We start from the raw sequence: 128922 nt of genomic DNA on the forward strand, positions 1-128922 counted from the left end.
TGTTCTGCATTTTTTGTGCCTTCATGTTGTGTATATATATATATATATATATATATATATATATATATATATATTTGAAATTCAGATGTTTCAGCAGCCTTGACATTGTTTTGCATTTTTGTGCCTTCATGTGTAAGTGTTTCGGTTTTGCTTTTGCATGGTGATTGATAATAAGGTGTTTAGACAAGCTTTACTCTACATAGCAAAAGTTCCTTGAGGCTTTTGTTTCTCTTCAAAACACCGTCATGTAAATCAGTGCACAAATTGGACTCCCTGACTTGAGTGATTCCAGGCTGAGAAAGCACATAGGTGAATAGTGAGCATTTTCTGTCACAGTCAAGCTCAAGTGTAGTTCAAGTTGATAGCTAATACCGAAACATCAACAGTGCACCTTTTAAATTCTGAGGAAAGGATTTAAAGACTACCGCTAAGTGCCCTGATGTGACAGCGTATTAAATGAGCTGCAGTCATTCTTAGATTACCTGCAGGCCAAAGAGGATTTGCCGTAGGATAAAGCATCTTTGAGCTACACTGATACTGTGAATCCCATTTTGGACTGCAGTCATTTGTTAACAGGTTAAACAACCAGGTGGAGGGTGAGGGTGTAAGACCCAAAAAGGACATTTCTTTCAATCGGATCGACATCGCACATAAACTTAAAGGCCTTAAGAGTTTTATTTTAACTTTGGGTGTCGCTAAAACGTAAACCGGTCTAGCTTGTTTGTCCGAGAAGTGCGTTTTTTATGTATAGGAGGAAAAGGTCAGATGCGATAGATGTTATGTAAACGCAGTCTTATCATACATGCTGGACAATTGTTTTCCGTCAGCATTGCCAAAAAAAAGCATCAGATTACGACGATTTACCAGTGAATGTCATGATACTCACATTGAAGCTGCTGCCAACCACCGCTCACCTACTGGCAGTCACATGGAAACTTGTTGATGTCAAACAACACCTAGCAAGCCTTCCCTCTTAGCCCTTTACAAGGCGCTCTTTGACTAATTGGTATAGTAATTAGTCTCGATAATTGGTATCAGTGCTGGATAGGGCTAATTTAGTTTAGCAGAGTATTAGATTTAGTCAAAATTTAATCCGATCCGTTTTTCACGTTTTCTTTGGCACTGTCACGCATTTCGGCTACTGCAAAACAAACCACAAAGAAACCATTAATAGTCTAAAAATATAAGTACCGACAAAACCCGATTGAAAAACAGAGTGCAAGTAAAAAAATGCACTAGGACATCCTTATATAATCATATTCAAATGTTATTAGTACTAATGGTACTAATCCTTTCTATTACCGCTTTCCAACAGAAAGGGGTATTTATTCAAATTGCACTACTTCTGTTAAATGTTACTTCCAATGAGATACACAATCTGTGTCCAAATTAAAAAAAATATATATCATTAGGTGAGGGGGAACCATGAATGTGTTTAAATTACTTTTGTGTTTTACATGAAAGCGAGTGACAAGGGAAACCCTAGACTGGTCGCCAGCCAAAACATGGCACAACAGAAAGGGCAATAACTCACAATTTCACAATGAAAGCCAATTTAATTCTTTAGTGAATGTAGGCACAACCAGTAATTTACATATTACTGAATTTGAAAGAGAGTTAAAATAAATCTGCAAAAAAAACCAGAAACATCAAAATTTGAAACTAAAAACTGTAATTGAAATGATGTGATTGGTGTTCTAGGTCTAAAGAAAGGGTGTCAGACTCGGGTTGGTTCGCGGGCCGCATTAACGTCAATTTGATTTTATGTGGGCCGGACCATTTTAGATATAATCATTAGATATTTTTTTAATAAATGGATTAAAAGAGCTGGATCAAAAGAATATTCCGTTTTTATAGATCTAAAACAATGTTTATTTGAGCTTTTTTTTTCTTAGTGAGAAAAAATCTCTTTTAATCATTATGTTCCACATTAAAGTGTAAAATAGAAAATATTTTTATACATTTTTAGATTTTATAAAATGATTTTTGAACTAAAAACACAAAGAAAAAATGGTATAATATTTAGATTTTTTTTATAAATGGATTAAAAGAACTGGATTAAAAACCCTGAATATTCCGTTTTTTATAGATCGAAAACAATGTTTATTTTAGCTTTTTTTATATATATTTTTAGATTATACAAAATGATTTTTGAACTAAAAACAGAAAAATTGATTAAAAAATTGCAATTATTGATTTAAAATGGGGAAAATCAGGGAATCTAATATACATTTATATATATATCATTCTAATTTGATCCTAAAACAGAAAGTTGGCACTCATGATTTACTTTCCCGGGCCACACAAAATGATGCGGTGGGCCAGATTTGGCCCCCGGGTCACCACTTTGACACCTGTGGTCTAAAGGATTCAAGATAAACGAAGTACACGTGCTTATCCATGATTGATTTCAAACTTGTAGACTTTTTGGCCCGTGTCTCAACCCTGTAGAGTTCCCTGGAAATGACCCAAGTACTTTTTACATAATTCGGCCAACTAACACAGTTCCGAGAACCTATTGAGCAGAGATGATAAAAACCGGTGTTGAAAAGGGAGTGGGTAAGACAAACACTTACCTCATCCACAGTTAGTGGCATACATATGCGGTACTCTTTCATCAACATTCTGTCCTTGTAGTTTCTCCGTCTTGCATACAGATAAGCTCGGGCACTGCGCTGACCCTTTTGGACCCGCTTGTCGTTGCGATTGTCAGAGTTTTGGCTCAGTCCTTGTAAACCTTCATTGAATTGGACTTTTAAGTGTTGTTCGTGGCGGTGTCTTCCTTGTCACAGAGAGCCAATTGTGGTAAATAACCAACTCTACCTGTTCCACTCCTCTCAGACTCTGTGTTTTGTCTATGTTGTCCACAGTTTCCACATGTGGTCTTGCAGTCTCCTCCCACTCCAACCTTTGCTCCAGCCCCTTGGATTCACATTCCGTCGCTTGCCCTACTCTTATCTTTTTCTCTCTTCTTCCCTCCCCCACAACTGCACTAGCTGCTCACCTGTGTCTCCTCCCATTTTCTCCAGGTTTGCCACCCGTCCTTTCTTTGTTCCTGTTTGACTGCCTCACAAGAAATCTGTTGGCGTTATGCAATATCTATGACAAGGGTGTCAACGTCAACTTGATTTCACGTGAGCCGGACTATTTTAGATATAATATTTAGATTTTTTTAATAAATGGATTAAAAGAACTGCATTAAAAGCCCTGATTATTCAGTTTTTTATAGATCTAAATGTTTATTTTAGCTTTTTTTATATATTTGTAGATTTTACAAAATGATTTTTGAACTAAAAACAGAAAAAATATATTTAAAAAATACAATTATTGATTAAAAGGGGGAAAATCAGGAAATTTAATATACATCTATACTCTTCGTTTTAATTTGATCCTAAAACAGAAAGTCGGCACTCATGATTTACTTTCCCGGGCCACACAAAATGATGCGGCGGGCCAGATTTGGCCCCCGGGCCGCCACTTTCACACGTGATCTTTGATATGCAGCTAGCTTCAGGTCCAAGGCTGTTTGTGGTCACTCAGAAGACAACTTCAACAACGAGATGACATTTTTCCACACTCATAGAATTTCATCTCACCAATGACGCAAAAAAGGAAGAATTTAGAATTTTTTCTTCCAGGTTTGCCCTGAGATGGAAGAGCTGTCGGCGCTTACCAGGCCGGAAACCGAGTCGAGGGGTTCTACTCTGCTACTGTTGTCTTCAGCTCCAGACTACTAAAGAACTGTGCGGATAAGCTTGGAAGAGTGACTCTGCATATTCTCTACCTCGGTCCCAGTCTGCAGAAGTTCCTCATCTTGTGGAAGACTTTCTCTGTGTGGTTCCAGTTTTTGTCCAACTTTACGTCTTTTTGAGTCTGTATCCGTTTTTGCTACCGCAACCAATATGGCGCCGTTCAAGTGGCAGCCGGAGGCGGTAGCTCCGTCCACTCTTGCACGTTTTGTGTTTTTGCTGCTTTTCTGTCTTAATGATTTGATTTGGTGATTGTTAATGATCCCATTTACTTTGATTTGCTTTGTACTTTGTGCTTTTGCTTTGTTGTTCTGCGGCCTTTGCGACTGTACTATCCAACTTATAACTATGCTATGCTTAAAACTATCATTTTCCTGTATCTGCATTGTCGCCCTCTTGCTACTGTCACAATGAAATTAAATGATGCTACTTGACTTACATGTGGATCCAGCCTTCATCATCGTCTTATGTTTGATCATACAATCGTTCATCTTGGTCCTCAAAAGGCTTTCCTGCCACAAGGGGATAAATTGGGTTGGCCCAGTGGATTAAATATTACCAGGACCATGAGAACCTTCATTAAACGCAGCACCAGGATCGCTTACATTCTATTACTTTGTGACCTTGAGACGGATTACTTGTTCAGACCGAGGAATCTGCAGCGTTATCATTTTTTTGCCCGTCCTTGAGTGCCTCTCCACTTTACCTTTACTTTGACTCAATGTGTCAAACATCTTTAGAAGCCTTCCCGTTAAAACCACAGCGGTTTTGCTAGAGCTGCTCAACCAACAGTTGGCTTTGGATTTTCACTCTCTTGGTGGGATGTCTGTTATTGTTTGTCAGTGTCTTGAGACGGGGTCAACGTCGCCAAGCTCACCAGGCATCTTTGCTTTTTATAAAAAGGGTTGTGAAAACCAATTCCTGAGGGGCTTTGCACCTACTGTATCTTATCAGATCAGTGTTTGGAGAGGGGAAGCCACTCTGGAGCCCCCGATGTGCGTGTTGCTCATCTCTATAGACACGGCAACACGGCAAACACTCACTCCTGACAAGGCATGCGTCAGCACAATTTAAAGGATAAATGCTGATGGTCCAGATGCGTATTCAACAGTTGATCGAGGCATTGATCACTGCAATAGATTTCTTTTTAATTGTGCTGTCTGTGCTGTTTGGATGACATTGTAACCGAGGCGAAGAAAACTACCGAGCTCTCAGATGACTGATCCTGCAATAATGAATGTGATCAGATAATTGGATTTGTGATTGGTAATGGTTACTAATTGTAGCCAAGGTTCAAGTCAGGGATGAAAGTAATTATGGATAAAGCAATCAATGTTTTAACACAACCACAGAAATTTGAGGATGCTAGTATATACTTATCAGGCTGTAGACTTTCCTTTTTTTGACAAAATTAAAGTTATACAGTGGTACCTCTACATACGAGTAGCTCTACCTACGAGATGCTCGAGATACGAGGAAAATTTCCAGCAAATAATTCACTCTAGATACGAGAAAAATTTCAAGATGCGAGAAAGCCAGGTGGCCATGACATGAGGCTGTTTATCATTGTAGTGCACTGTCTTTTTTTGCCTCATCTCTTTCGTGTATAACAGATCTACAAGCACTGAATGATTTCTTCACACGAGTTTTTCCTACACATGGACAAGAAAACGCACAACGCGCATGCGCGGGCAAAAAGAGGGCTTTCTGGGTAATGAAGTATACTCGTGCACACAACACTGATTGCCAATGGCACCCTTTCTCAGAATAAAACTTAATTACCCACAATCAATACGAGGGTAGGCTGAGCTGTTGCATTTTTTCAGTTCTGTTTTTCCTTCCTTAGCCTGTTAGCTCCCGCAATCGCTCATTTAAGACTACTTCTCGTTGGCAAGTGGTCGTGCGTTATCCTATTGTGAGGACATTTGTGTGCATCATTTTTGGAATATTTTGAAGGGAATACAACAGCAAACAGCCCATCGATAGCGAACGTGAGGGTGGAGGCGTGGCAAACAGCTAAAAGAAGGTAAAAAAAATTAAAACAAAATTTGAATTCAGTTTTGTGTAAAGTTACATTAAAAGTATATTTGAGTGTGTCTGTATATATTAATCCAAGTTAATTTAAATTTGTTTGTTCGGTTAGGAGTGCGTTGCCGTGGATAAAGTGATTGCAGAGAGACTTTAAATCGTCCATTGGTATTAATGTGAGTGCAGCATAGCTGATAGTGTAAGTGTAAATGTTAGATATGCATATTAAAAGTATTCCAAATAAAATACTGATGTTGTGCGATTTACATTCACATATAGAAAAAAAATTCTTCATCTTGGTCTTTGTTATATCGTACCGTCCTGAGGATTTTGACCAGGCACAGTATCTTTCATGTTGCCACAGTGGTATATTATGAGTATTCTTTTGCTAATTATGCGAAACACACTGTTTTCTTCCCCCCGCTGCTCGCACATGTTGAGTAGTAACAAGAGCAATCTCACCAACCAATGTGAGTAGAGAACAGCCGGCTGTAGTGAATCCAATGTGATTAAAGTGCATTCAACCTTACAAGACATATTACAATGGGCTGTGATCGGTCAACATGTCTATATTGTAATAAGTGTAACTCATCACATTTCTTTTGTAGTTTTAATCAGCAAAGTTTACATTTTATTTAATCATGACTCTAACCTCTTAATTGGTATTTTAAGATCATATGCAACACTAAACAGCGTTCGTTTTGTCCTTACAAAAAAGCTCATTATGCACAAAGTTCTACAGGATCTAATATAATGTATAAGGGCATCACTCCTTAGATTACATGTGTCAAAGTAAAATCTAAAAATATATTAAAAAAGCTAAAATAAACATTGTTTTAGATCTATAAAAAACTGAATATTCAGGGCTTTTAATCCAGTTCTTTTAATCTATTTATAAAAAAAACAATCAAAATATGATATCTAAAATGGTCCGGCCCACATGAAATCAAGTCGACGTTAACGCGGCCCGGGAACCAACCCGAGTCTGACACCCCTGCCTTAGTTAGCAAATATGGTTCCCCGTCGAGTAAAGGGCTACCCGAACCATTTATCGTGGCAAACTTCTTGTAAGTGCACTCAATGTGAGTTGAGATTTAAATAAGACAGATAGCTTCGATCAAATCTCGCTAATAGATGGTTTAATTACTTCCTTCGGCAAGCGTCCACGTGTTGGACTTCTGACTACTGAGTGAAGTCTTTTATTAACGTCTTGAGGTGAGCGCTGTCCTTTTGCATCTGCTTCTGCCCGACAAGCAAGCACACTTGATGAGATTGGTGGGGACTTCATCACCGTGCTTAACCTTTTCACATCCCCGCCAATGAAAAATGAATGGGCGTACTTAAAAACACTGGCCCAGCACTTTTTGACCTCCACGTTTTGTGCCGTGTTTCTGTTCATGCGCTTGTGCATGTTCATTTCATTGATGGCAAGGAGAGATGCTGATCAGTATTAAGTTGAAAGAAGGAAAAAGCAGATCATTAACCATTGGGCTGGCTGCCATTGCTGCATTACCGGCTCTCCAATCTGGAGGCGTGTTCACAAGCCAAGGTCAAAGGTTTGGTGGCGTCCCATCCCACCATATGAAGGATGGACCCCACCCGCCACCACTCGTGGTGGGCAGGAGGAGGGGAGTGGGGACATGGAAGTAGACACTGCAGGTTTTTTTTGTCTCAGGCAAAGGTGGAGGGTAAGGCTTTGATGGTGAGACACAATGATCAATTCAGCAGTTTCTGAAGCCAGAATGCAACTGAGTTGCTTTTTGGAGGGTACCATATTTTCACGACTATAAGGCGCACATAAAAGTCTTACATTTTCTCCAAAATAGACAGGGCGCCTTATAATCCAGTGCACTTTCTATATGGACCAAAACTAAAATTGTTATCACGATAAAATAAAATAAATCAGTGGATAGGGTACACCATCCTCTACAGCTCTCACAACTACGGCAAGCAGCCCCTGACTCTACTATTTTCCCGTAGAAAAAGTACTGCGCAGTGACTGCTGGGATATATAGTTATTTTGTCAATACACCCAATGGATTGTGGCCTGGACATCAACATCAACACAGCTTTACGAAGCATGGAAGGGAGCGTTGGAATAGTTACGCGAACTACTAGCTAGCTACTATTTGCGAATGAATTGTGGCCGCCTGGACGAACGTATAAAACTCAGCGTTTTCGATGACTCATTTGGACAATTGTTCAATTCGGACACAGAAAATGAGGACTTTGATGGACTTGTGGGTGATGATGACGCGAGTACATTGTAAAATGGCTAAATGAAGTACAACCGAACTCAGTTTTGCTTCGGTTGCCTTTTTAAAAACATGTTTTTAGCGTGTGTCCGTATGTTTAAGCTGGTGTATGTTTTGCCATGCCTGGCTGTGTCTATAAGATCGGTGCGTCCTTTGTGTGTGTAAAATACAGAAATAGCACTCATTGCTGAAACCGCGGCTAAAAATATGATGCGCCGTATAGTCGTGAAAATACGGTAATCATTTACCTGATTAATTTGATTATACTGTCGGGCATTTGTTTTTCGAAAAACGCACTGCGATTGATTGGCAACCGGTCCAATGTGTAGTCTTTTGCCCAAATGTCTCTTTTCCAGCGACACTTTTCTACAGGCAAGGACATTCTCATTCAGGAAAGATGTTACAAAGGTTCCAGGATTAATTATTGAGCATGAAATTCATGTTTCAGTCAACAATCCAAGTTGGCTCGGTCATGGCACCCGCAGCGTCACCACGAATGCCTTTGTTAGACTTGACTAGTCAGACAAGCTGAATGTCTGGGATCTTTGTTTTGGTGTAGACATCACTAGATTTTAAGGTCAGTCTGGCAAAAGGAAAGAGAAAAGTCAAGAGTGAAAGAGAAAGCAAAAACAAAAAAAACATCGAGTTCTCTTTTGAAAAGAGTGACAGAAGGCATAAAAGGCGGAAAGACATAAGAAGAAACCGTTTGTTGTGTTCACGTCTCAACATGTTTTGATGTGTGTTTTGTAAGAGAAGTGAAGTGCGGAGTAGGGTTGCGCCGGGGGTCTTCAAATGCATGCTTGCGAGACCGGCTCCTCTGTGGTAAAACGTGAGATTAGCTGTAATCTCCTTGCAGTTGCGATTCAAGATCCTGCTAAGACATTGATCAGACTGCTTCCTTAATTGATACCACTGGAGGGTCTTCCCCCTATGGGGGATTCTGTGTGCTTTTTCCCCCTTTGCATGTGAATCCATGTGTGATTTCTTTTTTTTTAATGCCTCTTAGAAGCGAATCCCCATCCCGATGGTTGGGATGAAACAGAGTGCTCACTTATCCTTATCTAATCCCACTCTCCTGTTGTGTATTCCCAGGGGAAACATTGAGACAGCAAGATGAGGGGCGGCCATTGTTCAGCTGTTACTGGATCCAGTCAGCGATTTTTGCCAACATAATCACACAGAGTATTTTACAGAATATACGTCACTGTAGAGCACTTGCGTCAAAGTGGCGGCCCGGGGGCCAAATCTGGCCCGCCGCATCATTTTGTGTGGCCCAGGAAAGTAAATCATGAGTGCCAACTTTCTGTTTTGGGATCAAATTAAAATGAATAGTATTGATGTATATTAAATTTCCTGATTTTCCCCCTTTTAAATCAATAATTGTAATTTTTTTAATCCATTTTTTCTGTGTTTTTAGTTCAAAAATCATTTTGTAAAATCTAAAAATAAAAAAAGCTAAAATAAACATCGTTTTAGATCTATAAAAAACTGAATATTCAGGGCTTTTAATCCATTTATTAAAAAAAAAATCTAAATATTATATCTAAAATGGTCCGGCCCACGTGAAATCAAGTTGACGTTAAAGCGGCCCGCGAACCAACCCGAGTCTGACACCCCTGTCTTAGATAATTACGACGTTATCAGCTCAACAACAGCCACTTTAACAAAATTACATACTTTATCGCTGAGCTACTCAATCAGAATCAAGCATCCCCTCTAGTGGCTGGTCTTGGGTAATGTTTACATAATCGGACAGTGTGATATACCATTTCAGAAACTATGACAATTTTATATTTAACATTATTTAAGTCACTTGGGGGCATAAGTCGCAGGTCCAGCCAAGCTATGAAATACAAGTATGACTCACAGTTCGGAGAAAATACGGTACAAGGACAATCAATCATGGAGTCTTTTCACCCCAGCAACAAAGTCCTTAGAGTTTCTTGTCCAATTAAATAAAAAAAGAATAACTCATTTATTCCCCTACATATTCATGAGCCTCGGCGATAGGTGCAGAATTCCATACATTACAATTACACATGTTCCCAGATGAATTATAGATGCTATTTAAAATTGCTCAGTGTTCTTAAATGTCATCATTAATCTGAAAAGCAGCACGGAGGAGGAAGGAGGAAATGCGATTTTGTCCCCGCAGTTTGAAAAACAATAAAGAATCCATCCTGCAGCAAGTATTGCTGTGGCTGCAGAAGGGAAGGGTGGAAAGACCTTCAGAAAGGGGGCCGATGATCAGAGGGCGCTAACCCAACATACTCATCAGGCCTCTCCGTGGGGATACGAGTGGAGGCACGCCAGAGTCAAATAGAAACGCTGTGGACCAAAAAAAAAAAAAAAAGAAAATGGAATAATTTATTCCAAGAATGAAGTGAAAGGGATTCGGAGAAGTCTGTGTATGTGTATGTGTGTGTATGTGCATTTCAGAGCGAGGTAAGAGGAATGGATTAAAGCCACGTTGAGTGAGTGCGGCAGATAGAGCCCGGCACTATGGCCTGACTTTCTATTTTTTTTTTTTTTCTCCTCATCTATTTCACTCGGCGATTGAAAGAAAATTCAATTGCCACTCTTTCTCACTTTCTGCCCGGTGTGTGAGCAAGTGAGAGAGTGTGTGAATGAGATCAACTCAGCAAGTCATTTCAAAGTAAATGCGCTAATAAAGTGTTAGGTGGAGGAATTAAGTGATGCTTGGAAAAAAGCTACACTGCATGCACTTTCCATTTTCCGCGCTTAAATTCAATACGACTATCAAGATCGGCTTTCGAGCTTTCCCCGGGACGTTACGGCCATGATCAATTACGGACTCGACACATTAAGTGGAAATCGTTATTTTTATATTGTACACGTGTGCATTAGGAGAGATAAGAATGTGTAATAAACGAGTGGAAACTTGATTCTAATGAAGTAACAACAACTGTATCAATGTTCCCAGCAGAAAAGTCTTGTTTTATAAATTGTTAATACACAGAATGTATGGTTTTTTTCCTGTTATGTAGCCGTACAGAAAAATAAATAAAAGCCTGTATTTCCTGGAAACGATTGCCCCACAAAAGGACAGGCAATTTATCAATGTTGGTACAGTGGTACCTCGAGATACGAGCTTAATTCATAAAAACAAATTAATTCGTTCCAACCCTCTGAAAAACACCAAAAACAGGATATTGGATTGGAAAAATAAATGTTTTATTTCTTCTAATTCGCCATAACACATAACTAGTGGTTTAATATTACTAAAATGTGTTTAATAGAACTAAAATTAGACGGATTTCGGAGGGTAGAGAGAGAGGGACATAGAGGCAGGCGGGGAAGACTTTTTGCACCAATGAATCATAATATAACATAAACAAATTTAAATGAACTTGGGTTACGATGCAGACACATTCAAAAATAAGTTTAATCTAACTTTACACTAAACTTAATTCTAATTTTGTTTTACATTTTTATACCTTTGTTCTCCTGGCCGGGTTGGCTCCGCCTCCAAACTCACTTTCACTATCGATTGGCTGTTTGCTGTTGTATTCCCTTCAAAATATTCCGAAAATGATGCACACAAATGTCCTCACAATAGGATAACGCACGACCACTTGCCAACGAGAAGTAATATATACTCGTACTAGTGATCGCTCCGCCAACGAGAGCTAATAGGCTAAGGGGGAAGAAAAACACTGAAAAAAGTGCAACGCTCCGCCCAGTGCTCGCAGAGACATTACAAAGAGGTAGTTGCGACCAGAGACATTACAAAGAGGGAGTTGCGAGCCAGTGCCCCTGATGTTCTTATGAGCAGCCAACGAGAAGTAATATATACTCGTATTAGTGATCGCTCCACCATTCGCGCTGAGTGACGGAAAAAAACACTGAAAAAATGCAACGCTCCGCCCAGTGCTCGTAGATATCTGTTATACTCTAAAGAGATGCGGCAAAAAAGACAGTGCGCTACAATGATAAACAGCCTCTCATGTCTTGGCCACCTGGCTTTCTCATATCTCTCAATTTGTCTCGTATCTAGAGATAATTATTTGCTCGAAATTTTACTCGTATCTCCAAATGCTCGTATGTCGGGGTGCTCGTATGTCGAGGTACCACTGTATTGGGTTTTTGAATTTTGCGCTATAGCTTGATTTAAAAAATAAATAACAAAAAAGTCAATCAAAATAACAGTATTGGCCAGAAAAATGAAAATTTAAATTTTCTTTAAAATCATTAAGCACTAAAGCAACTCAAAAACATCCTTTTTATTCGTTTTGAGCAACATACGAAACAACATAGCATTTCATTTCACTTCTGCACGCTTCCCTAGCAAACAAATGAAATTATGACAGGATTTCATGCATAAAATTGAAAACAAATGGAACAAACACCATTGCAAGAGACCCTATAAGAAACAGCAGGCAAATATAATCCACAACTCAGTTTGCTGTCATGGTAAATGATGAGTCATTAACCATAAGATCAAGTAGGGATTCCAAATATCTAACTTTTTTGATTGCCCATGAATTGAAAGCCTATTTTTTCATGTGTCAGAAATTTCTGACAAAAACACATTTTCAGGACAGACTGCACGAGCCTCGTCTACAGAAGTTTCTTTATGTTGGATCGATAAACAAGCATGAAAGCAAACAGAGCCAACCCAGTAGGGAGAAATGTATAAAAATGTAAAACAAAATTAGAATTAAGTTTAGTGTAAGGTTAGATTAAACTCATTTTTGAGTGTGTCTGCATCATAATCCAAGTTCATTTAAATTTGTTTATGTTATAATACGATTCACCAGTGCTAAAAGTCTCCCAAAGCTTCGAGGGTTCGAGTTACGAAAAGCTCAACATACGAGCTCAGTCCCGGAACGAATTAAGATCGTATCTCGAGGTACCACTGTAATAAAAAAAACATGATATGACAACATTAGAAGTGAATACTGATCCAAAGAATCTCTAGTGTAGATCTAGATTGTACTTATTTTTGAGTGTCTGCATCGTAATCCAAGTTCATTTAAATTTGTTTATGTTATTAAACAAGCGTGTTGCCGTGCAAAAAGCGCCCCCCCCCCCCCTCTGTTCGTCACTCTCTTTTCCCCCCTTCGAAATCTGAATAATTTTAGTAATATTAAACCACTAAATATGTGTTACTTTGTTAATAGATGGCGATTAGAAGAAATAAAACATTTTTTCCAATCCAATATCCTGTTTTTGGTGTTTTTTCAGAGGGTTGGAACGAATTAATTCGTTTTTAGTTCATTTCAATGGGAAATTTTCGTTCGAGTTACGAAAATGTCGACATACGAGCTCAGTTCCGGATCGAATTAATCTCATATCTCGAGGTACCACTGCATAAATTTAATAATCATTATAGTTCAGACAAACGGGTGCATTTATCTGCAACAAATTGGAGTAACATTGTGACCAGTTTAACTTTTTTTCATTTTTTTTAGAGACTAACGTCCTTACTTACCTAACCTTGCTCCCTTAGGTCATTTAGGTGGTTTGTCGGAGCAGTCAAACATCCGCGCTGGGCACTTTCCAGAATGATGAAGTACAGTATATCCACTGCAGCTTGAGCTTTGTGTGTTTCTTGAGATCCTCGCCAGATGGAGGAACTTGCCAAAGATAGGAAACAACAGAGTCACAAGGGACATACTGTACAGAAGTGGGGGAAAAAACACTAACAATTACTAATGTGACAAGTATTTAAACGACACACATTCAGCAAATATGGCACTGGGGACGCATATGTCCTGTGTGACTTTAACAGTTTTATTTTTTTTTCTCGACATAATGAGGAAGGTTTTTATTGTCCATAGCATTTTTTTTTGCAAACTCTTCAGTGCCACTGACGATGATCCACGTCGAGTCATGTGTCGAAATTAAAACTATTTAAATGACTGTCGCTATTCGAGGTCAAATTCATTGAACTGGGAGACACATTTTTGGTACAGTGGTACCTCGAGGTACGAGCTTAATTCGTTCCGGGACTGAGCTCGTATGTCGATATTCTCGTAACTCGAACGAATGTTTACCATTGAAATGAACTAAAAACAAATTAATTTGTTTCAACCCTCGGAAAAAACAGCAAAAACAGGATATTGGATTGGAAAAAAACTAGTGGTTTAATATTACTAAAATGTGTTTAATAGTACTAAAATTATCTCGTATCTGGAAATTGTTCTCGCATCTAGAGAATTATTTGCTCGAAATTTTCCTTGTATCTCAAAATGCTCGTATGTCAAGGTGCTCGTATGTCGAGGTACCACTATATGTGAAATCCATAAAAACAGTTGTAGGTAAACATCTGCACCAATTTAAGATTTCGAATCCAACTTTTTTCTAAATGCCACAATCTCATAACATGGAGCTGGTGTTCATAAAAGTGTAAATAATCAGTCTCTGCCAAAGCGTTGTTATTAAATAGCAATTTTATATGCCATATATTACGACACAAATATGTTCTAAAATGAAATCATTGTTTATTATACTGGCTTTGCAGTAAACAAGGGCGCGAGGAGCTCTGTAATTAAAATGCTAAAGTAACTTCTAGGAATTCATTTGTATGCTGTATGAAGTCAATTTCACTCCTGTTCTTCAGTATGTGGGTCATAGTGGCAATTAAGGAGGAAATATTAGACATACTGTAATAGGTTCATCAATAGTGGCAGACTTGTTTTGGTACAACAGGTTGCTTCTTTTTTTAACAGTAGGCAATACCTTTCTTTGGACATATTTAGACCATTGCACTTATTTTGTCCTATGCACGTTTGTTGAATTTCATTATATGTTGGGCATTAGCTATAAATATAAAGGTATTATGTGTTGAACAGACTGAAAAGGATACAGCCCGGAACAGTAGCAGATATTTTTTTTCTCTTTAATATAGATTTATTGCGCACTTTATCCACGGCAACGCACTCGTAACGGAACAAACAAATTTAAGTTAACTTGGATTAATATATACAGACACACTCAAACATACGTTTAATGTAACTTTACACAAAACTTAATTCTAATTTTGTTTTACATTTTTATACCTTCCGGCTGGGTTAGCTGTTTGCCACGCCTCCACCCTCCCGTTCGCTATCAATGGGCTGTTTGCTGTTGTATTCCCTTCAAAATATTCCGAAAATGATGCACACAAATGTCCTCACAATAGGATAACGCACGACCACTTGCCAACGAGAAGTAGTCTTGAATGAGCGATCACGGGAGCTAACAAGCTAAGGAAGGAATAACAGCTGAGCTTACCCACGTATTGATTGTGGGTAATTAAGTTTTATTCTGAGAAAGGGTGCCATTGGCTATCGGTGTTGTGTGCACGAGTATACTTCATTACCCAGAAAGCCCTTTTTGCCCGCGCATGCGCGTTGTGTGAACTCGTCTGAAGAAACCGTTCAGTGCTCGTAGATATCTGTTATACACGAAAGAGATGCGGCAAAAGAAGACAGTGCGCTACAATGATAAACAGCCTCTCATTTCATGGCCACCTGGCTTTCTCGCATCTCGAAATTTTTCTCGTATCTAGAGCGAATTATTTGCTCGAAATTTTCCTCGTATCTCGAGCATCTCGTAGGTAGAGCTGCTCGTATGTAGAGGTACCACTGTATAAGATATTGCACATTGTTATTGCACAGTGAGATGTTTGTAAAACAATAATTGTCAAATAATTTACTAGTTGTCAAACAATTGATGAATCTTAGCAGGACCACTTGAAGAGTATCACCTAAAAAATAGGGATGGGTCCAGAGATATTTAGGCTTGTATTTCAAATTTAAAGTTTTATCTTCAATCAAACAATAATCTCATTGAATAGTCACTCTGCCATCAAGTCCTATGGTGGATTAAAATAGATTTTGTCAACATATAACAAACGATACAAGTTTGTAATCCAGCAAGGCTGCATCTGCACCACGGCAGCAAACACACAATGAATATGTTGGTCAGTCAAACATGCTGTAAAACTATTCACTATATACTTTCTACTGCATAGAGGCGGGTTTGGAAGATATTCCCTCGAAAAAAAAGGGTTTGGCCGTAATCCATATTAAAAAAAGTCCTCGGTCTGTTATGTCTGCTCGCAAAATAGAGTATCAATTCCATCGGGCCCGGAATGTTAAGTGCATGCCACCATGTGCACACAGTGCATATGTATTTTTGCTTTGTGCATGTGTGTGTTTGTGACAGTGTGATAGAGAGACAGAGCGAGACTTGGTGTTTGCTCAGAGCTAAACAGATGCGTAAATAGAGATAGGGGAGTCCAGTCACATCAGATTACACCAAACACCAACATTCTCAACTCACACCAGCACAAACCACGCTCACACCGATACTAAAGTGGGTGGAAATGGCAGGAGGCAAACAAGCACCGGCACCAGCAATGTGTCTCAGCCTTTTTTTTTTTAACCATAACAGAAAAATGGCGCGTCCGTAGAGTGGATGGCTTTCACGCGACACACAATGCTGCGGCGTAAAAATATTGACGGCGCATATCATCACATGCTTCATAAAGCTCAATGTTGCCATTCCAATATGTCTGTGAGCCCAAGGCAAATAGACAGAGAGGACGAGAATGATGGGAGAAGACGGGGGAGGGGGGGGGGGCAGCACTCGGTTGAGCCATGGTGGTGATGATGATGAATTGATTGATGACTGCAAATGAAGATGAATGGGAGCGGCAGAGAGATAACACGGGGAACATGCTAAGTTAAGTAGCAGCTTCCCCTTTCTCCCCATACAGTGGTACATCGAGATACGAGCTTAATTCGTTCCGGGACTGAGCTCGTATGTCGATCTTCTCGTAACTCGAACGAACTTTTCCCATTGAAATGAACTAAAAACAAATGAATTCGTTCCAACCTTCTGAAAAAACACCAAAAACAGGATATTGGATTGGAAAAAATGACAACGCACTCGTAACCGAACAAACATATTTAAATTAACTTGGATTAATATATACAGACACACTCAAACATACGTTTAATGTAACTTTACACAAAACTGAATTCTAATTTTGTTTTAATTTGTTTTACCTTCGTTCTGCGGGTTAGCTGTTTGCCACGCCTCCACCCTCACGTTCGCTATCGATGGGGTTTGCTGTTGTATTCCAATCAAAATATTCCGAAAATGATGCACACAAATGTCCTCACAATAGGATAACGCACAACCACTTGCCAACGAGAAGTAGTCTTGAATGAGCGATCGCGGGAGCTAACAGGCTAAGGAAGGAAAAACAGGAAATGCAACAGCTCAGCCTAGCCACGTATTGATTGTGGGCAATGAAATTTTATTCTGAGAAAGGATGCCATTGGCTATTGGTGTTGTGTGCACGAGTATACTTCATTACCCAGAAAGCCCTCTTTTTTCCCCGCGCATGTGCGTTGTGCGTTTTCTGGTCCATGTTTAGGGGAAACTCGTGTGCAGAAATCGTTCAGTGCTCGTAGATATCTGTTATACACGAAGGAGATGCGACAAAAAAGACAGTGCCCTACAATGATAATCAGCCTCTCAGGTCATGGCCAGCAGGCTTTCTCGCATTTCGAAATTTTCCTCGTATCTCGAGCATCTCGTAGGTAGAGCTGCTCGTATGTAGAGGTACCACTGTATTAGTGCAAATTTGCTAAACTGACCGGGCCTGGTAACTAGCCCTCTCAGTGGAAATAAATTGGACATCTATCGCCGTCAAAAGCGAGAAGTTCATACCGCAGACAGCAAGCAGCGACATTTCACTAGGCAGAACCCTTATCACACACGGTGCGGTCCAAGAACACACGGCGGCCGTCTTTCCACACCATCTGGAGACCAATCAGCTTAATTAGCCCACGTCCTAAACCTTACTGCCATATGGGCAGTGTGCTAAAAGTGCCCGTAACAGCAGAGTACATGGAGAGTCACACACGGACATTTATGTTCTTGATGGTGTATGAGCCAGCACACTGGCTTCATATATTTATACCAGCACAGAATCAACAAAGATGGGTTTGAAACAATCTTTAAATTGATTCATTAATCACCCAGACCACTCAACCATTATTTTTACCCTGTGCACTTTGACAAATTCACATTTCCACCTTGGAAACATTCCAGAAAATCACGAAGGACAGCTAGACCTACTTCTCTTATATTCATAATTCACACATTAAAAAACTAAGGCGAAAAAGAATTTGTGGGTGATCATGACGTGAGTACATTGTAAAATGGCTAAATAAAGTACAACCGAACTCAGTTTTGCTTCCGTTGCCTTTTTAAAAATGTGTTTTTAGCGTGTTTCCGTATGTCTAAGCTGGTGTATGTTTTGCCATGCCTGGCTGCGTCTTTAAAAACGGTGCGTCCTTTGTGTGTGTCAAATACAGAAATAGCACTTGTTACTGACACTGCGGCTTAAAATACAATGCGCCATATAGTTGGGAAAATACGGTACTAATACACAAAAAGTGTACCAAAAAAATTCCTTAAGCATACATTTACTCCTATATTCATCCCTGCCCCAAAAATAAAAGGGGAAAAATTGGGAAATATTGCAAAATATAAAACCGTTTACTATCTCCAGGAATTGCATTCTCACATATACCGTATTTTCTCGTATAAGCCGTACCCTAAAAAATGGTCTTAAAATGTTGAATTTTACAATTTTTTTTCATTCATAGTCGTCAAAATAAATTTTGTTTAGCGTTTTATCTTTTTTCCGTTTTCAAATAAATGACCGTATCAGCCACATCTTGCATTATGGCGTTTTGTCTGTCAGCTTGCAGTTTTGTGCATGTCATTTCTAATTTGTGCGCATATAAGCCGTACCTTTGATTTAGTCATCATTTTTTTAGCGACAAATGAGTACATGTGAGAAAATAAGGTTATTTATGATTTTTTTTCAGCTCTGTCGGCAAATATCGGGTTAAGTCCTTTCATATAGTGTCTTAGAAATGTGGTTGTTGAAATGTTCACCATTCCGCATTAAAATAACTTCTTTATCCAAATAAAAATGTGTTTGTTGAGGTAAAGTGGCTAAGTGAGTGCAAGGTGAGGTCATTTTCCATTGAGAGTTTCCCCAGACATGTGCTCATCATTCCCATTTGTGGTGGGACGAGATGTCCTTGCCGTGAGTAAAGTTACAAATCAAGTGCGACACGAAGGCGTATTGGCGGCACGACTCAGATTGTCGTCCGTTTACTGCTTGTAACCAATGTTTGCTGTTTGACTCAGCGTTGTACAATAGACGCCTGTTACTGTGGGTGGTGTAAGGAACAGTCACATGGATTTGCTTCTACATGTTTTATTCATCATTGTCATTTTGGTCAACTGCTCACTTCACTGTCCATGTTTTTGACTGTTTTGATGCAAATGTTATGACACTTCCCAAGAATTTAGATACTCTTTCAAGGCAAATTCCAATTTCAAATATTTAATGATAACTACCCACATTATATTGAATCTGTTGGTTCTATCAGGAGAGGTTCCGTGACCGGATGCTTCAGCCCCGGACGGTTCGTCGAACGGATGCTTTGTCGCCGGACAGTTCGTCGACGGACAATTCGACGCTGGACAGTTCACCTAACCTTAACTACTATTAAAGAAGACAAAGGAAATTCACATATTCTTTATTGAAGAAAATAAAACAGCAAAAACTCGCTCGACAACACAAACACTAACATTTGGGCGTGTGCGTACTAGATGTGCTCGTCTCTAAACGGTACTCGGAGGTTTCGTCGAAAGACGTTTGGTCCCCGGACGTTTGGTAGAACAGACATTTGGTAGAACGGATGTTTGGTAGAACGGACGTTTGGTAGAACGGACGTTTGGTAGAACGGACGTTTGGTAGAACGGACGTTTGGTAGAACGGACGTTTGGTAGAACGGACGCTTGGTCGACCGGGTTGTTACTGTTGAAACTAGCTCTCAAAATTATAATCATGTGAGAGAGAGAGAGAGAGTGAGTTTAATAGCTATTATCAAAATATCAACAGTAAACTCTGTCATAATTTGACAGCGAGCGAACCTGGCGACCAAACGTCTGTTCTACCAAATGTCTGTTCTACCAAACGTCCGTTCTACCAAACGTCCGTTCTACCAAACGTCCGGTCGACCAAACGCCCGGGGACCAAATGTCCTGGGACCAAATGTCTTTCGACGAAACGTCCGGTCACGTCTCTAAACACACTTCGCACGAAACAGTTCCTACGTTAAACGGTTACTACGTTGAGCGCTCCATTTTTAAAATAAAAGGCAATAAATAAAATTATTTTATTCAAACATTTATTAAAAACAAGACAAGGGACATTCTTTATTAAAGAAAATAAAACTGCAAAAACTCGCTCGACAACACAAACACATTAACATTTTAAATGTGCTCGTCTCTAAACACACTAAGCACGAAACGGTTCCTGCGTTGAGCGCTCCACCTTTGGAAAGACCCCAAAAACAATCAACGTGACATCTGAGTTGTTATGTCATGTAGGAACCGTTTCGTGTGTAGTGTGTTTAGAGACGAGCACATTTAGTACTTGCACACGCCCAAATGTTAATGTGTTTGTGTTGTCGAGCGACTTTTTGCTGTTTTATTTTCTTTAATAAAGAATATGTGAATTTCCTTTGTCTTCTTTAATAGTGGTTAAGGTTAGGCGAACTGTTTGGCGACGAAGCGTCCGTTCGACGAACCTTCCGGGGACGAAGCGTCCGTCGACAAAGTGTCCGTCGACGAAATGTCCGGGTACCCGGACAAACACCAAGAAATTTGGATGATTGCTTTTTATCTGCAAGTTTGAGTCATACATTGGAGGTAAATTGGGTTTGATTCCAGACTCAACACTTGACAATGTCTGCTTTTAATGATTTCAAGCAGATTAAAGCATTTGTCAATTTTGGGACAAGTGAGCAATTTTATGTAATAATATGTAGCCTCCGAAAGAGGCATTTAATGGCTTAATGCACTCCGATAGAGCGATGAGTGACTGATTTTTTTTATTTTAAAAAGTGACAAAAACATCGCCTGTCCATGGGGACACGTTTATTCCATTTTAAACATATAAAAATCTATTAAAACCCTCAACTTCACAACTGTATGGCAGATATGACAAGCAATCATATACAACACTGCCATCAACTAAACAAACATGAGAAAAATGACATGCCATTTGGGAAGCTGCACGCAGATCAAGGCTTTGAAAGGATACCACCACTGATTGACATTGATTGGGTTTATACAGATATAGTACACAACCACACACCATTTGTGTGCATGTGTGTGCATTATTGGTGTCTGTCTTAAACTGATGATTGTTTAATTAGATGGAACAAAGGTGCGTGTCCATCATTTTCCAAAGCCTCCAGGGAAAAGACAATTCTATCACTGCATAGGAGACCTTTTGCCCACGTGTATGGGACAGTGGAGACTTTTAGCACCGGTGAATCGTAATATAAGATATATATTTTTAAATGAACTTGGATTACGATGCAGACACTATAAAATAAGTTTAATCTAACCTTACACTGAACTTAATTCTAATTTTGTTTTACATTTTTATACCATTCTTCCAGCCGGGTTGGCTCTGTTTGCCCCGCCTCCAACCTGACTTGCAGTATCGATGGGGTGTTTGCTGTTGTATTCCCTTCAAAATATTCCGAAAATGATGCACACAAATGTCCTCACAATAGGATAACACATGACCACTTGCCAACGAGAAGTAGTCTTGAATTAGCGATCGCTCCACAAACGGGAGCTAACAGGCTAAGGGGAAAAAAACACTGAAAAAATGCAACGCTCCACCCAGTGCTCGCAGAGACATTACAAAGAGGAAGTTGCGAGCAGAGACATTACAAAGAGGGAGTTGCGAGCCAGTGCCCCTAATGTTCTTATGAGCAGCCAACAAGAAGTAATATATACTCGTAGCGATCGCGCCGCCATTCGCGCTGAGTGACGGAAAAAACACTGAAAAAAATGCAACGCTCCGCCCAGTGCTCGTAGATATCTGTTATACACGAAAGAGATGCAGCAAAAAAGACAGTGCACTATAATGATAACTTACACTAAACTTAATTCTAATTTTGTATTTGAATTTGATCCTAAAACAGAAAGTCAGCACTCATGATTTACTTTCCTGGGCCACACAAAATGATGCGGCGGGCCAGATTTGGCCCCCGGGCCGCCAATTTGACACGTGCTCTAAATGAAAGATACTGTTTATTTTGTTCTTGAATTCCTAGACATCAAAATAAATTTTGTTTAGCGTTTTATCTGTTTATATTGTCTCTATTTTGAAAAAAATGACCGTATCGGCCATATTGTCTTGCGTTATGGCGTTTGGTCTTTGTCACCTTGCAATTCCTTGCACGTAAAGTCTTATTTAAGCGCATATAAGCCATACCCTTGATTCAGTCGTCATTTTTTTCAGCGACAAATACGGCGTATATGCGAGAAAGCACGGTAGCTGAAATATAATTTTCTCCAAATACAACTTATTCTAACAGAAGGTTTATTTTGAACAAGTACTACTTTCTTTTGGTCCAACTGCAAGTAACTTTTACACCAAAGTCACCTCTGAATTAAACATGGGTGCTAAGGATTATAACGTCTATTGCGCAAAAAAAAAAAAACCCATATGACAGCCGCATGTGGCTTCACACAGTTTGGTGCTGCGCCTCCGTTTTGCTTGGGGAAGCAGAAATTGGCGATAGGATGGAAAGGGTGGGAGCTGGATATGGATGGCTGGATGAGGAAACGGGAATCAGGGTGGGAGGGGTTAATGCAGAAGAACTCAGTGGAGGAGGAAGGATGGGAGGTGGCGGGGGGGGACAATAAGAGGGCTGAGTGGTTCTAGTAAATATTTATATTGCATTATGATACGAGCAAGAGTGAAAGAGAGAGTAGAGGCAGTGAAAAGAAAAGGGGGGGACGTGTGGGGGGGTTCGGATAGATCCTCCATCCCTTTATTAATTTTATTTGGCTCCGCTAAGTTTAGCATTCAACACGTGTCGCCAGTGATGGCGGGAGGAGGGGACTGTGGAGAGAGGAAAGGGGAGAGATTGAGAGAGACGTAGAGAGAGAGAGAGAAAGAGAGAGAGAGGTTGACGGTTGCTAGGTGACGGGGCGCATATACTGAATTTTAACCAAAGAACAGGCAAAGAGGGAGAGAGAGTGTGTGAAGGGAGAGAGAGGGAGGACGAGAGAGAGAGAGAGAGAGGGAAAGGGGAGAAAGAGAGAGAGAGAGAGAGCGAGGGGGGAGAGAGAGAGAACGCTGGATACATGTAGAACATATATGTATGTTTAGAGTGATATTTTCCCGGCGTTTCTCTGCGTGGGGGTGAGTGTGGCTGTGAGTGTGTGTGTGTGAGCGAGTGTGTGAAGAGCCAGGGGGGGCACGCGCGCTCACACACACACACGCGCAAAAACGGATACCTCAAAACGGAAGGATGTGAAAAAGGATGGAGGGACGCAGGGAAAGAGGGGGGAAAGGCTGGTGAAAAACAGTAAGTGCATTTCTTTTAATGCTCTTTGCAATGTTGGATTAATTACGGTGATGAGGTGGGGTGCTAGAGGGGGGTCCAAACGGGGGGGCGGGCGGCCAGATGTTGGTATGTTTGGGTATCCGTCAGAGAGGGACGGACGGCCGGTGTTGGGGAAGTGCAAGCGGCTGGCTGGCGCGCCGGAGCTTTGACCCTTCTGTCATTGGTGCGCCTTGGAAACTCACTAGCCGCATGTTGCATCTGGTAGTCGCACGTTTAGAGTGGAACCCCTTTTTTTTGGGGAGGGGGTGTGTTAGATGAGGGGGTTTTTTATCCGTAAGGAATTTCATTCTAGGGAGTTTGTGCTCTGTTGTTAAGTCTTAAAAGACCGGCGCGCCGCCGCACCGCTGCAGATACACGATCATATCTGTTGATGCTCATTTTCTCGCCGCCTGTCCGCATGTGCGCACGATGGCTCACTGTCAGCGCGTGCCGCAAGATTTCCCGCTTCGTCCCGCTGATATTCGGCGGAATGTTCGGGGCAGGGAGGGAAGAAAACGCCGGAAGCCCGACTCAAAACACTCTGGCATCAAACCGATACGTCGGCGTGTTTGAGGCGTTTAATTCATTCCCGTGTGTGAGTGGAGGGAGTTTGTCAGTATGTTTCTTACACAACTTTAGGATGGTGGTACGTCACCCAACTCACCGCCGCCATCATCGTTGTCACGAGCTCTAGGATGCTTTCAAAAATTTCTGGCGACCACCAAGACTGAAGATCATGTTGTTGACCATAATAAAGCAGTCTTGTGATTCCGATTTGCTGCAGTGATTGGAAGCTTATCACTAACTAAAACTTACTGTGTTTGCCAACACATTGACTAGAAATGAATGCATGACTGTGTGTGTGTTGTTGGCTACCCTATTAGCTGATATCCATTTCAATCAGCTCCTTTGCACCCACAGGTGACCGCGCTCATCATCTACACGCAGGCGCACTGCAGTAGTGAAACGCTGGTGGCGCCGGCCGCAAAGTGGCGCTTTCGGAGTGGGATCAGACCACGTACAGTTGCCCAGAGAGACCGTGCGTGGTGGGAGCTTTGCGGGCGGGATGGGCAGTAGAGAGCAGAGGTGATGGGAGAGACAGGAGGTGTGGAGGCAGGGATGACGGAAGGTGCGAGCGAGGAGGAGGCTTTACGGGGAGGGGGGAGTCGGGGGAGGCATTTGTAAAGGCAGCGGAATTGAAGAGGGTAAAAGGAGGGATGATGGGAATTTACAATGAAGGCCTTAGGACAAGGGTGTCAGACTCGGGTTGGTTCGCGGGCCGCTTTAACGTCAACTTCATTTCACGTGGGCCGGACTATTTATTTTGTATTATTATTATTTTTTATAAATAGATTAAAAGAACTGGATTAAAAGCCCTGAATATTTCGTTTGATATAGATCTAAAACAATGTTTATTTTAGCTTTTTTAAATACATTTTTAGATTTTACAAAATGATTTTTGAACTAAAAACACATCTATACTCTTCCTTTTAATTTGTTTCTGAAACAGAAAGTCAGCACTCATGATTTACTTTCCCGGGCCACACAAAATGATGTGGCGGGCCAGATTTGGCCCCCGGGCCGCCACTTTGACACATGTGCCTTAGGAGAAAAGTTGAGTGACGCTTAGGAGAAAGGGAGCAATTTTACAAGAGAAATGGAGTTGCAATGTCATTGGAAAAATGTGGTGGGAGCATGGGAATAAAGGCAGATTTTTATGAGAACTGTTACCCAAACAGGTAGCAGTTTTTTGGGGTTTTTTTGTGGGTGTTCGGCCAGATCTTGAATTTTTTGCTGCGGTGCTTTGAAATATGGATGCCTAATAGTTATTGTTGTCGCTTTTTGATATATGGTCTTGTCATAAAAGCAAAAAAACTTTATAGTTTTCTTGCAATGCAGTGACAATAGCGGTTGGTGGCGCTAACAATGTGCTTGGATTGGATTGGATTGGATAACTTTATTCATCCCGTATTCGGGAAATTTCGTTGTCACAGTAGCAAGAGGGTGAGGATGCAGAAATAGGAAAGGCATTTTAGACATAAATAGATAGGTATGAAGTAAGTTAATAAATAAATACATGAATAAATATATAAATAAATAAGCGTGTTGCTGAAATATATATATATATATATATATATATATATATATATATATATATATATATATATATATATATATACACACACATACACATACATAAATATAAGCACATATATACATACATACACATAGATGTACTACATGCATGCATACGGTAGGTCTTAACACTCAGCCATTTGTTTTGTTAAAGAGCCTGACAGCTGAGTTTTTTTCTTTGCAGAGTTATATAGTGGGAATCCGTGTGTAAACAATACAACACTGTGAAAAGCTATTTTCTTATGATGAAGGATTTTTTTCAGGCTTTTGGACTAATTCATTGTATTTAGCATCTTTTCAAACATTTTTGTCTGAGGGCCGCTTGCAGAAAGATAAAACATGAAATCCTCCCACTTTCATTTGTTACAAGGGGCATCAAAATCTGGTAAATCGCTATCATAGATGTTCACTCCATTTTGACTTTGTGACTTTCATGCTTAAAAGCGCCACCCCACCTCCCTCCACATTCTTGGTTTGTGTGATGTAACATTGGAGCATCCTCTTCCCGCAAAACCTCCCATGTACCACCAGTGATTTTCAAAACACCACTAATTAAGGTAAAGCTCATTGCATACAACATCAATTAGTCTTTAACGAGATCGGAGGTCAGTGCTTTTGTGCAATTACAGTATAACAGAAAGAGCCCCACCCCTAATACAAGTGTTCTTCTCCGTGTTGAAAGTTGTGTTGATGAGGCGGTTATATATTCACTTTGTTCTGAAGCGCTGTTTGACAGCCTTCGCAGATGTTATCAGGACATTAAACGGGCCAGCTATCAGTTGCTAACGCTTCCATTGGATTGCCTCAGACAGGGCAAACTCCACAGATGGTGCACGCCATTTATTATTATTACAAGCTTCAGTTCAATTCCCTCACCAGGAATATGCCAACTTTATGAGGTGTCAGCTATTATTTAACAGTACAGTGGTACCTCGAGATACGAGCTTAATTCGTTCCGGGACTGAGCTCATATGTCGATATTCTCGTAACTCGAACGAACGTTTCCCATTGAAATGAACTAAAAACGAATTAATTTGTTCCAACCCTCTGAAAAAACACCAAAAATAGGATATTGGATTGGAAAAAATGTTTTATTTCTTCTAATTCCCCATCTATTAACAAAGTAACACATAACTAGTGGTTTAATATTATTAAAATGTGTTTAATAGTACTAAAATTATATGGATTTCAAAGGGGGGAAAGAGAGAGAAGGACAGAGGGGGGAGGCTGGGGTGGGGGGCGCTTTTTGCATGGCAACACGCTCGTTTAATAACATAAACAAATTTAAATGAACTTGGATTACGATGCAGACACACAAAAAATAGGTTTAATCTAACCTTACACTAAACTTAATTCTAATTTTGTATTTAAGTTTGATACCGAGCGGGTTAGCTGAATTTGCCCCGCCTCCACCCTGACTTCCACTATCAATGGGCTGTTTGTTTTTGTATTCCCTTCAAAATATTCCGAAAATGATGCACACATGTCCTCACAATAGGATAACGCACGACCACTTGCCAACGAAGAAGTAATATATACTCGTACTAGTGATTGCTACGCCATTCGCGCTGAGTGACGGAAAAAAACACTGAAAAAAATGCAACACTCCGCCCAGTGCTCGTAGATATCTGTTATACAGGAAAGAGATGCATCAAAAAAGACAAGGCACTAAAATGATAAACAGCCTCTCATGTCTTGGCCACCTGGCTTTCTCGTATCTCAATTTTTTTCTCGTATCTAGAGATAATTATTTTGCTCGAAATTTTACTCGTATATCGAAATGCTCATATGTCGGGGTGCTCGTATGTCGAGGTACCACTATACAAAAGATACACTTTTGAGAAAGAAGGGGGCTTGGGTGTAAAGCGACAGTCTTAATATCCGTCCGTTTGTCATAAAGCTTTGGCTTGCTGCAAATATTGAGCTCAAGCTCTTAAATATTGACGCAATTGGGTGATAGTTCCAGTTTAGCGACTTTATATCCAGCTCATTCATTTGTGGCAAAATTATTTCATTTTTATTTTGACATGTTTATTAACCACCTGGCAATTGCTACTGGTCTCTGAGGCCATCATGTGAAATGATAATCAACAAATAATGGCATAAACTAGTTTTAAGGCAGTAAGTATGAGGCATAATATATTATAATAACTACATTATAGCATTAAAGCGAATGTAGTCGTTGTAGGACAAATGTGGAACAGCTGTGACATAAACTTTAAATTGCATATACGAACATTAATGCACATACTATGTTAACACACGTAATGTATAGGTATGCAACAACAACAGTCTCAACATACACTATAACTCATTGTTAGTGCTGCATTGTTATTAAGGATAAATGATTACTCCTTGACTGGAAATTATGACAATGACTGATGACACGTGTCTAATAGGGAAAGCACAAATAAATGGCGGTTTATACAGCTAGTGGCAGGTTGGCTTCAATTTAGGATTGAGAAATGAATCGTTAACTATAAATGGAGGGTTTGAAAATTAAGAATATCTTCCGGTGATGGCTTCCAAATGGCTTGGGTCGACTAAAAAGCTGGTTTCCCAATTCTTTTTTAATGTGTGGGTGTGTTTGTGGTGAATTCAATTTACATCTTGTCTTTCTAAATCCAATTTTTGCTTGTGAGACAAAGATAAAAGTTGGCCAAGTGACCCCATATATCTTGGAAGACGAATAAGTCTATAAGGGTGTTCGAATTTTGGGGCCGAACCACATCACAAATAATAAACTATTGTATATCTGAAAATTCAAGATTAGCAAAACAAAGTCAGTGCGTCTCAGATGCACTAAAGTCATTGAGCTTCTGCTAATTAGATGTTAAAGTGACATATGAGCGTATCTGACGGTGACAAGTGGATGAGATAAACAAAACTAATTTCCTTTGAAGCGGTGGTAACCAGGAGCCAATTGTGTAGCTCACTGTACTACAACCACTGTCATTCTTTGAGAGTGAAATGATGGGAAAGAAGTAGAGGATGGTGGAGAACCAGGAGTGAAACTTTCTGTCAATCTATGGGAGGAGGATACCAATTTCTGCAATTAATATTTTTTGTCTTGTTTGGTTTTTCCAATAATTCACTTTTTGAATCTATTTAAAAAGGGATTTATTGAGATTGATCAATTTAGAATGACACCATTGGGTTAAATTTTCCATATCATAGTAAGTGATAAATATGAGATTTTATACACATGTATCATGTAGGCCAAATGTGTCAAAGTGGCAGCCCAGGGGGCCAAATCTGGCCCGCGGCATCATTTTGTGTGGCCCGGGAAAGTAAATCACGAGTGGCGACTTTCTGTTTTAGGATCAAATTAAAATGAAGAGTATAGATGTATATTACATTTCCTGATTTTCCTCCTTTAAAATCAATAATTGTAATTTTAATCCATTTTTCTGTGTTTTTAGTTCAAAAATCATTTTGTAAAATCAAAAAATATATTAAAAAAGCTAAAATAAACATTGTTTTAGATCTATAAAAAAACTGAATATTCAGGGTTTTTAATCCAGTTCTTTTAATCCATTTATAAAAAAAAATATCTAAATATTATATCTAAAATGGTCCGGCCCACATGAAAACGAGTTGACGTTAACGCGGCCCGCGAACCAACCTGAGTCTGACACCCCTGATGTAGGCCAAATTGAGCAGAATCTATTGCAAAAGTGCCATTTATTTTAAATCTCTCTTTATTCATCTACATATACCAGACACAGTGAAAGCTGAACAAATAATTGATCCTCTAATTGGTGGTAGAATGCTCAATAAACCTTGTTATCCACCTGTTGCCATTTATACCACATAATAATATAATGCATTGCCTTTAAGGTAATTTGTGAATACATTCAGACAAGAAATTCATTATTGTGGTGTGTATTATTTTTGTACCAATGGGTGAATCAGCTAAATTAAAGCTGATATAGGCTAACAAAAAAAAAGACCAAAACAAACCAGTTTCCCTAATATATACAAACAATGTCCGCTAGCATATGTTAAGCACACTGAAACCCCTGAACATTATAAGCATTAGTGAAGATGAATGAACAGTTTTTCAATGTCTTAGTCTGCCACTTCCATCCTTGTTGTTTCTGCTATTGATCTTTCTTTTCAGAAAGCCAGGTTAATTACTCATAATGAGCCAACCCATGTGAGTGAAGGAATATAAAAAGCATCTGCCATGTGTGAGCAACATCAGCAAAGTTAGCATCAAAGTAGCAGCTGTCAAGTGACACCCTGCTAACCACCATGTATGATGCCATGCTGAAATATCCTCGAAATAATCTCTCTTTTCTTTCATTCTTTCCAACTCAGCTGTCATCTCCATCATTCACCAGTTCAGCATCAGCACCAGACCATCCTCCATGACGGCGTCTCAACCTCTATCACCCGCACCCATGTCCCCCCGTGTCTCCATCCCAACAAAATTCATAATATCGCTTCCTAAGGCTGCACTACGTCTGGTCCTGAATCGCATCTTCAATTATGAATTGCATTTAAAATTTGTCATTTCTTCTGTTCCCATCTAGGTTTCTATCTAATTGAAATGCTAACGATGTGTATCAGACGTTTTCTCCCGTGACCGGACGTTTCGTCGAAAGACGTTTCGTCCCCGGACGTTTGGTCGACCGGACATTTGGTCGACCGGACGTTTAGTAGAACAGATGTTTAGAAGAACAGACGTTTGGTCGAATGGACGTTTGGTCGCCGGGTTCGCTCGCTGTCAAATTATGACAGAGAGTTTACTGTTGATATTTTGATATTACATCTTTAGATATTAAACTCACTCTCTCTCTCATGATTATAATTTTGAGAGCTGGTTTCAACAGTAACAACCCGGTGCCCAAACGTCCGTTCGACCAAACGTCCGTTCGACCAAACGTCCGTTCGACCAAACGTCCGCTCGACCAAACGTCCGTTCGACCAAACGTCCGCTCGACCAAACGTCCGTTCGACCAAACGTCCGTTCGACCAAGCGTCCGTTCGACCAAGCGTCCGTACGACCAAGCGTCCGTTCGACCAAGCGTCCGTTCGACCAAGCGTCCGGTCGACCAAGCGTCCGGTCGACCAAGCGTCCGGTCGACCAAGCGTCCGGTCGACCAAACGTCCGGTCGACCAAACGTCCGGTCGACCAAACGTCCGGTCGACCAAACGTCCAAGTACTTTTTCCCCGATTACAATACGGAGCAATGGAAAACAGTACAGTAGATATAAAAGATAAATGCATGCCTGTTAGCAGGTGCTTTAAAATGAGAGTCAGCAGACTTACCACTTTTTAAGAGCCTCAGTACAGTATGATTTTGCGGATATTGTGGGTGAACACATCTGTCTAGGCAATGTCTCGGGGTCACATGCTGTTGGTGCAAAAAGACAAAGAAGGATTGACTAATAGAAAGGAAACATCGGTCACAACGTTACACAATTGGTAAATATTTATCAAGAAATACTACTAGCACACAGTCTCGAGGCCAACGAGACGTGACATTGTCGGTGTACTTCTCATACTAGGCGTCATGACCCCCCTCCGAGCTAGAAAATGTAGGCCACAACACTCAACGATTCTCCATGACATGTCTGTCAACCTAGAATTGGGCTGAAATCGTGTTGTCCGAGGCGGCCATAAGACAAGTCTGACGGGTGTGAAAAATTGGTGGCGTCAAGTCAGTTATGCCTCTTCAGAACCAGTCGAAATTCCCACACAGACAGCTAGTCTAACATATTTTAAGTAGTTCAGATCACAGCGAAGGCAGACAGCGACAATGCTAAAAGTGCAATTTGTCCTTTAGTTTCTCGCAAGTGCCAATTCTAGAACATGTCGTTTTGTTCATTGCTGTTCATGTATTGTGAATGGATCACGAAAAAAAATGGTCCTTCACGCATACAATAAATACATGAAAATAACACTATGGTAGTGGTTATAAAACTAACCATGATGCATTTGTGAAGGTGTGCTTGTAATATTACAACACCTGTATTTGATGGTAACCGGATATTTCGTCGACGGACAGTTCGTCGCCGGACACTTTGTCCCCGGACAGTTCGTCGAACGGACGCTTCGTCGCCGGACATTTCGTCGACGGACATTTCGTTGCCGGACAATTTTCGTTTTATTTATTGCCTTTTATTTTATTGTCAATGTTCCTTTAAAAAATCTGAAGTACAAACTCTCTCTCATGATTATAATTTTGAGAGAGAGATTACCTGGTTGATAATAATTATTTATGCAACAAAACAATCGTTCGCAAGGTTGAGGTTAGGTTAACCCTCACCCCTAACCCTAATCCTAACCACTAACCTTAACCACTATCCCTTAACCCAGGGGTGTCAAACTCATTTTTTGTCGCAGGCCACATGGTAGTTTCGATTACATCCAAAGGGCCGTTATGTCTTCCAACTAGGCTTCCATAATTAATCGATTAATAAATTGACAGCTTTCTCGATCGTGCAAATCGATAGATCATTTTTGGACATTCAAATTAGTACACATTTTTGCAATTATTGATTTAAAATGAGGAAACACAGGAAATCATCTACAATCTTCATTTGAATTTCATCATAAAACAGAAAGTTGGCACTCGTCATTTACTTTCTCGGGCCACACAAAATGATGGGGCGGGCCAGATTTGGCCCCCGGGCCACCACTTTGACACAGGTGCTCTAACCCTAATTTTAACCACTAACCTTGCAAATTGTCCGTCGACAAAATGTCCGGCGACGAAACGCCGGCGACGAAATGTCCGGTCGACGAAATGTCCGGTCACGGTATTTGATGTAACTCGATTCTACAGGTGACCACATTGTGAGCCAGTTGTTAAGCAAAATCCAGAGGATGTTGTCTGACTCTTTAATATCACATGAAAAAAATGGGTTGAGCGAGAGCTAAGGGCTAACCCTCTGGAGCAGCCCCGGGCTCACGACAGGACCGGCCAAAGCCCAACAGGGGCTGACTCGGAACTCATTCAAACGTTTAAAGAATGACAGGGAGTCATGTAATGAGTAATGTAATGGAGACAGGCAGAAAGGAAGAGGACAGGCTAGGGGAGAGACAGAAATGGACACACCAACACACAGACGGTCTCCACACAAACAGAGTTCACAAACCTGAGCAAAAGCCCATTGCCTGTTTTGGGAATAACAGTCTGAAGGAAGCTTGCAGGCACACATGCAATATACAGTCTCAGACACACAGGTGCGCACACACTCAAATAACACTGCGGAGACCCATGGGCATACAGTCAACACATGTGCAGGCATACAGAAAGCACAGTAATAACTAGGGTTGGGCAAAAAGACAAAGGCAATTACATGGGTACTCGGACGTTTCGTCGAAAGACTTTTGGTCCCCGGATGTTTGGTCGACCGGACGTTTGGTCGACCGGACGTTTGGTCGAACGGACGTTTGTTACTGTTGAAATCAGCTCTCAAAAGTATAATCATGAGAGAGAGAGAAATTGAGTTTAATATCTAAATATCAACAGTAAACTCTCTGTCATAATTTGACAGTGAGCGAACCCGGCGACCAAATGTCCGTTCTACCAAACGTCTGTTCTACCAAACGTCTGTTCTACCAAACGTCCGGGGACCAAACGCCCGGGAACCAAACGTCTTTCGACGAGGCGTCCGGTCACGAATTACATGTACTACCATATGATTTTGATTCTGGCGGTCCGGAGACGCGAGTGGTTAGCGCGTCGGCCTCACAGCTCTGAGGTCCTGGGTTCAAATCCAGGTCGGTCCACCTGTGTGGAGTTTGCCCCTAGGTATGATTGTGCGCGTGAATGGTTATTTTTCTTCCTGTGGCCTGCGATTGGCTGGCCACCAATTCAGGGTGTCCCCTGCCTCTGGCCGGGAGTTAGCTGGGATAAGCTCCAGCACCCTCCACGACCCTAATGAGGATAAAGCGGTTCAGAAAATGAGAAGAGATTTTGATTCTTTTCTGGTAGTTTTAACAAAGCTGCCATAAAAACACAAGATAAGAGAATTTATTGAACTAGTTAAATAATGCAAATTAAGCTAATTCTGCTTTTATTGTATTGTATTGGTTCAAATATTAAGAAATAAACTAGTGGCTGTTGAAAAAAAATACAAATTTTGTATTTTATTGGATTGGATAACCTTTGAACAGTATTTGTAATTTTTATTTAACAACTCAACTCGTGTGAAATAAACAGTTTGAAAAACATCAAAGTTGAACTCTTTTTGAACGACTGTTAGTTTTGTCAAATTACTTTGCATGTCCACCCCGTTTGGTCGCTTAAATACCGTATTTTCACGACTATAAGGCGCACATAAGTCTTAAATTTTCTCCAAAATAGACAGGGCGCCTTATATATGGACCAATATTAAAATTGTTATCACGATAAAATAAAATAAATCAGTCGATAGGGTACACCATCCTCTACACCCAGCATGACGACGAACGCACTAATTTGGTGCTCACCGTCATTTCGGCTGTATGTTGGGACCCGGTGTTTTGGAAGACTCATTTGGACAACTGTTCAATTCGGACACAGAAAATGAGGACTTTGATGGATTTGTGGGTGATAATGACGCGAGTACATTGTAAAATGGCTAAATAAAGTACAACCAAACTCAGTTTTGCTTCCGTTGCCTTTTTAAAAACGTGTTTTTAGCGTGTGTTCGTATGTTTAAGCTGGTGTATGTTTTGCCATGCCTGGCTGCGTCTTTAAAAACGGTGCGTCCTGTGTGTGTTTAAAATACAGAAATAGCACTCGTTACTGACACTGCGGCTAAAAATACGTTGCGCTGTATAGTCGTGAAAATACGGTACTTCATCAAGATCAACCTTTGCCTTTTGTGTGGTCTGCAATCGCAATCTTAAAACCACCCTGCCTAAAATAACAATATATTTCTGAAGCATAAGATTTTATGTTAACTTTTATGCAAACATCTCAGCTCATAATAAGCAAGTGTTTAGAAACACAGAATGCTTAGCATCACAGTGTTTCATGGCAGTCGGTCACCGTGATAGAAGTGACAGCGTAAGTGGTGATTAAAAAGAGGAAATTGAGGGGCATTTATAAATGTACGTGGGCTCGTGTCATCCCGAGGGGGCGGGGCTGCGGTGTCAAGACTCCCAGGGATCCCCGTCGTCCTTGTCTTGAAAGAAAACCGGGTGACGTGCAGCCTTCCTTGTGGCCTTTGTGCTAAAGTGACTGTACCGGATTAACCTGGCACCGGGTGCAAAGTTCCCTTAATTCCTTATCATTTAAAAATAGCTTGGCACTTTTCTCCTTTCAAGTTGGAATGTGTTATTCCGGTATGAACAGGTGCAGCTTTTGCAGCTTTCGCACATGCAAATACGAGCGTGTGCATGGAAATGGGATTTTCAACCATGTGTTTTCAGTCTACAGTCGATGCGTTAGAAGAAGATAACACGAGCCCTGTGATGAAGACAGCTTTGTGTTTCCTGTATTTGTTTGAATGAAATTCATCCTGCTTGTGAAAAACAGCAGCCTTTTTCTAACCCCCTTCTGTTTTTTGGCAAGATAAAGAATGAGGTACAATATGCTTTCAATGCAGGTAGCCTGACTCAGGTTTTGGTCTCAGTTCAAGTTTCATTCATCATTTTTAGCTTCTTTTTTTTTCCTAAAGTGAAAGCTTCATTTGCTCCTCTAATATGCGATTCCGGGTGATTGCACCTCTCATTCATAAAAACAGTAATTTAAAACTATTTTTCTGGATAAAAGCCAGAAATAGTCTGGGCTGTGCTTTCTGAAAGGTTTGGGATTTTTTGATTGTGGAGTGAAATGGAAATCATTTATTCTCGGTAAAATGGGACTTTTATCAACTCATTCACTGGCAAAGACATATTTATTTTTTTCGAAACTCTTCTCAGTTGTATGTTAGTTAATTTTCACTTTTACTCATTAAGTGACATGGCTATGGAAAGGCATGATGGGTGCAATATTTGAAAATTACGAATATTTTAGAACAATGGAGAAAATACTGCTTATACAAAAAAAATTACATCACATTTTTTCAACGTCATTTATACTGGTGCACACAGGCACATATGATAATGAGAATTAATGATGTCACAGAAAAGTGCAGGCAATCTTGTATTTGATTGGCTAAAATAGTACTAGCATTGATAACATTTCTGTCACTTCCAGGAAATATTAGCTTTTATCCATCTTTTTATACACTACAGTGGTACCTCAACATACGAGCATCCTGACATACGAGCATTTCGAGATACGAGTAAAATTTCGAGCAAATAATTATCTCTAGATTCGAGAAAAATTTCGAGATACGAGAAAGCCAGAGGTGGCCATGAGAGGCTGTTTATCATTGTAGCGCACTGTCTTTTTTGCCGCATCTTTTTCGTGTATAACAGATATCTACGAGCACTGGGCGGAGCGTTACATTTTTTTCAGTGTTTTTTTTCCGTCACTCAGCGCGAATGCCAGAGCGATCGCTAATACGAGGAGTATAGTACATTACTTCTCGTTGGCTGCTCATAAGAACATGAGGGCACTGGCTCGCAACTCCCTCTTTGTAATGTCTATGGTCGCAACTCTCTCTTTGTAATGTCTCTGCGAGCACTGGGCGGAGCGTTGCATTTTTTTCAGTGTTTTTCCCCCATTAGCCTGTTAGCTCCTGTTGGCGGAGTGATCACTAATTCAAGACTACTTCTCCTTGGCAAGTGGCCGTGCGTTATCCTATTGGGAGGACATTTGTGTGCATCATTTTTGGAATATTTTGAAGGGAATACAACTGAGCGTGTCTGTATATATTAATCCAAGTTAAATTAAATTTGTTTGTTCGGTTACGAGTGCCTGTTTTTGGTGTTTTTTCAGAGGGTTGGAACAAATTAATTTGTTTTTAGTTCATTTCAATGGGAAACGTCCGCACAAGTTAGGAAAAGCTCGACATACAATCTCAGTCCCGGAACGGATTAAGCTCGTATGTAGAGGTACCACTGTACTATACACATGAGAAAATTGAATTTATTTTTCTTGTATGAAATGCTGGAATGCACATCATAATGATGTTCTGTCACTTCAACAAAACAGCCCTATGTTTTTCTATCAATTTATTTCAACATTTAAATGTCTGTAAAGAACAAACAGAATGACAATGAGGAAAAAATACGCCAGATAAATAATTTATAAGAATTCAGATAAGATTTTTTTTTCAATCACACTGTAGATGTGCCGAGTTAATCCCTTCACGCATTGCTGAACTAAGGTCATGTTGCTACGTGACATCATGCATGACAGTGCACTGTCCAGCCTTTGAAATAAGTGTTGCGACAAAACACAATTCAAGAGGTTCCACAGAATTGACTGTAACAGATGCTGGGGAGAATAAAAACCCGGGGGTCAGTGCACACGTTTTTGCATTTCACGGTGACATCAAGTATCAGAAGACGAATTGCTAGCTCTAGACCACCTGTGTCAAAGTGGCGGCCCGGGGGCCAAATCTGGCTCGCCGCATTATTTTTTGTGGCCCGGGAAAGTAAATCATGAGTGCCGACTTTCTGTTTTAGGATCAAATTAAAATGAAGAGTATAGATGTATATTAAATTTCCTGATTTTCCCCCTTTTAAATCAATAATTGTAATTTTTTCATCATTTTTTTCTGTGTTTCTAGTTCAAAAATCATTTTGTAAATCTAAAAATATATAAAAAAAGCAAAAATAAGCATTGTTTCAGAGCTATAAAAACTGAATATTCAGGGCTTTTAATCCAGTTCTTTTAATCCATTTATAAAAAAAAAAAATCAAAATATTATATCTAAAATGGTCCGGCCCACGTGAAATCAAGTTGACGTTAAAGCGGCCCGCGAACCAACCCGAGTCTGACACCCCTTGCTCTAGACTACATGTCTCAAACCGATTCCACCGAGGGCCACATTGGGTCCTGGTCTTTGTTCCAACCGATCCAGTGCCGACATTTTAACCAATCAGGTGTCTTCCAAAATAAGTAACACCTGACTTTAATGAACTGATTACACTTGCAAAAGGTATCCTCTTGCCGAGTTGGAATGAAAACCTGCACCCACTGCGGCCGTTTGAGGACCGGTTTGACACCCCTGCCGGTGTCACCAACATTGAATCTGCGGATCGCTTTCATGCCACGACTGCATTCCGATTGACTAAAGGGGAACAGATAAAGAGTTTGCCAATGTCTTCCTTTCAATCCGTCCACACAGATCCTCCGTTTCTTCACCGCACAACAAACATTGCGATATTAATCGTCCCCACAGCCACAAAATAGCATAACACTATCAGCTTCAGTTATTCCCCTCACTAACCTCTTGCCAACGTTGTCTCTTGGGGATCATACAAGTCCCAACAAAAGAGAATAAAACACCTTTTACTGGGCTCACTCCTTAACATCCTCTCACCTTCGCTGTCTTGTTTTTCGAGAGGAAAACGGATGCCTTAAGCATTAAAGGACAGTCGGGAGAAGTGTTTCTTAAACATTTGGTTATGTGCTGCGCTGAAACGGCGCTCCGAAGCGACTTTGCTACGAAAAAACGGATTTAATGCAGAATTGGTGCTTGGCCGTTGAAGTGTTCACTCCACCAAGGGAAGCACTTGCCATTTATCTCAGAAATTTGGTTTAATTTCACTTGTGCATTTGACACCGATTTCCAATGCAAAGCGAGCAGGATAACAGACGCCGGCGTTGTGTGTTTGTGCAAGTTCGCCTCCACGTGACCTTGCACAAAACCCCGATAGTCATCACTAAAGGTTTTCCGTGCGACTTTAATCTGTTTATCCGTGCAATCAGATTGTTCCTCATTACTATGCACAGCCGAGTTGTGCCATAGCGTGGGGCCTCCTGCATTTCTGTTCAAACACGTTTCACCTTACAGGTCCTGTTGGGCTGCTGCATCGGCTGCTCTTTTAATTAGTAACTGATTTAGATGGAGCTAGCTTATCCCGGTGTCTGGCCATTCGATGAAGAGGTTATCAAAAGCACTAGTGCAAGCAGTGGAGCTACAGTGAACATGTGCAAGATGACTTTAAAAAAATGAATTTACTGGTATTGTTGAAAATAGCTATAAATATATTAAAGAGTGTCATGTTTATATTTTTTGAGAGCCACAATCTGGTTTTCTTTGGAGCGTCATTCGGTCTGCCGATTGGGGCTGCCATTGTGATTTGACTAATGAGCAACACATCGATTGTCCAATTATTGGACTACTAGTTTGACAGTTAAGGAATTGTTTAAAAAAACATTGCTGACCCTCAATTTTCAGTATTACATACACGCATACATGCATGCACGCGCACACACACGCACACACATACATCATATACATACATATACATACATATACACATACATATACATATATATACACATATATATACACATACATATACATATATATACACATACATATATATACACATACATATACATATATATACATACATATACATATATACACATACATATATATACACATACATATACATATATACACATACATGTATATACACACATATATACACACATACATATACATACATATACATATATATATATATATATATATATATATATATATACATACACACATATATATACACACACACACACACAGTGGTACCTCTACATATGAGCAGCTCGAGATACAAGGAAAATTTCGAGCAAATAATTATCTCTAGATACGAGAATAATTTAGAGATGCGAGAAAGCCAGGTGGCCAAGACATGAGAGGCTGTTCATCATTGTAGTGCACTGTCTTTTTTGCCACATCTCTTTCGTGTATAACAGATATCTACGAGCACTGGGCGGAGCGTTGCATTTTTTTCAGTGTTTTTTTTCCCGTCACTCAGCGCGAATGGCGTAGCGATCGCTAGTACGAGCAGTATAGTATATTACTTCTCTTTGGCTGCTCATGTAATGTCTCTGCGAGCACTGAGCGGAGTGTTGCATTTTCGAAATATTTTGAAGGGAAGGAATTTAAATTTGTTTGTTCTGTTACGAGTGTGTTGCCATGGAAAGTCCCCCCCACCCCGCCAAAACAGTAATACTTAACTATTTAAAATTGTATAGGGTGCTTGTGGCAAATATCTGTATTCACGATGGTTCCTCGTCTTTATTTGCAGTCTTAATTTGCCCTTCACCTTAAATTTGGTGAAAATATCAATTCAATAGCTTCTTATTCTCATCTAGCTACTTGCTTTAAAAGAAGCCATCAGCAACAATCAGGCTCTTTTTTTATTCATGAATGTACAGCACATTATGCAAATGCACTGCATATTGACGGTGCGGCGATATCAACTCTATTAACAAGCAGAAAGGAAAGAATTTATGTAAAAGATTGAGCCGAGTATGCACTTATAGCCATTTTTTTTAATCGTACTGAGGTGTTTCTAATAGTTCACCCTTCTCTGAAATATTCAAAACACCTCTTTTACACTACTACAACGTGCTAAAAAGTTAACTGGTAACATTACGAAAGCAATGCCTGTTTTGAAATGCAATGTATTCTAGTTGCAGTGACATTTCTAGTCATATCAGCAAAAAACGGCTATTTAGAATGAATAGAATCCTACCGTGAGTTCCGTCTGGAGAATTCCTGATACAACTCCCCAAGACAGTGGCCTCTCCACCTGAAAGAACATGACCTTTCTTTTATTTATGTCCAAAAACTCTCAAGAGTAGTAAACCATTTGTATAGGTTTGTTTTTCAACTGAAGCGTGTGTGTGTGGGATTTGCGCCTTTTAAGAGAGAGTGCCAATAAAAAGAAAATATTGACATATTTGACAGTGTAACATTTTTACACAAATAGATATGAGTGTGTGAATAAATCATAAACATACATGAGTGTGTGTGTGTGTGTGTGTGTTGCTGGCAATGTCCTGAGGATTATAAGAATGTCAAACATTGACTGTATATCATGGCGTATTAAGTAAACTCATACAAGTACAGTGGTACCTCGAGATACAAGCTTAATTCGTTCCGGGACGGAGCTCGTATGTCGATATTCTCGTAACTCGAATGAACGTTTCCCATAGAAATGAACTAAAAACAAATTAATTTGTTCCAACTCTCTGAAAAAACACCAAAAACAGGATATTGGATTGGAAAAAATGATTCATTTCTTCTAATTCGCCATCTATTAACAAAGTAACACATATCAAGTGGTTTAATATTACTAAAATGTCTTTAATAGTACTAAAATTATACGGATTTCGAAGGGGGGAGAGAGAGAGACGGACAGAGAGAGGGGGGGGGGGCTTTTTCCACGGCAAAATGCTCGTAACATAATATAAACAAATTTAAATAAACTTGGATTACGATGCAGACACTCAAAAATAAGTTTAATCAAATTTTACACTAAACTTAATTATAATTTTGTATTTAAGTTTGATACCGGCCGGGTTGGCTGTATTTGCCCCGCCTCCACCCTGACTTTCACTATCGATGGGCTGTTTGCTTTTGTATTCCCGTCAAAATATTCCGAAAATGATGCACACAAATGTCCTCACAATAGGATAACGCACGACCACTTGCCAATGAGAAGTAATATATACTCCTCGTATTAGCGATCGCTCGGCCATTCGCGCTGAGTGACGGAAAAAAAACACTGAAAAAAATGCAATGCTCCGCCCAGTGCTCGCAGAGACATTACAAAGAGGGAGTTGCGACCAGACACATTACAAAGAGGGAGTTGCGAGTCAGTGCCCCTGATGTTCTTATGAGCAGCCAACGAGAAGTAATATATACTACTCGTATTAGCGATCGCTCGGCCATTCGCGCTGAGTGACGGGAAAAAAAACACTGAAAAAAATGCAACGCTCCGCCCAGTGCTCGTAGATATCTGTTATACACGAAAGAGATGCGGCAAGAAAGACAGTGCGCTAAAATCATAAACAGCCTCTCATGTCTTGGCCACCTGGCTTTCTCGTATCTCGAAATTTTATCTCATCTCGAGATAATTATTTGCTCGAAATGTTACTCGTATCTCAAAATGCGCGTATGTCGAGGTACCACTGTAGTTTTATTCCAAATCATCTGAAAAATGTCTAAGAAAGAGGAACTGCTATATTAAAGTGACTTTGTGACCGCACTTCTGTAATCAAGTGCCCTGCGCTGAACATTATGATCCATAGAGATGAAATCTGCCAATGTCAAAAATTGTAGCTGTGATGAACTGCAATTGTATGCGAGTCGCAGTCACAAAGTGCCACAAATCGGAGTGGGCAGGACATAAATGTGATGCTTTTGAATTGAAATTAGGTCAGAGAATTGTTATTGTTGCGCCACAACGGGGTCCAGAGTCAGCTCCATCTCATTTCGGTTAATCCATAAAGGAAAGCCAAAGCAGGCATAGTCATCCATTCAAATAATGAAATGCATTGCTTCAATTTAGGATATATTCTGTGACTTGTTCCTAGAGTTTTTGACCGGGGTTTTCAGTCAGAATCCGAAAAGGAGGATTTGAATCTGATCTCTGATAAGACCTGGAGCTAAAAGTCAGGTCCCACTGACCAAAAGGACTTGAAATGTCAGAGAAAAATGACGTCAAGGGAGCACACGAGAGCGGAATGTCAAGGTGATTGTTCCCGTTTGTACTGGTAAAAGGTTATAAAACACGAAAAGGGCAAATGGAATCTACCTGGTGGTGTGTTTTCTATCTCTCCTTAAAAAAAGGGGTGGGAGTAAAATGATCACACCTCTAACAGGTTAATAGCAATGTGAGCACAGCCTTCATTTGCCCCATTTGTCTGAATATTTGAGTGGTTATGAATGGGTGTGTGCATAATTCAGTGGTGTGCCGTCAGGGCCTTCAAGGCCTTCTCTGCTGGCCTAAGAAATATCTGAATCATATATTATATTTTGTCCATCAATACTTATTAAATAATTCCAAATTGTCTGTTAGCTTCCTTTCATTGCTTTCCTCCCTGGTCGCACTGCTTCCAGATGTGTGTTTTCATATTGAAGCATTTAACCAATCACATTTCAGCCATTATTTGTTGCCAGGGTCAGAAATCTGACTCAAGGCCTTCACAATCAGTTCTGCAGGCTCTGCTGAATTAAACAAGCGTCGATAAGACTGTTGCTTTAACCAATTAGATTTCAAGTTGGCAACACCACAATGCCTTCTCGCAAGCGTAGGCATACGTCATCGCTTTCACCAACTATGATTGGCTAGTGATAGAGTGGACTAGCCAGAGCTACCAAACTGTATCTGGAGCAAGCTGCACAAGCAAATATATTGTTGTTTTGATTTAAAGCAATTTTCAAGACAGACTTTTCAAGAAAAAAAAAGCTGGACATCATTAAGAAAGCTGGGAAAATTCCAAAGCAAGCAAGCCTGTCACAACCGGGAAAGAACATTTTCAGCACTAAATCGAATGAAAACGTATGCCAGAGATACGACAGGACTGGCTCGACTTTCAGCATTAGCTTCGATGGCGATAGAAAAGAATTTAGAAAGAAAGGAGGATGGATATTGTGTACAGTTAAAAGATTTTTGGTGAGTAAAATATGGCTATATTCCTAAATAATATTTCAATTGTAAGAGGTTATTATTGATTATTTGTGTTGCAGCTGTAGCTGCAGTAGAGGTTTTATAGCCATAAAATAGTTTTTGCTGAAGGCGTCACTAGGAAATGCACGGACCGCCACTGGCATAATTATAATTTAGCCTAACTGCAGTTGATTTTCGATATTAAATCTACCACCTCTCAACTCTAACGTTTTCATATGAGAGATAGAGAGAGAGAAAAAAAACACATTCATGAAAGCATCAGCGCTAATGGAGTTATCAGCCTGTGGTGTGTGTTTTTCCATGCTTATGAATATTTGTATTTTGCAAGGACTGTCAGCAGAAGGCCTTGATAGATGACAAGTGAGTTTTAATAGGATGCAGAGTTGGAATTGAGTGGAATAAAGAAATAAAGTGTGCAGCACTGGATACATTGTGTATACAATGTATAGGGTGAATGGCAATTGTGGCTTACAGTCGAGATTCGTAATCACACATGCAATTATATTTGATCTAATCAGTGTGCTCAGGGAAATACAGGAGTTGATTCAATTAAATCAATATAAATGAAAAAATCTGTCAATAAGATCATCTGTTCGGTATGTTGTTTTGTTAAAAAAATGAACGAAGAATGGTTTCATTCAAATGACTTAAATCAAGGGTGTCAGACTTAGGTTGCTTCGCGGGCCGCTTTAACGTCAACCATTTTAGATATTAAATTTTGATTTTTTTTAAATAAATGGATTAAAAGAACTGGATTAAAAGCCCTGAATATTCAGTTTTTTATTGATCTAAAACAATGTTTATTTTAGCTTTTTTTAAATACATTTTTAGATTTTACAAAATGTTTTTTTGAACTAAAAACACAAAAAAATGGATTAAAACCTTACAATTATTGATTTAAAAGGGAGAAAATCAGGAAATTTAATATACATCTATACTCTTCATTTTATTTTGATCCTAAAACAGAAAGTCGGCACTCATGATTTACTTCCCCGGGCCACACAAAATGATGCGGCAGGCCAGATTTGGCCCCCGGGCCGCCACTTTGACACATGTGACTTCAAAATTCAAGCAAATAAATTGTCAAAAATGCAACTCCTGCCTGGGATTTTTTATTGTTTTAGGTTAAAAATAAAAAACTGTCTTAAATTACAACATTACTTTATATTGTTTGAAATTGAGGTGAAATTGTGGACATTTGTATTTTGTAACAACTCTTGTTTTCATGAAATCAGTACGAATTTTAATTTTAGGCGTTGCAAAATGAACGTTCCCAAAATTAAATTAAATCATTGACTTGGTTGATGTTTTTTTTTTCTCTCTCTCAATTTATCTCCACGAATCCTCTATAAAACCTGCTTGGAGAAATCCCAAATTATTTTTTCACTTAAATTTAGATTGCTTTACAACCTCTGATGTGAATTTTACGCCATATCAACTCTCTTTTGTATGCACAATCCTGCTGAACTGATCGGTCTGCTCGACGCTAACAAGAGCTCGTGTCTTGCCGACGGTGGAAAACGGGTAGCTTTTAAAGAATTTAAAGAAAGCTAGTAAAAGAAGGCGAGGCTAAGCCTAAAGATGTACATGCCATGGATAGAAAAAAAGACTATCTGAACTGCAACATGCTGTAGAGAAAATGATGGAAGGGAGGCGTAAAAACCAGAGTTACACACGCCAAACCATTGCTGTGTGTGTGGATCTGCTTGTGTAAATGTGAGAGTGTAAAACAGAGCGAGAGATGGAGAGTGAATCTATTGCGATAGAGGACACACTCCAGTGGCTGTGATTGAAGTATGGGCCAATTAACACGAGGAGCATTGAGCTCCAGCTGCACTCTTCTCTTCATTCCTAAGATACCCTTACAATGCCATATCAGACCACATACACTAATATATGCACACTTCTCCCACTCAGTCTTATCTGGTATGTACGAATTATATGACTATAGTATGCTGTAGCCATGGGGAAAGGGAAGTTAAGAGGATCTGCTAACGACCAAATTTTCTTTCCTTTATAAATGGAGCTCGATGCAATTTCTTGGAAATGGCCTACATCTTGCATATATTCACAGACTGTACTACAGTGGTACCTCGACATACGAGCACCCCGACATACGAGAATTTCGAGATAAGAGTACAATTTCGAGCAAATAATTATCTCTACATACGAGTCAAATTTTGAGATACGAGAAAGCCAGGTGGCCAAGACATGAGAGGCTGTATATTTTTTTTCGCCGCATCTCTTTCGTGTATAACAGATATCTACGAGCACTGGGCGGAGCATTGCATTTTTTTCAGTGTTTTTTTTTCCGTCACTCAGCGCAAATGGCTGCACGATCGCTACGAGGAGTATGTATTACTTCTCGCTGGCTGCTCATAAGATCAGAGGCACTGGCTCTCTCCCCGCAACTCCCTCGTGTAATGTCTCTGGTCGCAACTCCCTCTTTGTAATGTCTCTGCAAGCACTGGGCAGAGCATTGCATTGTTTCAGTGGTTTTTTTCCCATTAGCCTCTTAGCTTCTGTTGGCGGAGTGATCGCTAATACAATTCTACTTCTCGTTGGCAAGTGGTCGTGCGTTATCCTATTGTGAGGACATTTGTGTGCATCATTTTCGGAATATTTTGAAGGGAATACAAACTCAAACAACCCTCGATATTGACTGAAAGTCAGTGTGGAGGTGGGGCAAACAGAGCCAACCCAGGAGAAAGGTATAAAAATATAAAACAAAATTAGAATTAAGTTTAATGTAAGGTTGGATTAAACTTATTTTTGAGTGTGTCTGCATTGTAATCCAAGTTTATTTAATTTTGTTTATGTTATATTACGATTAACTGGTGCAAAAAGTCTCCCCCGCTCGCCCCCTCTATGTCCCTCTCTCTACCCTCCGCGAAATCTGTCTAATTTTAGTTCTATTAAACACGTTTGATTATTATTAAACCACTAGTTATGTGTTACTTTATTAATAGATGGCGAATTAGAATAAATAAAACATTTTTTTTCCAATCCAATATCCTGTTTTTTGGTGTTTTTTCAGATGGTTGGAACAAATTAATTTGTTTTTAGTTCATTTCAATGGGAAACGTTCGTTCGAGTTACGAGAATATCGACATACGAGCTCAGTCCCGGAACGAATTAAGCTCATATCTCGAGGTACCACTGTATATTGACCATGCAGATCTGCCTGATTCACTCCAGCCACAGTCAAAGCCAGCAGGGAGCAGCTCCATTACTCTGCATGACAGAAGAAAATGAAGCTACACAGGCCGAATAACAACGCTGAACATTGCGCTTCCACAGTGCGTCCCAAATACATGCCGCAATCGCATGCCCTTTCACGTTTCACCACCCGCAGTTGTGACGGCTCGGCGCCACTATCGCAGCCCGGCGTACGGGCGGGGGGGAGGAGGCGTGGACGCTAGATCCTACGAGCCGAATGGTTGTTTCCTGTCTTCCTCCTCCCACTCTCTAGTCACTCCTGCAGTGTCGCCGCAGGGCAAGGGCTGAGATACAGTCAATGAAGAAAGAGGGTCATCTCAGAACAGTATGATGGTTTACCTAAAAATCACAATGAGGTTTTTTTTCACGGCTTTTGAAGCTTGAGTGCTTCCTTTGATCCACTTGGCAGGTGCAGATACAAAGGTGCCTCATGGAGAATTCAGATATAGGACCTGTCTTGGATTTAACTAGAAAAAGTGCATGTAGAGTGAATTCAGGTTTGTCCCAAGGGATATGCTCTAGGCCCACCCACAAAACTGAAAAATAAAATAAAAATCAGCATTCTTTAAAAGTTAAGAAGGCTGTGGAGTATATTGGATTGGATTGGATAACTTTATTCATCCCGTATTCGGGATATTTCATTGTCAAATTAGCAAGAGGGTGAGAATACAGACAGAGCAAAATACATTTTAGACATAAATAGTTAGTTAAGTACGTTTTAGTAAGTGCATAATTAAATAAATACATAAATATATAAGTAAATAAATAAATATATAAATAAATTATTTTTATATTTAATCAAATTAATATATAATGAATTATATATTTTTCCCTTGCAGGTGTGAGTTTTTGTGGGTATTCTGACTCTTTCCTAAATCACAGAAACATACCACTTATCCCTCTATTTTTTTTATAGCAGTGATTCCTACTCATGTGATGAGCTCATCTCAATCCATGGCTATTATGAAATCTGGACATTTTTAGCTCAACACGAAGCTATTTAGTTTGTTATGTGAAGGGCAACAGGTGGTCACCATTTAATTTGACCTTGAGCCATTGAGTGGAAAAGAATGCGGGTGTTAAACCTGTAATTTGGGCAGTACCCTGTTCAGGAAGACAAGAACTTTGTGTCTAAGTTGGGCTATTAATCAGATTGGTGGCTAGTCAGGAAATTGATTGAATATAGTGTTGTCTATACGTGCTCTGATAGGACTGGTTCCGTACACAACCCTAATTAAAAAGGATGGACTTCCTCCAAGATGTCCTAAACTCTACGAGGACAACATAAACTACTGTTATGTGCATTGATCGGTTGTACAACACATTCTCATTGAACACAATCTTCTGTTGCATTGCTGTGGTTGTGCAGATAAGTTGGTACATCCTCACCACGTTAAATTAAAAGGAAATAAAAAAAACTCAAGGCTGCCAAAATAGATTGGCTATGTTGTCTGGGCCATTGACAGTCAAATGACTTTTTTTACAAACAACACATGGCACTTGCAAGCTGCACCTGGGCTATTCTAGTTTTCTCTTTCTGCAACATCATTTTTTCGTTTGCTGCTTCACGGCATAAAGTGACACACTTTCAAAAGAAGTTAATTTGCCTTCAGCTACTTAAAGGAGTAATAAAGTTACAAACTAGCACAGGTGTTGCTTTGAAACCTCTGACAGCTTCCTGTAGATAAACATTGAGTTTGAGTATGTAGTGTATTGCAGTTTATATAGCTTAAGAGTACTACTTAGAGATTCTTCATGATCACGTTTATGTTTCTAAATACATGAAGTGTTCCTGTAAGTGCTTTAGCTTTAGCTTCTCACAACCATGAGCCTGTTGGATCCTCGCAAATATATCTGGGGGAAAAAAAGCAAAGTACAGTGGTACCTCGACATACGAGAACCCCGACATACGAGCATTTTGAGATACGAGTCCCTCTTTGTAATGTCTCTGGTCGCAACTACCTCTTTGTAATGTCTCTGCGAGCACTGGGCGGAGCGTTCCATTTTTTCGTGTTTTTCCCCCCTTAGCCTGTTAGCTCCCGTTGGCGGAGCGATCACTAATTCAAGACCATCCATCCATCCATTGGCAAGTGGTCGTGCGTTTTCCTATTGTGAGGACATTTGTGTGCATCATTTTCGGAATATTTTGACGGGAATACAAAAGCAAACAGCCCATCGATAGTGAAAGTCAGGGTGGAGGCGGGGCAAACAGCCAACCCGGCCAGGAGTAGGTATCAAAATTTAAAACAAAATTAGAATTGAGTTTAGTGTAAGGTTAGATTAAATTTATTTTTGAGTGTGTCTGCATCGTAATCCAAGTTCATTTAAATTTGTTTATGTTATATTACGATTCACCGGTGCAAAAAGTCTCCCCTTATGTGTTACTTTGTTAATAGATGGCGATTAGAAGAAATAAAACATTTTTCCAATCCAATATCCTGTTTTTGGTGTTTTTTCAGAGGGTTGGAACGAATTAATTTGTTTTTAGTTCATTTCAATGGGAAACGTTCGTTCGAGTTACGAGAAGTTCGACATACGAGCTCAGTCCCGGAACGAATTAAGCTTGTATCTCGAGGTACCACTGTAGAGTAGTGCATATGTGTAGTCGGCAGCTTGTTGAAAAAAAAAATGATATACAGGATCTGCTGAAACAGAGATATGATCAAGACCGAAGGTGCATGCACCACGATCAATCAAAAGTTTACAGGATCTGATTAAAATAATGCTAAGCTCGAAGGTCACGTTAGCAGCCCTTTGGCGAGAGATGTTTGTTATCCGATTTATTTTTTTCATATGGGGGAGCTGGAGGGGAAAATGTGAAGATTTGCATTACAACAAAAGATTCATTGGAGGCAGAAAGTCAAGTGAAACAATCATCGTTCAACCTCAGCTCTCCTTAGTCTGTGTTTACTGTCAGCTTCCACACATGCTTTTCATTATTTTCTTTGCAGTTTTCCAGATTGGATTTGCTGTAGCCAGATAATGTAGAGGAGGATTTACTTGAAGCCTTCGTCACTAAGCCGTGATTGTTCATAGGCATCCTGTTCTTACATTAAGTTAGTTAGACTTTGCAGGATGAGAAATTAAATATTTTGTATTCGCATTGTAAGGTGAAAAACGCTTTGCATGGTTTTTATAATTTTGCTTTTCAACATCTTAAGGCAAGGGTGTCAGACTCGGGTTGGTTCGCGGGCTGAGTTAACGTCAACTCCGTTTCATGTGGGCCGGACCATTTTAGATATAATATTTAGATTTTTTTGATATAAATGGATTAAAAGAACTGGATTAAAAGCCCTGAATATTACGTTTTTTATTGATCTAAAACAATGTTTATTTTAGCTTTTTTTCATATATTTTTCGATTTTACAAAATAATTTTTGAACTAAAAACACAGAAAAAAATGATTAAAAAACGACAATTATTGATTTAAAAGGGGGAAAATCAGGAAATGTAATATACATCTATACTCTTCATTTTAATTTGATCCTAAAACAGAAAGTCGGGAATCATGATATACTTTCCCGGGCCACACAAAATGATGAGGCGGGCCAGATTTGGCCCCCAGGCCGCCACTTTGACACCTGTGTCTTAAGGTATGACTCCTTAATTTTAGATAGAATATATACGTAGTATGTAAAAAGGAAGCCAAATAAATGCAGCTTTCTAATAGTGATGTAATATATTAAGGGGGAGAAAGTAATATGATGACGTGTCGTCACTATGCTATCGGGTAATTTAAAAAAAAAAAAAAGACACAGACCATTGTTCCATTTGTTTTTTCCATTCTCTCAGAGGTGCCAAGTCTTAAAACAATTTCTTTCCTCACATTTTCTTTTCTTATGTCTTCCTATTTTCTAAAACGGACCAAAAACAATCCTGACTCGCTTTCTACAAACAATGACTTAACTTCAACATCTGATGAAAATATAGAGCTCTTGGAACGTTGCAGATGTCACTCTTCCCTGACATATTTCTTCCCTAAACCCTAGAAAATGCTTTATGTCATTACAATAATTTAGATGTCATGATGCTGACAGGAAAGCGTTTCACATTGCTTCGGCTCCACAGAAATGGGCAAAGTCTTCAGGGCATGGATGTGAGGATAGATGGATTTTAGTGCTCTACCAAAATGCTCTAGTTTTAGGAATCTACTCTATTGCTGTGGGAGAACACTTTTTTATGGAGGGGGGGGGGGTACAATTCATACCAAAATATCGTATTTTCACGACTATACGGCGCATCGCATTTTTAGCCGCAGTGTCAATAATGAGTGCTATTTCTGTATTTTACACACACAAAGGACGCACCATTTTTATAGACGCAGCCAAGCATGGCAAAACATACACCAGCTTAAACATACGGACACACGCTAAAACATGTTTTTAAAAAGGCAACAGAAGCAAAACTGAGTTTGGTTGTACTTTATTTAGCCATTTTACAATGTACTCACGTCATCATCACCCACAAATCCATCAAAGTCCTCATTTTCTGAGTTTTATACGTTTGTCCAGGCGGCCACAATCCATTCGCAAATAGTAGCTAGCTAGTAGCTAGCGTAACTTTTCCAACACTGCTTTCCATGGATCGTCAAGCTGTGTTGATGTCGATGTATACAGGCCACAATCCATTGGGTGTATTGACAAAAGAACTACATATCCCAGCAGTCACTGTGCAGTACTTTTTCTATGGGGAAAATAGTAGAGTCGGGGGCTGCTTGCCGTAGTTGTGAGAGCTGTAGAGGATGGTGTACCCTATCGACTGATTTATTTTATTTTATCGTGATAACAATTTTAGTATTGGTCCATATATAAAGCACACTGGATCATAAGGCGCCCTGTCTATTTTGGAGAAAATATAAGACTTTTATGTGCGCCTTATAGTCGTGAAAATACGGTATCTCATGAGAACCCGTTGACAGAGGACATTCACAACAGATTCTTCCCACTTTCAACAAGGCTGGCTTTAGCACACATTGGCGGAGCTGAGCTACGTCTCCCGAGAGTAAAAAATACTGTGACAAGCCTAAAAGGTAACAGCTCGCAGCCTGGTATAGTAAAGAATATATTTTCTTCAAATCATGTGATGTACTATATTTCTGCTGCTCTTCTTCCCACCGTTCCCACAACATCCTCCACACATTAGAGCACAAAAAAACCCAACAACAGATATCTTTTTCCCCCCTCACTCCCCTCCTTCATTATCACATTTTCCCATTCTCTCTCACAGTGCATCTCGACACACCTCTATGTTATTCTTACTCGCCTAACTCCCTTCTTTTCGCAAGGACCCCACTGCCACACACCCGTCACTCAAAAAATGAGGTTTGCCAGTGTGTTTATTTAGGCGGAACACGTAGACACTGCCTCAGTAATCAATACCCTTTTTCATGCTCTAACCTCACATTTGGTCCCAGCACCATGCTTCATTTTAGCTCCCTACTCTCCTCGACCGCATCCTTGCTCCATCTGGGGTCAGAGTCGCAGTATTTTAGCTGTATTCTCATTGTCCCTTTACCATCTGAATGACTGATGAGGGTCAAAGAATCATCAGACTGTGGTAAAATGAGAGGGGAGAGTTGGATGAAGATGGAGTGAAAATCATAGAGAGATGGAAGGCCTTGCAAATGGAGGCACAGCAAGGGAGTCACTTTTCGGGGAATGTTCATGTTGTCCCGGCTCCTGTTAATCAGTGCAATTGTATATTGTGGAGGGAGGAATGATGGAAATCAGGGGACCGGGGGGGCAGTCTGAGCAGAAAGAGGGATGGTGATGATGATGCAGGGCAGTTGGCATCCCAACTAAAATTGAAAACGATGCGATGTGTTTTAACCCGTTACAGTGGTACTTCGAGATACGAGCTTAATCCGTTCCGGGACTGAGCTCGTATGTCGATATTCTCGTAACACGAACGAACGTTTTCCATTGAAATGAACTAAAAGCAAATTAATTCGTTCCAACCCTCTGAAAAAACACCAAAAACCGGATATTGGATTGGAAAAAAATGTTATATTTCTTTTAATTGCCATCTATTAACAAAGTAACACATAACTAGTGGTTTAATATTACTAAAATGTGTTTAATAGAACTAAAATTAGATGGTATTCGTGAAGGGTAGATAGAGGGACATAGAGGGAGGCGGGGGAGACTTTTTGCCCCGGTGAATCGTAATATAACATAAACAAATTTAAATGAACTTGGATTACGATGCAGACACACTCAAAAGTAAGTTTAATTCAACTTTACACTAAACTTAATTCTAATTTTGATTTACATTTTCATACCTTATCCTGGCTGGGTTGGCTGTTTGCCCCACCTCCACACTGACTTTCAGTCAATATCGAGGGTTGTTTGAGTTTGTATTCCCTTCAAAATATTCCGAAAATGATGCACACAAATGTCCTCACAATAGGATAACGCACGACAACTTGCCAACGAGAAGTAGCCTTGAATTAGCGATCGCTCCGGCATTCACACTGAGTGACGAAAAAAAAAAACACTGAAAAAAAAATGCAATGCTCCGCCCAGTGCTCGTAGATATCTGTTATACACGAAAGAGATGCGTCAAAAAAGACAGTGCGCTACAATGATAAACAGCCTCATGTCTGGGCCACATGGCTTTTTCGTATCTCGAAATTTTTCTCGTATCTAGAGATAATTATTTGCTCGAAATTTTACTCGCATCTCGAAATGCTCGTATGTCGAGGTACCACTGTATCTCTATAGTGGTCATTAACTTTCAGTGTTCCTGTTAGTGTGCGTACATGCACCGGATTAACCCTCACATCATACTATCATTAACCAACTCTACGGGTACGGTGTCGCCATGCATTCATCTTATGTGTGCATCCCCAACGTGTACACACCTCTGCGTGGTTGCAGCTGTAAGGGTGAGCGTGTTTACAGTGATCTTAATTGTTGTTATCATTCATGCGGCACAATAACCACCTCCGCCCACATCTTTTCTCTGCCTGCTATTAACTCCCTCGCCATGCTTCCCTCGAAAGACCTGATTCTATTTTCCCATATTCTTCTTTCGCCCTAAATAGCAGCATATATTTTTATTTATTTTCCCTTTCTGTCTCAGTTGCTTTTTTTCCCCCCAACAACCATACTCCCAAAATATGGAATCATCATATTTTGAAGTCCATTTACCTGATCCTGTGTCTGCTCTCCAGTGTATCCTGCCTTCGATAATGGTGGATGATTGATTTAGGAATGAATTGTTTTAATTTGAAGAGAGGTTGCATCAGTAGCGACCTAGAAGTACAAGAAAGTACATGAGAAGGAGTGATAGTGTTTTGTTGTTGTTGTTTTTTTGGACATGTGAACATTTATTATTTAGCATTGTCAGCTTCAAGATGTTTTTGAGACTTTTACTGGAACAAATTCATGCTTAACAGACCTCAAAGCAGAATGAAATGTCATCGGAAATTCTTGTACAACAGGAAAAAAATGATCTGCCATCGGATTCCTTAAAAAAAAAATCTTTATCCCACGCTGGGACTCACACCACTATTATCGACTCTAGACCAGAATTAGGCTCATCCACAAACCACACTTTAAGTACAGCATTTGTCCTACTCACTGTCCCCATTGTGATTATTTTTTTTATAAGATTACTTTTACTATTAAGTCTTTTATATCATTCAGGTCTGAAAAGAATGTTATTTCAGGTATGTTGTATGTCATGCAGTGGCAGGCCATCAGGGCCTTCTCTGCTGGCCTAAGAAATATCTGAATCATATATTATATTTTGTCCATCAATACTTGTGAAATAATTCCAAATTGTCTGTTAGCTTCCTTTCATTGCTTTTCCCCCTGGTTGCACTGCTTCCAAATGTGTGTTTTCATATTGAAGCATTTAACCAATCACATTTCAGCCATTATTTGTTGCCAGGGTCAGAAATCTGCCTCAAGGCCTTCACAATCAGTTCTGCAGGCTCTGCTGGATTAAACAAGCGTTGATAAGACTGCTTTAAACAATCAGATTTCGAGTTGGCAACACCACAATGCCTTGTCGCAGGCGTAGGGATACGTCATTGCCTTCTCACAGGCGTAGGGATACATCATCGCTTTCACCAACTATGATTGGCTAGTGATTAGCCAGAGGTACCAAACTGTATCTGGAACTAGCTGCACAAGCAAATATATTGTTGTGTTGATTTAAAGCTATTTTCAAGACGGACTATGCCAGAAATACGACAGGACAGGCTCGACTTTCAGCATTAGCTTCAATGGCGATTGAAAAGAAGGAAGAAAGAAAGGAAGATGGATAGTGTACAGTTAAAAAGGATTTTTGGTGAGTAAAATATGGCTATATTCCTAAATAATATTTCAATTGTGGGCCCGGTTCTGATATCTGAAAAGCTCCAGTGTTTGTTTTTAATCACTAAATCCTGCTAGGAAGTGGATTTTACCCCATTTTTGTGCATTGATTTATTGATTGTTTTTTTAGATGTCGCAGCTGTAGCTACAATAGAGTTTTCATAGCCATAAAATAGTTTTTGAGGGTTGGATTGATTCGTTGAAGGCGCTACGAGAAAATGCACGGACCGCCACTGATGACATGTCCGAATGACATCTGACAATAAAGTTGAACTTAAGTGTGGATAAAGCAGGAAAATGTAACAATGTCACAATATGAAACTGTGCCAGGTAGATTCTGATTAAAAATAGAATTATCATTACAGTCGTGATTTGCCAGTAGACGCTTCCTGTGATCGTTTTTTTCTCTCTGAACAACCAATCTGAAGACAGAAAAATGCTCATGTGATTGATATTAATGATCTGGCCCTGTGTGCAGGGAATTGGTAATTGGCTTTAACTTTTTATTACTCCAAGGTACTCAAACACTGTCTGATAATGCAGAATCAAGAGCAATAGGCAGAGGGGGTTCATTATTTTGTTCAAGAACACTTTGACTTGACAACTGGTCTGGGGCTACAACAGACAGCCTTTAGTTTGCAAGAAATCTACTGATCTTATTCACCTCCTGTGGACAATATAATTGTTAAGAATATATATAACATGAGCTAACAGTACTTGGGCTTCACATTAAAGATTTCCTGAAGCTGTGGAGACAACAGAAATACCGTATTTTCACGACTATACGGCACATCGTATTTTTAGCCGCAGTGTCAATAACGAGTGCTATTTCTGTATTTTACACACAAAAAGGACGCACCGTTTTTATAGACGCAGCCAGGCATGGCAAAACATACACCAGCTTAAACATACTCGCTACACACACGCTAAAAACACATCTTTAAAAGGCAAAGGAAGCAAAACTGAGTTCGGTCGTACTTTATTTAGCCATTTTACAATGTAGTCACGTCATCACCACCCACAAATCCATCAAAGTCCTCATTTTCTGTGTCCGAATTGAATAATTTAAGACTTTTATGTGCGCCTTATAGTCGTGAAAATACGGTACTACAAAACAAAGAACGTTGGAATAAAGTCATTCATTTATGGCAAGGGTGTCAGACTCGGGTTGGTTCGCGGGCCGCTTTAACGTCAACTTGATTTCACGTGGGTCGGACCATTTTAGATATAATATTTAGATTTTTTTATATATATAAATGGATTAAAAGCCCTGAATTTTCATTTTTTTATAGATCTAAAACAATGTTTATTTTAGCTTTTTTTTATATATTTCTAGCTTTTACAAAATGATTTTTAAACTAAAAACACAGAAAAAATGATAAAAAAGTACAATTATTCATTTAAAAAGGGAGAAAATCAGGACATTTAATATACATCTATACTCTTCATTTTAATTTCATCCTAAAACAGAAAGTCGGCACTCATGATTAACTTTCCCGGACCACACAAAATGATGCAGCGAGCCAGCTTTGGCCCCTAGGCTGCCACTTTGACACGTGATTTATGAATGATATCCTTTCTCATCTAAATATTCATCATGTTTAGGCCACAGAGGGTCTTGGTTACTCTAACCATCCACCAGTAGATTGCACCTATTTTTAACATCAGTCTTGTTTGAGTGCGATCTAAGATCCCTTTCAGTCCCCCTCCCTACTCGCTTCTTTTTCTGTCTCTTTCTCCCAGCGACCCCCTGCCCATCTAATTCTTTAACTATATTGATCTGATTTAATGTCCTCTATAGTGGGAGAGGGGGGGGGAAAACAACATTTCACACTAACCTAATCTACCTTGTTCCTTCTTCTGCCCCGCCAACTCTTTCATTTAGGCACCCTGTCTCCGTGCCAAACATATCTGCCTCCCCCCTCGGCAGGTTGCAATGGTTGGCATACCTACTCTGTCTCTCCTGTTGGTCCTGGCAGAGTGGAGAGGCCCGACGGATGCCTCCCCCCACCTGCTGCTACGACCTAGCCCACGGGAGCGCGAGGCGGGGACAATGATGAACTTCAACATCGCCGTCATCCACGCCGGCGCCACCGTCCAGGCGGAGGCGGCCGTGGCCGGGCCCGGGGGACGGGTGCTCTACCCCGGCTTTGGCCGGGTGTACGGTTCCCTGGGGGAGAGCGTGGTCACCCAGTGGGGGTCTGCCAACGTCATCTGGCTACAGGTTGGAGAATGGCGCTCTACTCTCTGCTCATTCAGCTTTACTTGAAGGGAGGGGATGACAATGACCGGCCATTGTTCAATACCATTCATTATACGAGCTGAATGGGAGTGCGGTGCTGCGGTTGTATGAGGGTTTTCAGAATGAGCGAGTGGGCTCTTTAGAAAAAAAATAAAAAAAACAACTGTATTGTTCACCTCATGCATTTTACATACACCTTCCACATCTGCAACACAAAGGCAAGACATGCTGATAATGTCTAGTAACTCTTTTTGTCCCCCTCTGTTTATCCCTCTCTCTTACATCACTTCCTTCCCTCCACTCTCAAGGTGAACGACAGCAGCCCTAAGACGGTGCTGTCCCAGCTGTGTGATCTGCTGGCTGCGCGGCCCCTGCAGGGTCTGGTTTACGAAGAGGAGAGGCCCCCGCGCACGGCCTGGGGTCCTTTGGCCCCCATGCTGGAGTTTGTGTCGGCCCAAACGGGACTGCCCATAGTGGCTGTAGGAGGGGGAGCGGGGCTGGGGAGGATGCCACAGGTAGGAGGAGAGAGGTTGGGATTGGGTGGGGGCGGAGATGTTCGTGACCGGACGTTTGGTCGCCGGACGTTTGGTCGCCTGGACGTTTGGTCGCCGGACGTTTGGTAGAGAGTTGGTTTCAACAGTATTTAGATATTAAGCTCTCTCATGAATATAATTTTGAGAGCTGGTTTCAACAGTAAACGCTCATGTTTGAACCCGTTCTACCAAATGTCCGTTCTACCAAACGTCCGTTCTACCAAAAGTCCGGGCAACCAAACGTCCGGCGACCAAAAACGTCCGAGTACCGAGATGTTTGGGGGTGGGGTGGGGGTGTGACCGGACATTTCATCGAACGGACGCTTCGTCGCCAGACAGTTCGTCAACCGGACATTTCGTTGACGGACAATTTGTCGCCGGACACTTCGTCGCCAGACAGTTATAATAACAGACGAACTTAGGGTTGCATTAAGAGGGGAGAGATTTGTTTTAGTCGAAGAGTTAGTATACATAGTCATTTAAAAAACTAAAATAACTATAGCGTCTGCCAGATGGCAGCAGCTGGAACAGATTGTGACCAGGGTGGTATGGGTATGGAGTTGATGGTTGTCAGGTGCACTATCGAACGTACCATCGCAAAACCAGTGCATACTTTTTGCCAATAAATCGAGATTAGTGTCAGTTGCCATTAAAACCATATCTTCCTCTTCGATTAAAACAAATCTCCCCCCTCTTAATGAAACCCTAAGTTCGTCTGTTATTATAACTGTCTGGCGACGAAGTTTCCGGCTACGAATTGTCCGTCGACGAAATGTCCGGGCACTGGTGGGGGCGGGGGTATGTGGGAAATAAGGGGAGGCACGCAAGGGCAGAGTGTAGACAAGTGAAGAATTATGCGGGCAGGACATAATTAGAATTCATATCAAATAATCAGTTGTTTATTTCTTTCTTTAATATATTTGTCAGCTGGGCATTTACCAGGCAAAAACGCAGCCTCCAAACGTGAGGGGAGTTATAGTATGAAATTTGACAAGAACTCAGGGATAAAAGATACACACGTACGTATGTATAGCGACAAAACGATACTGTGATAATCCTTGTCTTGCATTTGAAAAGATAATCTTGGAATTGGTTTAGCTTTTAGTTTTTTTAAATAGTCTCATAAAAGTAATTTTGAAATATTCATTGGTAGGCGGCCAGGTGGAGCGAGTGGTTAGCGCGACAGCCTCACAGCTCTGGGGTCCTGGGTTTGAATCCAGGTCGAGTCCATCTGTGTGGAGTTTGCATGTTCTCCCCGGGCCTGCGTGGGTTTCCTCCGGGTACTCCGGTTTCCTCCCACATTCCAAAAACATGCATGGTAGGCTGATTGGACACTAAACTGCCCCTAGGTATGACCCTAATGAGGATAAATGGGTTCAGAAAATGAGATGGGCGATGAGATGAGAACATTCATTTGAGCATTACACAAAGTTTTAGCTTTTTATTTGCTCCCAAATTTTGCATTGGTGTTTTTTTTACGATTGTTGGGAGAATTAGGAAACATCCAGATATTGTCATTTCATGCCATTGAATTTTTTTTCTGCAGTTGCAGGGTACTTTCTGTTTCATAGACTATGAATGAAGATGTCGCAAATGGTCAAGTGAGGCTCTATTATTAATTTTCGGGGGCACTCTTACATTAACTTAACTAAAATCTGTTGATCTACTAAAAAATGAACTATTCTTTTAATTAACTCGTTCATCACAAAATAAGAGATCATTTCTAATGTCATCTGTCATGCTTTGCTGATCTGTCTCTTGCAAACTGAGGCGCCTTGGTTTGATAGAACAAAAAGGACAGTGGCTTACATAAGTGCGCCATCTTGCAATGTCACACTTGTTGTGTATGCGCTTGCTGAAGACGACAAAGGTTTGGGGACGCGCTGGCGGGGCGAGGGCGAAGCTGAAGGTCAGCCTTGCTGCATCTTGCCAGTGTTTGATCTGTAAATGGCACCAACTGGGCTTGTCGCTCCTTCTGTGATGTTTTGGGTGGGAGTGAGACATCTAGCAGACGTGAGTGGTCACTTGGAAAGTTTTTTAAGAATTTTCAAAAAATCCTTGATAACAAGCTTTAGGTATATTTAATACTAATACACTAATATTATTGGTCAAACAGTGACAACAATATATCGATTCTTGGCAAGACCTATTGGGATGTAAAATATCACGATTTAACATCATATGGATAAACTGTCACACCTGAAACTAGTGTTTTCTTTGTCATCCAAGCAAGACTATTTTACTCGAGATAAAACTGTGCTCTCGTAGAAGTGGTTAACTTCTATTTTTTAAGTGTATACTGCTTATACAGTGGTACCTCGACATACGATCTTAATCCGTTCCGGGACTGGGCTTGTATGTCGAGCTTCTAGTAACTTGAGCGAACGTTTTCCATTGAAATGAACTAAAAACAAATTAATTTGTTCCCACACTCTGAAAAAACACCAAAAACAGGATATTGGATTGGAAAAAAATGTTTTGTTTCTTCTAATTCGCCATCTATTAACAAAGTAACACATAACTAGTGGTTAACTAGTAATAAAATGTGTTGAATAGAACTAAAATTAAGACGCATTTCGCGGAGGATACACAGACGGACATAGAAGCAGGCGGGGGGGTTTCGGGGGGACTTTATCCACGGCAACGCACTCGTAACCGAAAAAACAAATTTAAATTAACTTGGATTAATATATACAGACACACTCAAACATATGTTTAATGTAACTTTACACAAAACTGAATTCAAATTTTGATTTAATTTTTTTTACCTTTGTTCTGGCCGGGTTAGAGGTTTGCCACGCCTCCACCCTCATGTTCGCTATGGATGGGCTGTTTGCTGTTGTATTCCCTTCAAAATATTCCGAAAATGATACACACAAATGTCCTCACAATAGCATAACGCACGACCACTTGCCAACGAGAAGTAGTCTTGAATGAGCGATCGCTCCGCTAACGGGATCTAACAGGCTAAGGAAGGAAAAACAGGAAATGCAACAGCTCAGCCTACCCACGTATTGATTGTGGGCAATGATGTTTTAGTCTGAGAAAGGGTGCCATTGGCTATCGGTGTTGTGTGCACGAGTATACTTCATTACCCAGAAAGCCCTCTTTTTGCCCACGCATGCGCGTTGTGCATTTTCTGGTCCATGTGTAGCGGAAACTCGTCTGAATAAATCGTTCAGTGCTCGTAGATATCTGTTATACACGAAAGAGATGCGGCAAAAAAATGACAGTGCGCTACAATGCTAAACAACCTCTCATGTCATGGCCACCTGGCTTTTTCGCATCTCGAAAATGTTTCTCGTATCTAGGGCGAATTATTTGATCGAAATTTTCCTCGTATCTCGAGCATCTCGTAGGTAGAGCTGCTCGTATGTAGAGGTACCACTGTATTATCATTCATTCGGGTCATAGTAATCTAATTTTTTTTCCCCATTGCGGACAAAGAGTGCTAGAAAATTAAACTTAAGTCAAGATGAACGATAGAGAGATTCTGCTCAAACTAGCTTCCAAAAGGCCTGAATTTTCTTTTTGCAAGCGATTAAATCGTAGCACTTGTGATGAACTTCCTCGAAAGATGCACCGTAGCTTTGCGACGTCCTCTTCCCTCCCCTCCTTCCTGTCGTGAACATACTTTTTTTTATAACAACGCTCCCATCTGGACTTCACAGGATTCCGCGCGACAATCCAAGATGTTTTAGCCCCGCAGCTGCACGAGCTCCATTTAAACATCAAGCCCCGTGACGCCTCAGTCTTTTGCATAAAAAAAAAAACTTTAGTCTAAATCACGTGTCAAAGTGGCGGCCCGGGGGCCCAATCTGCCCCGCCGCATCATTTTGTGTGGCCTGGGAAAGTAAATCATCAGTGCCGACTTTCTGTTTTAGGATCAAATTAAAATGAAGATTATAGATGTATATTAAATTTCCTGATTTTACCCCTTTTAAATCAATAATTGTATTTTTTTTAATCCATTTTTTCTGTGTTTTTAGTGCAAAAATCATTTTGTAAAATCTAAAAATATAAAAAAAGCTAAAATAAACATTGTTTTAGATCTATAAAAATGGAATATTCAGGGCTTTTAATCCAGTTCTTTTAATCCAGTTTTAAAAAATATAAAATTTAGATTTATTTTATAACTGGATTAAAATCCCTGAATATTCAGTTTTTTATAGATCTAAAACAAAAAAGTCATTCATTTATGGCAAGAGTGTCAGGCTCGGGTTGGTTCGCGGGCCGCTTTAACGTCAAATCGATTTCACGTGGGCCGGACTATTTTAGATTTAATATTTAGATTTTTTTAATAAATGGATTAAAAGAACTGGATTAAAACCCTTGAATATTCAGTTTTTTATAGATATAAAACAATATTTATGAGCTTTTTTAAATATATTTTTAGATTTTACAAAATGATTTTTGAACTAAAAACACAGAAAAAAATGGATTTAAAAAATGACAATTATTGATTTAAAAGGGGGAAAATCAGGACATTTAATATACATCTATACTCTTCATTTTAATTTGATCTTAAAACAGAAAGTCGGCACTCATGATTTACTTTCCCGGGCCACACAAAATGATGCGGCGGGCCAGATTTGGCCCCCGGGCCGCCACTTTGACCCATGTAGTCTAGAGACTTAAACACTTTAAAATGATATCTTAGCACTAACCGGTGGCATTCTGACCAGAGATTTGCACTAGGGAATCATTTTTTTTGGATTTCATCTGACTAATCATTTTAACCTAGCCTGCTGCTGTCTTTCCCCGAATCAGGAAACAGGTTCCATCTTTCTCCAGTTCAGCTCCTCGACGGCCCTCCAACTGGAGGTCATATTCGAGGTGCTGGAGGAGTACGACTGGACGGCCTTCTCCGTGGTGTCCACGCGCCACCACGGCTACCAGGAATTCCTGTCGGTGGTCGAGGGGCTGACGGACGGCTCCTTCATCGGGTGGGAAAAGAAAAGTGTGGTGGTCCTGAACGTGACTGATGACCCCGGGGGTTCACGCACTCGCAGGCTGCTGAAGGAGAACGAGGCGCAGGTGAGACAGGGGGGAGCGAGGGAGGAAAAGGGGGAGGAAAGGGGAGGAAGTGCAGCGCGTATCATTGAAAGGGGGGGGCCCCCCTGTGACAGGCGGCCTCCCGGCTTTTTCCTTCCTTCTTGGTCTCTCCCTCGGTCCCTCCACATCGCTCTCTCTCCCCCCTCTCTCCTCTATCCCCCCGTTCTGCTCCCCCCCTCGTCACCCAACGCATTCACAGTTCAACGGTGCAACAAAAACCATAAGTCACTTTGAAGGATTTGTCGACGGATTGTGGTACGGGCCCCGTTCTATCGAGAATTATGGAGTACGCGCTGCTCCAGATTGAAGGCTTTTTCAATTGTTCCCGGTGGAAAGGTGCTTTGCTTGAGGTTTTAGGAGTCAAAATAATAAGCGAGTTGAAATGAAATACGGGGTTTGTACGCCAATGAAAAATTCAGGGAGCCAAACTTTAAGATAATAGTTCTAATCCTAGCCTGCGAGGTACAAGATTGGGATTTGAGATTAAGTTGGATGTACAAAAATCCTGGGAGTTATTTTATCTTGTGATTGCACAAAGTTACTTAATGCTGTGATCTGTATCTTCTTTTCTTGTTATTATGCAGGAAGTTGTAGATATAGAGTTCGACATGCGTTGTTGAGACTTCAAAGTTTCTCTTTCTTCTAATTTGTGACACATCTACCGAATAGTGGATATAAAATTGTGTACCGTATTTTCACAACTATAAGGCGCACTTAAGTCTTAAATTTCCTCCAAAATAGACAGGGCGCCTTATAATTCAGTGCTCTTTATATATGGACCAATACTAAAATTGTTATCACGATAAAATAAAATAAATCAGTCGATAGGGTACACCATCCTCTACAGCTCTCACAACTACGGCAAGCAGCCCCCGACTCTACTATTTTCCCCATAGAAAAAGTACTGCGCAGTGACTGCTGGGATATATAGTTCTTTTGTCAATACACCCAGCATGACGACGAGCACACTAATTTGGTGCTCACGTCATTCTGGCTGGAATTACAAAAGAACTCCTTCCGCTAGCTACTATTTGCGAAAGGATTGTGGCCTGTATACAGCTAGTTACGCTAGCTACTAGCTAGCTACTATTTGTGAATGGATTGTGGCCGCCTGGACGAACGTATAAAACTCAGCGTTTTCGATGACTTGTGGTCATTTGTTCAATTCGGACATAGAAAATGAGGACTTTGGTGGATTTGTGGGTGATGATGACGCGAGTACATTGCAAAATGGCAAAATAAAGTACAACCGAACTCAATTTTCCTCCTGTTGCCTTTTTAAAAAGGTGTTTTAGCGTGTATCCGTATGTTTAAGCTGGTGTATGTTTTGCCATGCCTGGCTGCGTCTTTAAAACGGTGCGTCCTTTGTGTGTGTCAAATACAGAAATAGCACTCGTTACTCACACTGCGGCTTAAAATGCGATGCGCCAAATAGTCGTGAAAATACGGTATGTTGCAAACTGGTTGGGAATTCCATATTTTAAAAACGCATTGATTGATTTGATGAGAGACAGCACATATTAATGAACATATCTAAATTCACGTTAATGAACATATTTTGTGTGTATGGAAATATGTAAGATTTAATTTCCATCTTTAGTTCTTTGTGTCCAAACCTTTTGTACTTGTGCACGAGTACTTGGTGTGTTTTGATGGTTTTCACTATGGAATGAAGCGTGAGAAAGTGGATTTGGAAGTGTCAGTGGAAGAAAAAACATTTACCCGAATCACTACTTTGTTCAAAATTTGGCAGAACTAGACCAGGAAAGTCCTTTTGTGCAATTGGTTTCGTACTGTGCACTGAAATTATACAGATTTAAGAAAATGCAGAGCTGAAAGAAGTTAAGTCACGGGGGACTATGGCATGACTGTCTTGTACATTGTTTCAGATTGATTTTATATGGATTTAATTTTTTTTACTGGAAGAAAATTAGACCCCAACTACAAATTTGAAAGGCACTCGTAGGTCATTTAGAGGCACACAAGGCAACACAATGTAAATATTCACACTTTCATTATCTATGTAGCGCCGAGCTGACTAAAAAATTGAATTACAATACTCTACTGTCCAAAGTTTTGTGACACTTTAAATATTGCAATGAAAAATGTGCCAAGAAGCAACCAGTCATGACCATGATGGAATTGGCTCAACACATTTTAGAAGCCTGGCTGAGCAAGTAGATGAAGGCACAAAAAAACATAGCACATATTGAGAGAACTTACCTTTTAGAGGAATAGATTTAAAAAATGCACTTTTAGTGAAGCATGTTTATAATAAGTGCAGCTACAGGGCCTTTTTTAGTCGGTGCATGTCATTGGAAAAAAAACCTGTTAAAACATACTAGTGTTTAATGCTTCATTTGATTTCCTAATCAATTCTCAAGAGATCTTGTGGAGCTTAAACAGATGCGCCATCATCTTGCAAGACTCAACTTTTTAATATGTATATAATATACTCTGTGGATGATGGACTCTCGGGGGAATAAAAAAAAGAGGTGAATTTTAGCTGAGCGCTAATCTTGCCCAGGAAGACTCATGGTTTTGGCTTGTACCTCACTCTCCATTCTCCATTGTATGTCTGCTCCAACTTCCTTCGTCTTTTCTATCCACCAGCCGACATCTTCCCTCCATTCATTCTCCCAAAACTCTCTTTTTAACCTTGTGCTAAGCTTGTTTAAAAATCACATCTATCTTTTGTCTTCATATTTATTACAGTACAGTGGTACTTCGAGATACGAGCTTAATTCGTTCCGGGACTGAGCTCGTATGTCGATCTTCTCGTAACTCGAACGAACGTTTCCCATTGAAATGAACTAAAAAGAATTTAATTTGTTGCAACCCTCTGAAAAAACACCAAAAACAGGATATTGGATTGGAAAAAAAAGTTTTATTTTTTCTAATTTGCCATCTATTAACAAAGTAACACATAACTAGTGGTTTAATATTACTAAAATATGTTAATAGAACCAAATTAGACGGATTTCGCGGAGGGTAGAGAGACTTTTTGCACCGGTGAATCGTAATAGAACAAACACATTTAAATTAACTTGGATTACGATGCAGGCACACTCAAAAATAAGTTTAATCTAACTTAATTCTAATTTTGTTTTACATTTTTATACCTTCTCCTGGCCGGGTTGGCTATTTGCCCCGCCTCCACCCCCACTTTCACTTTTGATGGGCTGTTTGCTGTTGTATTGCCTTCAAAATATTCCGAAAATGATGCACACAAATGTCCTCACAATAGGATAACGCACGACCACTTGCCAACGAGAAGTAGTCTTGAATTAGTGGAAAAAAAAACACTGAAAAAAATGCAACGCTCCGCCCAGTGCTCGTTCGTAGATATCTGTTATACACGAAAGAGATACGGCAAAAAAGACAGTGCGCTACAATGATAAACAGCCTCTCATGTCTTGGCCACCTGGCTTTCTCGTATCTCGAAATTTTTCTCGTATCTAGAGATAATTATTTGCTCGAAATTTTACTCGTATCTCGAAATGCTCGTATGTCGAGGTACCACTGTAATCCCTTCAATATCACGGTTAATGTAGACCAGACATGCTGCGATAATCGAAAAATCGCACAGTAGGGTCATCCCTAAAAAAAAAATAACTGGGATTACTTATTTGTTTCTTTGCCCAGAGAGACAAGGTTTCATTCCTCCCCTGGTGCCATGTACCCTTCCTTGTTGACTTGTATATGTGTGGCCATTCCCGTTTTGCCGTCCGTCTCGCATGCCTACGGTCAGGGTCTCAATGTCGTCGACAATGTCCCGGCATGGCCGCAGTGTTACTATACGAGAATGTGATTGTGTGTTTGCGAAGGGCATGTGTTTTGTAATTCCAAGGCTGCACTCTGCTAGTGTCACCGTTAATATAACACAGTGCCTGCGGCTTGTTGCCAACGTGCAGCTCCGGCTTTTCTTTGAGATGTTGTGTAGTGAAAAGGCTAATAAACACTTGTGATCGTTTAGTGATGCTGTGTGAGTGTGCGTTATATCCTCGCCCCCTTTTCCCCCAGCTTCCTGGCACATACATTTTATGCTAAAGTCCTCTATATTGTTCATGGCTTGGTCCCACCGGGATCAATTTTTCTCTTGAATCTCTTCTGATATGTCTTTTTGTTCCATTCCTTCTGCAGCTTCCGCCTAGTCAGTCTTTCCGTTGTGTGCTTCTTTCTTTCTCTATTTTCCGTGTGTGTGTTTATAACACAGATTCTCTCCTAGCCCTCTTAATTTGCTCTCCCATTCTGTATTTCTTCCCCCACGTCACTCTCATCCCCTGCTTAATTCACTGGAGGTTTATTGGCATGCAGGCATGATTGTTTTGCCAAGCCATTACAGTTCAAAATCCAATGAATGCATGATTCTCAAAACGGGCTTTCAGTCTCTCTATCCCCCCTCCTTAGCAAAACCCCTTTGGTCAATTTCCCGACCATCCCTATGAGCTCCTACGCTATTACTGATGATTTTTCTCCCCACGCTTTCCTTCCTTCTCTCTTCCCATGCATAGCATTCACAGCTTCATCTGCCTCCATCTTACACAAATAATACTGTTTATCGCACCAAGCCACGATTTGACGTGGAGTATTTCATCTTCTTCTTTTCTTTGCCCGCAATCCTTTTTCCTAAATTCCATCCTTTCTCAGGAGTTGCGTATGTTTTCCCCATCTCTGATTAGTTCCTTCCATTCGCTGTCACTTTCTGAATAATACACCCGCTTGAGTCTTATCACGTCATTTTACGGCGGTCTCCCCTCCTTTTTGGCAAAGCATCTTTGTTATCTCTCAACGTGGCCTTGCCTATCCAAGCGGTGCCCGGATATTTCGTCGACGGACAATTCGTCGCCGGACACTTCGTCGCCAGACAGTTATAATAACTGACAAACTTAGGGTTTCGTTGAGAGGGGAGAGATTTGTTTTAGTTGAAGAGGAATGATATCGTTTTAATGGCAACTGACACTTATCTCGATTTATTGGCAAAAAGTATGCACTGGTTTTGGGACCGTGACCGGACGTTTGGTCGACCGGACGTTTGGTCGACCGGACGTTTGGTCGACCGGACGTTTGGTCGACCGGACGTTTGGTCGCCGGGTTCGCTCGCTGTCAAATGATGACAAAGTTTACTGTTAATATTTTGATATTAGACATTTAGATATTAAACTCTCTCTCTCACGATTATAATTTTGAGAGCTGGTTTCAACAGTAACAACCCGGCGACCAAACGTCCGCTCTACCAAACGTCCGGTCGATCAAACATTCATTCGACCAAACGTCCTTTTCACCAAACGTCTGGTCGACCAAACGTCCGGTTGACCAAACGTCCGGGGACCAAAGGTCTTTCGACGAAACGTCCGAGTACCTTTTGCGACAATACGTTCGATAGTGCACCTGACAACCATCAACTCTATACCAGTGCATACCTTTTGCCAATAAATCGAGATTAGTGTCAGTTGCCATTAAAACGATATATTCCTCTTCGACTAAAACAAATCTCTCCCCTCTTAACAAAACCCTAAGTTCGTCTGTTATTATAACTGTCTGGCGACGAATTGTCAGTCGACGAAATGTCCGGTCACGATCCGGGCACCTTCTCCCCGCCAGTTCAGGTGCACCTCAGCTCCAGCTCTATCTTTCTCCCTTACTTCTCCAACCCTGTCTCTCTCCATGTCTCCCCCTGTCCCCTCCTTATCTCACTAGCTTGTATGTGTGTGTTTGTGTGTGTGTGTCTCCCCACCTGCCCGATCCCTCCCCGCTTTCCTGCTGTGCCCCAGGTCCGCTTGCTGTACTGCTCTCAGGAGGAGGCCGAGCAGGTCTTCCGAGCGGCCTGGGCCGCGGGTCAGGCCGGACCCTCGCACATGTGGTTCGCCGTGGGGCCGGCGCTCTCGGGATTAGGCATGGAGAACCTGCCCAGGGCTCTGTTTGCCGTGCGGCCCCAGGGGTGGAGGGACGAACCCCGCCGCAGGATCGCGAGAGGCGTGTCGGTGTTGACGCACGGGGCCGTGGCCATGCGCAAGGATTACGGCACCACGGGCGGGCCCAACTTTGTCACCAACTGCATGACGGACGCCAATCAGACCCAACGAATGCGGGGCAGGATGAGGTGAGCGGAGAGAGAGGAAAGCCAGAAATGGCAGGCTGGGCGCAGACGGAAAATTCCGTGTCGGACACTTCGTCCCCGGACGTTTCATCGAACGGACACTTCGTCCCCGGACGTTTCGTCGAACGAACGCTTTGTTCGACGCCGGACAGTTCGCCTAACCTTAACCACTAACCTTAACTACTATTAAAGAAGACAAAGGAAATTGACATATTCTTTATTAAAGAAAATAAAACAGCAAAAACTCACTCGACAACACAAACACATTCACATTTGGGCGTGTGCAAGTACTAAATGAGCTCGTCTCCAAACACACTAGGCTTGGTGGTTAGGCTTGGTGGTTAGGCTTGGTGGTTAGGCTTGGTGGTTAAGGTTGGTGGTTAGGGTGGGTGGTTAGGGTGGGTGGTTAGGGTGGGTGGTTAAGGTGGGTGGTTAAGATGGGTGGTTAAGATGGGTGGTTAAGATGGGTAGTTAAGGTTAGTGGTTAAGGTTAGGCGAACTGTCTGGCGACGAAGTGTCCGGCAACGAATTGTCCGGTCGCCGAAGTGTCCGGTCGAGGAACTGCCCAGCGACGAAACGTCCATTCGACGAAACGTCCGTCGACGAAATGTCCGGGTACCGAAAATTCGAAAGGGGGAGGCGAAGAAATTGAGAGTGAATGAGGTGAATGCAGGAAAATGAGTTCCTTCGATGCTGGGAGTGAATGGAGGGAACGTGGGTGGAGTTGGTGAATGGAGGTGAAGGGATCGGAATTTTGGAGCTGGCGACCGCCCATGCAAAAGAGATGTTGTTGCTATGTCTGGCTGTGAGTTGGCAAAATTACCTCGGCATCTGTAGCAATCAGACCATGTCTCATGTATATTAATGATCCCCTTTAATGTATTCCCCTTAGTCTGTGCAAACAAACAGCGCACTCTCACATTTAGCCCAAATTGTCGTGCCTATCATCCACGTTCATTTTTAACGCCAATCATTCCAGCGCTTTAAAGATAGTGTCAACATTACACCATACGGGTATATTAGGCAGGAAAATGAGGCAAAGATTGAATTAATTACCTTATTTGCTGTGACATTTGTAAATGAATCTCAGTGCAAGTGGAGCAATTAAAAAGACATGATTAATGGATTGCTCTCATTTGCTTATGAACTACGTCCAGTTTCCAGATGCTATGGCCGCCATTTTTATTCACACTGCTATCTGCTGTTCGCTGTCTGCAACTACAAACTGACGGGGTCGAGTTAACGTGAGCTGACAATTAAAATGTCTGTCCAGCGGGATTATCAGACAAAAGAACTTATTAGTTGCTTTCGCAGTCCAAATCCTCACAACACAGTGCGTCTGATTACTTGGGCATAGATCTAATCGCCAAATGAAGTCTGACAGCCACCAGACAGGATGTGTTTGCGTTTATAATCTTACCGTCTCTTTCTGTCTCCTCTGTCTATCGCCACACAGGTACTTTAGCAACATCACGCTTGGTGGGCGAGATTACTCCTTCAATGCCGATGGATACCTGGCCAATCCCTTCTTGGATGTCATTTCCTGGACACCTGGGCGAGGATGGGAAGATGTAAGGACATGACATTAGGTTTTTTTTTCCATTCTCCCTTTAGTTCGTATGTGTTGCATTGTCTTTTGAGCTTGTTCTTACAACCTCATGGGGCCGGTTGTTGTTCTGGAGGGTTTTTGGAAGACAGACGGAGACACAAAACATAGACATACAGTGGTACCTCGACATACGATCTTAATCCGTTCCGGGACTGAGATCGTATGTTGAGCTTTTTGTAACTCGAGCAAACGTTTCCCATTGAAATGAATGGAAAACAAATTAATTTGTTCCAACCCTCTGAAAAAACACTAAAAACATGATATTGGATTGGAAAAAAATGTTTTATTTCTTCTAATTTGCCATCTATTAACAAAGTAACACAACTAGTGGTTTAATAGTAATAAAATGTGTTTAATATAACGGCCATAGTCTAGTGCATGTGTCAAAGTGGGCCGCCGCATCATTTTGTGTAAATCATGAGTGCCGACTTTCTGTTTTAGAATCAAATTAAAATGAAGAGTATAGATGTATATAATGATGACAAGTAGGCTTTTGTGTTGTGGTAATGACGACATGGCCTATGTCCGATTATTATTATTATTATTATTATAAAATTTCCTGATTTTCCCCCTTTTAAATCAAAAATTGTATTTTTTAATCCATTTTTTCTGTGTTTTTAGTTCTAAAATCATTTTGTAAAATCTAAAGATATATTTAAAAAAGCTAAAATAAACATTGTTTTAGATCTATAAAAAACTGAATATTCAGGGATTTTAATCCAGTTATTTTAATCAATTTATATTTAAAAAAAATCTAAATATTATATCTAAAATGGTCCGGCCCACATGAAATCGAGTTGACCTTAACGCGGCCTGCGAACCAACCCGAGTCTGACACCCTTGGTCTAGTGAGTTTATGCAGTTGAGTACATAAGATTTGTTTGTGACCGATCATGGATAGCCATAAAAGGGCCATTCATGTTTAAACGTCTCTGGAAAATATATAACAGTGGTGCCATGAGATATAAGTAACGTCGTCAAATGGTTTTTCGAGATAAGCGCCATCATTTGGCCGAATTGTTTATTTCACATACACGTGCAGAATTGCAACACAGCACATGCTGTTGCTTTGAATCAAACTTCCACAATACAAACAGCGGTTTGTTTCATAGTTAACCCCCAATTGAATCTTACTCATAAACTACCCTCAAAACGAAGGCAATCACACATTAGATATATAAACCAAACAAACTATGTGCTACCGATTCAGCTGGGATAGGCTCCAGCACCCCCCGCGACCTGAATGAGGATAAAGCGATTCCGAAAATGGATAAATGAATGTCGTTTTACCGTGATGCAAACATTAATTCGAAATGCAAACGCCCGCACGATGATGGCGATTTCATAACCATTTAGGCAAGGTATCATTGAATTGCATGTGTCGATGGCAATAATTCCAAAACTTACCATTATATATTATGCAGCCTCTGCAAAAATGAGTAATATTTCGGTAATTTGCTGAATGGTGATGCATTCTTCCTCATTTTTTTTCACCATGACACGCACTGGCTCTCTACTGCTGGTCAATTAGGGCAGCCGTGTATTTTTTTGGGCGTGTCAATCGACGTACATCGTCCTCTGGGTCCAAATAAAATGGCAACGATCTACACAAGAAGACACATTTAAGACCGATCAAACCTGGAAATATCGTAGGTCAACAGATGTTTTTTTCAGAACTGGTCTGGTAGTAAATGGGAGAAAAGGTACACATTTTACTGACATTCATTAGGGGAAGTTTGAATTCCCATTGTGCTTTGTTGCTTAGGATCAGCTCGGTAGTGAACATAAAGGTTAGTTGTACTGTAGATATTTGATTTTTAAATGTGTATAATGTTTGGATGGTTTTAATTGTTCTGTTGTAGTGTATATCGCAATCAGATACGATGAAACATGTCTTTTGCTGTTTAATGGGCTATATGCCACGGAGAAGGCAGGAATTCCGGTAACCTCTACTTACGAATGCCCCTAGGTACGAATTTTTCAGTTTACAAAAGTAAATGCATTTCCTTATCCGTTATTTTATTTTGAAAATATTGTTGTAGGGCACAGGGCACATAGAATCAGTGGCGGTCCGTGCATTTCCTAGTGACGCCTTCAGCAAAAACTTTTATGGCTATAAAACCGCTACTGCAGCTACAGCTGCGACACATAAAAAATAATCAATAATAACCTCATACAATTGAAATATTATTTAGGAATATAGCCATATTTTACTCACCAAAAATCTTTTTTAACTGTACACTATCTATCCTCCTTTCTTTCTTCTTTTCTATCGCCATCGAAGCTAATGCTGAAAGTCGAGCCTGTCCTGTTGTATTTCTGGCATACGTTTTTATTCGATTTAGTGCTGAAAATGTTTGTTCCCGGTTGTGACAGGCTTGCTTGCTTTGGAGTTGACCAACCTTTCTTAATGATGTCCAGCTTTTTTGTTCTTGAAAATGGATTTAAATCAACACAACAATATATTTGTTTGTGCAGTTTGGTAGCTCTGGCTAGTCCACTCTATCACTAGCCAATCATAGTTGGTGAAAGCGATGACGTATCCCTATGCCTGCGAGAAGGCATTGTGGTGTTGCCAACTCGAAATCTGATTGGTTAAAGCAACAGTCTTATCCTTGTTTAATGCAGCAGAGCCTGCAGAACTGATTTGTGAAGGCCTTGAGGCATATTTCTGACCCTGGCAACAAATAATGGCTGAAATGTGATTGGTTAAATGCTTCAATATGAAAACACACATCTGGAAGCAGTGCAACCAGGGGGAAAACAATGAAAGGAAGCTAACAGACAATTTGGAATTATTTAAGAAGTATTCATGGACAAAATATAATTAACATCAGTCTTTGATTCAGATATTTCTTAGGCCAGCAGAGAAGGCCTTGAAGGCCCTGATGGCACACCACTGCATAGAATGGAAAAATGTACATTATGTAGTCCAGTAAGTCTTTCTGGCCTTTACAGCGCTACATGGTTGACAGTTGTGAAATATATGGCTATATACCACCACTAGGCACTAGTTTATTGTTTGATTCTTCTTCTGATTCTGGACTGCTACTGTCAGGAAAACAGAGAACAACTTAATTTGTGTTGAACTTTGGCATCTGTGCGTTGTTGTTGTGATGTTGTCCTCAATGATTACCCGCCAGGGCAAAAAAAGTAGTCAGAGGAGAATTTGTGCTGATGTTCTTGTGTGTTTATTTCCTTATATGCTGGATGAACAAATCTGTGAATGCGGAATTGGCATGTAGAAACTGAAAACTGACAATGAGGGATGGAAAGGTACCTGAAAGTGCCAGAGGCGATAGAGAAATACCGTATTTTCACGATTATACAGCGCATCGTATTTTATGCCGCGGTGTCAGTAACGAGTGCTATTTCTGTTTTTTACACACACAAAGGGCGCACCGTTTTATAGACGCAGCCAGGCATGGCAAAACATACACCAGCTTAAACATACGGACACGCGCTAAAAACACGTTTTTAAAACGGCAACGGAAGCAAAACTGGGTTCGGTTGTACTTTATTTAGCCATTTTACAATGTACTCACGTCATCATCACCCACAAATCCATCAAAGTCCTCATTTTCTGTGTCCGAATCAAACAATTGTCCAAATGAGTCATCGAAAACAAGTGTTTTATACATTTGTCCAGGCGGCCACAATCCATTCGCAAATAGTAGCTAGCTAGTAGCTAGTGTAACTATTCCAACGCTGCCTTCCATGTTTTGTAAAGCTGTGTTGATGTTGATGTCCAGGCCACAATCCATTGGATGTATTGACAAAAGAACTATATATCCCAGCAGTCACTGCGCAGTACTTTTTCAAAGGGGAAAATGGTAGAGGTGGGGGCTGCTTGCCGTAGTTGTGAGAGCTGTAGAGGATGGTGTACCCTATCGACTGATATATTTTATTTTATCGTGATAACAATTTTAGTATTGGTCCATATATAAGGCGCACTGGATTATAAGGCTCCCTGTCTATTTTGGAGAAAATTTAAGACTTTTATGTGCGCCTTATAGTCGTGAAAATACGGTACTTTCAGGATTTTTGACAATCGCCTTCTCCACGTACATTTTGATAATTTTGCACAATAACACCAAAAACAGCCCAACACAATCTGAAGAGACCGCTGCTCGACCTCCATTTGAACAAATTTAATTAGGAAATTGATTTAGTCCGTCACAAGGTCAAATTGACACCATTAAAAACTTTAACGGCGTGAGAAATTATTAAGACACATTTTAATCTTCTTAACAGCCGTAAAAGCAAAACACATAATAAGCCCTGCTATTAGTTTGTTCAAACACTCTTGAGTCTATTATTTGACCACCTTTTGAGCGTGGCTGTCATGTTTTGTGTGAATTTGAAGAAATGCATTGCTGGTGCGCTAGTCTGAAACATGAGTAGCATTACCTTCAGTAAAATCATTAAATGGCTGTCTTCATGTGTTGACAAATCATTTATGGTCCAAATGTTGTCGCGTGCATCCTGTTTGGAGCGTGAGAATGATTACGGTCATCATTATGCCTCGCAATGTGGCGACCGGGTATGCAAGAGTTGTATTCTCGTGCAAAATGCACATTTTCTTTAATCGATAAGAAACAAATGTGCTGCTGTAGACATAAATATGTACTCCCGCCGTTCTTTTTTTTCAAGGTTCATTTTGAAAGAAATGAAAGAAAGCTGCTGTGATCAATAGATGCTGATTGTTCTCATTGTTGCCTTCGTTCTTTGCATTCCTTGCTTTTTTTTCTATACAAAGTCTGTCCATGTGGCTCATTGTGCCAGTTCTCCATAAATTACGTTGTTTTTTTTCCACGAAAGCCTTGTCGTGTTTTTCTGCTGGTATCAAGGCTGAATTTAGTTTTTCCATTGGTCGGAGAAATATAATTTTTAATTTTTATTTCATCAACAACTCTCGCAAGGAGCTGGAGACTGCACAGGTGTCAAAGTGGCGGCCCGGGGGCCAAATCTGGCCCACCGCATCATTTTGTGTGGCCCGAGAAAGTAAATCATGAGTACAGACTTTCTGTTTTAGGATCAAATTAAAAAATAAGAGTATGGGTGTATATACAATTTCCTGATTTTCCCCCTTTTTAAATCAATAATTGTAATTTTGTAATCATTTTTTTCTGTGTTTTTAGTTCAAAAATCATTTTGTGAAATCTAAAAATATATAAAAAACGAGCTAAAATAAACATTGTTTTAGATCTATAAAGAAAATGAATATTTAGGGCTTTTAATCCAGTTCCTTTAATCCATTTATAAAGAAAATATCTAAATATTATATCTAAAATGGTCCGGCCCAGGTGAAATCAAGTTGTCGTTAAAGCTGCCCGCGAACCAACCCGAGTCCGACACCCTTGCAGTAGAGTATATGAGCATGAGCTCAAATAAACACATTGGCGGTTCTCAGCCCCCCACTGGTCTTAAAAGCCCACCAGAGTCCAGTCACTGCATGCAGTCACCTGCTGACACCTGCTATATTCCTGAAATCCCTTTCAATTAGACGCTCCTGCGCTGGTCCTTGGACTCAAACCAAGGGTACCATACCCGCCCACCCAAACGCACACACACAGAGCCTTGACATAGACACCCATATGTACGTGCACACAAATGAGAGCGCAATTTGTATGCATATTACCTCCTTGCCTGAATCCTGCTTCACACAAACACACAAAAAGAGGATAAGACCCCTGTATCTGCCTACTACGCACATCCAGACTACTCCTTGAATATTTAATGTTGGCTTTACAATGACTGCACCATTACCTAAAGCTCAGGAGCGTCCGGGCTCGGTGAATGTTGTCTAGCGTCAAAGAGGCTCCGTTTAGCTAAGGGGAAAGCGAACAGATCCTCTGTGATTTTTGCACAACCTTAATGACCATTTAGCGCACATGTGTCAAAGTGGCGGCCCGGGGGCCAAATCTGGCCCGCCGCATTATTGTGTGTGGCCCGGGAAAGTCAATCATGAGTGCCGACTTTCTGTTTTAGGATCAAATTAAAATGAAGAGTATAGATGTATATTAAATTTCCAGATTTTCCCCCTTTTAAATCAATAATTGTCATTTTTTGATCATTTTTTTCTGTGTTTTTAGTTCAAAAATCATTTTTTTTTAATCTAAAAATATAAAAAAGCTAAAAAAAACATTGTTTTAGATCTATTAAAGACTGAATATTAAGGGCTTTTAATCCAGTTCTTTTAATCCATTTATAAAAAAAAATCTAAATATTATATCTAAAATGGTCCGGCCCACGTGAAATCTAGTTGACGTTAAAGCGGCCCGCGAACCAACCTGAGTCTAACACCCCATAAATGAATGACTTTATTTCCAATGTTCTTTGTTTTGTAGTATTTCTGTTGTATCCACAGCTTCAGGAAGTCTTTAATGTGAAACCCAAGTACTGTTAGCTCATGTTATAGATATTCTTAACAATTATATTGTCCACTAGTGTGATTGCCTTTGTGGACTGGACACTTTATATCAAGGGTTGGTTCGTGGGCCGCATCAACGTCAACTCGGTTTCATATCCGGACCATTTTAGATATAATATTTAGATTTGTTTAAATAAATGGATTAAAAGAACTGGATTAAAAGCCCTGAATATGCAGTTTTTTATAGATCTAAAACAATGTTTATTTTAGCTTTTTAAAATATATTTTTAGATTTTACAAAATGATTTTTAAACTAAAAACACAGAAGAAATTGATGAAAAAAATACAATTATTGATTTAAAAGGGGCAAAATCAGCTAATTTAATATACATCTATACTTTTCATTTTAATTTGATCCTAAAACAGAAAGTCGGCACTTATGATTTACTTTCCCGGGCCACACAAAATGATGCGGCGGGCCAGATTTGGCCCCCGGGCCGCCACTTTGACACATGTGCTTTATATCATAAGCCACTAGGTTCATCAAAACAGAAGAAACACTTACAGTAAATGACTGTACTTTTTTTGCCTTTATTTACTCTGTAATATAGCAGTTGAGATTGCATACAGTATACTGTTTATCCGTGCTCGCTGTGCTCTGATTTAATGCCTGTTGCACAGCTGTGGTGGAAGCGGCAAGCTGTCAGTGTGGTAGCCTCCTCTTCGTCTCGTCTCCAATGTTTGACTTACAATCTGCGCAAAGCTGCCAAGCTTTTCTCAACCTGCTTAAGCAGCCACTTTAAACGCCATCCTCACTATATTCATGTATTCTGGCGTATATGTCGCTCAGCCTAAGGTTTGTAAGCACAGCCCATGTTTTTTAGGGAACGTCTCCTTAGTCCCACTTGTCAAAATGTTTTAAGGTGATTTTCATCATCAGGTGAACAAGCATAAGTTTCAAATGATGCTGCGAAACGCCTGCTTTTTGCAGATTTAAAATTCCACGCACAAATGCGCGTGACGGTAGAAAGGCAAACAGGAATGCAGGTTTCAGAGAGACACATTTTCAAAGCAGTGTCGCGCTAACTAAACAACGCAGTCTCAAAGCATCCATGAATCTTAAAGCTAGGTCTGCGGTGAATATGCATTTAGAGCAGACCGGCACCCGAAGGGCATAAAAATGCGTCCGTCAAACCGAGGCAAATTGACAAGGATGAAGATTTTTCTCAGCCACACTCATTTCTATGGTTGAACAAAACTGGACACATTTACATTGGTTTTGAAAGAGCAGGTTCTTGAATTGATTACATCTGGCAATCAGTTGTACCCAACACTCCAATAAAGTCAGGTTTAAGGTGAGAGTTATTCAAGAGCCATTTAGCATTGCACTTGCATCACACAATAGACTTTTAAAAAAAGATTTGCTCTCCCAGCAGAACTGAACATGTTGCATTACTCACAGTTATTCCTGCTGATGCAAATGAGAGCCTGTGTATACTGTACCTGGACGTAAAAAAATATTGTATATTGTTTATCACCATAGTTTGTAGCGAAAAAAATATTGTCGTACAAATACTATTATTGTGACAGGCCTAAAATTCAACCTTATTTAATTTTGGAACATAGCATTGCAAATACATCATGTGGTACAGTTTCTACAAGTCATGCATTTACACAAGGAATTGAGATGCAGTATATTCCAGCACATTTGTATTTAATTATTTTAGTGATGATAGATTTCCCATCATTAAATGAGTTTGTCACTACAGTGGTACCTTGACCTACGATTAGCTCTACCTACGACATGCTCGAGTTACAAGGAAAATTTAGAGCGAATAATTCGCCCTAGATACGATCAAAATTTCAAGATGCGAGAAAGCCAGGTGGCCATGACATGAGGCTGTTTATCATTGTAGCACACTGTTTTTTTGCTGCATCTCTTTCGTGTATAACTGATATCTACGAGCACTGAACGATATATTCAGACGAGTTTCTCCTACACATCGACCAGGAAACGCACAACGCGCATGCACGGGCAAAAAGAGGGCTTTCTGGGTAATGAAGTATACTCGTGCACACAACACCGATAGGCAATGGCACCCTTTCTCACAATAAAACTTCATTACCCACAATCAATACGTGGGTAGGCTGTTATTCCTTCCTTAGCCTGTTAGCTCCCGCGATCGCTCATTCAATACTACTTCTCGTTGGCAAGTGGTCGTGTGTTATCCTATTGTGAGGACATTTGTGTGCATCATTTTCGGAATATTTTGAAGGGAATACAACAGCAAACAGCCCGTCGATAGCGAACGTGAGGGTGGAGGCGTGGCAAACAGCTAACCCGCCCAGAACGAAGGTAAAAAAAATTAAAACAAAATTAGAATTCAGTTTTGTGTAAAGTTACATAAATGTATGTTTGAGTGTCTCTGTATATATTAATCCAAGTTAATTTATTTATTTTTGTTCCGTTACGAGTGCGTTGTGGTGGAAAGTCCCCCCAAAACCCCAACCCGCCCCCTCTGTGCACCCCGATCCCGTCGGCGAAATCCGCCCAATTTTAGTTATATTAAACACATTTTATTACTATTAAACCACTATTTATGTGTTACTTTGTTAATAGATGGCGAATTAGAAGAAATAAAAAACATTCCAATCCAATATCTTGTTTTTGGTGTTTTTTCAGAGGGTTGTAGCGAATTAATTTGTTTTCAATTCATTTCAATGGGAAACGTCCGCTCAAGTTACGAAAAGCTCGATATATGATCTCAGTCCCGGAAGGGATTAAGATCGTATGTCGAGGTACCACTGTACTAGTTGTCCAATCCATTTGGACTGGGAGGGTTGGCAACAAATGAAAGGATATTAAACAATAAGTTCATCTTTGAGAATGGTTTGTTTTTGAACAATTACCTATAGTAGTTATAATTAAAAATTTAAGGTGCAGTAAGGTTAAATGACTGATTTAAATTATCTTAAATTAAATTATAGACTGTTAATGCACAAAACACATTTTAAAACGACGACTTACAATAAGGAATACAAACTCCGTCTCAATTTTGATAAAAAAATATTTTGATGTCGGTCAATATGTTCTTAGTTGGAGCGAATATTGGAGAGGGATCAAAGAATTATCATTTGTAGCCCTCCCAGTCAAAATATACCCGGCTTCTATCTCAATTCAGTCAGTGGCGAATACTTCCAGTTGTAAAAACCAAGTGAACCAAATTCCTGAAGCCTGATTTCTAATTTGATGTGCATGATGTAACGCTGATTTGAAAGTGCCATTGTGACCAAGAACAGAGCGGCACATGAGTCAGAGCACAGCATGGCGTGTGCTCGCTAATGGCTCATATAGGCTGAATGCATGTTGTCCCCTGTAGGTCCTTTTTGCCAAGACTGTGATTGAAGTGTTAGATTTTAATTGCAACTGATACATTTCTAATGAAGCATGGGCTCAGGGTTACAGGTTTCTTCCAATTTTCACCATTTTCTCAGCTCTGATGCTGGATCTCGTTAAAAAATATTTTAAAAAAGGACATAAAGAGAGGTTGTTTACTCGCATTTGCCTGAAAGGCCGTTTTTTTGTGCTTCTCGTTTACAGTGGTACCTCAATGTTACGGCAACACACTCGTAACAGAACAAACAAATTTAAATTACTGTTTTGTTAAAGTGACAGAACATATTTATCATGTGCATTACAGCATTTCATACAAGAAAAATAATTTCATTTTGCACTTGTATGTCGATATTCTTGTAACCCGAACGAACGTTTCCTATAGAAATTAACTAAAAACTAATTAATTCGTTCCAACCCTCTGAAAAAACACCAAAAACAGGATATTGGATAGGAAAAAATGTTTTATTTCTTCTAATTCGCAATCTATTAACAAAGTAACACATCACTAGTGTTTTAATATTACTAAAATGTGTTTAATAGTACTAAAATTATACGGATTTCGAAGGGGGGGGTAGACAGAGAGAGGGGGGCGTAGCTTTTTGCATGCCAACACGCTCGTTTCATAACATAAACAAATTTAAATGAACTTGGATTACAATGCAGACACACTCAAAAGTAAGTTTTATCTAACCTTACTCTAAACTTAATTCTAATTTTCTATTGTATTAGGTGTGATACCGGCCAGGTTGGCTGTATTTGCCCCGCCTCCACCCTGACTTTCTCTATCGATGTGCTGTTTGCTTTTGTATTCCCTTCAAAATATTCCGAAAATGATGCATACAAATGTCCTCACAATAGGATAACGCACGACCACTTGCCAACGAGAAGTAATATATACTCGTACTAGCAATCGCAATGCCATTCGCACTGAGTGACGAAAAAAAAAACACTGAAAAAAATGCAACACTCCGCCAAGTGCTCGTAGATATCTGTTATACACAAAAGAGATGCGGCCCAAAAGACCGTGCACTACAATGATAAACAGCCTCTCATGTCTTGGCCACCTGGCTTTCTCGTATCTCGATTTTTTTCTCGTATCTAGAGATAATTATTTGCTAGAAATTTTACCCGTATCTCGAAATGCTCGTATGTCGAGGTACCACTGTATTTGCAATGCATTTTACTCTGAGCCATTACTCCAAAGTCATTATGCATCGCAATGTACGAATGAATGACGAGCGCAACAAATCTGCATTATGAGTCTGGTGCCGTCAGTCCGTGTCGTCGGTGCATGTGCGTGAATTTGCCAGGTAATTGCTCCCGTCCAGCATAGCAATTATAATTTAGAGCACTGTGTTTGCACGTAAGGCGAATGGCCCCAATACCTGTAACAATATAATGGAAACGACCAGCACAAGCGTGCCTGCAGTAAATAGTACCTTTTATGGAGATAATAACGTTCATTTTTTATTGAGACTGTCAGGGCGATGGTCATTAATCTCAGTGGTCATTTTGTGGCCATGTAGCTGCTCTGTACAGGTTCATTTTAGCAGCATAAGGAGGATGAAATGAACCAATCTCCTACAATGATTGGTGCGCTGCCTATGAATGGGACTTTTGAAGTTGCTATTCTTGCCCTTCTTTTCACTACAAAAAAGAGTCTGTAAATATTTCCTAAAAAATCCAATGACACATTTTAAGATGAAGTCGCAGCAGCTCTTTAATAGAGATGTCTTAAATTGGTTAATTCAATGGTGCTTTGCAGTATTACTTTACTTAAGATTGGATATTAAAGGGTGCCATAAAAGACTACTATCCATACGATGGTTGTGTGTTATACTACAATATCGGCCTCGTATATACTACAATGGTACCTCGACATACGAGCACCCCGACATACGAACATTTCGAGATATGAGTAAAATTTCGAGCAAATAATTATCTCTAGATACGAGAAAATTTTCGAGATACGAGAAAGCCAGGTGGCGAAGACATGAGAGGCTGTTTATCATTGTAGCGCACTGTCTTTTTTGCCGTATCTCTTTCGTGTATAACAGATATCTACGAACGAGCACTGGGCGGAGCGTTGCATTTTTTTTCTGTGTTTTTTTTCCGCTAATTCAAGACTACTTCTCGTTGGCAAGTGGTCGTGCGTTATCCTATGGTGAGGACATTTGTGTGCATCATTTTCGGATTATTTTGAAGGGAATACAACAGCAAACAGCCTATCGAAAGTGAAAGTGAGGGTGGAGGCGGGGCAAACAGCCAACCCGGTCAGGAGAAGGAATAAAAATGTAAAACAAAATTAGAAAAAAGTTAGATTAAACTTATTTTTGAGTGTGTCTGCATCGTAATCCAAGTTCATTTAAATTTGTTTATATTACGATTCACCTGTGCCCCTCTCTCTACCCTACACGTAATCCGTCTAATTTTAGTTCGATTAAACCACATGTGTCTAAGTGGCGGCCCGGGGGCCAAATCTGGCCCGCCGCATCATTTTGTGTGGCCCGGGAAAGTAAATCATGAGTGCCGACTTTCTGTTTTAGGATCAAATTAAAATGAAGAGTATAGATGTATATTAAATTTCCTGATTTTCCCCCTTTTTAAATCAATAATTGTTATTTTTTAATCATTTTTTTCTGTGTTTTTAGTTCAAAAATCATTTTGTAAAATCTAAAAAAAATATATAAAAATCAAAAATAAACATAGTTTTAGATCTATAAAAAACTGAATATTCATGGCTTTTAATTCAGTTATTTTAATCCATTCATTAAAAAAACTAAATATTATATCTAAAATGGTCCGGTTCACATGAAATCGAGTTGACGTCAGACCCGAGTCTGACACCCATGTATTAAACACATTTTAGTAATATTAAACCACTAGTTATGTGTTACTTTATTAATAGATGGCGATTAGAAAAAATAAAACATTTTTCCAATCCAATATCCTGTTTTTGATGTTTTTTCAGAGGGTTGGAACGAATTAATTTGTTTTTAGTTCATTTCAATGGGAAACGTTCGTTCGAGTTACGAAAATATCGACATACGAGCTCAGTCCCGGAACAAATTAAGTTCGTATCTCGAGGTACCACTGTACTTGAAATGTACAGGTTAGCTGTGAGTAAAGCTAAAGCCTTTTTCAAGCAATACAAAATATGATGCAAATACTTGCAACTGTGCCTCTGTTTCATTGTGCTCATCTGTCTTCCCAGGTAGGCTGGTGGGAGAATGGCGCACTAAGGCTGCGCTATCCAGCTTGGTCCCGCTACGGGCCTTTTCTCAAACCTCCAGACGATGCCCAGCACTTGCGTGTTGTCACACTGGAGGAACGACCGTTTGTCATTGTGGAGCTGGCAGATCCCGCGTCTGGAACTTGCATTCGAGACTCCGTGCCCTGCAGACGGCCCCTCAACATAAGGTTTGATGCCTTTTGATGGGGATCCAAAAATGATGTCATCTTTTATAAATCAGTCAAACACATAAAATCGAAATTTGCTGAGGATCCACTGCCTTTAAAATCATTTACTTTGAATGTACATTATGCCAGGAAAAAGGCCTCTCGCAAACAAGAAAATTGGCCAGAACTAAATTAGGGGTTGGAGGCCAGTGGGGTGAGGGAAGATAGCCAATGGGAGGCCAGCGAGGTTTAAGGTTGCGCTCCCTTTTGGCTACTACGCCAATTTCAAAATTAATGACAGAATGCTAAAAGCGTATTTATGATTAGAGGGATGTTTGACATTTTGAAACTCCCCGTTTCGTAAGTTTTCGTCATTTCTTTCGTATCCTTAGACAAATTTACCCATTAAGATGTTTTGGTAACCAGAATATTATGTATGTAGAGATGTTTGTAAGTACATGCATCAGTGTACGGCAATCTCCGACAGTCACGAATGAACCTCCTTAGCCTGGTTTAAAAGGTATTACATATGACTACAATGTGATATATTTACTAACATTAAAAACCTGTTTTTGTAGAATACACAAATATGCCCAGATGGCCCAGGTACCCGGACATTTCGTCGACGGACACTTGGTGAACGGACACTTCGTCTCCGGACGTTTCGTCGAACGGACGTTTGGTCGCCGGACAGTTCGTCAAACAGACATTTCGTCATGTACACACAACGCCAATAATACGCAACTTATTGATAATGTGTTTAATTTGGGACAATAATAGTATAAAATGTGGGATGGGCATGGGCGAGGCAAGTTTGTCTATACACACACGAGAACAGGACGTATTGAAAAACCTGTACACACAACGCTAATAATACGCAACTTATTAATCATTGTGATATTAGATATTTAGATATTAATGCTCTGACATTGTCAATGCAATTACAAACTCTCTCTCACGATTATAATTTTGAGAGCGAGAGATTACCTGGTTGATCGCTTTCAACAGTAAACTCCCTCTCTCACTCTTGATTATAATTTTGAGAGCGAGCGAATCCGGCGACGAATTGTCCGTTCGACGAAATGTCTGGCGACGAAATGTCCGGCGACAAAATGTCTGTTCGCCGAACTGTCCGGCAACCAAACGTCCATTCGTCGAAACGTCCGGTCACAGCCCAGACTATGTGCAGTGCCCCCCAAATTGAGTTAGAAAGCTGCTGCAAAGACTAAAACTAAAAGTCTTGTCTTGAATAATAATACTTGCGTGATTAATTCATCATCCTAAAATGTTTCCTAAACTATAATCCAAGTACACTATTGCAAAAGTCAGTGTTTTGGCCCATTTCAATGATTTCCTTTGAAGTAAATTCCTTTGAATATCTAACAAAATGGAAGTCAAATAGCCTCCTGCAACATGTTGTACGTATTAGTATTGGATCTCTAGCTGCAGGCTGATATAAAGGGAAGTTTTTCACGCCATCAAGATGGCCTCCAACATCAGTCACCTTCCCAAACCGTGGTGTCTTCACCGCTTGACCAAAATCAATATCGGGCTTTTCTCCAGGGGGATGAGAGGGATGACTTGGAGCTTTTGGGAATTGCACGTGACCACAAAGAAGTTTTTAGAGTTCATCAGCTCCTGAAGACATGACAGCACCTATCCCGCCTCAGTCAATCAAACTTGGCAGTTCGGGCTCACATGATATACCGTATTTTCACGACAAAAAAGTCTTAAATTTTCTCCAAAATAGACATGGCGCCTTATAATCCAGTGAGCTTTATATATGGACCTATACTAAAATTGTTATCACGATAAAATAAAATAAATCAGTCGATAGGACAACTACGGCAAGCAGCCCCCGACTCTACTATTTTCCCGTAGATACAGTACTGCGCAGTGACTGCTGGGATATATAGGTTTTTTTTGTCAATACACCCAATGGGTTGTGGCCTGGCGATCGGCATCAACACAGTTGCGAACCATGGAAGACATCCTTGGAATAGTTATGCTAGCTACTATTTGCGAATGGATTGTGGCTGCCTGGATGAACGTATTAAACTCAGCGTTTTCGATGGACAATTGTTCAATTCGGACACAGAAAATGAGGACTTTGGTGGTTTTGTGGGTGATGATGACATGAGTACATTGTAAAATGGCTAAATAAAGTACAACCAAACTCAGTCTTGCTTCCGTTGCCTTTTTAAAAACGTGTTTTTAGCGTGCGACTGTAGCGTGCATTTGGTGCATGTAGCACCAAATTAGTGTGTTCGCCGTTGTAGTATATTGATACTATTAGTGCAAAGTTATCACAGCCGTCAACCTGGGTGTATTGACAAAAGGACTATATATCCCAGCAGTCACTGCGCACCGGAAATAGCGTCAGGAGCTGCTTCCGTAGACAGCGCTATTACAGTTCGATAATCATCCATAAATAATATATATATATACCATGCCTGGCTGCGTCTAAAACAGTGGTCCCCAAACTATTCCAGAAAGGGCCACAGTGGGTGCAGGTTTTCATTCCAACCGGTAATAGGAAACCTTTCCACCAATCTGGTATCCTAGAAATGCAATCAGTGAATTGCAGTCGGGTGCTTCTTTTTTCAGCAGGAACCTCATTGGTTAAACTGTTTGTGTTGGATTGGTTGGAACAAAAACCTGCACCCACAGCCGTCCTCCAGGACCGGTTTGGAGACCTCTGGTCTAAAAGAACGGTTCGTCCTTTGTGTGTGTAAAATACAGAAATAGCACTCGTTATTGACACTGCGGCTAAAAATACGATGCGCCGAATAGTCGTGAAAATACAGTAATTTGAATCCTTGTGACTTGTTTCCAGTGCCAATCAAGAAGGAGTAGCTCCCATGAAGCAATGCTGCAAGGGCTTCTGCATCGACATCCTCAAGAGATTGGCCAAGATCGTCGGCTTCACCTACGATCTTTACCTAGTGACCAACGGAAAGCACGGGAAGAAAATTGACGGCATTTGGAACGGCATGATTGGAGAGGCGAGTGTGCGCCGCTGCGGTGGTGTTTTGCGTATTCGTGCCTGCCGGCTTGTTTACCCGCGCTGAATTTTCTGTCAATAAGCCGTATGGCAACATTCGTCAGCCCCCTGGGTGACCATTAAACACGAGAATACACTGACAGCAATAGAGAGAATGCGGGAAAAGCAGACAGTTTACACTAATTAGATGGACAGGCATGATGTAAACACACGCTCCCTCTAACGCATTCCTTTGCATTTATCTAGCGAAAGGCCCGCATCGACAGTGTGACAGAACCTCTGGCTAGTTATATTCGCCCTTGGCGTTTTATTTTTTCCGCAATGCAAGTTTTATGTTGCGTTAAATTTGCATGACTTAAGCGGGTTGCGTAGGTTCAGTTCGCACTGTGAGGTTGGGAATGGTTGTCTGTGTAACGGTTCATGGTTTCGTCGGTTTTTTTTGCACAGTCAGCAGGGAGAGACTCCAGCTTACCTGGAACCTTTAAACCCATAAGCGGGTTAGAAAATAGATGAATATTAAGCCGCAAAAAGACAGAAAACAGAAAAGCAAACAACCAACAAAGACATTTACCGTATTTTCCGTACTAAAGGGTGCACTTTTACTCCCTGGTTTTGCTTGGCCTGTGCTTTATACTGACTACATAATGTTAAAATAAAGTACTTTTAGCATTTCTAGCATTAAATTCAAACTGTGAAATTTGGTGTTTAAAAAAAGTGATTTAAATGTTTTATTTTATTTATTTAATTACTCTAATTATTTAATTTTCTTTATCATTTTTGACAAGTGTCATTGATATTGCAGATTCAACTATAGTCCGGAAAATACGATGATCATTCACTGCCAACCCTCCCTGTTAAAACACATTTCACGTCAATCGCTATTAATAGTATCAATAGTAGAGTGGTACCTCTACATACGAGCTTAATTCGTTCCGGGACTGAGCTCGTATGTCGATCTGGGGGACTTTATCCACGGCAACGCACTCGTAACCGAACAAACAAATTTAAATTAACTTGGATTAATATATACAGACACACTCAAACATACGTTTAATGTAACTTTACACAAAACTGAATTCTAATTTTGTTTTACATTTTTATACCTTCTCCTGGCCAGGTTAGCGGTTTGCCACGCCTCCACCTTCACGTTCGCTATCGATGGGCTGTTTGCTTTTCTATTCCCTTCAAAATATTCCGAAAATGATGCACACAAATGTCCTAACAATAGGATAACGCACGACCACTTGCACAGGAGAAGTAGTCTGACTGGAGCGAACAGGCTGAGGGGGGGAAAACACTGAAAAAATGCAACAGCTCAGCCTACCCACGTATTGATTGTGGGTAATGAAGTTTTATTCTGAGAAAGGGTGCCATTGGCTATCGGTGTTGTGTGCACGAGTATACTTCATTACCCAGAAAGCCTTCTTTTTGCCCGCGCATGCGCGTTGTGCGATTTCTGGTCCATGTGTAGGAGAAACTCGTGTGAAGAAACCATTCAGTGCTCGTAGATATCTGTTATACACGAAAGAGATGCGACAAAAAAAGACAATGCGCTACAATGATAAACAGCCTCTCATGTCATGGCCTTCTCTCATCTCGAAATTTTTCTCGTATCTCGAGCATCTCGTAGGTAGAGCTGCTCGTATGTAGAGGTACCACTGTATTTATTCTTCATTATAATATATTTAATTACTATAATTATTGCATTTTCTTTATTATTTTGGACAAGTCCTGATTTATATTGCTGATTCAACTATAGTCCGGAAAACACGGTGATCATTCACTAACAACCCTCCCTGTTAAAATCAATCGCTATTAATAGTATCAATGGAGTTTAAACAAAAATGACCAAAAATACACGCATGTCATGAAACAAACAATTAAGATGGATATATTTCATTGAAGCGCCTAACCTTTTCCGTAGTCAGAGAAGGAACAAACTCTCCGACCCCTGCTTGTCAGGCATCTAAAATCATTTCCAATGTGGTCATCTTCCTCGCTATCATTTACGACTTGAACCTCAGCCAGGGCTGTCTATCAAATCTATTTTCACACGCAGAGGGCCGAGCAAATGTTGTCTCAGACTGGCGTGTGCCTTTTGATCAGATGCTCCAAAGCCTGCTATTCTTTGATCAGGTAATCTAGGCTCTGCAAAGTTGAAGGGAGGGCACTCTGCGTTCCGCTTGGCTAAAATTTTCTGCTGATTTGCTATGAAGAGTGGATGTGCCATGTCTAATATAGATTAACATTTCACTTGTACAATCAGTCGCCTTTTCAGTTTTTTTCCCCTAAACGGTGGCAGGAAGGAGACCGACCCAGGCTCGTTTTGTATGCAAATGAGATGCACAAGAGATATGTTCTGCATTTGTACCATATTGTGGAAAAGAATGTGTGCATAAATTACGGGTCTACAAATGGTCAGATGAGAGGAATACAATTATAGGGGCTAAGATAATTACATTTCTCCTCTGTGACTGCTTTCTGTCTCTTTTAGGTCGTAAACAAGCGGGCAGACATGGCCATTGGCTCTCTGACTATCAATGAGGAGAGGTCCGAGGTCGTGGATTTCTCTGTCCCTTTTGTAGAAACGGGGATCAGTGTCATGGTCTCCCGTAGCAACGGAACTGTATCACCGTCTGCTTTCCTAGGTGAGACAAAATACTTTATGTCATTATAAACACGAATGTTAAGAACATGCATTTGAGTTGGTAAAAAAAATATATACAGTGGTACCTCGAGATACGAGCTTAATGCGTTCCGGGACTTTTTGCACGGCAACGTGCTCGTAACATAACACAAACAAATTGAAATGAACTTGGATTACGATGCAGACACACTCAAAAATAAGTTTAATCTAACCTTACACTAAACTTAATTCTAATTTTGTTTTAAATTTTGATAAATTTCTTCTCCTGGCTGGGTTGGTTCTATTTGCCCCGCCTCCACCCTGACTTACACATGCAACCTATCGATTGTTTGCTTTTGTATTCCCCTCAAAATATTCCCAAAACGATGCACACAAATTTCCTCACAAATAGAAGTACAACGAGAAGTAGTATATACGCCACATGTGTCAAAGTGGCGGCCCGGGGGCCAAATCTGGCCCGCCGCATCATTTTGTGTGGCCCGGGAAAATAAATCATGAGTGCCGACTTTCTGTTTTAGGATCAAATTAAAATGAAGAGTATAGATGAATATTAAATGTCCTGATTTTCCCCCTTTTAAATCAATAATTGTAATTTTTTACTCCATTTTTTCTGTGTTTTTAGTTCAAAAATCATTTTGTAAAATCTAAAAATGTATGTAAAAAAAAGCTAAAATAAACATTGTTTTAGATCTATAAAAAGTGAATATTCTGGGCTTTTAATCCAGTTCTTTTAATCCATATATAAAAAAATCTAAATATTATATCTAAAATGGTCCGGCCTGCATGAAATCAAGTTGACGTTAATGTGAACCAACCAGAGTTTGACACCCTTGATATACGCCATTTGCAGTGACTAGTGGGGGGAAAAACACTGAAAAAATGCAACACTTCCCCCAGTGCTCGCAGAGAAATTACAAAGAGGGAGTTGCGACCAGAGACATTACACGAGGGAGTTGCGGGGAGAGAGACAGTGCCCATGAAGTTCTTATGAGCAGCCTCTCGCGTCCGCTGCTTGTATATCAAAATGTGTCTCGTATCTCAAGATAAATATTTACTCAAAATGTTACTCGTATCTTAAATTGCTCATATATCGGGGCACTCCTATGTCGAGGTACCACTGTAGTCACCACGTCAACAATCACAATTTCCATTTTACAATACAAGCATATTTTTACTGGTGTCTTTTGTTTCCCCATAAAGAACCCTACAGCCCAGCAGTGTGGGTGATGATGTTCGTCATGTGCCTGACCGTAGTGGCTGTGACCGTCTTTATCTTTGAGTTCTTCAGTCCCGTGGGCTACAATCGCAGTCTACAAACTGGCAAGAGTGAGTGATGAGTGCGCCCTGTCTGTTTTTCCACACCAGATTGATGAGTTTAAATGCAGTCCATCACTGTCTCTACAAAGATCAAATGGACAAATAGTGAACAAACGCATGCCTCGGTTAGGGGTCTTACAAGAGAAAGGCTGTTTGAGAACAGCAAAATACTGAACAAACATTCGGGATATTCTGATGCAGTTCTTAACTGATGAGAATTAACATGGTAATTGTACAAATTGGGACAACACAGGCAGCAAAAGCAAACTGGAACAAAATAAGTAATGGCGACGTCAACAACCGAGTGAGACAGTCTTACCGTTGAAAATGTTCGCTTTCTAATAAGTCGCTACTAGTCAGTTTTGTGAATATAAATAGTATTGCTGTATTGGTATGAGTCTTTGTTATTTTTTGGTTAAAAATTGTCTCCCGTCACACCTCGCTCTGTCTTTCTGGTTTTGGCACTGTGGACTCATTTGGTGCCAGTTCATTTAGCATTGTACCAATTTTTGTCCACTCAGGATTTGTGTAACAAGCAGAAGCATAAACTTTCAGAACATGTATACAGTGGTACCTCGAGATACGAGCTTAATTCGTTCCGGGACTGAGCTCGTATGTTGATCTTCTCGTAACTCGAACAAACGTTTCCCATTGAAATGAACTAAAAACAAATTAATTCGTTCCAACCCTCTGAAAAGACACCAAAAACAGGATATTGGATTGGAAAAAATATTTCATTTCTTCTAATTCACCATCTATCAACAAAGTAACATATAACTAGTGGTTTAATAGTAATAAAATGTGTTTAATAGAACTAAAATTGGACGGATTTCACGGAGGATAGAGAAAGAGGGACGGGGGGTGGGTATTCCAGCGCAACGCACTCGTAACAGGATAAACAATTTTAAATTAATTTGGATTAATATATACAGTCACACGCAAACATACATTTAAGGTAACTTTACACAAAACTGAATTCTAATCTTGTTTTAATTTTTTTTACCTTTTTGTTCTGAGCGGGTTAGCTGTTTGCCACGCCTCCACCCTCACGTTCGCTATCGATGGGCTGTTTGCTGTTGTATTCCCTTCAAAATATTCCCAAAATGATGCACACAAATGTCCTCACAATAGGATAACGCACGACCACTTGCCAACGAGAAGTAGTCTTGAATTAGCGATCGCTCCGCTAACGGGATCTAACAGGTTAAGAGGGGGGAAAAACACTGAAAAAATGCAACGCTCCCCCCAGTGCTCGCAGAGACATTACAAAGAGGGAGTTGCGACCAGAGATATTACACGAGCAGTTGCGGGGGAGAGAGCCAGTGCCCCTGATGTTCTTATGAGCAGCCAACGAGAAGTAATATACTATACTCCTCGTATTAGCGATCGCTCCGGCATTCGCACTGAAAAAAATGCAACGCTCCGCCCAGTGCTCGTACATATCTGTTAAACACGAAAGAGATGCGGCAAAAAAGACAATGATAAACAGCCTCTCATGTCTGGCCACCTGGCTTTCTCGTATCTCGAAATTTTTCTCGTATCTAGAGATAATTATTTGCTCGAAATTTTCCTCGTATCTCGAAATGCTCGTATGTAGAGGTACCACTGTACATTGAAAACTTACAAAATGTTGATTTTGCTGTCTGCTGGTTGGTATTCATACTTTGAGCTGAAGTGAACCAACCATACAAACACTTTGGTTAGGTGACAGCTTTCACCAAAAAATATAAACTATAAGAGCAATCGCAATATTAATTCATTTATTTATTTTGTACGATGAAGGCACCTTCTTTTAGTTCGGCTCTCCAGAGATTCAACCAGTTAAGCATGAAATGAAATAGCTGCTGTCCTGTACCAATAAACTTTCATGACTTTAAGAGATTAAGACCACAGGAGTTCCTTGGTTTATGAGACTTTTCTTCCTAGTGTAGGAATGTGGACAGTGTATGTAATTGTGAAAAAGTCAGAATGAGCCTTTTTAAAAATGGTAAGAAAAGTTTTTGGGGGGGGCTGAAACTAATTATGCAGTTTGAATTTATTCCACGATACAAATTCAACAAGTAAATTTAAGGTACCAATCTATATGTTTGCTTTATTTATTCATTCATGAGATATTTTTTAATGCTTTATCTAGAACACCGTAAATCATCAGTGCCGACTTTCTGTTTTAGGATCAAATTAAAATGAAGAGTATATAAGTATATTCAATGTCCTGATTTTCCCCCTTTTAAATCAATAATTGTAATTTTTTAACCATTTTTTCTGTGTTTTTAGTTCAAAAATCATTTTGTAAAATCTAAAAATATATATAAAAATAAAATAAACATTGTTTTAGATGTATAAAAAACCGAATATTCAGGGCTTTTAATCCAGTTCTTTTAATCCATTTATAAAAAGTCTATCTAAGTTTATCTAAAATGGTCCTGACCACATGAAATCGAGTTAACGTTAACGCGGCCCGCGAACCAACCCGAGTCTGACACCCCTGATCTAGAATGTGATTATTTGGAACTTGCCTGTGTGGGTAATCTCGGGGCACCCCCACCCCACCCTAGTGAAGATAAAGCGGTTGAGAAAAAAACTGCCTCGTACAGTATTTCCTAAAAAGAGTGACGGTGAGTCAAAATAGCTTAAAGGTTTTTTTCCGCCAACAAGTTGAGATGCGTGACAACATCACGGGACTGAACCTCATCGGCATGCGTGTAACTTAAGGTAACATTTCCCCAGTTCCCCATAATACGCCAATAGCGAATAAATACAGCTGTTAAAGTTTTGGTGGACGTCTTGAGAAGATAACTTTTTGAAAAAAAAACTTTAAAAAAATGGAACCTGCCTGTTTAAAAATTTACTTCCCTCAGAGGTTCCATGTGCCACTACAGTTTTTCCCCCAGTTTCTCAGTGAGTCGAGTTTCTTGATGCTACCACGCAGAAGGGGGTTGCAATCCCAGTGCACAGATGAGCGATGTGATTTTGGAGCCGTTTTTGATGCATCTGTATCGTCCCTGGGTGATTGCTGGGAACCCCAATTGACTTTAACGTAAGATGCTGCCCCCTATTGAGTGGGAGTTCAAAACATAAATCACCTGGTTGTTGAAATCAGCCGCAAGCGGTGCCTTTGACTGTCGAGTGCGCTGAAGAGGGAATTGTTGAACCGCATCGGAGGATGTCTAACATGAAAGAGGCTATCTATTATTCAGCGTTGTAGTTTTTATCCCTGTGATATTTAATGTCTCAGATGCAAGGGACAGTCTCCACTCTACTGGTGCATGATTGCTACACTTTGCATAGATTTAAGTGAGTCATCTTCCAGCACATCCATCAAGCCGCTTGCCTTGCTTCCTCCTTTACTACTGACTGTCATATTATGACAGTCTATCCAAATGGCTTTAAAAGTGATTTGTACCATAAGGTTACATTATTATCAGCTTTGTTGTCAAACGATTCATACAACAACTATGCTTTCAGCTTTAACAAATAAAATATTGGGTTTACGTTGATTGGATGAAGAAAATCACTCGTCTACTAGGATTCGACAGCTGTTTCTGGCGACCGTAAAAAAATTCAACTCTCTACGATGCACGGTTTGGACAAACGTAGCAAGAGAATCTTAACACACACACACACATACACATCCATCCTTAAATCACGCTTTATAAGGATTATAGATAAAATGTCAATATATAGTGGGAGGGGGGGGGGTATTATTTATTCTATTGCGGTCCCTTGTCACTATGGGAACACAAGTATACATTATTATTTGTCTAACTTGTCTCTTAGAGTAATCATTTTACAATGAAAAAAAGTTGTCAGTTTTCATGATACAATGGACAATTTTCAAAAGGAATGTGTTGAGCAAAACGTATGTGCTCATTTGTATTTTCTTCATTTGAATTTCATAAAATAGTATGGCTAAAATATCTCACTCATCGCAATACTGCGCTTCAATCTAACCATAATATTAGAATGGATGATCTAATCCAAGGGTGTCAGACTCGGGTTGGTTCATGGGCCGCTTTAACGTCAACTTGATTTCACGTGGGCCGGACCATTTTAGATATAATATTTAGATTTTTTTTAATAAATTGATTAAAAGAACCGGATTAAAAGCCCTGTTTTTTACGGATCTAAAACAATGTTTATTTTAGCTTTTTTTATATATATGTTTAGATTTTACAAAATGATATTTGAACTAAAAACACAGAAAAAATGTATTAAAACGTTACAATTATTGATTTAAAAGGGGGAAAATCAGGAAATGTAATATACATCTATACTCTTCATTTTAATTTGATCCTAAAACAGAAAGTCAGCACTCATGATTTACTTTCCCCGGCCACACAAAATGATGCGGCGGGCCAGATTTGGCCCCCGGGCCGCCACTTTGACACATATGATCTAATCAGACCTTGCATACTTTAATGATGAATCTCGAGCAGAAAGTGAAAGCTTATTTACGAATATTTTTTAGGCTAAAATGTCCTCCAGTTCTGTAATAATATACAGCAAAGCCATTTTACCATTCATCCATTGAAGGTTTACTTGAACAGTTCTGCACAGCCACATGCTTTTGAACAGCGATTTAACAACCACTAACCATTTTTCTTTCTCTGCACAGAGTCTGGAGGGTCCACTTTCACTATTGGGAAGTCTGTGTGGCTTTTATGGGCCATTGTATTCAATAACTCAGTGCCAGTGGAGAACCCCAGAGGAACAACGAGCAAGATCATGGTGCTGATATGGGCCTTCTTCGCCGTCATCTTCCTGGCCTCGTACACTGCTAACCTGGCGGCCTTCATGATTCAGGAGGAGTACATTGACACGGTGTCAGGGCTCTCTGACAAAAAGGTACACCGTCACTTGAATGCTAATAAGCTGAACTGGGGAAAAAAGGCAAATTGAAGTTGTGAGGAAGTCAAATCTCATGAATTTTAATGTTAAAATTGATTACCGTATTTTCACGACTATACGGCGCATCGTATTTTTAGCCGCAGTGTCAATAACGAGTGCTATTTCTGTATTTGACACACACAAAGGACGCACCGTTTTTACAGACGCAGCCAGGCATGGCAAAACATACACCAGCTTAAACATACGGACACACGCTAAAAACCCGTTTTTAAAAAGGCAACGGAAGCAAAACTGAGTTCGGTTGTACTTTATTTAGCCATTTTACAATGTACTCGCGTCATCATCACAAATCCATCAAAGTCCTCATTTTCAGTGTCCGAATTGAACAATTGTCCAAATAAGTCATCAAAAACGCTGAGTTTTATACGTTCGTCCAGTCGGCCACAATTCATTCGCAAATAGTAGCTAGTGTAACTATTCCAACGCTGCCTTCCATGCTTCGTAAAGCTGTGTTGATGACTGATTATTATTGTGTCCAGGCCACAATCCATTGGGTGTATTGACAAAAGAACTATATATCCCAGCATTCACTGTGCAGTACTTTTTCTACGGGGAAAATAGTAGTGTCGGGGGCTGCTTGCCGTAATTGTGAGAGCTGTAGATGATGGTGTACCCTATCGACTGATTTATTTTATTTTATCGTGATAACTATTTTAGTATTGGTCCATATATAAAGCACACTGGATTATAAGGCGCCCTGTCTATTTTGGAGAAAATTTAAGACTCATGTGCGCCTTATAGTCGTGAAAATACGGTATAATGGGGGGTTTAAAGAAAGGACTAAAATCTCATTTGATATAAATGCTATTATCACAGTTCTTGAAGACATAAAAGGCCGTTCTAAATGCTCTTTAAAGTCCACGACTTGACCTTTTTCCCCCCAAGATTGGAGTGTGCTCAAAGTGTAACAACTTAGTCTGGAAAGGTGACAGAAGTAGGCCAAACAGATTGGTGCACAGCCTGAGGTGTCTCATGCCCCTTCCACCTCTGTTAGTTTCAGCATCCCGAAGAGCAGTATCCGCCGCTCAAGTTTGGAACGGTGCCAAACGGGAGCACCGAGAAAAATATCCGCTCCAACTACCCGGACATGCACCAGTACATGGGAAAATATAACCAGAGGGGAGTGGAGGACGCCATTCTCAACTTGAAAACAGGGTTTGTTTGCTTTTACATGCTGTCTTCTATTATGTCATTTTACATTCGGCCATCCTTCACTTTTTCAATCATTTCATTCAAAGTGGGTAAGTCCATCATTCCAGAAGGTCTGATGAAAACCGAATTTGGAAAAACTGATTATTAACCATATAGGAATTCATGTTAAAGGAATAGAGACAACACTATTATGACTGACTTTTTTTAAAAGACGGTTGCTCAAAGTATTGAAGTATCATTCATTCTTTTTCTGAACCGCTTCATCTTCATTAGGGTTGTGGGGGGTGCTGGAGCCTATTATTTAAGTATGCGACTGGAAAATTTCTAACACCCATAGCCACCTAGTTCCACACACACAGAAGCATTAACAGTGCATATTCTCACATTGCTAAGCATTCAAGTTTACTTTCAATTGTGTTCAAAACCAACACAAAATCCACTGACCAAAACTCAAAGAAGAATTAACCTCATTATCGCTGCTGAGTGTCTTTTGATTACAAAAATATTTTTGTTAGTAGAGTTTAGTGTACAGTATTATGAGCCAGTAAAGAAGCTAAGCACGCAGAAATGAGCAGTTAGGACACCGTGGGATCCTCATCTCTCTTATTATTCCACCGTATAAAAACAGACAAACACATTCAAAGAGAAATAAAAACTAAGCAGATACTTATCTCTGCTGCTAAAATTTAGAAGGGAATGTAGATGAGAAAATGTTATTTATTTATTATTTTATTTTGTTTATATAATTTTTTTATATTATTTATTTTATTTTTTATTTTATTTTTTATATTTTTTTATATTATTTATTTATTATTTTTATTATTATTTATTTATTTCTATGATTATTTAGCCAATCCAATTCATAGCCAAAAATGAGAGAAGAAACAGTAGAAATAGCACGTATATTAACATTGAAATGACTCCAAAAAGCATGGTTTTGAACTGATTGGCTGGTACTGACAGTGATACACTAAAAAAACAAAAACAAACTTCCTATCAGACATGCTAATTTACTAAGATCCAGTGGCGGTCCGTGCATTTTCTCGCAGTGCCTTCAACGGGTAAAATCCACTTCCTAGCAGCATTTTATGATTAAATACAAATACTGGAGCTTTTCAGACATTACAAATGGGCCGTGGGGTGATTTTCCCGGGAAAAGACAGCGATGGACGTCAATGGCGAAACGGCAAAAATTGCACTAAAATGGGGTAAAATCCACTTCCTAGCAGCATTTAGTGATTAAATACAAACACTGGAGCATAAATACAACCACTGGAGCTTTTCAGATATCAGAACCGGGTCCACAGTTGAAATATTATTTAGGAATATAGCCATATTTTACTCACCAAAAATCCTTTTTAACTGTACACAATATCCATCCTCCTTTCGTTCTTCCTTCTCTTCTATCGCCATTGAAGCTAATGCTGAAAGTCAAGCCTGTCCTGTCGTATTTCTGACATAGTCCGTCTTGAAAATGGCTTTAAATCAACACAACAATATATTTGGTTGTGTAGCTCGCTACAGATACAGTTTGGTAGCTCTGGCTAATCACTAGCCAATCATAGTTGGTGAAAGCAATGACGTATCCCTACGCCTGCGACAAGGCATTGTGGTGTTGGCAACTCAAAATCTGATTGGTTAAAGCAACAGTCTTATCGATGCTTGTTTAATGCAGCAGAGCCTGCAGAACTGATTGTGAAGGCCTTGAGGCAGATTTCTGACCCTGGCAACAAATAATGGCTGAAATGTGATTGGTTAAATGCTTCAATATGAAAACACACATCTGGAAGCAGTGCAACCAGGGGGGAAAGCAATGAAGAAAGCTAACAGACAATTTGAAATTATTTAATAAGTATTGATGGACAAAATATAATATATGATTCAGATATTTCTTAGGCCAGCAGAGAAGGCCTTGAAGGCCCTGACGGCCCGCCACTGCTAAGATCTTACCATAACACATCTGGCAGCCCTTCACCCCAAAATGGATTAGACATTTAACGCGGTCAGCGGCTTTGAATGAATTAATTAGGATAGCAAATCATGTATTATACATTTTAACACAACGAACTGCTGTGGTGCTTATTTCCCTCACACCTGCCGTGTTGCAGCAATCTTGTGGTAAAAGTTGACAACAGCATTCTTTTCAACTCTGACTCACATTTTAATCTTTTGTCACGCTTTTCCTTCTTCTACGCGCAAATTCCATCACCTTCAGTATCACTCCCACCACCTTTGAGACTCTATCAACTACACAGTCCGTTTCCAGTATATAAAAAAAATCTCCATCACCAGGCATATGTGTTGTGGGTAATCCCATTTTTTTTCTTCAAGCCCATCACGGTTCCACCCGCCTCAAAGTCGTGTCAGCATAAATCTAACTCGGCGTTGTCACGCGTTGAATAATTGAAACTATTGCTTTCTTGTATCCTACTGTTTTGTTTGTTGCTCACAGCTTTTTGCCAAGCTAATCTCGCTTTGTATCCAATCATTGGTTTTGCACCCATGCTTCTTCAACTCTATTTTGGGCTTTTCTTTTTCTCTTCAGTGTGTTTTCTCACTGTCTGCTTTTAAACTTTATAATCCTCACCCTCTAGCCAATGTCTTTTCCCCCCGAAGTGTGTAAATCTTTTTTCCTCCCCTCTCTATCCCCCCCTTGTCACCGCACTCTTCGCATCGTATATAAATCCACATTTGCCCCTCCGCCTCCTACACGTACATTTCCCTCATCTCTGACTCATTTTATTCTCCTTGTTTTTGCTCTCTCCACCGAACCTGTTTTGCTATTCCATTCATTCGTGAGACTTAAGTGTTTATGCTGTTACTATACCGCCTGTCAACTCTGTGTTGACGCACCAAGAACGTAATTGCTGTTTGCAGTTTTCAGGTGTAAGTCACATTGTTTAAGTCAGGGGTGTCAGACTCGGGTTGGTTCGTGGGCCACATTAACGTCAACTTGATTTGACGTGGGCCGGACCATTTTAGATATAATATTTAGATTTTTTTTAATAAATAGATTAAATGAACTGGATTAAAATCCCTGAATATTCAGTACGAGTAGTACGGTGTTTGTAAGGTTTTTTAGGGGTTTGTAAGGGGAATCATAATCATTTATAAGGGCAGTTATCGGCAGAGGTTGACAGGTATGCAAGTGGTCGTGCGTTATTCTATTGTGAGGACATTTTGTGCATCATTTTCGGAATATTTTGAAGGGAATACAACAGCAAACAGCCCATCGATAGTGAAAGTGAGAGTGGAGGTGGGGCAAACAGCCAACCCGGCCGGGACAACAAAGGTATACAAATTTAAAACAAAATTAGAATTACATTTAGTGTAAGGTTAGATTAAACTTATTTTTGAGTGTGTCTGCATCGTAATCCAATTCATTTAAATTTGTTTATGTTATATTACGACAAAAAGTTTCCCCCCGCTCGAACCCCCCCTATAGTGATAGTGATGAAATGAATTTCACATCAATTAGTACCAATACAGTGCCAAGACACAGGAAGTTAGTCCGAATTTTTAACTGCGATTGCAAATTAGTAAGCGTTTCATCTCTACAACCCCCCTTTGCTTCTGCCAACCCCCTGATTCCCTCTGTTCCTACTCCCATTAAATGATGAATGCATTTTCCCTTGATCCCTTTACAGGAAACTGGATGCTTTTATTTATGACGCTGCAGTATTGAACTATATGGCCAGGAAGGACGAAGGTTGTAAGGTACGGACCAACTTCCGAGCACACAGAGTGCTTGCGCACGGCGAACGTAAATAGAGAGCCGTTGACATGTATACTCAGCTTTGTTTAATGTGCCCTTCCTTTTTTTTTTTTTTCGCCTTTCAAGGTGATGACCATAGGCTCGGGGAAGGTTTTTGCCACCACAGGCTACGGTATCGCCCTGCACAAAAACTCACGCTGGAAACGTCCTCTTGACCTGGCCCTTCTGCAGCTGGTGGGAGATGGTAAGAACGACGCCGATCGCAAAGCAGAGAGGAAATGAGGATGTCAATTGAGGGGCGAGGTGGTTCAAAATGACTGGCCGGGGAGCGAGTCAAGGGCTCTTATTGGTCGGGGGTGGATGGAGCACACAGTGGGTGGATGATTAAGAGGATGTGCATGTTAGGTGATGGTTCTAAGGTGTTTTGAATGGTGACAAGGGGAATAATGGTGTGTAGGAGAGGTGACGGTGGAAAGAGAGATACCTAAAAGGTCTCTTTACTGTCTGACTGTGAGTGGGAAATAAAACAGGGAATGGCACCAAGAGGAATATGATTGTCCATTTAAAAGATAGCACGAGTAGCACCATTCTTTGGGCGTGCGGCAATAAGAGCGTTCTATCATTTTTCTTTTCTGGATCAGAATACATTTTCTTGCTCGGTTGGGTACTAAAGGAAGAAAAAAAAAGATTTATCTTGGTGAGTTTCTGTCAAAAAGGATCCACGGGACTTGAGTGGTGACATGTTTAATCTTGGTAAAAATCGGCTGACGTTGACAGTGACGGGGAGTCTAAGAGAAGAAAAATGGTAAATTAGAAGTTCAAGATATGGAATGTGCGTGTGCGGTCGATTGGTCGCCGGTCTTTTGGTCGCCCCGACCGCGACAACGGGCGACCAAAAGACCGGCGACAAAACAAGGTAAAACAACACGGTCTACGCATCAATAAAAGCCAACAATGGCCATGAGCAGTTTCACTGAGCCGACGTGTGAGTGTAGTATAAGAGTTTGTATGTACATGCGTTGTCCCTTTAAGAAGCGACGTCAGTCAGGGTCTTGACAAGTTCTCCAATAAAAAACAATAAAAGTCTGGGAAATTTGGAGCTTTTCTTTAGCCTAATAATTACTAGGGCATTAAGTATGACTAAATAGTCATTCGCAGTTTGTATTTAGGGAATTTGAGCAACGATTTAAATGGTAATTATCACTTACCTTCCGGGCGACCAAAAGATCGGCGACCAAAAGACCGGCGACCAATCAACCGTGTACCTGGAATGTGAATGAAGAAGAATGGGAATTATGATCAAATAATTATTGGATTAAAAAAGATTGTTGAAGTGGTTTAGTCGCAATGAAGTATAGTATTTGGAGTGCAGTGTTTGGTTTCATTGCGTGGAAGAATGAGCAGGAGAACTTCCAAATTTAGGTTTTATCATCACTTGTTGGCTTTTCCTTGGGCTCAAAATCAACTTTGTTTATGGCATTAAGAACAAAGCCCATTTAGTTGTTTCTGGCTTGCAGACACTCTAGTTGCTTACACACTGATAGTGCCAATTTGGTGCCAAGATAGATTAAATAAGGCTGGCATCTGTTGCCGAATGGCTGTACTCGGAGAAGGCGAAAACAATGTACATTCAGGACTGACTTTGAGACAATGTTTGTTCTCATCTTATTTCAATTTTCAATATGTACAGTGGTACCTCGACATACAATCTTAATCCGTTCCGGGACTGAGATCGTATGTCGAGCTTTAGCCACGGCAACGCACTCGTAACCGAACAATCAAATTTAAATTAACTTGGATTCATATATACAGACACACTCAAACATACGTTTAATGTAACTTTACACAAAACTAATTTCGTTTTATTTTTTTTTTACCTTCGTTCTGGGCGGGTTAGCTGTTTGCCACGCCTCCACCCTCACCCTCGCTGTCGATGGGCTGTTTGCTGTTGTATTGCCTTCAAAATATTCCCAAAATGATGCACACAAATGTCCTCACAATAGTATAATGCACGACCACTTGCCAACGAGAAGTAGTCTTGAATGAGCGATCGTGGGAGCTAACAGGCTACCCACATATTGATTGTGGGTAATGAAGTTTTATTCTGAGAAAGGGTGCCATTGGCTATCGGTGTTGTGTGCACGAGGATACTTCATTACCCAGAAAGCCCTCTTTTTGCCCGTGCATGCGCGTTGTGCATTTTCTGGTCCATGTGTAGGCGAAAGAAACCATTCAGTGCTCGTAGATATCTGTTATACACGAAAGAGATGCGTCAAAAAAAGACAGTGCGCTACAATGATAAACAGCCTCTCATGTCATGGCCACCTGGCTTGGTCGCATCTCGAAATTTTGATCGTATCTCAGGAGAATTATTCAATCGAAATTTTCATCGTACCTCGAGCATGTCGTATGTAGAGCTGATCGTAGGTCGAGGTACCACTGTTCCCTTTTTTTCTGTTTCATCCACATGCTCACAGTAAACCTAAATGGAAGTTAAGGAAAATATTGTTTTAGGCTGCTGCGTTGAATTAGACTTGTATGTTTTTATTGTCATGAATTACTCAGGATTACCAGGAAAAAAGGGACCCTAGAAGGCTGTATTCTTTTCTTTGTGTCACACCTTCAACGGGCTACATGTCACAGTTGCATCATCGCTGTATGATTTTTGAGCTTTGCTTTGTCAACGCTAGGAGAGTTTTTGATCTCCCTGTTCCTGCCTCTGGTGCATGCCATCTATTGATCTCACTACATCTTGTTTCCCAATAGAACTGCAGACTTTGCACTCTTGTCAGCCCCGTTTCCGTTTTTCAAGACTTTTTTTCACCCTTTCCTCTCGCTATATGATCTTCAATGAGTAGATACTGAAAAGCGCGGGCGACTGAGGTTAGAGCTTTTTTTGCTGGCTGGCTGCTTTTCGGCAGCCTCATATCAATGAACAGTGGTACCTCGAGATAGGAGCTTAATTCGTTCCGGGATGGAGCTCGTATGTCGATATTCTCATAACTTGAATGAATGTTTCCCATTGAAATAAACTAAAAACAAATTAATCCGTTCCAACCCTCTAGAAAAAACACCCAAAACAGGATGTTGGAATGGAAAAAAATGTTTTATTTCTTCTAATCTCCATCTATTAACAAAGTAACACATAACTAGTGGTTTAATATTATTAAAATGTGTTTAATAGAACTAAAATTAGACTGATTTCGCGGAGGGGTAGTGAGAGGGACACCGGTGAATTGTAATATAACATAAACAAATTTAAATGAACTTGGATTACGATGCAGACACACACAAAAATAAGTTTAATCTAACCTTACACTAAACTTAATTCTAATTTTGTTTTACATTTTTATACCATTCTTATGGTTGCTTCTGTTTGCCCAACGTCCAACCTGACTTTTAGTATCGATGGGCTGTTTTCTGTTGTATTCCATTCAAAATATTACGAAAATGATGCACACAAATGTCCTCACAATAGGATAACGCACGACCACTTGCCAACGAGAAGTAATATATACTCGTACTAGCGATCGCTACGGCATTCGCGCTGAGTGACGGAAAAAAATGCAACGCTCCGCCCAGTGCTCGTAGATATCTGTTATACACGAAAGCGATGCAGCAAAAAAGACATTGCGCTACAATGATAAACAGCCTCTCATGTCTTGGCCACCTGGCTTTCTCGTATCTCGAAATTTTTCTCGTATCTAGAGATAATTATTTGCTCGAAATTTTACTCGTATCTCGAAATGCTCGTATGTCGAGGTGCTCGTATGTCGAGGTACCACTGTATTTGACATGTTGTGATTGCAGCAGACAATTGTTTGATTCACAGTTTACAGCACCCGCATCTGCAGAGGAGCTCGGCCTCTCTGCACACATTAGGCAACATGCTATATGTGGCGCATGGCAACCAAGTGTGGAAGCGACAGAGAGAAAAAAAAAACATTATCTCTCTAAATAATTAGACCCATTCACCAGCAGTTCCACTCAAGATTGTAGCATTCAGCTGTTTTCTTTCTGCACACTCAACAGCTTTATTTCTTTTAAAAAGTTACCAAGGCGTGCAATAAACAGTGTGTTCGCTTGATTTATTAAGTCAGGTAATATGGGGACTGAAATAGCTATTTATACATACGAGCATTCCGAGATACGAGTAAAATTTCTAGCAAATAATTATCTCTAGATACAAGTAAAATTTCTAGCTAATAATTATCTCTAGATGCGAGAAAAAGAACTGATTGTGAAGGCTTTGAGGCAGATCTGATCTGGCAACAAATAATGGCTGAAATGTGATTGGTTAAATGCTTCAATATGAAAACACACATCTGGAAGTAGTGCAACCAGGGGGGAAAGCAATGAAAGGAAGCTAACAGACAATTTGGAATTATTTAATCAGTATTGATGGACAAAATATAATATATGATACAGATATTTCTTAGGCCAGCAGAGAAGACCTTGAAGGCCCTGACTGCCCGCCACTGGTATAAACCCAAAGACAACTCCTATTGTGAAACTCCAAAAGGGGCAACTAGCAGGGAAAGCGAGAGGACAGAGATGGACGAAAACTGCAAGTCAAACGGCAGGGAATCCGGGAGACGAGAATTACAGCTTAGCAAAAGCACTCAGCTGGTGCCCTGTGAGGCGTAAGGACAAGAAGCCGTCTATTTAACTGTAACCTTCGTTAGGGCGCATGTTGTTTTCTCACAATAGGTCCATGTTTAGGAAAAGTCACGCTGAAGTATAATGATGCCGCACAACCATTTTCTCCATCACTGTTGAAATTCACAATTAAGGCACGGAAATTGTGTTGTGGAATGTACAGAATGTGTTTATGAGGCAAATGGTGACTTGTTACCTGCCATTGAGCTGCAGTGTGTCCATCTGTTGGCGTGCTAATGATGTTCTACGGGAGATGCGTTTCCCAGATCACTCAGATGACTGTGCCCCGCTTCATGTAAAGCCACGCAAGCAAAGATAATGATGGCACTGTTGGAAAGCTTTTCACAGGCCAGCGTAGCGTTCAAAGCAGCAGCATGACTTGGACATTTGACTCGGAATTGTGCAAGGAGTCTGTAATCTGCAACAAAATGCAACATTCATGTTTTTCTTTCTTTGTTATTATTTGGGTTTTTTTACAGTGCCACTGCCATTAGTGCTACAGAAAGTTCTCATTATCAGCTATGTTGGTCAGAACGCCTCTTTGTTTCCATCATGAATCATACGCTACATCTTTCGGGAACCATCACTATGGTTACACCAGCTAACCCTGGCAGCCAATCATAGGTTTGCAGGGCTGTTAAGATTTGTTAGGTCACTGAGCTCATTAATGAAATTTCAGTGTTTTAGGTTTAGCCGTCTTGCCTGATTGCTGGGCAGGTGAACTGATGGAAATCTGGAATTCCTCAGAGCTTACCACCTTGATGGTGATTCGGACCCATCACACCACCACAATTAAATGATTATGATCTTTCCCATCTGCCTGTTTCTGTCAGTATCTGCTCTTTGTTCACATTCAGCCTCCTTCTTTTGCACTCATCGCCATCGGGCTGTTTGTCATTATGACACAATCTCAGCTTTATTTCTTCAGACGTGTGTATGTGTACTGGGAAAGAATTCTACATGCTCCCCCTCCTTAATACATATTATTTCGTACTCTCTCGTTATAGCTTGCATTCAATTCCACGCTCTTTTTGGCGATTCAACTGTCAGTCGGGACCCCCTGGCCTCCCTTTCTCATACGTTCCTCATTTACTCTTGCTTGCTTTGTTGAGATTAGGTTGTCGGTCTCGTTTAACTCCCTGAACCACTTCATTGTTTCGGAGTCTTTCTGAGTGACCTTGTTTTTTCGTGTGCGTAATTTGTTTTTTTTTTATCTTTGACCCCTGATCTAAACTTACTACGGTGGATAGGGTTTCGTCGAAAGACGATTGGTCCCCGGACGTTGGGTCGACCGGACGTTGGGTCGACCGGACGTTGGGTCGACCGGACGTTGGGTCGACCGGACGTTTGGTAGAACGGACGTTTGGTAGAACGGACTTTTGGTCGCTGGGTTGTTACTGTTGAAACCAGTTCTCAAAATTATAATCATGAGAGAGAGTGAGTTTAATATCTAAATATCTAATATCAAAATATCAACAGTAAACTGTCATAATTTGACAGCGAGCGAACCCGGCGACCAAACGTCCGTTCTACCAGACGTCCGGTCACGATGGATAAAGCACTGAAAAGCAAGATAAACTGTAAAAACAATGTTAACCCGTGCCGAGTGTTACCTCATCTCTCGTGGTCAACGCAAGCAAATGAACGAAAATATCTTTCTGTCTATCAATTGAATTGATCTCAAGCTCAATGATTTCCTTTCTCATCTTGGTTTTCTCTCATCCCAACTTCTCCGCTTTGCAGATGAAATTGAAATGCTGGAGCGCCTTTGGCTGTCAGGTATCTGCCATAATGACAAAATTGAGGTGATGAGCAGTAAGCTAGATATTGACAACATGGCTGGGGTCTTCTACATGCTTCTGGTGGCTATGGGTCTCAGCCTACTGGTGTTTGCCTGGGAACACTTGGTCTACTGGAAGTTGCGCCATTGCATGGCCACCAGCTCAGGCAAACTGGACTTCCTCCTAGCCATCAGCAGGGTAAGTCTCTTTGTTTTTGGACTTGAGCAGTTCCAACTCTGAATCGACTTACAAAAGATACTACGTATAGAACACGTGTCAAAGTGGCGGCCCGGGGGCCAAATCTGGCCCGCCGCATTATTGTGTGTGGCCCAGGAAAGTAAATCATGAGTGCCGACTTTCTGTTTTAGGATCAAATTAAAATGAAGAGTATAGATGTATATTACATTTCCTGATTTTCCCCCTTTTAAATCAATAATTGTTATTTTTTAATAATTTTTTCTGTGTTTTTAGTTCAAAAATCATTTTGTAAAATCTAAAAATATATTTTAAAAAAGCTAAAATAGACATTGTTTTAGCTCTATGAAAAACTGAATATTCAGGGCTTTTAATCCAGTTCTTTTAATCCAGTTATTAAAAAAAAATAATAATTATATCTAAAATGGTCCGGCCCACGTGAAATCAAGTTGATGTTAAAGCGGCCTGCGAAGCAACCCGAGTCTGACACCCTTGGTATAGAAGAAAGGATTTCTTAATATTTGTATGCACACCCACCCACGTCCTGCCTTCCTGCCTGTATCTATTACAGAGTGTGAGCGTTTGAAAGTCTGGGGTCAATTCACCTCCACAAAGTCAATTGAGGAGATTAATTGAAATTCAATTGTGCTCACAGCCTGGATATGTAGTTCCTTTGACAGTGAGCTTGACAGAGTACTCTCACACTGCATGCATGTGATTAGTATAACTTGGAGAGAATATTTCCTTCCTAAATTGTAATTATTAGCTTACATGTTTGTAGAAGAATAAACAGAAAAATCACAACTGCTTCTTATCTATCGTATTTTCACGACTATAAGGCGCACTTAAAAGTCTTAAATTTTCTCCAAAATAGACAGGGCGCCTTATAATCCAGTGCGCTTTATATATGGACCAATACTAAAATTGTTATCACTATAAAATCAAATAAATCAGTCGATAGGGTACACCATCCTCTACAGCTCTCACAACTACGGCAAGCAACCCCCGACTCTACTATTTTCCCCGTAGAAAAGGTACTGCGCAGTGACTGCTGGGATATATAGTTCTTTTGTCAATACACCCAGTATGACGGCGAACACACTAATTTGGTGCTCACCGTCATTTCGGCTGTATTTACAAAAGAAATCCTGGCGCTAGATGTCGGGACCCGGCGTTTTGGAAGACTCATTCGGACAATTGTTCAATTCGGACACAGAAAATGAGGACTTTGATGGATTTGTGGGTGATGATGACGTGACTACATTGTAAAATGGCTAAATAAAGTACAACCGAACTCAGTTTTGCTCCCGTTGCCTCTTTAAAAACGTGTTTTTAGCGTGTGTCCGTATGATTAAGCTGGTGTATGTTTTTCCATGCCTGGCTGCGTCTTTAAAAACGGTGCGTCCTTTGTGTGTGTTAAATACAGAAATAGCACTCGTTACTGACACTGCGGCTAAAAATACGATGCGCTGTATAGTCGTGAAAATACGGTAATCTAAACCAATCTATCTATGTTGTAAAAGCTTTTTTATCCACTGTTAGTCGAACACTCTGATGTGCGAATCCAGTTTACCGTGCTCTGAAATGAACCGGGATGCCGTGACTTCATCTCCTAATTTTATTTTCCTCTCCTCAGGGCATGTATAGCTGCTGTAGCTTTGAAGATGAAACAGCACCAGGGGGTGCCAAATCATTGGGCTCTCATCACCACACCGCGATGGTTCCTATCCCGTCCCAGGCGCACGTCATATCAACCTCAATGACCAGTCCAGCTATTGCGATGGCACAGCAGCAGCAAGCACCACAACAGCAGCCATCGTCGGTTTACAAGACGCCTCTTCCTGGCTCTCCTCCCACCGTGGTGCATTCAGGAACAGCAGTGGGTCCCTCCAGCACCCCCATTGCTGGCGCACCCCTCCCTTGCTCCACCTTCCTACCCAGGCCGGACCGTAGACTGGCTGTAGTAGATCGCTGGAGACTGCCCAAATCTGTCACGGCTACTAACCCCAGGGCCGTGAGGGGGGGCATTCCTGACATGGGACCCTTCTCTCAAAAAGTCCCACCAAACTGGGCTTCATCTGCTGGAGGAGGTGGGGGACTTGATGGTTATAAGAGATACTATGGTCCCATTGACCCTGAGGGACTGGGGCCCTGCATGGAGCAGCAGGCAGGGTCCCAGACCCCCAAGACTATGCCGAGGGGCCACCCCCAGCCCCCTCCAGCCAGTGTGGCCTTCTATTCGGAGAAGGGCATGGACCATGGGGTAGGGAAGAGGGTGGTGGGTGGTGGCGGTGGAGGTCAGGGGAAGGTGGCTGCTAAACCTCTTGGAACTCCAAGACTGCCTCCTAAGAGTCAAGCCCCTCTGCCTCCTACACCCCCACTGCCACACCCCTCTCCCCCTCTCCCCTCGTCCTTCTGGAGAAGACGACGGCCCAAGAAGCCCAAAGAACCCGGAGGGCCGCTGTACGAGAACATTCTGCCCCTGGGGCGGAGGGTAGAGGCACGAGATGGAGTGAGGGAGGGAGGAGGAAGGAGGACACGCCCCCTCTCTCCCCCACTCTCACTTCCTGTGCCGATACCGCTCAGCCCCTCCTACACCCCTCCCTCGCCGTCGCCATCCTTGCACTACACGTCCTCGTCATCTTCGTCCACGACGTCGACAACATCCACGTCGACGTCGGCGTCATCTTCTCGCTCCACGTCGCCCACGTACTCTTACAGCTCCTCCAGGAGCACCCGGGATCGGGCCGGAGGACTCGATGAGGAGGAGGAAGACGAGGACGAGGAGTTGACGGAGGAGTCCAGCCTTCTCCTCGGGAGGGGGCGGGACCGGGAGCGCTCGATCCCGCGGCCTCGCTCCTTGAGCCACGGGCGTTTGCCTCCACCCGTGCCGCCCAGGAAACCGCGAGCACCCTGGGGTGATAGGGAACGTGAACGAGAGAGGGGGGGCAGTCAGCTGTCTCAACTTCAGGAGTGGTGGGCGAGCTGGAGCGAAAGAGAGAAAAGTGGAGCTGGAGGAAATGCCGAGAGACTAAAACGCGAAAAGAGGAGAAGAAAAGAAAAGGAGAAGAAGAAAAAGAAAAAGAGCAAAAAGAGGAAGAAAAGGGAAGAACGGGAGCGAGAGCGTGAGAGAGAGAGGAAGAGACGGAAAGTCAAAAAGAAGAAGAAGAAAGCCCTCAAGCCCAAGAAAAGGAAGAAATCCATCGGGGGGAAAAGATCCGAGCCAGAAGATGGAGATGTCGAGGCAGAGAGGGAAGGAGAAGTTGAAGGAGAGAGGGAAGGAGCAATGCAGGACTACTCCTCATTTTCTGCCCAGTATCGAGGTACATTTGGAGACAAACGGAGAGATTCATGGGAGGGAGAGCGGGAGCGAACGGGGAGAGATGGAGGAGAGGAGGGCAATGACAGGGAAGGGGAGGATAGTGGAAGAAGCAGAGAGAGGCATTCCAAATCATCACACCCCCATTCCAGACACCGTACCCCCAGTAAGCGCTACCCCAACTTAAATAAACTCCCGGCATCCGTCAAATTTTGGGTCAACGGAAGGGGGGACGACTCCAATACTCCCCCTACATCTCTGCACGCCTTCCTCCCAACTAGCAAGCGGCGAAGAAGCGGAGGCGGCGTAGACCGAGATGATAGCGCTAGGGGAGGAGAGAGGCGTCCTCTGTTAATGCCTTTTGAAAAAGATAAGGCGCAGACCAGGGAGGGGCTTTCCTTGCACGAGTGGGACTCCGACGATGACGATGATGATGACGACGATGAAGATGAAGATGAGGAGGATGAGGGAGACGAGGAGGATAGGGAAAGAGTTAGGGAACGCGTGATGGGGAGGGGACGAAGGCCAGGTAGGGGGGCGGTTTCGGAAACCGAGAGGGATAGGATAGCGAGGAGGGTCGACGACAGTTACTCGGACGAAGGCTCGTCGGGGGAGTTTGGGCGTTTCGAAAGGTACTGGGAAGGAGGTGGTGGGAACAGTTCCGGGATAGGCGGCGGGGGGTGGTTCTTTGGAACGTACCCGTCCAGGGACAGGGGGGGTAGTATCAATAGTCGGGACGATTCGCTACTTGGGAATAGGGCGGAGGGATGGATTGGTACTGATTTTTGGAGTTCGGGGGCCGGCGTAGGTTGGGATTCAGGGGGAGGGAGCGGGGGCCTGGCCTCACCTTGGCCGCCGCCCCCCTCGGCGTTCCCTCCGCCAAGGAGATACTGGTCTATGGACAAAATCCCAATGAAGGGGGATAAAAAGTGGAAGAGCGCCGGTGGGAAAAATAAGCGTCAGGCCAGGGACAGAGCGGAGGAAGCTCGGCGGCCCACCATGTGTTCTTGTAGCCTTTACCCACATCCTCATCCCTACCCACATCCACACGGTCGATGGCACGCTTCCCATTCTAAACGGCGGCCCACCTCACTAACGCGTAGCCAGGAAGAGCTTTTGCCCCACTGCCACAGTTTCAGCGGGGGATCTCGAGCCAAACCTCTTCCTCCCAAAGCGGACCCCAGTCAGGCCAAATCAGGCAGCCAATCTAACCTCAGCACACAGCCCACCGACCTAGCCCCTCAGCCTCCACCGTCACCACCTCAGCAGCCATCTCTGTCTCCCACTACCCTCCCGATGCCCATCCCGCCTCCGCCCTCCTCATCTTCGGTCTCACCCCCGGTTGGGGTGGGGATGGCCGGCCCGAGCCAAATGCAGGGTTCAGCTAGTGCCAAACTCCAGTACCAGAGACTCCGTTCTGTGCCACAGCCACGAAGGTTCTACTCACCTCACCTGCCACTTAAAGCCAAGAGTCTGTGCTCGCGTCGGGGGTCAGCCCACTTCTCCAGCCTGGAGAGTGAGGTATGACAGGGGGGAAGGAGAGAGGGAGACGTTGAAGCCGGCACCTCTATCACGGGCCACCTTGCTCCCAGGGTAGCTTCACCCAGTGACGTGGCTACTTTGGTGTCCGTGGGTAATCCGTCGGCGGGAACTGACGTGGATGGCGTTTCCGAGGCCGTCGTGGCTCCGCCCCGGAGCGACGCCGACGCCACCCACTCGCTTGTACAGGTTCTCGTAAGGGTGACACGCCACACCAGGTTAAGCTACACGCCCACCCACGGTTTCCGTGACCACCAGAGTGACGCGGAACCCGCATCACTGGGGACGACAGATCCACCACAACTTCTCCTCCGCTCCGAGTTGAGCTTTGTGATGTCATCATGGGTTCTCCTCCCCTCAGCGGGGCACAGCTATGGATAAAATTCAGTCTCCAACCCGTGAGTAATGATGTCATACTGTATTTGTACACCCGTGCACGAGCGCGAACACTCTGAAAATGTTATTGTTGTGCTCCAAACGTCTCCCTCCCTCTGGCTTTGGGAACACTTTGGTGGGTTCAAGAGGAACTCTTGGCTCTTCTTTATGTCACCTTTCAACAAGAATGGTGGACTGCTTATTGAAGGTGAAGAGATGGGTCCCCCTCCCCCTCTTTGCTTTTGTAAATGGGTTGATATGAAAAGCAATTCAGTCCACTCTCCCATGAGCTCTGTTAACCTTTCACTGAGCAGTGAGGACGATGCTAGTTACGTACTCTTTGACCTTGCAACACCATCAGACCCATCTAGCTCTACCCCTATTCCCACCTTATTCTCTGTGATGTCATGTTTTATTAGAAACCTGTCGGACTGACCGGGATACACTTCTCAGTGTCCGTTTTTATTTGTCGAAATAGAACTGGAACACACATTACGAGTGTTTTTTTTTCTTCAAAATAAAAGACGTGTTTGAAAGGGAAAGATTATAACAAAGACATGTAGCATTTTCTTCAGTTTCCCCAGTTTTTACAGTTTTTTTTCTTCAACCCGTGTTTTACCTTCGACATTGTTTAATGTATGAATATATTTTTCTTACTTGGTTACTTGTAAGAACGAAGAGGCTGGATGTGGCTCGTGTTGGAAGTGAGAAATATATAATTTTTTGGGCTAAACATCGCTGAAGCGTTTGAGGGAGATTAGTTTACAGATCATTTATTTTAAAAGAGGAGTGATATTTTTTTTTTTACATCCCGCACCATCTTGTAATCGGATCAAGGGGATGATTGGTGCAATATTTGTAATTGGCACTAGATGGCTGCATAATATTCAAGTAAGCTTTGGAGACAATTATAGAATTATAGTCTGTTTAGCATTTAAATTGGCATAATAGACAGATGGAGGTGTGCTGCTGCTTATTTATTTTTTTAACAAAGGGGGCTATTGGCAACAATTGAATTGGCCATTGAAAAAAAAGCCATGATTTTAGAGATGGTTTTTACATCAAGCACAATTATTCTTTGTTTTTTCAGGGTTATCTGGAACAGTTGTAATCACATAATCCAAAAGGTCATGTTATTCACTGGCTTGTTAAAAAGGAACTTATTTTTACTGCGGGGCAATTCTCTCGGAATAAAAATACAATTAGAACATTCCGATTTTAATGAATAATTCCCTTACACATCAACTCTACTTTGGGAAAGTTGACTGAAAGAAATACTGTGACCAAATGAGGCTGACATTTCACCAAATACAGTCAATAGTTACAGTGGTACCTCGACATACGATCGTAATCCGTTCCGAAACTGAGATCGTATGTCGAGCTTTTCGTAACTCGAGCGAACGTTTCCCATTGAAATGAATTGAAAACAAATTAATTCGTTCCAACCCTTCTGAAAAAACACCAAAAACAGGATATTGGATTGGAAAAAATGTTTTATTTCTTCTAATTCGCCAAATATTGACAAAGTAATAAATAACAAGTGGTTTAATAGTAATAAAATGTGTTTAATAGATGTAAAATTAGACGCATTTTGCGGAGGGGAGAGACAATGACACACACGGAGGCGGAGGGGGGGCTGTTCGGGGGGACTTTATCCACGGCACTCGTAAACGAACAAACAAATTTAAATTAACTTGGATACATTTATACAGACACTCAAACATACGTTTAATGTAACTTTACACAAAACTGAATTCTAATTTTGTTTTAATCTTCTTTTTTTACTTTCGTTCTGGCCGGGTTAGTTGTTTGCCACGCCTCCACCCTCACGTTCGCTATCGATGGGCTGTTTGCTGTTGTATTTCCTTCAAAATATTCCGAAAATGATGCACACAAATGTCCTCACAATAGGATAACGCACGACCACTTGCCAACGAGAAATAGTCTTGAATGAACGATCGCGGGAGCTTCTTTCCTTAGAAAGAATAACAGGAAATGCAATAGCTGAGCTTACCCACGTATTGATGGTGGGTAATGAAGTTTTATTCTGAGAAAGGGTGCCTTGGCTATCGGTGTTGTGTGCACGAGAATACTTCCTTACCCAGAAAGCCCTCTTTTTCCCGCGCATGCGCGTTGTGCGTTTCCTGGTCGAAACTCGTCTGAATAAATCGTTCAGTCCTTGTAGATATAGTAGTTATACACGAAAGAGATGCGGCAAAAAAAGACAGTGCACTACAATGATAAACAGCCTCTCATGTCATGGCCTCCTGGCTTGGTCGCATCTCGAAAGTTTAATCGTATCGCAGGCGAATTATTCGATCAAAATTTTCGTCGTACCACGAGCATGTCGTACCACGAGGTACCACTGTATTTATAAAAGACTATGATTGAGCAATATTCCCAGCTTCAATGTGATAGAGATGCTTTGCTGCAGCTGAAAAGTTGTTCTCAAAACGGACTATTTTTACCAGCTGGGCTCGAAGATTCCGCATCTCATTTACTCTCAACGGTCCAATTTTGGTTGTGTGTGATTTTTTTTTTTTTTTATCCCTTGGTAATGCTTTGCATAGCACACTTTCTTTTGTGTCTAAAATTCCATTTCCATCAGGCCAAAGTGTGCCACCTAAATCTCAAACTAAGACCAGCCACAGCCCAGCTCTTCTTCTACTGTAGTTGAATGTAGCTTTGTCACAATGTAGCAAATGAACAACTACTTTTAGACATGGTAGCTTTTTGGATGCTTACGGCGTGGGGGGGGGGGGGGGGGGGTGGATTTGCTATGAGGGCTGTGCGTTATATTTGTGCATGTTGTCACAGATCGAAGGCCCCTTACACTTATCCACTGGATTGCTTTTTTTCCTACATGAGCGTGGGGCAATTTTTTTTAAAAAAAAAATATATATATATATATCAATCTCGTCATATTAGGAAGAGCCTTTTGCAATTTTAAACCTTTAAATATCCCCCGGAATCAGTGCATGTCGAACTGAATTAAATCTCAAAAGATTTTAAGGCGGGAGAGCCTGGGTTTTTTTATTGGGAGCGAAGGAAATCGCTATTTTTTTTTGGGGGGGGGTGTATGTGTGCGGTCCTGAGCCTGCTTACGCTTCATCCCAACGCTGGCAACCACAGCGACATTTTGGCTCTGTTGCAGTCACTCACACAACCAACAGGGCTTAAACCTGCTTTGACATTGAGCGCTATTGATTTCATTTGAGGCGCTAATTCTCAAGTCTGTGACTGCATGAACAGAAGTGTCTCTTTAAAAAAAACATCTTTGCTCCTTTTTTTTTTACATCATTTCCTTTCAAACCGAGGGGAAAAAAAGAATATATAAAAAAAAATCTACTCTGTTTTTTTGTTGAGAATGTACCATGTTATACTGTGATTCAGCTGAGCTATTTTCTTGTATTCCGATCATTTGAATTCTATCATTTATCAACAAATATATATGTACAAATAAATATATACATATATATAAATATACACACACAGATATATATTAGTTAAGTTTGGTATATTTGAAAGGAAGTGTTAGATGAACTAGTTTTAAATGTTTTAGCTTTGTAGAAAAACTAGAACCTGAAATCATTTTTGAATTATGATTCCTCTTATATGACTGTGAAGACATTAGTGCCTGTGACAAAGAGAAGAAAAAAAAAAGACAAGTAAAAGACAAAACTCGCTATTCATCTGTATCTAACACAGCTATTGGTCTGTCACTCCTCTCGTACTACCTAGAAATTACATTTTTCAGACTTTATGCCCCCCTCCCCTTCCCCGCCACATCACTAATATGTTCCTTGTCTACAGTCTCTTTTTGCGTTCCCCCTTTTTTTCCATTTCTTGGACATTCTCCACTCATTGGGGCTCCGACTGAAAGAAAGCGCTTTTTTGTTGTTGTTGCAAACTTGCCTTTCTTGATCGTCGGGTCATCGCTCACTTAGCAAAAACAGAGACCAGTAGATACTGTGTTCTTGCTCCTCTTGACTGATTGTTGATGCTGATCAAGTCATTGCTATGTAGAATAACTTTTCAACATTGTTATTCTTTAATGATGTGACTGAAGTGTGTATATCTGACGACCACGCCACTGTAGCAAGCCCGGGCTGTAACCACACCACCAGCGAGTGACCGAGGCCGCAGTTGCTATGGCGTTGCCATGGCGTTTTTCATGGCGTTGCTATGGTGTTCTCTTGCACCGCCACCACCTGGTGCCTGCTGGGTAATATAGCATAAAGTCCTTTACTTCCCCCCCCCCCCCTCCAAAAGCGCTGATCAAAGATTTGCCGCGCTCTGCTCAGCTCAGTCCTGGGAAAAAGAAAAAAAAGAAAAAAAAACAAGAGCGCCAAGATATCTGCTGTCTCAGCCAATCAGATCTGGACTGGACTGTTGGGGATGATAAATGTTTCTATCATTCTCATCTGCTAATCCTTAGATCTTCAGTGCCTGTTTCATATCATTGATAGACAGTCAACACCGCAGCGTGTCTGTGTGTGTGTGTGTGTGTGACATCGAACATTGACAGATTGCATGCACTCCAATTTGGTGTAAAAGACCTCATGCTATGGGAGAACAGTGTTGGTTGTCACATGGGCTGGTTGTCACTCTTGCTGTAATTCGACCACCAGAGAGCGGCGTTATGCAATATTGGTCTTAAAACGATTGGAATTGTCTTTACTGTAGAGCACGTGTCAAAGTGGCGGCCCTGGGGCAAATCTGGCCCGCCACATCATTTTGTTTGGCCTGGGAAGTAAATCATGAGTGCCGACTTTCTGTTTTAGGATCAAATTAAAATGAAGAGTATAGATGTATATTAAATTTCCTGATTTTCCCCTCTTTTAAATCAATAATTGTAATTTTTTAATCCATTTTTTCTGTGTTTTTAGTTCAAAAATCATTTTGTAAAATCTAAAAATATATAAAGAAGGCTCAAATAAACATTGTTTTAGATCTATAAAAAGTGAATATTCAGGGCTTTTAATCCAGTTCTTTTAATCCACTTATAAAAAAAAATCTAAATATTATATCTAAAATGCCCCATGTGAAATCAAGTTGACGTTAAAGCGGCCTGCAAACCTGATACCTTTTGTATAGAGCATCACATGACTTTTAGGTTCACTTTTTTAAAGGTAAATTTCTAATTTTTACAGTTTTCACTATAGGACTTATGATTGTATTCAAAATTATGTGGGAACAAAAAAAAATTTAACCTGGAAAATAAATGGGTTCGCTTCTGTTGAAGTAATATTCTAAACCTGTTCTGATTGAATGCTAACAATGTATTCTTGTCCATGTTTCTACAAACAGTGATTAAAAAAAAGAACATTTTTATTATTTGAACAGACAATGCCATTTAAATAAGTAACGACCAATCTTACAACGGGCATGGTTGCCACAGGGTGTCACGATGCCTTTGATTGCTAATTAATTATTTAAAAGAAGAGAGAATATCGAAGCTACATTCAATATTCGTTGAGAGTCAAAATTGTGACAAGCAACCCAGCTCTCCCTCTCTGTTGCTATGTGAAATGCATACAAACGCTTGGCTCCCGCATGCATATTTAACACACAATGCGGACCGCATCCAGCCAATGATCCTCGCCGCCGTCCAAAGCGTCACCTCTAGTGTTCTCATCACGCCGTACGCCCGTCTTCCATAATTTAGGGGGCGATAAAACGGCACCCCAGTCCGCCGAGACAACATCTTTCTGTTTCTGCATTGGAGATTTTTCATCTCCGGAGGACGAGCGGCGTCTGTTTTACTAGTTTTGCGCCGTGTTTGGCGTCTGTTTAGCTTCACGCTGTCCTGCCTGTCATCATCCGTCACATTCAGTTTAGGCACGTCCTATTCAATTTGCATTCCTTTACTGACTTGCTCCTCATTTGATTTACCGCGTCATCCTAATTTGCCACCATTTATCCGATTTAGCGCCCTTCGCGCAGTCCAGTCCAGGCCGACTTTGAAAGCGATTTTCGGCGCACTTTTGCCGCCTCATCCGCTATCTTTCGGGCCCGTGACCGAGGAAGCGATACTAGTGGTGTTCTGGAATTCAAACAGGGTCCTCATTGGCTGCTTTGGCCGTGAATTATATCAAGGAAATATTGGAGCGCCACTGGTAATCCTCAGCAGGTCGAGGGTGTCGCATTTTACCTACAAAATTCTCTTTTCCGATTCATTTACCCACAGAAACCAGCGTGTGTGATGTTTTTTTTGTTTGTTTTTTTCCAGCAATGTACAAAGTTCTGCTCTGGTAACCTTTTTAAACACTAAAGGCCTACTCACGGGTTGCTAAGGCAGGTTTCTAGGACAGTGATGATGTTGCTCCTAGCCCAGACTGGTTTGGTCTGGTCTGGTCTGGTCTGTGCCCTGATTTCAAATGTGTTAGTTTATTTGACATTGTCTTTTTGGGGTGGGGCTGGAGGGTCAGTGCTGCACTTACTTCTTGAGAATTGCTTCATAAAATATGATTCTCTTTAATTACCGCCTGTGGTACTGTGTGTTTCCTTCCTCCCGTAAGTCATCAAGCCAATTGGAAGTGGTGACGTGAGTTTGACTCAAACACTGCTTACAAAAGAAAATGTTATGAATATAACTGTCATGGTTGGTTGAGTGTGTCCTGTCCATGTGATTGAATGAGTTTCACCTGCTGTGTCTCTCTTTGCTCTCCTTCCCTTGTGTGACCCGGGTGTTTGTGATTGTCATCAATTCATCTCTGTATTTTAAACCCCGTGTACTTGTGCGAGTATTTACCGTGTATTGTTACGCTCGCCTTTTGTCGGTGTGTGTCAGCCCTGAGAGTGCTCAAGACAGCTTTCCACTGTTTGTTCTCTTCTGTTTGCACTTTTTTACTCGCGTAAAGAGTCCTAAAACCTGACACTTGGTGGCCTTGGGGTTATCCCCAAACATTTTTTGACCACGCAGTTGCAAACATATCAGCATTATTGAGCAGACTGACATGCTTAGTTACTCAGTCTGACCCCCCTTAAAAATCGAGCTACTTCACTCCATAAACCACGTGTCAAAGTGGCGGCCCGGGGGCCAAATCTAGGCCGCCGCATCATTTTGTGTGGCCCAGGAAAGTAAATCATGAGTGCTGACTTTCTGTTTTAGGATCAAATTAAAATGAAGAATATAGATGTATATTAAATTTCCTGATTTCCCCCTTTTAAATCAATAATTGTAATTTTTAATCATTTTCTGTTTTTAGTTCAAAAATCATTTTGTAAAATCTAAAAATATATTTTAAAAAAGTTAAAATAAACATTGTTTTAGATGTATAAAAAACTGAATATTCAGGGATTTTAATCGAGTTCTTTTAATCCATTTATTAAAAAAAAATCTAAATATTATATCTAAAATGGTCCGGCCCACGTGAAATCAAGTTGACGTTAAAGCGACCCGCGAACCAACCCGAGTCTGACACCTTTGCCATAAACCGTCCACCTCAATCTAGCATTTAGGGCACGTTCGTCACCATGACAACAACGACAACTGTTTTTGTTTGAAAAATTCCCTAAACAGACGTCCAACTGTGCAACACCTGAATATCACCTGACATACCACCCTTTAAAAAGACACTTGACTGGCAAGCTATTGTGCAACGCTCTACCCCTCGCCCCCTATCTCACGCTTCTGTGATCTGCTAATTACACGTTTTGTCACTCTGATGGGCTAATGGCTAATTGCATTGTGATGCTTCTCACTGTACGCCCACTAATGACTTCACGCTCTAATAAGATTGAGTTACAGACATTTAGATCGCCGCGTCCCCAAACATTGATAGGAGGTCAGCGCTACGCTTTTGCTCTCTAGTGGCCGATAAACGACAGGGAATAAATCATTGTCTCTGAGGTCACACCGGTAACATCGTAGGAACTCTATTATCATTACCGAACGTAGGTAACGGGCAATAAACATTTATTTTAAGTATGCTCTATCATCCATCCGTCATGACTTGATAAAGCTTACAAAAAACAAAATGCATGACAATTTGTCGTAAAGTGCTGGAAAAGGCCGAAAATATTTGTATTTCAAGTACCGTATTTTCACGATTATATGGCGCATCGTATTTTAGCTGCAGTGTCAGTAACGAGTTCTATTTCTGTATTTGACACACACAAAGGACGCACCGTTTTAAAGACGCAGCCAGGCGTGGCAAAACATACACCAGCTTAAACATACGGACACACGCTAAAACACGTTTTAAAAAAGGCAACAGAAGCAAAACTGAGTTAGGTTGTACTTTATTTAGCCATTTTGCAATGTACTCACATCATCATCACCCACAAATCCATCAAAGTCCTTATTTTCTGTGTCCGAATTGAACAATTGTCCAAATGAATCATCGAAAAGGCTGCGTTTTATACGTTCATCCATGGTGGCCACAATCCATTCGCAAATAGTAGCTAGCGTAACTAGCCCGGCGCTGCCTGACACCCTTCGTAAAGCTGTGTTGATGTCGATGTCCACGCCAACATCTAGCGGCAGTTCTTTTGTAAATCCAGCCGGAATGACGTGAGCACCAAATTAGTGTGCTCACCGTCATACTGGGTGTATTGACAAAAGAACTATATATCCCAGCAGTCACTGCGCAGTACTTTTTCTACGTCGAAAGTAGAGTTGGGGGCTGCTTGCCGTAGTTGTGAGAGCTGTAGAGGATGGTGTACCCTATCGACTGATTTATTTTATCTTAGCGTGATAACAATTTTAGTATTGGTCCATATATAAAGTGCACTGGATTATAAGGCGCCCTGTCTATTTTGGAGAAAATTTAAGACTTTTAAGTGTGCCTTATAGTCGTGAGAATACGGTATTAAAGTGATAAATTAACAAGAAAAATGTGAAACTTGGAATCCTTAGCACCAATAACGTGAAAATGACAAATATATGCATCAGGCTGTCATGCCTGTAAAAAAAAACTTTATTCAAAGCCCCGTGTGTCAAAGTCCCAGAGGACTTTGTTTCCGTTACACACTGTTTTGAATAAATATTGTTTTCTTAGCTATTTATTTTAGAAAATGGGTATTCCCAATAGCATCTACCAGTACATGAAAAATAACAAGTAATTTCATTCTTTGCACGGTAGGTATCATTGGGTGAAATGGACCAAAATTGAACTTATTTAAAGAATTGAAAGTAATCAGCGAATCATTGTAATAAATACCCCAAAAAATTCCCTGGAAAAAAAACGAGCTATTCTGCCTTTCATCACATGTGCCGTTCCGCAGGGTTCTACAACTCATCGGCTTGATCTCTGAGGTCGGGGAGGAGGCGAAAAAAACACCCGAGCATCCTTTCATCTTGTTTTTTTCCCCCTGCCGCACAGGCGATCTCTCGCATCCTCCATTTCCACATAGGCAGCGCGTAGCCGCAAATACGGGCAAATCATCTAAATGACCCACAGCACTCTGTGCGTGTATGTTTGTGTTAGCGACAAATGGTCAAATGCCTTTAAATATATGTTTTTATAAAGTCCATGAATATTGGATTGCATTGGATAACTTTGTTCATCCCGTATTCGGGAAATTTCGTTGTCACAGTAGCAAGGGGGTGAGGATGCAGAAATAGGAAAGGCATTTTAGACATAAACTGATAGGCAATAAGTAAGTTAATAAATAAATTCATGAATAAATATATAAATAAATAAGCGTGTTGCTGATACATATATACATACATACCTACACATACACACATACATACATATACATATATATATACATATACATACATACATACCTACATACCTACCTACCTACACACACATACACACATACATATATATACATATATATATACATACATATATACATACATATATACATACATACCTACATACATACATATATACGTGTGTGTGTGTGCATATATATATATATATATATATATATAGATAGATAGATAGATAGATAGATGTACATGCATGCATACGGTAGGTCTTAACACTCAGCCATTTGTTTTGTTAAAGAGCCTGACAGCTGATGGGAGGAAGGATCTGCGGATTTAAGGATACAGCTTATATGTGCACGAATTAGACAAAACTGCAAGGTGACAAAGACGATACGCCATTTCTGTCTGTTCTCACATGCTACTGCGACAATGAATTTCCCGAATATGGGATGAATAAAGTAATCTAATCTAATAACGCAAGACAATGTTGCCGATGCGGTCATTTATTTCAAAATAATAAAAAATAAACAGATAAAACGCTAAACAAAATGCACGTTGATGTCTATGAATGAAATTCAAGAAAAAAATCCCAATTTTGCATAAAACGTGAAAATAAAACTTACGTACTTGTGCCCGCTATTGCTCGTTCAAGGCGCCGCCATCTTAACTTTTAGCGGTGACTCGAACACACTTTCTGGTTGTACTGCTCACGTGACATCCTTTTTTAATTCGTACACGTGAAGGCAACAGCCCTTTCGGAATGTGCAATCCAGAAATTGATTGATACAGTAGTATCTCAGAAATACCACGTGCGATGATTTTTCTCAAGATTTTCCCTTCAAACTAACTCATTTGTACTACCTAATAAAACCATGAATATGGAGGTGAAAAGTTATGAATCAGGGGGTGGCTAATACGAGAGAAATCGTGAAATTCAACGATTTTAAGGCAGTTTTAAGGTTGCGGCTTATACGAGAGAAATCGTAAAATTCAACGATTTTAAGGCAATTTTAAGGGTGCGACTTATACGAGAGAAATCGTAAAATTCAACGATTTTAAGGCAATTTTAAGGGTGCGGCTTATATACACACAGGCGGTCATTATGCGATAAAATACGGTTACATGCATTAAACTTGTATTCAAAGCCACCACTGTAATATAGCAAATGTTTATATTTCATTTGCATGCTTTCTACTCAGTATTTCCGTGCCGAAATGATTATTCCCCATCACATCTGCTGTTAATGCAAAGTAACGAGGATTTCATGGAAATGTGAACATTTGCTGCCATCGAGGCCAACGTGATTATGCATGCAACATTCTTGTTTACCTTGGTGTGTGTAACAAAGTATTGCTTAGTCCTTTAAATCCATATCTAACTATCTTTACACAGTCACGTGCCCACCTGCCCTTCTCTTGACCAGCCAAGCAAGACAAGGTAGGTAAAAAAATCTTTACATTTGAGGGACTCCACTGAAGGTTAAAGTTTATGTCCGGGTTACTATTAGCTGTTTGTTAGCCCTGCTATTCGGGAAATGAATGAAATTCAATGAAATGCAATGTGAGGTGACAGGAAGTCAATGAAATGCTTGCATACATTTGTGTGTGTGCATACACCTGCTTAATGCAATTTTCCCCCAAAGGGAATTTACTCTGGAATAAAGATGAAGGTATCCCCCATTTTTACCTTGTTCGTCTTTCGCCTCATTAGCCAATCGGCTCTTTTTGGCCCGACCCAGACGGCGAACGTTCCCCAGAGCACGTTTTGCTCCTCCGCATCTGAGGATGTGACTTCTTATTAGTATTCTAGACGTGCAAGCTTCTCAGCTTGTGCGCAGTTTGTTTATTGGTGTTGGAAGTGACCCAAATCCCATTAAACACGGCAGGGACATGATCTGCCGGAGACCCGTATTAATTTATCTAAATATGATAAAGGAGAAATCTGTTATGTTAATTGACTTTAGGTGTATTTTTCTGCCAAGGGGGATGTAATACTTGGACTTGGAATAGATTCACAGTTTCCTGCTTAACGCTCAGTAACTGCCTCAACATCAAGTTATGGATGGAATTGCTTGTTTTAGGTGCTAATAGAACAAGTCCAATCTTTTATTAATGATAGAGACTGATATCGACAATATCATATTGCAGGAATGAACTCATTTACTTGTTGACTGGTACTACAGTACATTATAATTGAAGGGTGTTTTGCTTGGGTGCTTGTCCAAGTAAGGGTTGCGAACTTCTGTAATGACGAGAGCTTGGCGATGTTGAATAAGTTTGGATTTGCGACCAACATAGATTTTGGGGAGAAGTTGAAGATGAGAATTCAGTCTTTGCTTGTCACGTCGATGTTAAAAGAGAGAATTGCCAAGTTTGGACCACTACTATCTGTATGTTATGAATAGTTGCGTGATGGGAAGTTTCGTCGAAGGACGTTTGGTCCCCGGACATTTGGTCGAATGGACGTTTGGTCGACCGGACGTTTGATATTTTGATATTAGATATTTAGATATTAAACTCACTCTCTCTCTCATGATTATAATTTTGAGAGCTGGTTTCAACAGTAACAACCCGGCGACCAAACGTCCGTTCTACCAAACGTCCGTTCTACCAAACGTCCGTTCTACCAAACTTCCGTTCGACCAAACGTCCGGTCGACCAAACGTCCGGTCGACCAAACGTCCAGTCGACCAAACGTCCGAGTACCGAATAGTTGTATCTGGTATAATCGTATCACAGGAGAATGGATTTGTGACACCCTCATGAGAAGATTTGATAGTTATTCCTCATCTTTAATCCATATGGGCACTGTTTTAAAACTCAAACTACTTCATAACGGTACCCGGACGTTTCGTCGAACGGACGTTTGGTCGACGGACAATTCGTCGCCGGATTCGCCGCCCGACATTTCGTCGAACGGACAATTTGTCGCCGGGTTCGCTCGCTCGCTCTCAAAATTTTGTGGTCTAAGAATGTACTTTAAAAAGAGGTTTAATATTAAAGCAGGGGTGGGCAATTAATTTCACAAAGGGAATTAACCTGTGGCTATAAATCTTACATATAATTTTGTAGTCTAAAAATGTACTTTAAAAAGAGGTTTGATATTAAAGCAGGGGTGGGCAATTAATTTCACAAATGGAATTAACCTGTGGCTATAATCTTACATATTTACATGTATATGTTCATTAATTTGTATAGTCCCTTTATCCAATAAATCTAACTGAAACTCAAGTGCAGCTCAAATGCAGTTGCCAGACGACCAATCCATTTAAAGTGGAACCTCTGGTTGAAATGTACTGTTAACAAGCACAGTGAATGAATGGGCTCTTTAACTGCCAATCGCCCAATGAAAATGGATTGGACGCCTGTTGCCGTCAATGGCAGAATATGAGTTAAACTCACACACTGACTTGTCTAAGCTTCTCTGTGGAATTTTGTGTAGTCACGAAACATCCGGTCACGCTTCAAAATACACCATCAAGCGAGAACAACACACAATAATCGACTATAAATCGCACCTGAGTATAAGCCGCACCAGCCATAATACATTTGACTGCCACAAGTTGGCAGCAAAGTGCGTTTTTTGTTGGAATGAAGCCCCTCAGCTCATTTTAAAGTTCTTTCTTGCTGCCAATATGCTGCAAGATGGCAGAAAAGCACTACTTTTCTCCAAATGAAGCTCCACAATTTACTACGACATAGTGCCTTGGCACCAAATATGCCACAAGATGGAGCCACGGCATTATTTTGACAAAGTAAAAATACAGGGAATGTTTGAATTCATTGAAATGTTATGCCGGATAGGTAAAGTTTCATTTTTTTTGTGGTAAATAAACAACACGTTTGGCCTGCATTGTTGTCAAATGAGCAGCCAGTCTCTTTTTAGTTTGCTAACCGACAATGAAACGATTATTCCGCAAGTGGTTTTTCACACTTAATTAGTCGTTGGTGTTGCCGCTCTCCTAATCGCCTGCCAATTTTCTCCACTGACCGTCACGGAAGTTAATTGTTCTGCTGCCAACAGAAAGAAAAGCACAGTTCTCCACTCTAGAGGATGAAAGTCTAGGCACGTCCCAAAAGAAAAGCAGGTGATGCAAAGAATATCTTTGGGGGAAAAATGTTTCCTGGGCAGATATGATGACTTCAGGCACCTCTTTTCCTCTATTCAACAACGGGAAAGTCATTTTGGCGTAATTTCATCGGCGACGACACAGCCAGGCGTCTAGGTAGAACCTGGGAGGGAGCGCTTGTTAGCTGATAATGGATGCGTGTAATTGGTGAACTGCTGATTGCTCCAAAAAAAGAAAAAAAAAGATTCCCACAGACCAGAATTTTCTGTTCCATTAATCTGTGTTCAGAAATAATATATCAGCCATCTGAAGAGAGAGAGAGAGCGAGAGAGATTGTTGCCGGTTTCTTTGGTGTCTAATGGTTCTATTCTTTTCTAATGCAGTGTTTGCCAAACCATTACCGTATTTTTCCAACTATAAATCACACCAGGAAGAGGAAAAAATGTATATACAAGGCGCACTGGAGTATAAGTTGCATTTTTCGAGGGTACTTTTTGATTTGATCAGAAATCAAGAAGAAACTAGTAAGAATTGAAAACAGAGAACAGCAGGCTAAATAGGAATATGTTAACATAACACTTGTTCAGTTAGTTAACTAAAAAAACGAGGGGGAAAAACATATAGGACCGACAAACTACAAAAAAGTGTGACTTATAGTGCGTAAAATATGGTGTATGCTTTATGTGAGTGAAATATGATGATCTGTTCATATATGTATGTATATTAAATAATTCCGAATTGTCTGTTAGCTTCCTTTCATTGCTTTTCCCCCTGGTTGCACTGCTTCCAGATGTGTGTTTTCATATTGAAGTATTTAACCAATCACATTTCAGCCATTATTTGTTGCCAGGGTCAGAAATCTGCCTCAAGGCCTTCACAATCAGTTCTGCAGGCTCTGCTCCATTAAACAATCGTCGATAAGACTGTTGCTTTAACCAATCAGATTTCGAGTTGGCAACACCACAATGCCTTCTGGCAGGCATAGGGATACGTCATTGCCTTCTCGCAGGCGTAGGCATATGTCATCGCTTTCACCAACTATGATTGGCTAGTGATTAGCCAGAGCTACCAAACTGTATCTGTAGCAAGCTGCATAAGAAAATATATTGTTGTGTTGATTTAAAGCCTGTTTCATGACGGACTATGCCAGAAATACGACAGTACAGGCTGGACTTTCAGCGTTAGCTTCGATGGCAATAGAAAAGAAGGAAGAAGGAAAGGAGGATGGATATTGTGTAAAAAGGATTTTTGGTGAGTAAAATATGGCTATATTCCTGAATAATATTTCAATTGTGGGCCCGATTCTGATATCTGAAAAGCTCCAGTGTTTGTATTTAAGCACTAAATGCTGCTAGAAAGTGGATTTTACCCCATTTTAGTGCAATTTTTGCCGTTTCGCAATTGACATCCATCGCTGTCTTTTCCCAGGAAAATCACCCCCGGCCCGGTTGTAATGTCTGAAAAGCTCCAGTATTTGTATTTAATCATTAAAAGCTGCTAGGAAGTGGATTTTACCGGTTGAAGGCGCTATAAGAAAAAGCACGGACCGCCACTGGTATGTGATGTACAATTTTACTTCTACATTGTAGAAATTGGGCCTGTTTTATTTGAAAATATAACCTCACCAGAAACTATATGACTGATTCTGTTGAAATGCTAGAATGCCCAGGTTTATTTTACTTTCTGTCCTCTGGAAGATTTATACTGTAATTTTCTGTACTGTGCAAGAGATACATATAATCATAATTTTCAAACTAATGTAGTGAAATTGGATGATTTCCCGTGGCGCTTTGGGTGATTTCTCACGGCACAGTTCTCACAATTGAATCAGTTAGCGTACGTACTGCTGATGTTTTGTTTATTCTTTCAGAATCTTGGATTAAACCTGGGCTTTTTCTAGGCAAGATATCGAAACCTGCTCATCATGGAAGATTTCTGAGGTACTGTGTGTGACTTGTTTTGTACTAATGTAGTGTTTAGATCACATGTGTCAAAGTGGCGGCCCGGGGGCCAAATCTGGCCCGCTGCATCATTTTGTGTGGCCCGGGAAAGTAAATCATGAGTGCCGACTTTCTGTTTTAGGATCAAATTAAAATGAAGAGTGCAGATGTATATTAATTTTCCTGATTTTCCCCCTTTTGAATCAATAATTGTAATTGTTTAATCCATTTTTTCTGTGTTTTTAGTTCAAAATAATTTTGTAAAATATAAAAATATTTTCTGTTTTCCACTCAAATGGAACATAATTAAAGAAAAAAATGGTTTCCTTTTGCAATGAAAAACAAATGGTTAAATAAATTATTTTCCCTTACTAAGAAAAAAAAGCTCAAATAAACATTGTATTAGATCTATAAAAAACTGAATATTCAGGACTTTTAATCCAGTTCTTTGAATCCATTTATATAAAAAAATCTAAATATTATATCTAAAATGGTCCGGCCCACTTGAAATCAAGTTGACGTTAAAGCAGCCCGCGAACCAACCCGAGTCTGACACCCTTGCTTTAGAATGGTTTTGAGCTTTATTGATGAAGTTAACTCATTCATTGTCAGCCAAAGTATATATGTACAGTATTCATTGGTATTGTAGTAGCCAGTATAAGAAGGATGAATCAGTAAATCTAAACTACATTAAACTGGCAAAAACTACCAAGCTTTGGCAGCCAATGAGTGAAAGGGCAACCATGTTTGACTTCCAAACCATCCTTCACTGCTACACAAATGTTTTGTGACGGCCGACAGAGTGCATTCATCCAAATGAAAAGTCCAAGTCCACCCAACCAGGAAAAGATGATTTTTTTTCTTTTTTTTGCGCCAATGCGAAGCTCCTATCAGGTCCAATCAGCTGCTCGGTTCTGCATGATTAGTGCTGAAATGACATATATCGTGTTCAGACGGCACCAATTCCCAGCGACCGATTGGCCGGCACACATTACGACAGCACATCCAAACACGTTCCTGCACGCTGGCATTTTCTTATCTGCCTTTCTGGCACCATTTTGCTCTCGAACAATCTTGCTAATTATAATTGTTAATTAATTCTTTGCCAGCGTTCTCATCAGGAGACTAATAACCTACATTTTCATTAATTAGACCTTCAGCCCTTTGCTCACTCCGACCCTCTGCGATGCATAGCTGCCCTCAACCCTGCCTGTTTCGCTGCCCTCATTGCCGCCTTCTTCCTTCCAGGTTG

General features: G+C 40.7%; 2 protein-coding genes and 1 long non-coding RNA gene across 3 annotated transcripts in view; 1 reads left to right on the plus strand and 2 right to left on the minus strand.

Moving 5' to 3' along the window:
* pitpnc1b (phosphatidylinositol transfer protein cytoplasmic 1b) overlaps window positions 1-2866 on the minus strand; it is an 18150-nt gene extending 15284 nt beyond the window's left edge. Inside the window, exon 1 of the mRNA XM_077599637.1 lies at window positions 2577-2866. Within this exon, the coding sequence (XP_077455763.1) occupies window positions 2577-2624 (48 nt within the window). The 5' untranslated portion in view covers window positions 2625-2866. The remainder of the gene's footprint in view (window positions 1-2576) is intronic.
* Window positions 2867-23218: 20352 nt separating this feature from the next.
* Window positions 23219-115640, plus strand: grin2db (glutamate receptor, ionotropic, N-methyl D-aspartate 2D, b). Its single transcript, XM_077598128.1, has 16 exons — window positions 23219-23478; window positions 56558-56896; window positions 57223-57429; window positions 62218-62484; window positions 68277-68605; window positions 70059-70173; window positions 83196-83401; window positions 86217-86385; window positions 88879-89032; window positions 90232-90357; window positions 94964-95193; window positions 96251-96411; window positions 100056-100125; window positions 100250-100367; window positions 106526-106761; window positions 108395-115640. Exons 2-16 carry the CDS (start codon window positions 56609-56611, stop codon window positions 111602-111604), a joined length of 5886 nt encoding a protein of 1961 aa, XP_077454254.1. The 5' UTR covers window positions 23219-23478; window positions 56558-56608; the 3' UTR covers window positions 111605-115640.
* Window positions 40107-71782, minus strand: LOC144072811 (uncharacterized). The gene is made up of 4 exons (XR_013299947.1): window positions 71619-71782; window positions 70023-70153; window positions 53500-53604; window positions 40107-40243 (listed from the first exon to the last, which is right to left on the minus strand). It is a non-coding gene; the product is annotated as an uncharacterized LOC144072811 (long non-coding RNA).
* Window positions 115641-128922: the final 13282 nt, after the last annotated feature.

This window comes from Stigmatopora argus, chromosome 4 (assembly GCF_051989625.1).
Source record: "Stigmatopora argus isolate UIUO_Sarg chromosome 4, RoL_Sarg_1.0, whole genome shotgun sequence".
In the NCBI taxonomy this organism is placed as follows: domain Eukaryota; kingdom Metazoa; phylum Chordata; class Actinopteri; order Syngnathiformes; family Syngnathidae; genus Stigmatopora; species Stigmatopora argus.

What these genes read in the sequence shown, in the direction of transcription:
- grin2db (XM_077598128.1), top strand. Translation starts at nt 56,609, where the DNA reads ATGGTTGGCATACCTACTCTGTCTCTCCTGTTGGTCCTGGCAGAGTGG. An exon ending in AGACGGCCCCTCAACATAAG is followed by an intron (nt 83,402 to 86,216) that starts GTTTGATGCCTT and finishes ACTTGTTTCCAG; the next exon opens with TGCCAATCAAGAAGGAGTAG. An exon ending in ATCACCGTCTGCTTTCCTAG is followed by an intron (nt 89,033 to 90,231) that starts GTGAGACAAAAT and finishes TTCCCCATAAAG; the next exon opens with AACCCTACAGCCCAGCAGTG.